General features: G+C 41.3%; 4 protein-coding genes and 1 long non-coding RNA gene across 6 annotated transcripts; 2 read left to right on the forward strand and 3 right to left on the reverse strand.

Moving 5' to 3' along the window:
* The first annotated feature begins 1,377 nt into the window (after positions 1-1,377).
* kcnj14 (potassium inwardly rectifying channel subfamily J member 14) lies at positions 1,378-36,303 on the forward strand. The gene is made up of 3 exons (XM_002934998.3): positions 1,378-1,653; positions 29,509-30,373; positions 34,814-36,303. The coding sequence occupies exons 2-3, from the start codon at positions 29,642-29,644 to the stop codon at positions 35,381-35,383; spliced, it is 1,302 nt and encodes a 433-aa protein (XP_002935044.1). The 5' UTR covers positions 1,378-1,653; positions 29,509-29,641; the 3' UTR covers positions 35,384-36,303.
* LOC116412233 lies at positions 33,004-56,264 on the reverse strand. Its single transcript, XR_004223598.1, has 5 exons — positions 56,203-56,264; positions 52,118-52,208; positions 51,428-51,475; positions 43,498-43,821; positions 33,004-33,184 (listed from the first exon to the last, which is right to left on the reverse strand). It is a non-coding gene; the product is annotated as an uncharacterized LOC116412233 (long non-coding RNA).
* Positions 56,265-60,417: 4,153 nt separating this feature from the next.
* cyth1 (cytohesin 1) lies at positions 60,418-89,220 on the forward strand. Its single transcript, XM_004916324.4, has 12 exons — positions 60,418-60,790; positions 70,609-70,756; positions 71,873-71,939; positions 72,144-72,262; positions 73,538-73,618; positions 74,773-74,885; positions 76,002-76,150; positions 77,774-77,885; positions 81,940-82,016; positions 82,448-82,519; positions 83,906-84,060; positions 85,809-89,220. Exons 1-12 carry the CDS (start codon positions 60,772-60,774, stop codon positions 85,912-85,914), a joined length of 1,218 nt encoding a protein of 405 aa, XP_004916381.1. The 5' UTR covers positions 60,418-60,771; the 3' UTR covers positions 85,915-89,220.
* A 10,463-nt stretch (positions 89,221-99,683) lies between these two features.
* Positions 99,684-111,905, reverse strand: LOC100485009 (neuronal pentraxin-1). 2 transcript variants are annotated; one of them, XR_004223681.1, is made up of 6 exons: positions 110,570-111,905; positions 106,765-106,927; positions 105,659-105,906; positions 103,541-103,720; positions 101,185-102,131; positions 99,684-101,003 (listed from the first exon to the last, which is right to left on the reverse strand). XR_004223681.1 is itself a non-coding variant. In XM_002935000.5 (5 exons), exons 1-5 carry the CDS (start codon positions 111,419-111,421, stop codon positions 101,922-101,924), a joined length of 1,653 nt encoding a protein of 550 aa, XP_002935046.1. In that variant the 5' UTR covers positions 111,422-111,905; the 3' UTR covers positions 99,684-101,921. The 2 variants fall into 2 exon arrangements, 1 of the variants encoding a protein (XP_002935046.1); XM_002935000.5 differs by having other exon boundaries at positions 99,684-102,131.
* A 988-nt stretch (positions 111,906-112,893) lies between these two features.
* On the reverse strand, positions 112,894-125,174 carry LOC100485164 (toll-like receptor13). Its single transcript, XM_002935001.5, has 2 exons — positions 122,410-125,174; positions 112,894-113,469 (listed from the first exon to the last, which is right to left on the reverse strand). Exons 1-2 carry the CDS (start codon positions 125,097-125,099, stop codon positions 113,313-113,315), a joined length of 2,847 nt encoding a protein of 948 aa, XP_002935047.2. The 5' UTR covers positions 125,100-125,174; the 3' UTR covers positions 112,894-113,312.
* Positions 125,175-137,102: the final 11,928 nt, after the last annotated feature.

Raw genomic sequence — 137,102 nt, forward strand, 5'->3', positions numbered from 1 at the left:
TCATAAAGATGGAACTTTTAGGCATGAACCTTGGTTTCAATGCTCTGATTGGCTCACCCATCCCAACTGCGCTGTCCATGTGAAACCACTTCCCTGATTCGAGAATCAGGGAATGTGCTGATCGGAAAAATCTGGCCTCCACCGATGAGCCCCAATAAGGACCAAAACTGGTCTGTAGTTGGGATCTGATCAGTAGCTACTCCGTTTCTGCTCTAAAACCTAGTGGGTGAGCTTTAGCCTGTAGGGTATTCCCAAAAAGATATCTCAGGAGCAAAACATAAGGTGCATTAGTTAGGAAACAGCAAATTAGAATGAAGAGAATAGAAAACAGGGCACAGTATGGTGTTATAGAATATACACATTGTCTATAAAAATTAATAGCTGGAAATATCCGCCTATACGGCGAGGTTGCCAAACAAGCATCTTTGAAAAAGGGGGGAAAGGGAGATCGCTCAACGAGCAGACCTCAAACAAATTTCTCAGACAACAAAATAGAACGAAAAATAAGTAAATAAATAGAACAGGTTATATATATACCAAATAATCAAATAAGGCTCGGGTGTTCAAACCCCGAGCCCGCCGCTTGAAATTCAGACAAGTTAATCACTCGAGTGGTCTAGAATCTGAGAAATCAGCATGCTCACCAAAGTCCGGCAGTGGTCCAGGTTCTCAAGGCCCCGAACCCGCAGCTGAAGGGAATTAACTCCAAAGTTGAAAGAAGGACGTCGAGCACCTCGGACGCTAGGAATCTGTTAAAATCCGAACTTTATTTCATCATGTTTAAAAACAAAGAGTGCCTGACGCGTTTCTTGCGTTTGGAGCACTTATTCATAGGCCGTTTGGAGCACTTATTCACGTATTCAAACAAGCATCTTTGCCTCATTCGACCACACATGTGCTGGGCCAAAACTGGGCTGATCTGATCCCTGTGTGCCTGCAGCTTTGGCCCCCAGTGTACTGCCCTTTCAGGCTAAATCGATAATGACAAGCTCTTTATCCGTCGTAATTACATTGCTAATCAATATATTTAGTGACCCTTTAGTCACATAAAGTTATTTGTAGGTTTTGCAAAGCAAATAAATGAAATACCTGAGTAAAGAAGTCTAATGTACTGGATAAGTGAATATATAAGTGTGCATGGACAAATATTAGCCCCACCCCAGGCCAAATAACAGTCTATGTATTGTAATGTCACTACTGCCTGTATGCTTGTCACTTGTACTGGTGCAAAAGGACTGTGTGGGATGGGTCCCTCCTCCTGTCAGTGCCAAGCCTGCTTAATCAGGGCTCATCCTAAAGGGGACTAGGGTTTAGAGGTGATTGGCTGAAGGCCTAGGATAGGGCAGTGATTGGATCAAAGGATTGAGCCACCTCAGTGGTGATTTAATTTTATTCTCCGAGATGCCCACATGTAGCCCTGGCAGAATGAAGCAAGGACACTGAGAGAGGATTGCCCGGCACACACATATACAGCAAGGAAGGAACAACTCCGAGACTACTCACTTTGTGCATTTGGCAGAGCAAAGGAGGGATTTTTAAAAACAACACCTTATGAAGGAGGAAAACAGGAAAGGCAGTTTATGTGATTACTGGCAGCAATTATTGCATTAAGAAGAGAAGTGACTATGTTGCTGAGACACGCCGACATGAAAGGTAAGAATGGCTTTTGCTTTGTGCTTAGGGAGACCTTAGGGAAAGCACATTTGCCTTTTAAGAACTGGAGTACAGGTATGGGACCTGTTATACAGAATGCTCGGGACCTGGGGTTTTCCGGGTAGTTTGGAACTTTACATTCACAATTCTACTTAAAAATCATTTAAATATTAAACCCAATAGGGCTGTTCTGCCCCCAATAAGGATTAATTATATCTTAGCTGGGATCAAGAACAGGTATGGGATCCCTTATCCGGAAACCCATTATCCAGAAAGTTCCGAATTACGGAAAGCCTGTCTTCCATAGACTCCATTTTAATCAAATAATTTAAAATTTTAAAACTGATTTTCTTTTTCTCTGTAACAATAAAACAGTACCTGTACTTGATCCCAACTAAGATATAATTACCCCTTATTGGGGGCAGAACAGCCCTATTGGGTTTATTTCATGGTTAAATGATTCCCTTTTCTCTGTAATAATAAAACAGTACCTGTACTTGATCCCAACTAAGATATAATTACCCCTTATTGGGGCAGAACAGCCCTATTGGGTTTATTTCATGGTTAAATGATTCCCTTTTCTCTGTAATAATAAAACAGTACCTGTACTTGATCCCAACTAAGATATAATTACCCCTTATTGGGGGCAGAACAGCCCTATTGGGTTTATTTAATGGTTAAATGATTCCCTTTTCTCTGTAATAATAAAACAGTACCTGTACTTGATCCCAACTATGATATAAATAATCCTTATTGGATACAAAACAATCCTAATGGGTTTAATTAATGTTTTATTGATTTTTAGTAGACTTAAGGTATGGAGATTCAAATTACAGAAAGACCCCTTATCTGGAATACCCTTGGACCCCAGCATTCTGGATAATGGGTCCTATACCTGTATAAGGTAGTGTTTTATTATTACAGAGAAAAAGGAAATCATTTGATTATAACGGAGTCTAGGGAAGATGGCTTTCATGTAATTCTGAACTTTCCGGATAACAGGTCCTATAGCTGGTATGATAAAAAAAACATTTCTTGCTTGGTGCCCCAGACAGTTATGCAGAGGTGAGTTCAGAAGAGGGCAGGACAAGGGGATTAGGGCTCGGTGAGACAGGCTTAAAGAAAATACACAAAGTCACAGAAGCGCTTGATCTTGGCTCCTGCATTGTCTCCGCACGTATTTAAGGGGACGGTCGTGCCAAGTGGCGAGCTGTGCTTTTTGCAATATTGTGGTGTGATTTTGCTCAGAGAGTTTCCCTAACTCCCATGTACTCAGGTGCCTGTGCCCGTTACTGCTCTTTCTTTCACTACAAAGAAATCCACAGCCTGAAAATATTAAAAATATGGTTTATTTTTGTGACACAAATACTGTATGCGTTCTGCTTTTATCTACACAAATGGAGGGATTTTTAAGTAGGCATCGTTTTCATTGTAATAGGATGGGATCTGTTATCCAGAAAGCTTTGAATTATGGAAACGCCATCTCCCATATTCAGATTTTCAAAAAGTGATTTCCTTTTTCTCTGTAATAATAAAACAGTACCTGTACTTGATCCCAACTAAGATATAATTACCCCTTATTGGGGGCAGAACAGCCCTATTGGGTTTATTTCATGGTTAAATGATTCCCTTTTCTCTGTAATAATAAAACAGTACATGTACTTGATCCCAACTAAGATATAATTACCCCTTATTGGGGGCAGAACAGCCCTATTGGGTTTATTTAATGGTTAAATTATTCCCTTTTCTCTGTAATAATAAAACAGTACCTGTACTTGATCCCAACTAAGATATAATTACCCCTTATTGGGGGCAGAACAATCCTATTGGGTTTAATCAATGTTTTATTGATTTTTTGGTAGACTTAAGGTATGCAGATTCATTTTATGGAAAGGTTCGATATCCGGAATACGCTAGGTCCCAAGCATTCTGAATAATGGGTGTATATGTATAGCAAAAAGCTGCAGCTCTGTTGGGCACAGGGAGCCATGTATATAACACAGACAGCAATACAGTGTAGCACTCCCAGCGTTCCCTGATGTGCATTCAGAGAGACAAGCTAGGGGAATGGTCCCCACTGAATGTAGCAACACTGAGTTCAGGCTCCATTCTAGCAAAGGAAGAAAATGCTGTGCCCCAGGGTCCTAAGTCAGATGCAACATAACAGGGAGCTTGGTACTTCTGTTTGCACTTTGCACATTTTCCTATTTTTAGTAAATGGGGCCTAGAAAGTCTAAATACCAGTGTATGCATGGGTCTTACATAATGATGTGAATATATTTCCTATCATATACTGCTGAGAGAGGATGCGAATCATAGAAGGGTGACATACATATCACATATCAGTGTGCATATGTGTGTGATTTACAAATTACAAACAAGAGCCATGACTAGCCTGTACAATATATAGTGAATAATGTACCCCCTATTGTAAAAGATAAGGATATTATAAGTCACCAATATTATTAACATTTATTTATAAAGCGCCAACATATCCCGCAGCGCTGTACAATAAGTGGGTTACATACATTGGACATACAGAGTAACATGTAAAGCAATCAATAACCAATACAAGAGGCGAAGAGGGCCCTGCCCAAAAGAGCTTACAATCTACAAATATGTTTTTATACAGGTTAGGGAACTCCAAGGTGACTTCTAATATCCTATTATTTTACAACAGGGGGTACATTATTTATTATAACACAAAAGTTTCAGTGAGTCATGTGACAGAAATTACATCACTAATCACTGATAATAACTGATGACATCACTAAGCACCGTTTATATCATTTACAGGATATTCATGGCTCTTGTGTATTATATATTATATACAAATAAACAGTGCTAACTTGTTTAAGCATTTTTAAGTCACTTGCACTTGATATTACATATATTTATATACTGTATATATATATATATATATATATATATATATATATATATATATATATATATATATATATATATATATATATAGCAAGACAGTGAGCCGCACACACCAGGAGCATTGAACACAACAGGATTGAAATTCCCTAATAGAGACAAGCAACTTTTGTACAGAAAATACAGAATGCAGTTAGTGCCTTTTTAATGTATTGGCGCATTAGGCAAAACAATTGTTTCGTATACGCTTTACCAGCTCAGCAGAATATTTTCAGGGCAATAAATATCAGGGCTGACAAGGGCTCGCATTACATTTTTGTGGAAAGGTCACGTTCCAAGCAGTATAATTGGAGGCAGTGCTGGCACAGAAATAAAAAGTAATCAGCCTCCCTTGGGTCATCTAAGGTGTTGATAGGGTTAATTCTCAAAGTCAGGAATTTGGGGCAACCGACAATGTCCCATAAAGGATCCCCTGATTACTTCTTATACAGGGCAGCACAGATGTCTAGGAAGGTTCATTGGAATTCCACTGCCGAATAAGAAAGTAGCAAAAAGCAACAAAAACCCCATAAAACTTGTGTTGTTGATCCATTCGCTATGACCAAGAACCCTACACACCAGCACCATAGCACCATAAGGGTATATCTGGGGTATAATAAAATGTGGCATATTCATAGGTATAAACAATGGAGTCATTTCAAGTGTAGTGACGATAATAATGAAAGTAATAAAAGCACTGCAATGAAATCATTTATCTGAAATGCCTGGGACCTTACGTGTTCTGCATAATGGGAAACTACAGGGAATTGCTGAGTTGTATTCCACAGATTTCTGGAGAATGAGTTTCCATTATATAAGTAGCATATAGGTTAGAGTTATAATAATATGCTGTATGTCTAAGGAATAATAATATGAAATATAGGTTTAGAATACCTTTTATCAAATAAAGAAAACTGAAATGAGAAGGCCTTCTCCCATAGGTACCATTATAAGCAAATAATTCTACTTGATGTAAATTGTTTTCTTTTTTCACTGTATTAATAAAACAGTAGCTTGTACTGGATGGTAACTAAGCTGCATGAATCCATATTTGTAAACAATCCAATATTTAATGTTTAGATGATTTTAAGCAGACTTTGTGGTGATCCAAATAATGGAAAAACCCCTTATCCTGAAACCCCAGGCATTCCATATAACAGATCCTACACCTCTATATATGAACAGTAGCATATGCTGGTACAGCATATGTTACTGTTATCCAGAATGCTCGGGCCCAATGGTATTCCGGATAAGTGGCCTTTCCGTAATTTGGGTCTCCATACCTTAAGTCTACTAAAAAATCAATAAAACATTAATTAAACCCAATAGGATTGTTTTGGGTCCAATAAGGATTATATATATCTTAGTTGGGATCAAGTACAGGTACTGTTTTATTATTACAGAGAAAAGGGAATCATTTAACCATTAAAAAAACCCAATAGGGCTGTTCTGCCCCCAATAAGGGGTAATTATATCTTAGTTGGGATCAAGTACAGGTACTGTTTTATTATAACAGAGAAAAAGGAATCATTTAACCATTAAATAAACCCAATAGGGCTGTTCTGCCCCAATAAGGGGTAATTATATCTTAGTTGGGATCAAGTACAGGTACTGTTTTATTATTACAGAGAAAAGGGAATCATTTAACCATTAAAAAAACCCAATAGGGCTGTTCTGCCCCCAATAAGGGGTAATTATATCTTAGTTGGGATCAAGTACAGGTACTGTTTTATTATTACAGAGAAAAGGGAATCATTTAACCATTAAATAAACCCAATAGGGCTGTTCTGCCCCAATAAGGGGTAATTATATCTTAGTTGGGATCAAGTACAGGTACTGTTTTATTATTACAGAGAAAAGGGAATCATTTAACCATTAAAAAAACCCAATAGGGCTGTTCTGCCCCCAATAAGGGGTAATTATATCTTAGTTGGGATCAAGTACAGGTACTGTTTTATTATTACAGAGAAAAGGGAATCATTTAACCATTAAATAAACCCAATAGGGCTGTTCTGCCCCAATAAGGGGTAATTATATCTTAGTTGGGATCAAGTACAGGTACTGTTTTATTATTACAGAGAAAAAGGAATCATTTTTAAAATTCTGAATTATTTGATTAAAATGGAGTCTATGGGAGATGGGCTTTCCGTAATTCAGAGCTTTCTGGATAATGGGTTTCCGGATAAGGGATCCCATACCTGTATTAATAGCTAAAAAATATTTAGAATCGAACGTATGCAAAGGAACATGTAAGGTATATTTCTACTGTACACTTTTATACTTTGTATATTTACAATTTAATATGCATTATAGGTACTGTGTACTTACATAATGGACCAGATCAGCATAGATTTATCTCATGAAAACTGATGGACGAGATTTAATCTGAGATGCATTTTAATTAAAAAAAATATAATCACAGGGTTTATCGTCTAAAAACTCCAACCATAAGTTTTCACATGATAAACCATGTCAGTCAAGTGAAACTGGCCCAATATGATATATATTCAGGGTAAAATAATAATAACTAGAGGGGTATACAGGTATAGGATCTGCTATCTGGAAACCCATTATACAGAAAGTTCCAAATTACGCAAAGGCCATCTCCTTAGACTCTATTTTAATCAAATAATTCACATTTTTCAAAGATTCCCTTTTCTCTGTAATAATAAAACAGTACCTGTACTTGATCCCAACTAAGATATAATTACCCCTTATTGGGGGCAGAACAGCCCTATTGGGTTTATTTAATGGTTAAATGATTCCCTTTTCTCTGTAATAATAAAACAGTACCTGTACTTGATCCCAACTAAGATATAATTACCCCTTATTGGGGGCAGAACAGCCCTATTGGGTTTATTTCATGGTTAAATGATTCCCTTTTCTCTGTAATAATAAAACAGTACCTGTACTTGATCCCAACTAAGATATAATTACCCCTTATTGGGGGAAGAACAGCCCTATTGGGTTTATTTCATGGTTAAATGATTCCCTTTTCTCTGTAATAATAAAACAGTACCTGTACTTGATCCCAACTAAGATATAATTACCCCTTATTGGGGGCAGAACAGTCCTATTGGGTTTATTTCATGGTTAAATTACTCCCTTTTCTCTGTAATAATAAAACAGTACCTGTACTTGATCCCAACTAAGATATAATTACCCCTTATTGGGGGCAGAACAGCCCTATTGGGTTTATTTCATGGTTAAATTACTCCCTTTTCTCTGTAATAATAAAACAGTACCTGTACTTGATCCCAACTAAGATATAATTTCCCCTTATTGGGGGCAGAACAGCCCTATTGGGTTTATTTAATGGTTAAATGATTCCCTTTTCTCTGTAATAATAAAACAGTGCCTTGTACTTGATCCCAACTAAGATATAATTACCCCTTATTGGGGGCAGAACAGCCCTATTGGGTTTAATTAATGGTTAAATGATTCCCTTTTCTCTGTAATAATAAAACAGTACCTCGTACTTGATCCCAACTAAGATATAATTAATCCTTATTGGAGCCAAAACAATCCTTTTGGGTTTAATTAATGTTTAAATTTTTTTTTTAGCAGACTTAAGGTAGGAGATCCGAATTACGGAAAGACCCCTTATCCGGAAAACGCCAGGTCCCGAGCATTCTGGATAATGGGTCCCATACCTGTATAGGACCAATTATCCAGAATGCTCAGGGGTTTTGCTTACAGCAAACCTTACACCTTACAGCAAATGCAACCATTAATGACAGAAATACATGCCGACTATAAGAGCAGGTTATCCCACCCCAGGCTTATTCTGTGTACTACACGTAAGTTACAGCATTCCTAGAATGGTGGAAAAGCAATATGTTTGAACAATATTACAGATTGGGTTACGCCAGATAATAGAGAGGCAGGTACGGATAGTGCCAGGTATTTGATAGGAAGATTAAAAAACAAATGTTGCTCTGGTTACCAAGATATACTGAAAGAGAAGAAGGCGCAGGCAGCAGGGAGGTTTAGCTCCGCAGTTGGTCGGTCTATGAATACTTTCCGAATAAGCTGAAACGATTGAGTGTCAGAATTCCGTGGAACCTCTGTGTTACACAATATTGTATGGCCGGAGGGATTAAATATAGGTGGCACGGTGTAACCTTCACTCGGCTCACAAACACAACAACTAAAAAAAGAACTCATACTGGCAACAGGGCAACTGTTTATTATTTAAAGGGGAAAATTTGCAACTTGTAACTTGGGGTGTCTGCAGAACTTCCACATCGATTCACGTTGAATCTGCATCCCATTGAGCAGCTAGAATGGCTGTTTTTGTTACACTGACTAATAAAATAAAAAACACACAATTATTTCTTGAGCTAAACAGGCAAAAAGTTTAGCACAAGCCCGATTCTTTGAAGTCATGTTGAACAGAGGGTATACCGCCTCAGGTTCGGTGACAAGTTTTATAGATAGTTCCAGGTCCAGAGACAAGTACTATAGACCGTCCCAGGTTCACAGTCAACTACTACAGACAGTCGCAGGTCTAGAGACAAGTATTAGAAACTGCCCTAGGACCAGAGACAAGTACTATAGAGAGTCCCAGGTCCAGAGACAAGTATTATAGACAGTTACCTAGACAAATATTATAGACAGTCCCAGGTCCAGAGACAAGTATTATAGACAGTCTCAGGTTCACAGCCAACTACTAAAGACAATTGCAGGTCTAGAGACAAGTACAGGTATAGGACCCATTATCCAGAATGCTCGGGACCAAGGGTATTCCGGATAAGGGGTCTTTCCGTAATTTGGATCTCAATACCTTATGTCTACTAAAAAATCAATAAAACATTAATTAAACCCCATAGGATTGTTTTGCATCCAGTAAGGATTATTTATATCTTAGTTGGGATCAATTACAAGGTACCGTTTTATTTCTACATAGAAAAAGGAAATCAGTTTTAAAAATCTGAATTATTTGATTAAAATGCAGTCTATGGGAGACGGGCTTTCCGTAATTCGGAGCTTTCTGGATAACGGGTTTCCGGATAAGGGGTCCGATACCTGTATTAGGAACTGCCCTAGGTCCAGAGATAATTACTATAGACAGTCCCAAGTCCAGAGACAAGAACTATAGACAGTCCCAGGTTCAGAGACAAGTAATATAGACAGTCCTAAGTCCAGAGACAAGTACTAAAAAGAGTTGCAGGTCCAGTGACAAGAATTAGAGACTGTCCCAGGTCCAGAGACAAGTAATATAGACAGTCCCAGGTTCAGAGACAAGTACTATAGACAGTCCCAGGTTCAGAGACAAGTAATATAGACAGTCCCAAGTCCAGAGACAAGTACTAAAAAGAGTTGCAGGTCCAGTGACAAGAATTAGAGACTGTCCCGAGTCCAGAGACAAGTAATATAGACAGTCCCAGGTTCAGAGACAAGTATTACACCAGGGGGCTCAAACTCAATTTACCTGGGGGCCGCAGGAGGCAAAGTCAGGATGAGGCTGGGCCGCATAAGGGATTTCACAAAAAATTGGCTTTCAAGGGATAATGCAAGGCATGGTGGGCGGGAGCTGCTGATTGCGGAAATGACGTTATGCCATCATAACAGTTATTATGGGAAGACGTTCTGTGTGCACAATTAGCTCCTTAGCAGCTAATTGTGCACACAGAACGTCTTCCCATAATAACTGTTATGATGGCATAACGTCATTTCCGCAATCAGCAGCTCCCGCCCGCCATGCCTTGCATTATCCCTTGAATCGCAATAAAAATCGCGATCCATTCATTGCTTTTGAGAAGGCGTTGGTGTGGGCCACAAAATATTGTACCGAGGGCCGCAAATGGCCCGCGGGCCGCGAGTTTGAGACCCCTGTATTACAAACTGTCTTAGGTCAAGAGAAAAGTATTAAAAACAGTGCCAGGTCCAGAGCCAAGTTTTAAACTACAGGTATAGGACCCATTATCCAGAATGCTTGGGACCAAGGGGATAAGGGGTCTTTCCATAATTTGGATCTTCATACCTTAAGTCTACTAAAAAACCAATAAAAAATTAATTAAATCCAATATGATTGTTCTGCCCCCAATAAGGGGTAATTATATCTTAGTTGGGATCAAGTACAGGTACTGTTTTATTATTACAGAGAAAAGGGAATCATTTAACCATGAAATAAACCCAATAGGGCTGTTCTGCCCCCAATAAGGGGTAATTATATCTTAGTTGGGATCAAGTACAGGTACTGTTTTATTATTACAGAGAAAAGGGAATCATTTAACCATGAAATAAACCCAATAGGGCTGTTCTGCCCCCAATAAGGGGTAATTATATCTTAGTTGGGATCAATTACAGGTACTGTTTTATATTTACAGAGAAAAAGGAAATCAATTTTAAAAATCGGAATAATTTGATTAAAATAGAGTCTATGGGAGACAGGCTTTCCGTAATTCGAAGCTTTCTGGATAATAGGTTTCCGGATAAGGGGTCCGATACCTGTATTATGTTGTTGTAAAGTGAAGGAAAAAAACCTAGTTGCCAGTCAAAAACTGGAATAGAGTTGCTGTGCATTACCAAGCATATGTATTATATAAGAACCAGAGAGATCTATTGTGCCCTTGAACTGCTGGCCATAAAGCCTGTTATGTAACATGAGTCATATTCATAAGGATTTCTGTATAATGCTATATTGTATATTAGCAATTACACATTTCTTACTTTAGCTATAAAACAAAAATGCTGCACAGACGGGAGTACAAATCTAAACTAATGCCAAGGTGTTACTGAATATCTGAGGTTTAACCAGCTGCTGGTTCCAGCCATCAGCTCAACTCTACCGATATAGAATCCAACTTCTTATTTGTTTGGGGTATACACCTCCACTTATGCAGTTCCCATATATGCCAGTGCCCTGATCTAGATCAGCTGGATTTGCCTTACAACAAATCTGATACATAGATTTGCCAAAGATTTAAATGTGATCAACTATAGTCGGCTACAAAGTTACTATATATACTACCTTGGTTTGTACTAGGACACAGGGCTGCCGTATTGCTTCCCATTGCCACCTTGAGTATGCAGTGCAGTTTTGGGCTCCAGTCCTTTAGAAGGATATTAATGAGCTGGAGAGAGTGCAGAGACTGCAACTAAACTGGTAAAGGGGATGGAAGATTTAAGCTATGAGGTTAGACTGTCAGGGTTGGGGCTGTTTTCTCTGGGAAAAAGCTGCTTGTGAGGGGACATGATTACTCTGTAGAAATACATTAGAGGGCATTATAGACAGATAGTGGGGGAACCTTTTTTCCCATAGAAAAGATCAATGCACCAGAGGCCAACCCTTTAGATTAGAGCAGAGATCCCCAATCAGCGGCTCCCAAGCAATATTTTGCTCACCCACCCAGGGCCGCTCCCGACATGAGGCAAGTTAAAGGTAGGCAAAAAGTGCATTAGTGCTCTCTGCACTAGCAATGTCGTACCCTCTGGACCCGCTCCGAAAGAGGCAGCAGCCCCGGAATTGCCACTCGCTCCCAGTATCCTAAAAGCAGGTGCTTATTTTTAAATTCCTGGCTTGGAGGTAAGTTTCGGTTGCATAAAAACCAGCTGTACTGCCAAACAGAGCCTCCTGTAGGCTGCCAGTCCACATAAGAGCTACCAAACTATTTGGCACCCTCAGGAACATTTTGCAGGTTTGTGTTGCTCCCAAACTCTTTTTACATTTGAATGTGGCTTATGGGTACAAGAGTTTGGGGTCCCCGAGAGCAGGGATCCCCAAACTTTCTTACTCGTGAACCACAGTCAAATGTAAAAGGACTTGGAGAGCAACACAAGCATCAACAAAGTTCATGGAGGAGCCAAATAAGGGCTAAGATTGGCTATTAGGGGCCTCTATGCACTCTATCAGCTTACAGGGGGCTTTATTTGGTAGGAAATCTTGTTTTTATTCAACCAAAACTTGCCCCCAAGTCAAGAATTCAAAAATACCTACCTGGTTTGGGGGCACTGAGAGCAACATCCAAGGGGTTGGGGAGCAACATGTTGCTCACGAGCCACTGGTTGGGGATCACTGCCCTAGAGGAACAGAACTTTCATTTGAAGCAGCGTAGGGGTTTTTCACGGTGAGGGCAGTGAGGCTGTGGAATGCCCTTCCTAGTTATGTTGTAATGGCAGATTCTGTTAATGCCTAAAAGAGGGGCTTGGGTGATTTCTGGGTGAACAAGCATAGTATCCAAGGCTATTGTGATACTAAAATAAATTAAAATCAACAGTTAGTATATATATCAGCATATATATTTATGTGAGTGTACATAGGTTGGGATATTTGTGCACTGAGGTAAATTTGAAGGGTTTAACTTGATGGACTATTGTCTTTGTTTCAACCTAGATTAATATGTAACTCTGTAACCTCCCGGGGTCTTATAAGTTATGATCCCAATGGTCATCCTCTTGCAAGTCATGGACTTGGTGAATGTGAAGTGTGGCATTGTGGTGTACAGGGTACCAGAGTACATGTGTATCAAATACCCTGAAGACTGTAGTGGGAACTGCTCTGCCACAGTAAGGATTGCCAGAAGTAGATCTGTGCTGGAAGACCCCCGAAGGGTATGAGAGAATCACAGTCTATGTAATAGTCTTTAATAGTTTGGCTACTGGATCAGGATTGGATCCATTCCTCCTTTGTAATGCTGATATCATTCACACCATTGACCATTGTGCAACAACGATGAACCAATGCTCTCCATAAACCTTGTAATGTTGTGATATAATCTGCACATACACAGTATCATGTCCCACTATGAGTTAATTCCCCTCCCCCAGGGATCCCAGAGTTCATAAATGATTTAATCCATATAACACAGCCAGCCAATCATATTCAGTGAGCACAAAATCATATTACTGAGCTGTGGAATTAGAAGAGACCTTTGTGACGCACTTAGTGTATCTTCTAAAGTTACTGGCCGGCACTGAGTATATCCAGGAAGGGTTTTCCCTGAAACACACATTTAGGGTGAAGACACACAGAGCTACTAGTAACAGCTACTTGTTGTGGCTACTAAATAGACAATGCTAATCATTTACTGATAATTGTCTCTACGTGTGTTTTAGCAGAGACAATTCTCAGTAGTGTCTATGGCAGGGGATTTTCTGGAGTTTAGTAGCCATGAAAAAGTAGCTGCTACTAGTAGCTCAGTGTGTCTTCACCATTAGGGTGAAGACACACTGCGCTACTAGTAGCAGCTACTTGTCATGGCTACAGAAATAGACAATGCTGATCATTTACTGATAACTGTCTCTACGTGTGTTTTAGCAGAGGCAATTCTCAGTATTGTCTATGGCAGGGTATTTTCTGGAGTTAAGTAGCCATGAAAAGTAGCTGCTACTTGTAGACCTGTGTGTCTTTACCCTTAAGGGGTGGTTCATCTCTCAGTTAACTTTTAGTATGTCACAGAACAGCCAATTCTTTTTTGTTTATTTTCCTTCTAATTCTGCCTCTTTCTTGCTTTCAAATGGGGGTCATTGACCCAGGCAAGCAAAATAAATATTGGTCTCTGAGGCTACAATTGTATTGTTATTGTTACTTTTTATTATAAAATACTTCATGATGAAAATGTTGGTACAAAAAACTGGATCATTAGAGAATAATGTGGTGCAGTTTAAAATACATATATTTTGTTTGAAGAAAAAGCATCTCAAACACAAGCAGCCTGACGCGTTTCGTGCCAGAAAGAGGGCCCTTAATAATAGGTTAAAGAATTTTTAGAAATATAATTTTCTTTAGCCTATGATTAAGTGCCTTTTTTTTGGCACAAAACGCATCAGGCAGCTTGTTTTTGAGATGCTTTTTTCTTAAAAAAAAATAAAATGTATTTTAAACGGCACCACATTATTCTTTAATGGCCCGGTTTTCTGTGCCAGCCTTTTCATCATGAAGTATTTTGTTTTGAATTAACCTCTTAAGAGCTGAAGGTCTGAGGCTTGAGCACCTGGGCCCCCATTGTTTTTTTTGGCGAGTTCAAAGAAAACTGGATTACTTAGGTGATTTTTTAACTTTTAACTTTTTACTTATTTCGCCCATCTCCTATTCGTTTACCAGTCTCTTATTCAAACCACTCCCTGGTAGCTAAGGTCATTTGGACCCTAGCAACCAGATAGATGCTGAAACTCCAATCTGGAGAGTTGCTGAACAAAAATGAAAATATTTAAAAACTTCAAATAATACAAAATGAAGACCAATAGCAAACTGTCTCTACATCATACTAAAGTCAAAGGTGAAAAATCCCTTTAAAGGGGATCTTTATCCCCAGATCTATATCATTAGACATCATCTATATCATTAACAATGACTTATTTTAAAATAAAATCAATTTTCATTCAGTAACAGTTAATGGTGTAACGCTGCTCTAAAATATTCCCACTGAAAAACAGAAGCATTCATCAATGAGGGGCAGCTTAGGCCTTTATGTATTGGGTTGCAGCAGTGCAACAGTTAAAGGCAAAGGCCTATTAAACAGCCATGACATGCCTTAGGGATTCCACTAGAATAGTTTTGGCATGAAGGCTTGGATCCATAACTGTTATACACAGTGTTATGTGCTCTAATTAACTCGCACAGCAGTGCGGCACAGGACAGTCTGCAGGCCACAGGCTAACAAATGCCCATTACAGTAGGGATGTCATGTAAAGTCATATGGTGCTGCATGTTTGGATTTAAATTGCTCGCACGCAGTATATCATGTAATTGCACAGCCAATAATATTGTTATTTAATAATAATAATATTCCAATTCTTATCACAATAGCAACCCCAATGGTAGCCTCTGACCCTCTACAATGTGCACCATTGTAGAGGCTCAGAGGCTACCATGGGGGTTCCACTTCCTTTCCCATAGAAAATTATAGGCAAGATCTTGGGGGAAATCCCAGATGCTAATATTCTCCATCTGCCCTTTTCTCCCACCTCTCTATTTAGTAGTGGGGTGAAGAAGGCAGGCTCTGTACTTTGGGTTGTAACTAGGAGAAAAAAGTTTCTTTACCTGGGTGTCCCCTGTTGCGTTAAAAATCCAAAGCGTTTCCAATCCACTGACCCAATAAAAAGCCCAATATAATTATTTATTATTATTTATTATTAACATTTATTTATAAAGCGCCAACATATCCCGCAGCGCTGTACAATAAGTGGGTTTCATACATTGGACATACAGAGTAACATATAAAGCAATCAATAACCGATACAAGAGGAGAAGAGAGCCCTGCCCAAAAGAGCTTACAATCTACAAAATATAATGCCCAGCTATTCACTCAATGGGGGTCTTACTGCATCTGTGTTTATGTAAATGAAATGTGAAAAGGTCCCCTTGGGGTTGGACGTAGGGCCTGACGTAGACTCCATTATAAGCAAATAATTTTCATTTTATAAAATGATTTCCTTTTTCTCTGTAATAATGAAACAGTACCTGTACTTGATCCCAACTAAGATATAATTACCCCTTATTGGGGGCAGAACAGCCCTATTGGGTTTATTTCATGGTTAAATTATTCCCTTTTCTCTGTAATAATAAAACAGTACCTGTACTTGATCCCAACTAAGATATAATTACCCCTTATTGGGGGCAGAACAGCCCTATTGGGTTTATTTAATGGTTAAATGATTCCCTTTTCTCTGTAATAATAAAACAGTATCTGTACTTGATCCCAACTAAGATATAATTACCCCTTATTGGGGGCAGAACAGCCCTATTGGGTTTATTTCATGGTTAAATGATTCCCTTTTCTCTGTAATAATAAAACAGTACCTGTACTTGATCCCAACTAAGATATAATTAAACATTATTGGAGGCAAAACAATCCTATTGGGTTTATTCAATATTTAAATGATATTTAGCTGACTTAAGTTATGGAGATCCAAATTACGGAAAGATCCCTTATCTGGAAAATCCAGGTCCCAAGCATTCTGGATAACAGGCCCCATACCTGTACCTTGTAGTCATTTCTAGTTAAGATATAATTAATCCTTATTGAAGGAAAACAATTCTATTGGTTTTGATTAATGTTTAACCCTTTAAGTGCCATGGGACGTAGATTCTACGTCCAAGGCACTAAAGGACCAAAGTGCCATGGGACGTAGAATCTACGTCCAATGGCACTGTCGGGTTTACAAGCGCTGCGCTCGCTTTTAAAGCAGCGCAGCGCTTGTAAACCCCTCAGATCCCCCTAGGCAACGAGCAAAGCTAAGCATACTCACCGATCCGGGTCCCCCAGCCGCACCGATCGTCGCTCCAGCCAATGACAGCAGTGGACACGCATTGATGACGTGTCCACTGCTGTCCCTTTAAAAGTCGCCGCCTACTGTCGGTTCCCTCACTCCTGCTGCGCACGTTGGACCGGATGGAGCTCCCCTGCTGCCTTCCTGCTGGATTTATCGCCCCTGATCGCCTCTGATCGCCTGCCTGCCTTGGGTAAGCTGAACTACAACTCTCTACCACTGTTTATTTTGCTTATTTCTATCTCAACTGTCTAAAAAATTTTTTTTTTTTTTTCCATTTTTTCTTCTATCTTTGTCATTATTACACTTTTGTACACATACACACTTATTTACAACTTTCCCAAGCACACACAGACACTTACACACACACTTACACTTTTTTTTTTTTTTTTTTTCTTTCTTTCTTTTCTTTTCTTTCTTTCTTTGCTTTCTTTGGCAGTCTTTTTTTTTTTACTAAAACTTTATTTCTGATCTTGCTCTATAATTATCTGATTTATTTGGTTGCATTTTAGTGTTTTTTTGGCATTTTCATAATTGATTTCTGTTTTTGAATAATTCTATTGCACTGTAACTTTTTTTATTGCTATTGGGTGCTGAATTTGCAGTGACGTTGGTGGATCCAGGGCTCTGACCACCGATTTCATTGCAATTATTGTTCTTCTGTTGGTTTAGGTGGTTTTATTGGATTTTACTGATTTTATGGTGTTTTATCTTTGCATTGTTCTTTGTGTGTTTAGTGCCCCCAAAAAGGTTGCTTTTGCAGTGACATTGGTGGATCCAGGGCTCTTACCGATTTCATTGCAACTATTGTTCTTTGATTGCTTTTAGTGGTTTTATTCCATTTTAACTTCATTTGATTTCAGTTGTTCTAGAAAGGTCCAGAGGTGCTAAGATTGTTCTGGTAGTTTCTATTGCCAAGGGTTAGGCTGATGCCACACATGGCGTAGGGCTGATTTTTTCAGCAAGTGGAAAAACGCTTGCCGAAAATTCAGCCCTACGCCTGCTACTTGTGCCTGCACCCGAATGAATGGGATACGCTCGGGTGCAGACACATGTAGCCGATATACGCATGAAAACGCGAGACTTTGCATTCTCACGCGTTTTCATGCGTATATCGGCTACATGTGCCTGCACCCGAGCGTATCCCATTCATTCGGGTGCAGGCAAAAAAAAGGGGGTGCATAGAGTGCAGCCCCAATATTATGCATTTTCAGGTTTGGTGGCCATGTACTTATGTGCAACCAGACATAGGTATCGTTTTATTCAGGGGAACTTGCAGATTGATGGTTAGTAAGTTTTTGGTAGTTGCCATGGAGATTTTGGGGAGAAATCTAGGTTTTTTTTATCTGGTTTTTCCTTGATTTCTGACCAAAATCTAGGGTTGTATCTGGTTTTTCCTTGATTTCTGACCAAAGCGCTGACTTCTGCAAGGGACTGCGGCCACAATTTTCCATGTAGAAAGAGAAGAATGGTGTCTCTGAATAGCTGAAGGTGTGCACTTTTCGTAAATATATAGATTGTGGGGGTTATCTCACAGGTAGGGGGGGTTAACACTGAAAAACTGCAGGTAGTGCACATAGAGCGCAGCCCCCAAAATTTCAACTGAAATTGCCCTTATGCATTGCCCCTGTTTTGGGGCATTTGGTGGCCACGTCTTTACGTGCACCCATACATATGGGGTATCGTTTTATTCAGGGGAACTTGCAGATTGAGGTTTAGTAAGTTTTTGGTAGTTGCCATGGAGATTTTGGGGAGAAATCTAGGTTTTTTATCTGGTTTTTCCTTGATTTCTGACCAAAGCGCTGACTTCTGCAAGGGACTGGGGCCACAATTTTTCATGTAGAAAGAGGAGAGTGGCGTCTCTGAATAGCTGAAGGTGTGCACTTTTCAGAAATATATAGTTTGCGGGGGTTATTTCACAGGTATGGGGGTGTTTAGACTAAATAACTGCAGGTAGAGCACATAGAGCACAGCCCCCCCTTATGCATTGCCCCGGTTTGGGGGCATTTGGTGGCCACGTCTTTATGTGTATCCATACATATGGGGTATCGTTTTATTCAGGGGAACTTGCAGATTGAGGTTTAGTAAGTTTTTGGTAGTTGCCATGGAGATTTTGGAGAGAAATCTAGGTTTGTATCTGGTCTTTCCTTGATTTCTGACCAAAGCGCTGACTTCTGCAAGGGACTGCGGCCACAATTTTCCATGTAGAAAGAGGAGAGTGGCGTCTCTGAATAGCTGAAGGTGTGCACTTTTCAGAAATATATAGTTTGCGGGGGTTATTTCACAGGTATGGGGGTGTTTAGACTAAATAACTGCAGGTAGAGCACATAGAGCACAGCCCCCCCTTATGCATTGCCCCTGTTTGGGGGCATTTGGTGGCCACGTCTTTATGTGTACCCATACATATGGGGTATCGTTTTATTCAGGGGAACTTGCAGATTGAGGTTTAGTAAGTTTTTGGTAGTTGACATGGAGATTTTGGGGAGAAATCTAGGTTTTTATCTGGTTTTTCCTTGATTTCTGACCAAAATCTAGGGTTGTATCTGGTTTTTCCTTGATTTCTGACCAAAGCGCTGACTTCTGCAAGGGACTGCGGCCACAATTTTCCATGTAGAAAGAGAAGAATGGTGTCTCTGAATAGCTGAAGGTGTGCACTTTTCGTAAATATATAGATTGTGGGGGTTATCTCACAGGTAGGGGGGGTTAACACTGAAAAACTGCAGGTAGTGCACATAGAGCGCAGCCCCCAAAATTTCAACTGAAATTGCCCTTATGCATTGCCCCTGTTTTGGGGCATTTGGTGGCCACGTCTTTACGTGCACCCATACATATGGGGTATCGTTTTATTCAGGGGAACTTGCAAATTGAGGTTTAGTAAGTTTTTGGTAGTTGCCATGGAGATTTTGGGGAGAAATCTAGGTTTTTTATCTGGTTTTTCCTTGATTTCTGACCAAAGCGCTGACTTCTGCAAGGGACTGGGGCCACAATTTTTCATGTAGAAAGAGGAGAGTGGCGTCTCTGAATAGCTGAAGGTGTGCACTTTTCAGAAATATATAGTTTGCGGGGGTTATTTCACAGGTATGGGGGTGTTTAGACTAAATAACTGCAGGTAGAGCACATAGAGCACAGCCCCCCCTTATGCATTGCCCCGGTTTGGGGGCATTTGGTGGCCACGTCTTTATGTGTACCCATACATATGGGGTATCGTTTTATTCAGGGGAACTTGCAGATTGAGGTTTAGTAAGTTTTTGGTAGTTGCCATGGAGATTTTGGGGAGAAATCTAGGTTTGTATCTGGTTTTTCCTTGATTTCTGACCAAAGCGCTGACTTCTGCAAGGGACTGCGGCCACAATTTTCCATGTAGAAAGAGGAGAGTGGCGTCTCTGAATAGCTGAAGGTGTGCACTTTTCAGAAATATATAGTTTGCGGGGGTTATTTCACAGGTATGGGGGTGTTTAGACTAAATAACTGCAGATAGAGCACAGCCCCCCCTTATGCATTGCCCCTGTTTGGGGGCATTTGGTGGCCACGTCTTTATGTGTACCCATACATATGGGGTATCGTTTTATTCAGGGGAACTTGCAGATTGAGGTTTAGTAAGTTTTTGGTAGTTGCCATGGAGATTTTGGGGAGAAATCTAGGTTTTTATCTGGTTTTTCCTTGATTTCTGACCAAAGCACTGACTTCTGCAAGGGACTGCGGCCACAATTTTCCATGTAGAAAGAGAAGAATGGTGTCTCTGAATAGCTGAAGGTGTGCACTTTTCGTAAATATATAGATTGTGGGGGTTATCTCACAGGTAGGGGGGGTTATCACTGAAAAACTGCAGGTAGTGCACATAGAGCGCAGCCCCCAAAATTTCAACTGAAATTGCCCTTATGCATTGCCCCTGTTTTGGGGCATTTGGTGGCCACGTCTTTATGTGCACCCATACATATGGGGTATCGTTTTATTCAGGGGAACTTGCAGATTGATGTTTAGTAAGTTTTTGGTAGTTGCCATGGAGATTTTGGGGAGAAATCTAGGTTTTTATCTGGTTTTTCCTTGATTTCTGACCAAAGCGCTGACTTCTGCAAGGGACTGCGGCCACAATTGTCCATGTAGAAAGAGAAGAGTGGTGTCTCTGAATAGCTGAAGGTGTGCACTTTTCGGAAATATATAGATTGTGGGGGTTATCTCACAGGTAGGGGGGGTTATCAATGAAAAACTGCAGGTAGTGCACATAGAGCGCAGCCCCCAAAATTTCAACTGAAATTGCCCTTATGCATTGCCCCTGTTTTGGGGCATTTGGTGGCCACGTCTTTATGTGCACCCATACATATGGGGTATCGTTTTATTCAGGGGAACTTGCAGATTGAGGTTTAGTAAGTTTTTGGTAGTTGCCATGGAGATTTTGGGGAGAAATCTAGGTTTTTATCTGGTTTTTCCTTGATTTCTGACCAAAATCTAGGGTTGTATCTGGTTTTTCCTTGATTTCTGACCAAAGCGCTGACTTCTGCAAGGGACTGCGGCCACAATTTTCCATGTAGAAAGAGAAGAATGGTGTCTCTGAATAGCTGAAGGTGTGCACTTTTCGTAAATATATAGATTGTGGGGGTTATCTCACAGGTAGGGGGGTTAACACTGAAAAACTGCAGGTAGTGCACATAGAGCGCAGCCCCCAAAATTTCAACTGAAATTGCCCTTATGCATTGCCCCTGTTTTGGGGCATTTGGTGGCCACGTCTTTATGTGCACCCATACATATGGGGTATCGTTTTATTCAGGGGAACTTGCAGATTGATGGTTAGTAAGTTTTTGGTAGTTGCCATGGAGATTTTGGGGAGAAATCTAGGTTTGTATCTAGTTTTTCCTTAATTTCTGACCAAAGCGCTAACTTCTGCAAGGGACTGCGGCCACAATTTTCCATGTAGAAAGAGAAGAGTGGTGTCTCTGAATAACTGAAGGTGTGCACTTTTCGTAAATATATAGATTGTGGGGGTTATCTCACAGGTAGGGGGGGTTAACACTGAAAAACTGCAGGTAGTGCACATAGAGCGCAGCCCCCAAAATTTCAACTGAAATTGCCCTTATGCATTGCCCCTGTTTTGGGGCATTTGGTGGCCACGTCTTTATGTGCACCCATACATATGGGGTATCGTTTTATTCAGGGGAACTTGCAGATTGATGTTTAGTAAGTTTTTGGTAGTTGCCATGGAGATTTTGGGGAGAAATCTAGGTTTTTATCTGGTTTTTCCTTGATTTCTGACCAAAGCGCTGACTTCTGCAAGGGACTGCGGCCACAATTGTCCATGTAGAAAGAGAAGAGTGGTGTCTCTGAATAGCTGAAGGTGTGCACTTTTCGGAAATATATAGATTGTGGGGGTTATCTCACAGGTAGGGGGGGTTATCAATGAAAAACTGCAGGTAGTGCACATAGAGCGCAGCCCCCAAAATTTCAACTGAAATTGCCCTTATGCATTGCCCCTGTTTTGGGGCATTTGGTGGCCACGTCTTTATGTGCACCCATACATATGGGGTATCGTTTTATTCAGGGGAACTTGCAGATTGAGGTTTAGTAAGTTTTTGGTAGTTGCCATGGAGATTTTGGGGAGAAATCTAGGTTTTTATCTGGTTTTTCCTTGATTTCTGACCAAAATCTAGGGTTGTATCTGGTTTTTCCTTGATTTCTGACCAAAGCGCTGACTTCTGCAAGGGACTGCGGCCACAATTTTCCATGTAGAAAGAGAAGAATGGTGTCTCTGAATAGCTGAAGGTGTGCACTTTTCGTAAATATATAGATTGTGGGGGTTATCTCACAGGTAGGGGGGGTTAACACTGAAAAACTGCAGGTAGTGCACATAGAGCGCAGCCCCCAAAATTTCAACTGAAATTGCCCTTATGCATTGCCCCTGTTTTGGGGCATTTGGTGGCCACGTCTTTATGTGCACCCATACATATGGGGTATCGTTTTATTCAGGGGAACTTGCAGATTGATGGTTAGTAAGTTTTTGGTAGTTGCCATGGAGATTTTGGGGAGAAATCTAGGTTTGTATCTAGTTTTTCCTTAATTTCTGACCAAAGCGCTAACTTCTGCAAGGGACTGCGGCCACAATTTTCCATGTAGAAAGAGAAGAGTGGTGTCTCTGAATAACTGAAGGTGTGCACTTTTCGTAAATATATAGATTGTGGGGGTTATCTCACAGGTAGGGGGGGTTAACACTGAAAAACTGCAGGTAGTGCACATAGAGCGCAGCCCCCAAAATTTCAACTGAAATTGCCCTTATGCATTGCCCCTGTTTTGGGGCATTTGGTGGCCACGTCTTTATGTGCACCCATACATATGGGGTATCGTTTTATTCAGGGGAACTTGCAGATTGATGTTTAGTAAGTTTTTGGTAGTTGCCATGGAGATTTTGGGGAGAAATCTAGGTTTTTTATCTGGTTTTTCCTTGATTTCTGACCAAAGCGCTGACTTCTGCAAGGGACTGCGGCCACAATTTTCCATGTAGAAAGAGAAGAGTGGTGTCTCTGAATAGCTGAAGGTGTGCACTTTTCAGAAATATATAGTTTGTGGGGGTTATTTCACAGGTAGGGGGGGTTAACACTGAAAAACTGCAGGAAGTGCACATAGAGCGCAGCCCCCACATTTTTAGCTGTAATTGCCCTTGTGCATTGCCCCTGCTTTGGAGTGTTTGGTGCCCATGTCTTTATGTGCACCCATACATATGGGGCATCATTTTATTCAGGAGAAGTTTGTCTTTCAAATATGCCTTTGTTAGAAAATTTTTATGAGATTTTTTTTTGTCAAATCCACATTTGATCATGCGTCCAAGTTTACGTTTTAGAAAAAAAAAAAGTCATAAAAAGTTCCAAATTTCACAATGCACTGACAAAAGGTATTTGGCTTTTGAGTGAAAACTACATTGCACCTAGAAACCTGAAGGTCTGTAGTTTCTAAAGATACCAAAAATGAGGGGATATTTTAGATTTACATATAAGTTATGCTGCATTAACTGTTACAAGCGCTTTTCTGCTTTGTTCTGGTGTGATATTGTACAAAGTATTGCTTTAGTTTGGGGGTTACTTCTGGACAGGAACTGTGGGGTACCACCACATATTTGGTATCGTTGGAATTGGGAGTATCAGGGCTTTTACAAACAATAAAAAAAAGTGAGTAAAATTAACTTTTCTATGGAAAAAAACCTCAAAATATACAGAAATTTTTCATAATTTTTTTTTTTTTTTACATATTTCACCCAAAATACACATCATATCTCCAGAAAAGTTATAAAATTTGGTATGTATGTCGAAGCCCAATTAGTGACGAAAAAAACGATATATAATTTCCCTAGTTTCGTGGAGGTTTTCCTACCAAAAAACATTGTTAAAGTGAATGAGTACAAAATGCTTAAAAAACGTCTGGCACTGGGGGGAACCGAAATGATGAATTCGGCTGGCACTTAAAGGGTTAAAGGATTTTTTAGTAGACCGGGGCGACCGGGGCAGAATTACTAAAACAAAATTTTAATAAACTTGTTTTCACGAATGTCTTACATTTATTAAAAAGTCTGAACCGAAAAAGTCAGCGTGAGAAAAGTCACAAAAATCTATCATTTTTTGCCATGTTGCATTAGAACTGCAACTTTTTCGAACTGTTGCACAAAAAAACAGCGTCAAAAATCCGAAACCTCTATAGAATAATCTGCTGGGAAAGAGAAGGGACATCTGCCATTGACTTCTACACAATCTTTGGGCTCATCTAGAAATCCTGGTTGGTTGTTAAATGTTTTAGGAACTCAGAGTTGGACTGGGGTACCCATGGCCCACCGGGTACCAGACTAAGGGGCCCACCACCCAGCTACCTAAGGGCCCATCACCCAGCCACCGCCGCTCCATGTTCCTGCTTTGCCCCCAGCCAACACTGTTCTTGCTTTTCTGCGCTACTTTACTGTTAAAAATGAATGATGGCCAATGTGGAAAGTACGGCCATCTCTACTTTTTAACAGCAATGTAAGTGTAGTAGAGAGTGTAGTAAAAGTGGTGTCTAGGGCAGTGACCAACAGGGTCAGGGCCAGGGTCGGACTGGAAAAAACCTGGTGGGCCGCGACCTAGACTGGACTCTTGCCGGCGCTCCCCCCGGCCTATGGTGTTCCTCCCCTGATGCGTTAAACTTAGGCCCGCTCAGGGGAGGACGTCAGGCGGGGGGTTTGGGAGGCTCAGCGGGGGCCCCTTTGGGGGTTTAGGGGGTGCAGGGACGTGGCCCAGTGGGTTGGCAGCCCCGGTGGGCCCTGCCCCTCCCAGTCCGACCCTGGTCGGGGCCCACTGGGATTTTGTGTCCTGGTAGACCAGTCCAACTCTGATTGCTATTGTATCAAGGTGCAATCTATCAGAGCCAATGGCTATCGCAAGGGGCTTATTGTATTGGCAGGACCAGGGGCCTAATTGTAACATCAAGGGCAACTCACACCTAAGGATTGGAATTTGGACCAAGGAGGAAGCTGGTACAAGGGAACAGGTATGACAGAGAAAACAGGCAGTGACAAAACAAGTTTTGTTCTCTATTAAGCCTAGTGATACTCCTCTTCTGCTTCTTTGTTCTTCAATGGCGTTTTTTAGCCTTTGTTGTTGTGGTTTTATTACATAATGAATTATGAAAAAAACTGCAGGGTTTTTTTTCGCTGACAAAAACCCAATCTGAAAAAAATCTTTCTTTAGTAAATGCCCCCTTTAAAAAATATTAAATATCTGAGTTTTAAACGATAGTTCAAAAATTGGAGGTTTTAGCACAAAAAAAAAATTGCATTGTGGAAAAAATTCAAATTCAAACGTTAATAAATCACCTTTTAGGGGTGCATTTACTAAAACTTATTTTAAATAAACGAAAAATGATTTACTATAATTTCTCATTTTTTAAAAATTTTCAAACTTGGCTAAACTCATTTCCTCGAATGTTTAAAATTCAAGCTGAGGCTCCGAAACCGCAACTTTTTTCAAAAACCAGTGTCAAAGTTTTGGGACAAAAGAAGGATCTTCCAGGAAAGTGAATGGACATCTGCCACTAACTTCTACGTGAACTCGCAAAGTTTTATATGGTGAATTATCGGATTTGGATTTTTAACCGTTTAGACGCTTAGTAAATCTTGAAAAAAAAAAATCACAACTTTTTTTTCGGGTGACATTTAGTGCTAAATATCTGAATTGAGAAAAATAAAAAATCCGATGATTAGTAAATGGGCCCCTAAGGGTTTGGTGAGGCACAAATCCAAAGCTTGTAAAAAGTGCTGGTAAGTGGCTGGACACGTACTCGTTTCCCACTGAGGCCTTTTAACATTCATATATTCACGCGTGCACTGGTTCTGCTACATGATCGGATACCCTCAACCCGGGGACTTTGCGCCGTTTGGAATAACGGCCCCCCCATCAGTTTCTCATGTTGCAGTCAGCATGGGAACCGGAGCCTACACTTTTCTTGCTGCATCACTGACCTCACATTTAAACTGGATACCTTGTCTGAGATTAGATATGACATTGTCATGAAATTCCTCGCCTGTTGCCACTAAGCTTCACATCTGCTTTATATGGAAACATAAGCAGCTCTTGTGCGGAGACAAGTGTGTGTGTGTGTGAGGTCTAGAGCTGTCACGAGGGCCAAAGCCACGAGAAGGATTTGACCCACATAGGCCGGAGGACACCATGCAGATTTGTATTAAATGTACATATATATATATATATATATACTTTTGTAAGCAATGCAACTTATATTCATTCCATTTAATAATGAATAACATATTACTGGCCATGAAACATGAGGAGAACAACTTTATGCCTGGTTCCTGTTAGCATTAGCTGAACGGCAGGCATCTGGCTATATCTTTAAACCCACCATCTAGTTACTCTTTTTTTTTTTTTTTTACAAGCCGCTATCCAAATATTTACACAGTTCCCATGAAATATATACTGTTACATATGGAACTGCAATGAAAGTTCTGTCTAATGGAAATACTGGGCGGTACTGTATGTAGAATTATATTCAGGAGCTCGGTCACGCCAACACAATACAGTTCTAGACCTAACTCTATGAAGACAGAATTCTCAGTGCAGTTTTATTGGTGTCATTTGTGCAACTATGACTATAGGGGGCCAAGTAGGGTTGTCACTGTTTAAAATTTGTTTTACTGGCTGGTTGGGGGCGGTTATGAAAGGGGGCAGTCTATGACATAAATGGGAGTGTGGAGAGGATGGGTGATGGCACAGGGTGAGAGCTATGGCAGATCAGGCAGGCAGCGAGGGGAGATCAGGGAAGATAAAAGATTGGGGTGGGTTGAGGGTTTAGGTGGGCGGGCCAGGAGTTACATTTAGGAATTTGCAAATTTACCAGCGGCTATATTGGCGATAAATTTGTAATAGAGGCCCCAGGCTTGGCGGGTGTTTTACCAGCTAGGCTGGTAAAATACCCGCCATGTAGAATCCGTAGGGCCAAGCATTGGCACATAATCAGAGCCAATATGGTCAGTTTTAATATCAACGCATATATGGGCTCAAAATGATACATTATTCTAACCGGAATCTGATAAGTTTTATATACAGTAGATTCCAATGATATAAAATCCACTAAGTTGACTGATATCAGACCATTTGTTGGTCATCAGGTATAATAGCCATGTCATTCCCCAAGGGACCTCAAGGGAACTCAAATTGGATTATTTCAGGAAAAAAGATTTTGCCAATGGGTTTCAAACTTTAGTATTACTCAATCAATTGGTTTAAGAACGAGAATCAAAAGAATAATACAGTACAGCAGTGGTTCCAAAACTGTGGGGCTGCCCAGGTGGGGGACCCAGCCTAAAGGCCAGATAGAATGAGATTTCTGGAGGATGAACCTCAAGATACTGCTAGAAGACTAGCTTGAAGATCGATCAGGGTGAGATTTGCAGTTAAAGCATATTTGCTGTCCTAGCTACACCTGGAACTATGACTGATACAACAATATTTTTATATACTGTATCTGTCACCTTATGGTCTAAAAGTTGCTGACAGACCACGCGGGCAGCTTATCAGCCCATGTATAGGGCCCTCCAGTGGGCTTTCTCAACCGATATCTGGACAAAAATCAGCCAGATATCAATCAGGCAGGATTAAAAATCCAGTTGTAGTAAGAAATGCGTTGTTGAAGTTTACTGATGCAGTTCTCTCTCAACTGCCCTGCATCCGGTCAATGTGATCAGATTGTTTGGTCCAAGGGCCAAACGAACGGATCAATCTGATATCGCCCAGATGAAGGTGGGCATCAGGGAAAGATCCGCTCATTAGGCAATCTGTGGACATCCCTAATCCATTAAGCTATTTTATTTGAAATTGCTGATTTTGTTGATGCCTGTTTATGATGACCATCACAACCATTAACTTAGCACACTAAAAAATATCACTACTAATGTATCATAATGTATTCCGATCATAGTATGTATGTACATAATTATCTTTACATGTTAATGGTTAAAATAGCCCCATGGCAAAGATGTGTTAATAAACTGCAACAGACACAAGTACCCAAAATCTTAAACAAATAAAAGGCAAGAAGAACCTAAATGATAGATTTAATCCTGTATCTTAGGGAAGTGAATATATACTGACAGTAGGATACTGGCAGATAAGGCTTATGTCACACAAGGAGATAGGATAGCAGTGGGCGGTGCTGGGACAATAGCCTCAAGGTAAACACAAACAAGTCAACAAAGAAGTGCTAAGAGGCTTCACTTATAGGATAAACCTGTATTTAAGCATTAGTGCTGACAGTTAAATGGTCATGAATTGTAATATAATCACATGAGGAGCAAAGAGATGGGTCATTTGGCAGCAGGTGTTATAGCAATAACAAGCAACCTTTGGGTCCCCATCCAGCATTTATGGAAGCTCCCCCATTCTTTCAATAGTAGAGCTAGGATAGAATGGATGCTGAGAGATTTGGTTCTGCAGATGGTGAAAGTTTACCAAACTAAACATTAAGGGCTCCATTTAATAACAGTGCATGTAATGTTAGGTGCAAAAAAGGCACACATCAATGCAATACCACTGTAATGGGTTGAGACTAGAACCTAGCATGCCTATGTCTAAAGAACAAGGTGCCCTATGGTGGGTACAAGGGAGCATTGGTTCCACAGGCTTAGGTGGGGGATGATTATACCTGTGGAACCAATGCTGTGGTCTTGGCAATCTATCTCTTGTAAAAGCTAGGACCACCATATGGGGTTTACAATTGTCAATTTAATGGGGGGGGGGGGCGGAACAACCCCCAAAAAAGAAAAATTGGCATTCTACATTCTACACAAATATGGCCCTAACTGGCATTTAGCATGGATCCCCCAGGCAAGTCTCTGTTCATCCTTAGGGGCATGAGGGGCAACCCAACAATATGGACACAGTAAAAGGCGATCTGCCCAAATATGACCCTAACTGGCCTTCAGGATGGTTGCCCCAATCAAATCTCTGATCTTCCCTAGGGGGATGGGGGGGAGCAACCCAACAATTTGGGAACAGTAAAAGGCGATCTGCCCAAATATGACCCTAACTGGCCCTCAGGATGGATCCCTCAGCCAAATCTCTAATCTTCCAGACTGGAGGGCAACCCAACAGTTTGGGAACTACTGTATTAGAGAATCACATCCATGCTCAATAAGCTATGCATAAAATATATTTATTAATAATGTATTATTAATATATTTCTTCTCTGTTGGTATAGGATTGGCTAAAAGAACTACAAGATGAAGATTCTGTGCCTTTAAACCACCAGGATACCAAGGTTCTCATCTATCTGGCACCTTCTCACAGCCAAGCTGGGTAGTACCACCATTCTCCCCCGGGGTGCACTGGCCATGGGGGTTGCCCGTGCCATCCGTCGCTTCAGTACAGACATTCCTGATCCACTCCGTGAGGAGGAGGAATCACAGCTGACACAGGCAATGAGACCTACTCCCTACCGCAATGGCAAAGTGCATACTAAGCCTACTCGCCAGCGCAGTCGATTCGTCCAGAAAGATGGACATTGCAATGTAGAATTTATCAATCTCAGCGAGAAAAGCCAACGCTACCTAACGGACCTTTTTACCACATGTGTTGACATACGCTGGAGATGGATGTTCCTCATTTTCTCCTTTACATTTGTGGTCTCATGGCTCATTTTTGGATTTACTTTCTGGTTAATTGCCTCATTGCACGGGGACCTGGCACCACCACCCGAACCTGGCTCCGAGGAGGCACATAATGCCCCATGCTTCTTACAAGTCACTAGTTTCATGGCCGCCTTTCTGTTTTCTTTAGAGACACAAACTTCCATTGGCTATGGGTTCAGAAGTGTGACGGAGGAATGCCCTATGGCTGTGTTGACTGTGGTACTCCAGTGTATTGTGGGGTGTATTATTGATGCCTTCATCATTGGAGCCATCATGGCAAAAATAGCTAAACCCAAAAAGAGGAATGAAACTCTTGTTTTCACAGAAAATGCTGTTATTGCACTCAGAGATGAGAAGCTATGCCTCATGTGGAGGGTCGCAAATCTTCGCAAGAGCCACCTAGTAGAAGCGCATGTTCGAGCGCAGCTTCTTCAGGTAATATTCATTTTGTTATGAACAAAGTACAATAAAGTCAATAAAGCTACATAGTCATACAGAAGAATCTATAATATATTATAGTCTTCATATTTTTTATAAATATGAATGGTATATGAAATATAACTAGCCCAAGGCTTCCTCCCTGATTAGCAAATGTATTTATGACCTCAGTCAGTGCTTTTTAAGTGAGCAAACACCTGCACTAAGGCACGCAGCATGGATAAACACAACTATAGTTGACCTACTCTGACATCCTACTGTATTTTACTGTGTATTTATGGGAGATTTCGTGGAAAACCAAGCTTGCCTTAGGGCAGGGCTGAAACAGAATTTTCAATCGACTCCATCTGCTGTTAGTTTATTCAGGTCATATGCTCTCAACAACCTAGCCCTATATTTGCTATGCGTCTATTAGTTCCATAATAACATCTCACCAAACAATTTAGAAGTTCAAGATGTTGTCCCTTTCCCCGGTCCCGTACTGATACATGTATATATATACACCAAATAGCATACCTACATCTGCACAGGACTGACAAAACTAAAGGGAAGCTGTAGGACTGATTTGTAAAACACATATTACATAAAAGCAAAGTGAAGAGAGTTCTATCTCTTAATGAGTGTACATTGATAGCAGGAGCATGTATTATGATACCCTATTGTTGTTGTTGTTGGGATCAGAAAGAACATCATAAGGACAGTTCCAGGCTACAGCAACTTACAGAGGAAATATAGCTGGAGGAGAGCCTTGAAGGTGGTAACATACGATGTAGATGGGCAATGCATTCCAACGATGTGGGGGAATTAATGAGAAGACCTCTGGACCAGGGAGGTTTTCTGCAGTGAATAAACTTCATATCAGGCATTGAGATGTGAAGTTGCAGTTAACAAGCCCAAATACAAAGAGGTGAAGATGTATGGTTTTAGTTCCACTTTCTGCAGATTCTCTTCAGTTTTACTATGTAGATCTTTATTGCTATCTACAATAGCCCAATTTACTCCCTATTGACTAGCACTGTCAAGTCAAGTCAACTCATTCTAGCGACTGTCATGTATTTCTGTTCTTTAGATTGCTCTGAATGTCATATTGCCTGTAATATTTTATTGATTTCTTGCCATGAGTTGTATATGGGTTTATTTTTACCTTTTATGGCTTTTAGTGAAGGAAAAGACAAGAATTTGGTAAAGCTCTTCAGATATCTCATCAGATATCTAGTTAATGGTTTTGGTGGAATCATTTGTTTTAAACTATGTTTATTTGTAATCTCCATTTTTTTACCATATAGGTTTAATATATAATATATAATGCTCTCACCCACCACATGCTAAATGTGAGATCTAGCTTTCCTTTGTGAAAACTATGCTTTATAACTAGATGTACAGATCAGAAATAGCTCCATGTATTTGTGAGCACTAATGTGCATGGCATCTAACTGTCAGCACACACATAGACTGGAATATGGCATGCAAATGTATACGTGGTGTTTTCATGCCAAAATCGACTGCGTGTGCACCAACAGGCAGATCTGTGCCTATCAGCACATACAAGGCAGTTGATAGGTTTTTTCTCTACAGTTGTATGTATGCCAGTGGAAAAGAACTGGTTCAGAGTCAGGCCAAAGACAACCCATCTCAGTTTACTTTGTTTCCTTTTGGGCAATGACACAGGAGGAGATTAGTCGCCCCACGATTATTCTCCTCTAGCAGTGGTGACTATGGGCACCTTTGTCCATAGGTTTCCCCAGCGGTGGTTTACATTGTCACTAATGGCAAAGCATTCACAGGAGATTAGTCGCCACCAGCAGTCGAAGGGTGACTAATCTCCTCGTTTGTCCTTGTTAGTGGGATACGGTCAATGGAGATTCATGGTGTCTTTGGAGCTTCTCCTCTAGATGGGCCTGCATTAGTGGGTGAGGAACCAACATGAAGACCAGTTAGTTAATGCATAGAATGCATATTTGATCTTTTAGATCAGGGATCCCCAACCTTTTATACACGTGAGCCATTTTTAAATAGAAAAAGTTTTACAGAGCAACAGAAAATGTTCCTGGAGGTTCCAATGAGAGCTATAATTGGATATTTGATAGCCCCTATGTAGACTGGAAGCCAACAGAAGGTTCTGTTTGGCAAATACCCATGGTTTTTATGCAATCAAAACTTGCCTCCTAACCAGAAATTCAAAAATAAGCCCCTGCTTTGAGGCCACTGGGAGCAACATCCAAGGGTTGGGGAACAACATGTTGCTCAGGAGCCACTGGTTGGGGATCACTGTTCTAGATACTCCTTGAAGTCCAGCTTGAAGGTTAGTTAGTGTGAAATACTTGGGGGGGGGGAGGAAGTATTTATTTGCTGTCCTATTGGAACTATGGTTAAGTGACTTAATGCACAGTGTGTTTATTATTATTATTTGTAACCGTGGTGTGTGCAAATGCTGGTAAAGGCACACTTGTTTAAAGAGCAACCAAAAAGTAACAAATCAATGGGATTGTCTACTAGCCTGGCTCTTTAGAAAATAACTCGATAAATAGGCACTTATCCTGAATATATTATCCAGGTATCATCACTGGAATTATATTGTTTGGGAAATGTATTGAAGAGAACAAGCCGAACAGCTGTAAAACCAGTTCTGAAAAGCAGTGTATAATGTTAAAAACCACATGGAGCTGGACATTGGCAGCCAACAATGCCCCTGATACACAATGACAATGTCCTTATATCTCATTTAAGCATAAAAACCCAACTGCATATACAGTATATATCTGTATTAACTCACCCATTACACTGGTTTATTGCATCATTCTTTATAATCTGCAGAGAAAGGAATGGGAAAAAAAACAATGATCATTTCAATGATCATACATATGTATCTATCTATCTATCTATATACACACACACATATATATATAAATTATTGCCCGAAACGTTGCATATGTGATGTGATTCCTTTTTTCAATATACACTTTTCAATAGTATATATATATATATAGCACAGTTCGAACAGATGCCGCACTCACAGGACTTAGTGAAAAAATAAAGAGTACATTTATTGTGAAAACACGTCAATCTAACATTTCGGCCGTATCCACAGCCTTTCTCAAAGTCCGAAACGTTAGATTGACGTGTTTTCACAATAAATGTACTTTTTATTTTTTCACTAAGTCCTGTGAGTGCGGCATCTGTTCGAACTGTGCTACATTTATTTTTATACTGCACCCAGGCATACTGTTATTTAATAATATGTGAGTGCCTGCTGTCTATCAGTTTATATATATATATATATATATATATATATATATATATATATATATTCTCCCTCTGAAAGCACTCACGGTATATAATAAAAAAAGAAAATTTTATTTACACAAAAATGTCTACGCGTTTCGATCCATATAGGATCGTCATCAGGACTATATGGATCGAAACGCGTAGACATTTTTGTGTAAATAAAATTTTCTTTTTTTATTATATACCGTGAGTGCTTTCAGAGGGAGAATATGCAAGTTTATGGTTAGCACCCGGTTTTCATATGCTGCTTTGGTGAGTGCCGATTTTGGGACAGTATATATATATATATATATATATATAAATAAAAGGATCTTATTAGCCACCAAAGAGTTCCATGACCATATAAAAACACAAGGCCACAGGCTGAATCTTGAATGTAACTATATTTTGTATTATTTTGCATTTTATTATTGTACTGACCCCTATTTCTTCTATCAATGTACTGTACTGCTGTAGATTGCTGCTGCACACATAGTGCTATATATATATTTATTTATTTATAAAACTATACATAGAATACAATCTGTATCTAATTTTAGAGACACGCTGGCTGCAATGTGCTCTGCCACAGTACAAATCTTTTCTTTATCAAGTGGATTCAAATAAATCACATCACAAAGCCTCATGATTTTGTCCCTTCTTTGGTTTAAGCTGGATCCAATTAGCTGCTGAATTGGAACATGTGCAGGCGCAGCCCAGTCAGTACGGTATGATGCTCTATGAGAATCATGCACAAGCAGATGGATGCCCTTCCAGCTCCTTAGATATTCATTTGGGGGCCATGTTTTCAAAATAACATTAACTGCTTGACTCATTTATCATAGGAATGGAATCAAGAATAAGCTTTAGAGCTGAAGATGGATAAACATAATGTTTTTGCCTACTGATTTGTATCATAGTCATTGATCTAAAACTCACACAGGGCCAGTTCGTCAAATACAACAAAATGAAAAGCCACCTTAGATGCAGAAGTAATGAAAACGTGCATGATTTTTCTGATCAAACCTTGTAATATTGACCTGAATTCTTATTTTCTTATCCAGCCTTGTGTCACCCTAAAAAGCCACCTTAGATGTAGAACTAATGTAACCATGCATGATTTTTCTGATCAAACCTTGTGATATTGACTGAAATTCTTATTTTCTTCTCCAGCCTCGTGTCACCCCTGAAGGTGAGTACCTCCCTCTGGATCACACAGATATCAATGTTGGGTTTGACAGTGGCACAGACAGAATCTTCCTGGTGTCTCCGGTAACCATAGTTCATGAGATTGATGAAGAATCCCCCCTATATGAAATCGGCAAGGAAGAACTAGAGGCGGCTAACTTTGAGCTGGTTGTAATCCTTGAAGGCATGGTGGAGGCCACAGCCATGACCACTCAATGCCGCAGTTCTTATCTTCCCTCTGAGATCTTGTGGGGAAGCCGCTTTGAACCAGTGCTCTTTGAAAAACGCAATTATTACGAGGTGGATTACTTACACTTTAACAGCACATATGAAGTACCCAGCACGCCCACCTGCAGCGCCAAAGAACTTTCTGAGAGGAAATATTCACTGGTGGGTCGCAGCTCTTTTTGTTACGAAAATGAAGTTGCACTTAACTGCATTTGTGACGAAGATTCCCCTACCCTGGTCAACACAATGTTAACGGTTCCTAATACGTCCCATGAGCTTGGCATGCTTGGCGTTCCTGACCCTCTGGAGGAAATATTACTGACATGATCTTCTGGTTAGATGGGTTGGGTTCCCATTAGATGGGTTCTACTGACTATCAATTTGCACTTCCATCAGTTAGGAAGCATTTCTCACTCAGGGCAGGCATGAATAAAATGGTCTACATGGATTAAGCAACCAGTGCACCAAAAGAATCTCCCATTAACTGTTACACATGAAGGTGGGGGGATGTCATTAATGTAATGAGAAGGACTTTCCTAAAATTAGGAGATCTCGACAGCAAGGTTTTTAAAAGTGATCGAACCTTTTGTTCTATGCACACGTTACCATCTCGTTTTGTTTGGTAACTTGGGTAAAAGCCGATTGTTCATGAGTTACGCACAGCACAGGAACCTTTTATATTAATATCTACTGAACAATAAAATATGCAAACTGTAATAAATACTCCTAAGTATGGCTAGATTTTCTTGTCTAATTGGGAGAGTATTGTAACGACTTCCATGAAGTGTAGCCTGAAAAGTTTACCCAGATAAGCTCACGATTCAAACCCTGATGCCATTAGTATCAATCTCATACAAGGCGTAAAACCCATCACCTTATGTCTTCTCCACGCTTTGCTACTGCTATAGAGTATTGGTTTTAACCCATGATTAAAGAGGGTTTTCTGTACGTTTCCTACAATCTCAATGCAGAATAAAGATGTATTGATTAGCAATTTAATCCATCTATATAAGCAGATATAGAACAAATGTAAAATTGACCTAAGAGTGAAGTTCGCGAAAAAAGGTCATTTGAGCTTAATTAGGTATGGGTGGAGTTAGTTTTACAGCAGGCTGTCTTTTTTTGTAATTGTCATCAGTAAAAAGAGGTACTGGAAAGGGTAGAGGTACTGTATTTAATTATCATTTTCCCCTTTCTCATAATATAAATCAATAAAACCAAAGCAGGGCCCCGCAGCAAGGCACATTCCCCAAAAGAGCTAAGTGAGGTGCAAAGTAACCCCAAGAGTCTGCAGAATAAATCAACCAAGACCAAATACTGTGACATATGAAACAAGATTCCACAAAAATTAAACAGCAGTACCACATGGTGTCCCATTCCTGAATCCAGAAACTATTTTATCTTAACGTGCCAAATATGAATCCCTGCAGGGAGAGTGCTACAGACGATACATCACACTTACACTCTTTTGGACAAATGTTAAAGCTGCTGGGTCCTGTGTATGTAACCCTTTACTGTAATGTAGGGATGCTCTGAATCCATCAGTATTGGATTTGGCTGGATACAAAAGCCTACATGTAAGATTTGGGCGAATCCAAAATGGAATCCATAAATTGCATGTTGAATTTATCAGTTATGAGTAAAATATTGTCACCTTCAGTTGCTGAGAGGTTTAAAGCTTTAAAGTAACATGACCTTAAAGGAATAGTAACATCAAAATAAGAAAGCGTATTAAAGTAATTACAATATAATGCACTGTTACCCTACACTGGTATAACTGGTGTGTTTGCCTCAGAACGACTATTATAGTTTATATAAGCAAAGCTGCTGTGTAGCCACGGGGCAGCCATTCGAATGAGAAAAGGCACAGGTTACTTAGCAGATAACAGATAAAACACTATTGTATTCTACAGAGTTTTTTTGTTACCTGCTATGTAACCTGTGCCTTTTTTGCCAGCTTGAATGGCTGCCCCCGGTGCTACACAGCAGATTATTTATATAGACTATAGGAGCGTTCTGTAGCAAACACACCAGTTTTATCAGTGCAGGGCAACAGTACATTACATTTAATTACTTTAAAACACTTTCATATTTTGGTGTTACTGTTCCTGGATTCAGTTGAATAAGTATTTCCAAACCAAATGCTGGATTTGGTAAAACCCTACTGTAAAGTAAAACTATAACGTAGAGTTGCAGGTGAGAGTACATGGCGGGATCTGAACTTGTGTGTATGAGATAGAGCCCAAACCCTCCTGATACATTGCAACAAACTCTACAATAAATAATTAGTTTACTTGTCCACAAACATTTTGCCAAATGACATTTTCAGCAGTGTTGCTGATGTTGGAAGTGGTTCAGTCCGTGTGTAAAATGAACGTTATTTCTCTGTTATACCCTGCTATGGTGCAAATGAATTGATGCTAATAAAGATTTAAAAACCGCACTGCTCCCTTTCTTCTTTACCCAATTTAATTTGCGCATATGTTTAAATAGTGTTGTATGGAGGTTTGAGAACACAGGGTTCTCCAAACCAAGAGGCAGGAGAATGTGTCCTTTAGTGCTCATCTAAGGAGCACTTGTATGATACAAAGTGCAAAAATCGTTTTGTGCTTTTCCCTATTTTTGGAAATGGGGCCAGTAATGTACTGTTTCTTTAAGACAGTGATCCACAACCAGTGGCTGGTGAGCAATATGTTGCTCACCATCACCCTTGATGTTGCTCCCAGTGGGCTCAAAGTAGATGCCCATTTTTAAATCTCTGTGCACAGAAACACACTCCAAGAGAGCCTAGCAGACCACATGGGGCTACCTAATAGCCAATACCAGGCCTTCCTTGGCATCCCCATAGAACTTTTTTCATGCTTGTGTGGCTCACCAACACTTTTTACATCTGATTGTGATTCGGATGTTAAAGTCTGTGACACATAAAATAAGCTTGGAGATCCCTATATTAAGACATAGCAGCAGTATGAGTATGAGCAGTATGTCTTAATATAGGATCCCTATAATAAGACATAGCAGCAATATGAGGCTGGCATACCAGTGGCCTGCAGTTTAAATCTGGTGTAACACTATTATGTGGGGTCACACCCCCAAGGGATATACATTATAGCAGGATGTTAGGGAGCTGTATAAATAAATTGGCAATATGGCCTTTTCAATGTGGCATTTGCCCAAGTTACTGGTGCTTAATAGCACCTTAAACCCAGTAACATGTGCCAGAATCCCTAGTATATAATAAAAAAAAATAGTTTTTCAAAATAAGGCTGCATTGCTTTACCTACACTTCATCCTCCACAGGTCACGCTGGCATTGGTTAAACACTAAAGCCCTGTGCCTTACCTCTAGGCAGAGCAGCCGGAGGGCTGCGAGTGTGGCATCGGGGAAGCTGTGAGGTTCTATCTCCCCAATATTGCGTTTAATCAGCTCGTAATTCCATCCCAGCAGAGTGGGAATTAAAGAAAGAAATTGGGATCCATCTGCCAGTTACATAATAATCTGCAAACTAATAGAAGCCTTAACCTCTGACATTATTACCCAATAAGGCAGCTTACAATTCACGAAGAGCAAGAAAATATATTGATATAAGCGGCTTCCACTGTTTGCAAAACAAATTACTCTGGTTTCAGCATTCAGCTTCCAGATATAGCAATAAATTACTGGTCTTTATTTGTCAAATGGGCCACAGTGGAGGCTGTACCCCCTGAAAGCTTTCTAGGAAAGTTACTAAATACTCTGGCAGTTTGGCCACAGGTGGTCCCTTGGCATTCCCAGAAACTAGATCAGAGATCCAAGTACAAGTCGCTGACCCTTCCCAGCAGGCAGTGGCCGGAAGAATCAAAGGACTTCACATATCCGAATAGCAGATATTTAATAACCACAATAAAGTCTCACATTAAATCTGCTTCCTGGTTGCTAAAGCCATTGACCTTAGCTACAATATAGTTATAAAATGCAACAAATGTTTACTATTCTTTTATCTGCAGCAACAGTACAACTAGTACAGAGGTAGGCTTAGAAACCTTTAATGGGAAAGCTGTGGTTGGGCATTATGGATGCTAGTATGGATGTGGGTCTCAGGTTGGTGGTATCAAAGTAGGCTTCTCTGCCATACCTGCCACCTCCTCCCACTAATGGGGTAAAAATGGGTTGCAGGCCTACACGATAAATAGCATCTGTGTGAGAACTTCTTAAACCATTTCTCAGAGCCCAGTAACAGAGCAGGGTCGCTTTAAGGTACCAGTGGGCACTGGGCAAAGATCTTATTGGTGGGAAGGATTTACCTTCAAGCAGAGGAACTTAATAAGTAAGGAAACACAGAAAAAAAAGTTTGTGCTTACTGAAGCAGACATAGGGCCCAGGCTTACTAGCCAGGACCACGGAAAACATAAACTGCAATAATAACAAATGATAGTTTCTATTTTCTGTGGTAACTTTTGTACTAATAGAAAATAAAAATTGTAATGAACTGATTGATGGTCTACCATTTCTGGGGGATGCTTCAGTCAAAAGTTATAGTAGATGAAATATCTGATGGTGGGCCCCCATAACCAGTGGGGATGCATCCCAATTGTCATAGCTAAACTTTATTTTAGCTATGAGATTTTCTGTTTTGTGCTGGCCCAATGAAACACCTCCTTTACATACAGTTAGGGGCTCACTAAATTAAAAACTACATAAAAACCACAAAATGACCGACTACTAAACTGTAGTGTGCATAAATGTCTTGCAGACAGGCTCCGGTTTACACCTTCCCTATGACATTTTGAGGATTTCTTCATGACATGAAAAAGAAAACTTTACACTGATTGGCTGGATTCAGAATGAAAAGATCAGAAGGTAAGATCCAGGGCCAGAACTAGGAGTAGGCAGAAGAGGCACGTGCCGAGGCTAGTCTGCAAGTCCTGAGGATTTAGGGCTCTAGTCATGAGCACGTGTCATGTCACCAAGCCTTCCATACAGGCCCAATCCATTTAAGTCAAAACACTTTCTTCTTTACACCTCCCTGCTCACTCAGACCTGGCCCAGATTTGTCTTTTTTCCCCATTCAGGTTCAGCCTCTTCCTCTGCTATGTCTGGTTACATCTGCTTTATGCAGGCAATTTCCTCCATTTCATGTTTGGGCCCCCCACTTGGGCCATACACGGTAAGATCCGATTGTTTGGCAAGGTCGCCAAATGAGCAGATCTTCTCCTGATAAGATCACCTAAGGTGAGCAATATCGGGCTTATTCGATCGTTTGGCCCTAGGGGTAAAGGTGGCAATATATGGGCTTATCCACATACACAGGTAACCATACATGTACCAATAATAGTAAGACACATGGTATGTTTATGACCAGTTTAAAGGTGCCCATACATGGGCAGATAAGCTGCTGAATTGGTCTAAAGGCAAAGAATCAGGAGGGATTATAGGCAGGGTTACCATTCTTACAAATTTACCTGCAGTATACCGGTATATTTTTTAATACCAGCACCGGCCCTAGCTGGTGATTTGCTGGCTAGACTGGTCAAATACCATCTGGGTGGAAACCCTATTTGTGAACCGTTTAGAACTAGCTCAGGCCTAATTTTTATTAATTTGGGTTTATCCTGCTGTACAACATACAGATAACCTGCAACCTCCAGATGTTACTAAACTACAAATCCCAGCTATCAAATTCATATACTATCCAACAAAAGCACTCACGGCTCCAATAACGTATTTTATTGCTCCACACTCCACCGAAACGCTTCGATATGAGTGTGGAGCAATAAATTAAGTCATTTTTTGAACTACTTGGAGCTGTGAGTGCTTTCGTTGGATAGTATAGATATATAAATATATATAAAACAAATAGCAGCTTTCACCCGGCGCCCATTTTCCCTCTGACATCATCAATGACATGTACATCCACCATCAGCACATGTGCTGTAGAGTTCATGAATGAAGCATGCAGGCTTACATAGGCAGAACTTAAGCTGGGCCATACACAGGCCGAATTCAGCTGCTGATATTGGTCCTTTAGGCTGATTCGGCAGCTTACCTGTATGGGCAACACCAACGGGCCTTCCCGACCGACACCTTGCCTGAAATTGGGGAGATCTCGATCAGATAGGTTTGATCTTTCCGTTGGATTGGGGACCACATTGGCTCGTTGACGCAGTCCCAGAACTAATGGTGCCTATGCCCATCGTTCTAATTCTAGGTTTGGCCCACCTGTAGGTGGGCATATAGGGAGAAGATCCACTCACTTGGCGAACTTGCCAAAGGAGCAAATCTTACAGTGTATGGCCACCCCAGGAGACTTTCGGTAGCATCCGCGTGCTAGTTCCCAACGTCTGTTGGCATTAAGTAACTACACTGTGAATAGCCTCGCTATACCAGTCACCAGATACATGCAATAATAGAGCAAATAAACAAAAGAGAAAAAAGCCACAACTGCTAAAATATAGACAATGTCTTGCACTTGAACAGGAAGTAGAAATGTATTGGAAACCTGCGGTTTAACCACAGTCTCAGCTACAGCAGAAAATATATATAACTGAGAATCAAAAAACAGAATGTCACATGGCCTGGTTAGGGTAAGAGGAGCCAAGGAGCCCTAAACATACATATTATACTACCTTAAAAACAAAGATGACAGATTTTAGCTCCCACATAAGGAATTGTGGGCAGAGACATGCAAATCACCCCTCAATGTCCCTGTGGAACACTATGCATCCAGAAACATTGGTTTATTAGCAAAGATACAGCCTAATAATCCAGATATATATACAACCTCAGAGGATCCTGCCCTGCAGGCAGTTTTGCCTGACAGCCCTTCCGAAAACAAAGCTGTCTGGGTCAAAACTGAACAGGTGGCAGTCCAAGTCGGTGCTGACTTCATCGCACACCCCCTTTGCCCGGGTTCATAACATGGCAAGGGTGGGAACCCTAACTGCACACCTTGCAGTGTGTAGGTTTCACCCTAACCAGGATGTTTTCTCTGCTTCACTGTTCTCCATGTCCTACCCCCTCAGAAGCCAAGTTCCAATATCTTCCATTCTGGCCTACGACTAAGAAATCATTACGGTAATGGCCAATACCATTCTGGCTAGTCTTGACTGACAAGTGACAGTCAAATCCACTGAAAATCTCAGAGAATGCACAGGACATCAAGCAACCGATGAGCAGATACCTACCCACCATTCTGAAGGAAGCATCAACTGGATCTAAAGGTTTCTGGATGTAAAGGTAACAAAAATTGACTTTATATTAAGTTTAGCCATTTCTGTTTATGCCTTTTCCTTCAATTAAGTTTACGCCTTTCCCTTCATTATCTCCAAAGCTTGATCAAATGATTGATATTGAACTGAGCACTGCTTCCAGTCAAATCCATCATTCACCAAATTACATTTTGGGTACGACTGAGCCTTTGTTCCTTTTTGTTTTAAAGCCACTACCCCTAAAGGAGTGAAGATAATAACTAGGCCATCTATTGGGGGTTTAACAATCCTGCTCAGATATAATTCTTGTGCTACCTTTTCTGGAACCACTTCAGGATTATCATATGCTGACATCAGGTTTAGGCTTTAGATTTTTGCACCACTGAGTGGATTATGCACAGAGATTCTAAAACCTTTAATAAAACAGACTTCAAAAAATTTGGCAGCTTCACCAAAGGGAAACCTGTCTAACAAAGGTTTTAGATTTTTCACATGAATTGGCCTTGTGAGTAGTATTATTATTATTGCTGGGTGATTACCCTAACAGAAGTAAGAAGGGTGTCTGAATTTGCAGTTGCCTCCTCTCTCACACCTTTTTTATTTTACATCTATAACTCCTTTTTTGCTTTATAGTGGTTGCCATTACTCTGCCTACTTCCCGTTTCCTCCTTATTTCAGTGCCAACTCACTGAGCCCATATAGGGCTGAGCTACAGATGCTGCTCTAAGCATGGAGTACTAGATTGAAAATGCAGAAAGAAACAACCATACAAGGCGCAAGTGCTGTTAATTGAGCACTAAGGGGCGCACTCTTGCACCCCCTAAATTGTAAATGACTAATGTATCATTTTTTCTCAGAATTCCCTGTCATTTTGTAACCATGCCCTGCCTCCATAAGTTCCATGTGTGCCATACAATATATACATGTTCTTAACCAGGCTGGCACATTGTTCTGGATGTTCTGTCATACAGCAGCTCATGTAAATCATAAACCTCTTCATCCGCTCTGATAATGACTCTTTTTTTCTCCCCTTTTCTTTTTTTTTGCAATCCTCCTTTTTATCTCCAAACGTTCCTATCAATAAATGTTTGCAAAAGGAAGAGATTCTGCATGAATGTGTCCCCAATGTACCAATTTCCTTGTTTCTTCAAATCTTTAAATGTTTAAGTGTTGTTTGTGTCATGTCCCCTTCTAAACTCTTCTAATCTCCCTCAGAAGAATCAGTGTCAGAAAGATTTATAAACAAGTACTAACCCTTGTCTCTTGCAGTCTGTCCTTCCGGATATCCCTTCACTACCACTGCTGTCTCTGCTACTTGTGCTGATGTGCTGCTTTGGGCTCGGCCTCCAGGCTTGCACCTCTCACTAGCTGTTTAATTTCCTGTTTGAACCAATTCCTGTGCAGTATTCACCCCTTAAGTTCAGTCGTTGTGGCAGCTTTTCCTGTATTGGTGTTGTGCTCTCCTCCCCTGTACCTGCTGCTGCAGATTTTTATTGCTGTAGTGCTGAGCAATGTCCAGGTGTTGCAGAAGGTGGTCCCTGGTGGTGTTGTGCGGTTTCCTTCTGCTGGCAACGGCACCTGCAATAATATGAGCAGATTGATGCTTGGAAGCCTCTGGAGGTGACTAACAGCAAATATTTCCACCCCTGAGGTCAGCTGAGAGAGATCCTAGGCTGCTGGCAAAGTGGTAGGACCATACTATCGAATTACAATGGCGGGCATATGTGCTGTCAGAACGAATCAATGAGCCCATATGGTCCGCAATCCAACAGAAAATTAAACCTGCCCAATTGAGATCTGGCCAAATTTAAACCAGATATCTGTTGGGTAGGCCCGTGAGGGGTGCCCATACACAGGCAGATAAGCTGCCAAATCGATCTGAAGGACCTGAATCGGCAGCTGAAATCGGCTCATGTATGGCCACCTTTAGGGTTGCCACCTGTCTGATTTTGAACTAGACATTCCAGCATTTCAAAGACTGTCACTTTAAAACTTTATGTCTTGTTTGAAACATTGATAAAACTATACAAATCCAGCTAATTGTGTCTGATGCAATAACCCTGCTCCAGCATCATAACCCCACCCAACATATCATGTCCACCCCTGACGTCATCAGGGTCGGACTGGGGTATGAAAGGCCCACCTGGCCCCCAATCCCCCTCAGGGGCCCCTGACCGCTCACTCACTCACCCACCCATCTTCTCCCCCACCATGCATACCTTATACTATATGGCACAATTGGGGAGGGCATCAGGGAGATGACAGTGGGGAGCAGTAGGTGGGTATCGGGTCTAGCCACCGGCAAAGGTGGCAACCCTACACTCAATCTTTCCTGTCTGAACTGCAAGAAGAAGCTACATGGATGTCTAAAGTTACCCTTGTTTAGCCCCCCTATTAGTATTTTTCCATATCTAAGAATGATTTGTGGGCACAAATACAAAGCACGTACATACATATAGGCAATATCTGTTTCTAGTCAATATAGTAAATAAATCTAAAGAACTTTCTAGAATTGGACATCAGGATCCCCCATAAATTTGCCTCTTACTGACAGCCATTTCATAGGCACATCATTTATGTGACAACTTTTCAACTGTGAGTTTAGATATAAATAGTGTCCTTGTACCAGTCGAAGCTGGAAATGTAATTTATTTTCCCACATTACAGCTCCTCACCGATCAATTGTTCCTATACATATATAATGCCAACCTAGGACTGCGCAGCAGAAAAATGGGTCTTGCTTATATTTGCTTGTTCAGTGGATTAAGTAGCCAAAGGTCCACGGAGCAATTTCACATACCTTTCCAGGAAAAACAATCATATTTCAATGTTATTTATTAAATAGAAGGCACAGAGCTAATAAACTGTTGGACTTGATGAAAGGAGATCCAAAAAGGTTTAAATCCCTTCCGTTGGATAAAAAGAAAGATACTAATGCTAAATAAGAATGTTGAGGTCACCTCCTATTATTAAACCCTACATTTTCCTACAATGTATATAAGTTGGGCACACCTCCCCCACCCAAATGGCATAATTTGTACTGCATATATATATATATATATATATATATATTACTCCTCGACAGCACTCACCACTTACAAGGCATACGCCGGGTGCTCACCAAATCAAATTCATATACTATCCAACGAAAGCACTCACGGCTCCAATAACGTATTTTATTGCTCCACACTCCACCGAAACGCTTCGATATGAGTGTGGAGCAATAAATTAAGTCATTTTTTGAACTACTTGGAGCTGTGAGTGCTTTCGTTGGATAGTATAGATATATAAAACAAATAGCAGCTTTCACCCGGCGCCCATTTTCCCTCTGACATCATCAGTGACATGTACATCCACCATCAGCACATGTGCTGTAGAGTTCATGCAATGAAGCATGCAGGCTTACATAGGCAGAACTTAAGCTGGGCCATACACAGGCCGAATTCAGCTGCTGATATTGGTCCTTTAGGCTGATTCGGCAGCTTACCTGTATGGGCAACACCAACGGGCCTTCCCGACCGACACCTTGCCTGATATTGGGGAGATCTCGATCAGATAGGTTTGATCTTTCCGTTGGATTGGGGACCACATTGGCTCGTTGACGCAGTCCCAGAACTAATGGTGCCTATGCCCATCGTTCTAATTCTAGGTTTGGCCCACCTGTAGGTGGGCATATAGGGATAAGATCCACTCACTTGGCGAACTTGCCAAAGGAGCAAATCTTACAGTGTATGGCCACCTTAACTTTGATAAAAAGTCCTGCTTGGATTGAGCACTGCAATGATTAAGCTGAGCTCAGAAGAGGAGGTTAGGAGAACAGACAGCTAGTTTTTATGGGAACAAGCAATGTCTTTTCTTTATTGGCTGCTAGACTGGAGGGTGTGTTTAGTAATATGAGCTGAGAAGAACTGAGCATGCTCGGTAGCCAAAAGCCAAAGTAAATTCCTAAGGAAGGGGCCGAGTTTGTTAGAGGAGGAGAAGGAATCCCAAGTGATTAAGAGGATGGTGCAGCCTTAATATTGAACTTTAAACAACAGGAGTGGCAGGTATTTAAAAATTTCAAAGAGGCTGGTTAATGATTACATTTTTGTGGAGGGGATTTACATGTCCTTTAAGTCATTCGCAGGAATGTTTGACCCAACTAGCACTCCTAAAATCTGCCTCCCTCGCCCCAGCATTTCTTGCTTGTACACCGATCCATGCCTGCTAAAGTTTATAGGACTATTTCTTTAACAAAGGAGTCAAATACAGTATCCTGGATAAAACTGTATTAAGACGGTGGTGACATCTCACGCCTGATAGATGCTACCATAACGGGCAATTCCTTTCTGTGCAACATCTGCCTATCGGCGTTGTGTTGCTGGAGACATAACGTGCTGTCAGCACGCCTAGGCAAAAGCGGCAATAGGCCTCAAGGTCAGAGCACATGGAGAGCAGATTGGCTTTCCAGCTGGAGAAATGGAGATTAAAACGACACAGTTTCAATCACTAATCCCATCTGCTTAACGTCAAAACATTTCACCGATTCCCAAAGACAATCTGCAGCATTATAATTTAGAGCAGAGTGCCCTCTAAGCTAGTTACCCGTACTTGCTCGCACCAACTAAAGGAAGTTCTGGCTGGAAGACTGTGTGCCTGGTTGGCATTGCGAGAGAACATTTTTCACACCGTAAGATAAGCTTGGTACGTACATTTGGATCAAGTGACTTTCTGGCCATGGAATGAGAATGAAAAGCCAGTTAAGTCTAAAATATCAAACGTGATGAGTTGGATGTTCTACATGGAGGTATAGAATGGGCCATACTGATGACTGCCTGAATCTTTATTTTTGCTTCATGTACAGATTTGATATTCCCAAACTTATGCTATCATTATGTTCTGTTCTGTCATGTGCATTTAATGAAATAGGAAACTAGTTAAAAATATAGCCCCTGTGATCTAAAAGTCATCTGTATTCAGTGCTTGAATAGGGGCAAAAGTGGAGAGATGGTATATTCACAGGGCATAGTGCAACATACCTAAAATAAGCCACTCCTACAACTACAAACCACACCCACTGTTACATTAACATAAGTTTTTTTCCATTACAGATTTTTTTTGTCTGAAGTAAAGGTAGGTTGCTACTTTGCTCAGTCTGATTGGGTATGGGGATCCTACCCAGGCCACGTCTTTGACTTTACAATAAATTGTGTTACTTTTGATCTTGCCCTCACTACATGGTGCAATTCAAATATTTGTTAGGTTTTAACAAAGTGGGGCAAATTGTGCAATGCCAACTATCCCACAGTGTTGAGTTGAGGTGATGAATGACTAAACAATTGGTCATGCTTACTGGTGTAAGCCAATGGAACCAGCCTACTCTATTTTGTTGGCATGCTTTCTACTATACATGGCTACAATTTTGCCTTGGTGGGTGGGATATACAGGACTAAAATAAGCCCCTCCTACAACTATAAGCCACACCCACTACAATAATAAGCCTTGTCCACAAACACTTTTTGGTTTCACCCACTTTTGAGAAAGCCATTTTGCTATTTCCTTCTATTGAACAACTTGATGCCCAATATACATAGATTCCAAAGTATGTGGCCTGTAATTTTTCTTGACTGACACATTCAGCATGCATTAGAAATTACAGGCCTTCAAATACAGTCCAATGGCCATTAGCCACCCGTTCACTCTCAATGGTCACCCACAGCAAGGCTAATGAAAGCAAAATTCTCATTGGCTGTTATGGGTTACCACTCATCCATCCCTGTTATTGACAATAATGGAACATCAACAAGTAGCTCAGAATGCATCCATCTACAATATCCATAACAGATTTTTTTTTGGTCTGGAAGGTTGCTATGGTAATACTACATTTTGCAGGGGATCTTGTACTCTACTCAGTCTGATTGGGTATGGGGATCCTGCCCAGGCCTTTTCTTTGTCTTTGTCCTATAAATCGGATGAGGGAATTAGAAATGTACATATGTTGCCCCAGGACCCACTATTAACAGAGTGTGCTACTGTTGATCCTGCCCTCACTACATGGTGCAATTCAAATATTTGTAAGGGGTAAATTGTGCAATGCCATCTGTCCCACAGTGTTGCATTGTGGCGATAAATGACTTAACAATTGGTTGGGGTGTCATTCTTACTTGTGTAAGCCAATGGCCTACTTCTATTTTGTTGGCTTTCTTTCTACTATACACGGCTACCATTTTGCCTGGGTGGGTGGGATATAAGTGCCTGGGGTCCCTCCTTTACCACAGCCTGCTATATATGTCCTATTCTCTGTGAGGCATCTCTATGCATATGTGCAAAGCAGTAAAACATTTAATCATTCATTTTGCTAAGATGGTTTCTTGCCTACAGACAGAGGATTCCTTATAAAGGTGGTTCTTTAACTGTGTTATATCCTGATGGACCTCCTTGCACAAAACTTACATATGTAAAGCAGCATAAAAGGGCAAAAGAGTAAAAAAAAATCAATTTCCTCTCTGGGTCAGTCTTGATTTTGGCCTTGATTCTGGATATACTCTCATTGCCTGAGCCGCTGTCCCACAGGCTACTAGCAGTTATGTACCTTGTATACAGTGCAGTGATCCAAACCAGTGGCTCGCGAGTAACATGCTGCTCGCCACCCCCATTTGATGTTGCCCCCAGTGGCCTTAAAGTACGTGTCCATTTTTAAATCATGTTTTGGAAGCACGATGACACAGTTCTACTCCAAGCAGAACCAAATAGCCAATTACAGTCCTTATCTGGCATCCCCAAGAATTTTTTTAAGCTTGGGTGGCTCACCTACACTTTTTACAGTGTGGCTCACAAGTAAAAAAGTTGTGGATCCCTGCCTTAGTGTATCTGTTGAGGGGAAAATGCCATATGAGGCATTAGTTCCTGCTTAACCAGCTCAAGGAAGAGTTAAGTATTTCACAATATACTGGACGTCACTTTCAGATGCTGTGCGTTCTGAGTGCCATTGGGAAGGGAATATGGAATTAGCTGACGAGTGGTTAATGATAAGGACTGATAAGTTAATTAGGCAAAGGGTGTGAAGACCTTTCAGCACCACTTGTATGTGGCGTTTATTTCAGGACGTCTGATGGTATTCTGAGACCGTCTGGACCATTGTCCCAAAACTAGCACCCGCCTGAAGGCTCTTGGAGAACAGACCCTTGTCCTGTACAGTTCTTGTTCTGCAAAACGGCTATTAATAGAGCAGCAGCAATTCTAGCTTAACGTACAACATGATCTAAGGTGACGGAACAAATTCTTCTGACTTATCAGAGAGGTGTCTACTGAAAGGTGCTTGACGTCAAGCAAGCAGAAAAGCATCTAGGCTGAAGTGGCCGCAGAAAGACTAACCAAAATCATCTCCAGGAGGCAGCTAGAACCTTCACCCTTTTTAGAAACTAAAGGACAATGTTTCTACATCAAACTGAAAAAATAATTGGGGTGGCTCAGTGGTTAGCATGGCTACCTTGCAGTACTGGGATCTTGAGTTTGACTGTTCTTGATGTGTTTGCATGGGCTTTCCCCCAGATTCCAAACAAACATGCAGCTGGGTTAACAGAACATTTCCATATTTTTCAAGAGTCTCCTGGATTTCAGCCCCCACACCTGTTCACCTGCAGTAACAGGTCCATCTCCCACTGTCATTGGCACATGAAACCTAACTTCCCACTCCACTGAAATGGATAGAATCATCACCTGAAGTGCTTAGATGAGAAGGGCGCACAACAGGGAAGTGAGGTGGAATAGAGGTGGGGCTGTAGAAGAATGGGGGTGTGACCGGGGCATGGCAGGCATGGCCAAGATACACATGGTGGGGGGGGGGCTAGGCACATACCTCTTTAGCCTAGCAGGAGGTAGGTGGGCCTGTGCAACATTGTGCCCCTTAGTGCTCATTCACTTCGTAATAGCAGACCTCTGCCTCCTCCCACCCACCTTCATCCCCAATCTTACCAAACTGGAATATATATATACCAGTAAATATTGAGCCACCATTTTGTGATGGTCCATTTTGAGATCACCTGACAGGAAATAATGCAGCTCTAACTGTAACAGGAACACGTGTGAGTGTAAAAGACAGAACTTAATCCATTAACTGGCTGATGTGACCTAACATGTGCCCTTGGTTTATTTGTGTGCACCGTGAATCGTATGATCCCAGGGAGCGGCCCTTAGTACTTAAAATGGCAATTTTCTATTTAGAATTACTAAATGGCACATTCTACTTAAAAATAAGTTTCTATGAGCTGTTTTCTACAATATATTTTTATAGAGACCTACATTGTTTGGGAGTATAGTTTTCCTTTAATACATAATGAAAATGCTCCTGATCTTGCTAAAATTAAAATTTATTACGCCGGACTGTACTCTTCTTATAATGAGCAGGGGTCTTAGGCCTGAATTTGTGGGCAGACCACAGAGACCCGCAGAGTGGGAAAAATCAGGGGGTGGTATGCTGCCCATTGACTGCATGTTCAATAGGGACTCAGTGGGAAACAGTGGAATTTATTGCGCTAGAGTAAAGGAAACAACAACAGCAAGGGTGCAAGCAGGGGGGTGCAAAATTTGCCTCTGGGTTTCACAATAATTGAACAAAAGAGGGTTACATATAACCAGTAACTCATCATATGCACCGCTTCAGAAATCCTGAGAAATGGCTGTCCTTTGTTATTATTTTTGTCTTCTTAAAACAGGATAAACCGGATAGCCCTGCATAGGTCCAAACTCAAAGAATTGCCAACGTTTAAGTCTATATATGTATTTACAAAAGTATACATAAATGCAAAATGTAAAAACTAAGTGACGGATCTTACGCCTCCCCTTTTGCTTTCTGTTGTGAAGCCACTCTGCCATGCAGTAATTATTGGGGATAGGTTCATAGAAGAGTGAAAGTGACCTTTATTCCTATATATTAACTGAAGCAAATGTACAGGGACGGCTACTCATGTTTGTTGTGCATGCTTCACGCTTGGCTCGCCACACTATGCAAATGATTTACTGTGCTGGAAATATGTGGGAAACGTGCTGGCACAACTGCCACTCTCTGCCTAGTACCCCTGCCTCATGGCTCTTTTATGAAGATGGAGGGGGAGGAATAAGGCTTTGTTCTCTACAAAACTATATTTATAGAAATAGTTTCCCAGTATTAATATACTTTACATTTCTTGTTAAAGGAGAAGTTCACCTTCTTTGAGTTCAGTGCAGAATCCACCTTCCTTCCTTGAATCAGCACCTGTAAATAAAGCTTTATTGAAGTCTCAATTGTTAATCATATTGTACAAGAACAAGAAATCAGCTGTAAAATATAGTCTTATAGTCTTTTATATGGCCATGGAATTCCTTGATGACTTATAATATCTGTATATTTAAGAACAGTGGATACATTATTCACTTTATACACAGTGGTTAATAATGTTATCGGTTATAAACAGTGCTTAGTGATGTCTCTTATATAGAAGAACCCGATAAAAACATGACTTGATTATGAAAACAAGGAGTAAGCATGTAGTATATAATAGCATAGCAGTAGAATGATATGGCTTTTAGCATGTAGATTCTATATTTATTTGTCCTTACTGTTCTAGAATACTCAGAAAGCTCTGATTGGTTGCTATGGATAACTTCAGTGTGTTAGCAAACCAGTCCTATACAGTGTTATTGCCTTTAATCGCTGCATATAAAGCTGCCCCATAAAGCTTACACTCTAAGAATGGAAAAGGACTGAGGGCTGTGGGTGCTCTAAGGGACTGTATGGTCCCAGATTGTCCAGGAGTAAAGTACAACTAGAGCCCTAATTAAAAATGGTTTTTAAGGGTCTGGGGCTGGTGTCGCGCTCAGAGTAGCCCTATGCCACATAAATCAGAATCACACTTACCTTCCTCTTTCCTCCGGGGCAATGAATACAGGTCTGTGTACTGCACTCTGGGGTAGCACTTTGCTCATGAACCATAGAGGCATTTGGGTATCTGAAAAATAGTTGCAGTGATAAGCAGGCAATGTTGGGCCCCTGGGCACCACTGACATCATACAGTGTCTTATGCAAGATAATAAAAAAACGGCACAGGGGTTAAAACCAGGTCTTTTTGGCTCAGATTCTACAGACTTACCCAATTACCTACCCAATCCTGCCAGGAAGGTGTTACTCAATAGTACTCTACTCCCAGCCAGGCCTGGACTGGAATTCAAAATAGGCCCTGGCATTCCAAGGATGCAGAGGCCCTAACAACCCCCCACCAGCCCAGTAAATAGTGACTGTCTATGGCATCTTACAGCAGCCCCTCTGGCATTTGCCAGAATCCACAAATTGCCAGTCCGGTCCTGTTCCCAGCTCAATTATCTATAGCCTGGGGCCCCTAAAAAAACACCTTTCCCCTGACTGGGAATAACGAAATTCTATGGCTTCATAACAACCATTTCAGTCTGCGTGGAGGACTAAGAACCCCCACCCATACCCATATTTGGGGTGTGGGACTATCTTCCACTTTGATGCCAGCGTGGGTCCTAAAATAAATAACTAAAAAGCTCTACCCTCACTTTCTCTATAACCTAAGTTTAAAATAGAAAATGCTAAAATGACAACACATTTCCACTTAAATAAATCAGCAAGTGAAATTTAACAGATAAATTAATACAAAGAGCTGACAAAAGGAGACTCGCCATGGGGGTTGCCATATCAGCAATAGAAAGATACTTCCATACACATGGGATTGCTGCTCTAGAACTGGAAATCATAAGGATACTGCTCAGCTTTTAGTTTCCTTTTATTGGCTACCAAAATGTTCCTCCATACCCCATACCACTATGTAATGGAATTCAAGTCAGTAGGCAGACTATATATATATATATGACTCCCATCAAGGCACATCTGTGGATAAAAGGTCCCTATTAACGCCTCTAACTTAAAGGGGAAGTTAACCTTTATAGAATGTATTGTGATTGTTTTAATTACTTGTATTGTGTCTTTCTCCAAACTCAAATGACTTCCTTTTCACTTCAGAACCTTTTCTATTCACAAACATAGGCTCAGTAACCCTGCCGACCAGGCAGCACTTTCAATGCAAAGCAGAGGCTATTAAGAGACTGCTGGTGCTTAGATGCTCACCCTGCAGCTGGTAGATCAGAATCTTAGCGTTTCTACATAAATCAGATCAGAAAAGGATGACCTGGAAATCAAATGAAATAAAATTGGGGCAAATACTTATTTTCTGCTCTAGGTGCTCCTGAAGACCCACCAGGAAAGTCTGGGAACAACTAATGTAGGCAACACTTGGGAGACTGTCATACTGATAACTCTGCAATGTCCTGCTTCGTTGCTGGAAAACAGAAACAAAGATGGCTCCATTTTCTTATTTCTGTGTCAGGTCTGGGTCTGTATAATTAAATGTGTGTAATGTCTCTTGGGTTTATTTGCTACAATAGAAAAGAAAGCAGTGACCTCGTGTGGTGAATTTCAGAATTGTACAGATCAAAAAAAAAAAAAGAAATAACATATTTTTTGTAATTTAAATTTGACACATATTTTAATTAGTGACCTCCAAAATATATTCACTCAAAACATATATCATGCGCCCCCCCATATCTCATCCTAACTAGCCTCAAGAATTTCCCCCACTGACTGTCCTGTGCTTCCCATGGGAGGGGTCTGTACCATTGTTTGGGTTATGCTAATGTAATGTGCACCCCTGCTAGTATATTAGCTTAGGGCAGCTGTATGTTTTTCTTCCTAAATGAGCCCTTTGTGTTGGGACATTTTACCTGGCAATAGTTTAGTTCCCTGCATATCTCATCTGCACAAGTAATCACACATCCCACTAGGTGGCGCCATGATGCCAATGTGCACAAGGTACCCAGATGTATTGTGTGACTGTACATGAAAGCAGCTGTAGTTAAAGGAACAGTAACACCAAAAAATGAAAGTGTATAAAATTAACTAAAATATAATGTGCTGCTGCCCTGCACTGGTAAAAGTTGTGTGTTTACTTCAGAAAGTCTACTATAATTTATATAAGTAAGCTGCTGTGTAGCCATGGGGGCAGCCATTCAAAGGAGAAAAGGCACAGGCACATAGCGGATAACAGATAAAACACTATTGTATTCTACAGAACTTATCTGTTATCTGCTATGTAACCTGTGCCTTTTATCCTTTTTTCCAGCTTGAATGGCTGCCCCCGTGGCTACACAGCAGCTTATTTATATAAATTATAGTAGTGTTACTGTAGCAAACACACCAGTTTTACCAGCGCAGGGCAACAGTGCATTATATTTTTATTACTTTAAAGCTCTTTCATTTTTTAGTGTTACTGTTCCTTTAAATACTTTGTTCACTGAACACATTCTTGCACCCAGCAAGAATGTATGTGAAAGAACCATTGCACCATGGGGCTGACATACCAACATACTGTAGGTGGTACAGTGCCTATTGCAACCAATCAGCAGTTTGTTTTGAACACTGTAACACAAAATGGAAAATGCAAGATATTATTGGAAGCTAAAGCCAATTGCACTTAGAGCTTATGTCATAAATCAGCGCCGTATTAAAGCTGAACACAGTTGGGCAGATATTGGCAGCTGATTTGATCTTGATCAAGTCGGAAGCTTATTGGCCAAAGTATGCCCTCCCCTGTTGACATATGACCTGGGCTTGGTCAGGTATCATTCAAAAAGGTAAGAAAATCTGTTTGGTCCTCTGTGGGTCACCCCTGTGATTCAATTGTTAGCCTATGGACCAAACAAATGGATCAGCTTGAACTGCCTTACCACTGGGGCAGCCTTACATCTCTTCTGGCTGATGCGTGTCAGTGTCTGGCTGGTCGGGACTGGCAATCTGTGGGTGCTGGCAAATGCCAGAGGGGCTGCTGTAAGATGCCTCAGACAGTCACTATTTATTGGGCTGGTGGGGGGGCTGTTGAAAGGCCCTGGCATTTCAACAGCCCATAGTAAATAACCTTCACGGGAGCACTTACCGATACAATAAATGCGGATTTTATTCAGCAATATTGTGGCTGCTCCGTATATTTTGTTTCTTCTGATTTCAACAGCCCAAACAGCCCCCCACCAGCCCAATAAATAGTGACAGTCTATGGCATCTTACAGCAGCCCATCTGGCGTTTGCCAGAACCCACTGATTGGCAGTCCTGGCCTGTGCATGGAAAGGATCAGTTGCACATTTATATCGGACTTTTGTTGGGTATTATAAAGCAAGAATGGAATCGAATACTGAGCCTTATAGTCTATACACTTGCTGGCATTCAGTCACATACACTATTAGGCACCATCAAATTGGACCAGAGCTTTCCTGCCACCACCTTCCCACTCTGGCATATTTATCCCCATTCAATACATTTTCCTTTTATAGGCAGCAATGTATAGCGGTATTGCTCTGCGTGGTCTCTGGGTGCCTATACTTAGCATCCGCAACACACTGTGAGCCGCACAAAAGAAAAGGCATTACCAATAATTGGCATGTTTAATTGCCCAGCGCAAGCTCATTTTATCATTATTTCCAAAAATACCCAAAGGATAAACAGTTTGAATACAGATTAATAGCAAGATGAATACTTGGAGAGTGCAATGTAGGCATGAATTCCTCGGGGGGGGCCGTGCCAGTTTGGGAGCCTTTGGAAAGCTCAAGATGTGGAAGCAGCGGAACGGCAGGGAGGAAGGATGTGTGACACGAGGAAGGGCGGATTCTGGAACAATGAGAAACACTGCGTAGCCAGTTAGAATGTTCTGACCCGTATCAGGTTATTATTGTACAACTCACTCGGAGTTCCTGCTGCATTTCCTGCACAACGTTGCAGTTTAAAGGCAGTGGGAAGAATAGGATCTGCGCAGGGGGCAAATGAAAGGCAGCGAACTATGGACTGGGTTTCTATAGAACAAATTTAAAATTATAGTTTGGGAAGGTAATATACATAAAAAAATAGGTAAGGAAAGATTTAAAGGAGTGAAATCACTTACCTGATACCCTGCCTGGACCATTGCTCCTGTTATCAGAAAACTGCCCCAGCCTGGGGTACCTGCAAGAGAGTGAAAAGTCAAGTCTAGCAAAAAAGCCATCTTTTTCATGCTACTGCGCATGCGTCAGCCCCTGGATTGCAGCTCTCTTGCAGGTACCCCGGGCTGGTGCAGTTTTCTGATAACAGGAGTAAGGGTCCAGGGTATCAGGTAAGCAATCATTGGAGGTGCCCAACATTTGGAACCCACCAGTAATTGTACCTTTCCATTTCCAAAGAACAGTTCAGCGAAAAAATTAAACTGGATAAAATAGACAGACTGTACAAAATAAAAATATTTGTAATATAGTTAATTAGGCAAAAATCTAATCTATATAAGCTGGAGCGGGCAGATGTCTAACGTAATAGCCAGAACACTACTTCCTGCTTTCAGCTCTCTAATCTCTTAAGGTGGCCATACATGCTAAGATCCGAGCGGATCTTCTCCCGATATCCCCACCTACGAATGGGTGACATCGGGCTAAATCGGTCATTTGGCCCTGGGGCCAAACAATCAAATTATAATGACAGGTATAGGCATCCGTTGGTTTGGGGACCACATCAACAAGCCGATGCAGTCCTAATCCGACTTACTTTCAAACCTGCCCGATTTCAGGCCAGAAGTCGGTCAGGCAGCCCCATCGTTAGTGGCCATACATGGGCCAATAAGATGCCGAATCGGTCTAAGGGACTGATACCGCCAGCTAGAATCGGCCCATGTATGGCCACCTTTAGTTAGTCAGTGACTTAAGGGGGGCCACATGGGACATAACAGTTCAGTTATAGATCCCTGGTAAGGCCTCACCTTGAGTATGCGGTGCAGTTTTGGGCTCCAGTCCTTAAGAAGGATATTAATGAGCTGGAGAGAGTGCAGAGACGTGCAACTAAACTGGTTAAGGGGATGGAAGGGTTAAACTATGAGGTTAGACTGTCGAGGTTGGGGTTGTTTTCTCTGGAAAAGAGGCGCTTGCGAGGGGACATGATTACTCTGTACAAGTACATTAGAGGGGATTATAGGCAGTTGGGGGATGTTCTTTTTTCCCATAAAAACAATCAACGCACCAGAGGCCACCCCTTTAGATTAGAGGAACGGAGCTTCCATTTGAAGCAGCGTAGGGGGTTCCTCACGGTGAGGGCAGTGAGGTTGGGGAATGCCCTTCCTAGTGATGGGGTAATGGCAGATTCTGTTAATGCCTTTAAGAGGGGCCTGGATGAGTTCTTGATCAATCAGAATATCCAAGGCTATTGTGATACTAATATCTACAATTAGAACTAGTGGTTGTATTTATAGTGTATGTATGTGAGTGTATCGATTGGTAGGTGTGGGTTAGGTATGCTGGGTTTACTTGGATGGGTTGAACTTGATGGTCTTTTTTCAACCCTATGTAACTATGTAACTATAACTATGTAAGTTAGATTGTGGTAGTGTTCTGGCTGTTATGTTGACATCAGCCCATTCCTTTTCAGCCTTTATAGATTACATTTTTGCCTAACTTACTATATTAAAAAATATTTTTTATTTTGCACAGTCTATCTATTTTACCCAGTTTTATTTTTACACTGAACTGTTCCTTTAACCTAAAGCTGTGCATACACCAACACTGGGGCCATACTGGGCAGATTTGATTGTATGGCCCCCAGGCCAGCGATCAGATCATAATGCAGGCTGTCAGGAGAAAACAACATTAATGAGAAGATGCAGTCCCCTATCAAAGTAAGTTTTTAAATAGATATCTGGTCAATTTTCAGGCACATATGTTTTGCACAGGCCTTTGGGGAGGGCAGATAAAGGGATAAATCTGCAGCTTAAACGCCTCAACCATCCAGAGCCTGAGCACACTACCTAGGACACTGCATTATTCTAAAAAGCAGCTCCGGCCTGGGGAAGAAACAAGAATGAAAAAGGCAAAACCAAACCACTGTGGTGTTCAGGTTATATTGTGGAGTTAACTTGTCTGTGGGTTATTGGCACTGCTGGTTCTGGCTGTGTGTGTTTTGTATCGCATGCATTGAGCATTGTCATTATTGCAGGATAATGTTACGTTTCTGCATCCCTCGGGGTTATTACATTGCTTCACTCTCCCATTACATGATGATTATTAGATTTATTGTGACTCATCCCTCTCATAACTAGGGCTAATTTCACCTCCGTGTGCTTTGTGGTTTCCAGGGACACCGCACCCTCGTGTGATTGCAGCAGTTTCTCTCTCTCTTCATGTACATGGAGGCTACTGGGTGCCAAGTCTGAACATTCATTGGCACAATTAATAGCTAACAATTCAGACTAAAGGGCAACTATTACAGTCATTTTGTTCATGCATCAGAGGTGCTAGCTAATGTGGGGGAAACAATCATCTGACACAGCTCTCTCTCCACCCCCCCATGGTGCAGGGCCCTGGCGCACCTTCATACTTTATATACTTCTCCCTGAGGCAGAACATGGCATTGGCCCCATCCTGCACCAGCGGAGAGAGGACTGCTAGCTCCTGGGGCAAGAAGCTGCTTGCTGTGGGAGGCAGCACAGCAGGCCTATAACTTATAATAAAATAAAGCAATAACGAGGTAATGTGTTAATAAACATGGTAATTGAAGTATAAATCCAGCCATACACCTTGCCAAACAAGGGGATCTCTGCCTCATTTGGCCACTCAAGTTCTGGCAACTGATTGGATCATACTGGGGCGCTAATGTGGTCCTTGCCTAATGGGAGTTTGAAACCAGCCCAATAAATACATGGCCAATATCCACTCACTAATCCACTGGCCAGGCTGTTGGGATACCTCCATTTTAGGGGTTGGTAGCATGTAATGGTTCACGTTAAAGGAAAATGTAACCCTTTCCCTGATGAGCTTATTTAGTTGGGCTTATGTAAAAAAAGTTGCATTAACACTGTCTGAACTGCTACAAATATACCTGAATCCGCAGACTGAAAGGAAACCATGATACTCGCGAGGCTCACAGTGTAGTGCAATCCCCCCTCACTTGTTTCATGATGGATTCTGGGAATTGAAGTCCCTCTCCTTTCCCGTCAGTCTGCATACCATCCGCTAGAGGGACTTTAAGTCCCAGAGTCCATCACTTCACAATTGAACAAGGAGAGGAAGAAGCTCATTACACTGTGAGCCTAAAGGCACAGAGACAGACTATCAAGGATTCCTTTCAAACCGTATCTGGGTGAATAAAGGGGTGCTGCACTTAACTAGTGCCTCGCCTCACCAAGTGTCCTACCCCACTATCACTTCTTGGTAAACCTTTAATTACTTTCTAACCCCTCTATAGAGCTCCAGTATAAATATGCCCCCACCACCCCCATAATATCCTAGAACGTCTATTACATGTGCTATCCCCATTTACTCTCATTCACTGGGGACTCCCCTTACCACAAACTCTCAGTTTCAACCACCATCTCTGCCAGTGCCGGCACAGGGGAACCAATGAGAATGATCCCTCCCAATCCCAGCCTTATACTGCTAAGGGAAGTCTCCTAATCCTGGGGGTTACAGGACCCCCTCACAGGATATGTAAGGGGCTACCAAAGCTTTCTCACCACTACCTACACCTAACACCCCCTCTGCTCTCAGTCTATTACACAGTAGGGGTTGAGCTTAATGTCTTGCTACCAAAGTTAAGGGGGGCCCATTAGCTCCCTGTTATGTTACTGCAGTACCCCCAGTCACAAACCCTTTGATACCATTACATTTCTTGTTATCTGTACGTTTCTGGTTTACCTGAAAAGCAGCAGGGCAGCTCCTACCTAGCAAGCTCTCCCTATAAATGGTAATATTAACTGGTAGAATTAAAACTCCAGACTGTTCCAGCAGCCTAAGTGTCGCAGCCCCCCCAATAAGTCCTCACCACACGGAAGCTGAACGTTATCTGGCAGAACTACAGCTCCCATCATGCCCCACTGGGCTGTTGCGCTGATCAATCACGTACAGGTGACGTGTGGCGCAGACAGACAGGTAGGGAAGTGCCCGGGATTCCTTTAGAATTCCCCTCTATGTATGATGCATGCCCTCAGCATTTCCTCTCCTAATGTCACACCTTCCTCTACTCCCGACCCTCACCTTCTTATTGGCCAACGCTACAGTCGTTGTAAACCTGTCAATCAAGTCTATTCTCGCCCCTCCCCTCCCGTTATCCTAAACGAATATAGGAGCGCCGGCGGCCAATCACTTCATGGAATAAGGCAAGGACGTCCTCAAGACAAAGGGGCTGCTCACCGAGGCTCCGCCCATACCCCGCCCAAAGCCTCCAACCACAATTGCCACCGTATGCGTTGATTGGTGGCGTGTTGTGTCCGTCGAACTCCATGACCGGAGTCGTGAGGCTTGCGGTTGGCTGCAATGGAGAAGGCGGCGGGCCGGGTTCTGGTTGCTTGATGAGGAGACGCCGGTTGCGAGTATAGCTGAGACAGGAAGCCGAGTGGAGCGGATTGTCTGGGGCCTGGGGAATACCAACCACACAGGGAGAGGGGCGCTTTAGTCAAATCCCTAGGGCGCAGCCGTATCGGTGACCCGTTCCCACCCTAATAATGGAAGATACCATCTATGGTGAGTGAGGGGCGGCCTGTACCACTGCTACAGACACTTGCGGGGTACGGCTTTTATTAAGCGCCTGCTCCCAAAGCCTTTCTGGTAGAATTATCGGCCCAGTGCCTCTGCTAAACCAACCAAAAAGCCACATTCGTGTCCCTTGGGGGAAACTAGAGCGATTAGAAACCATTGGGGAACGTGTGATAGGACCCTTCAGTTGTGATTTTTTTTGGTATAGCTGGGAGGGCATGCTGGGAGTTGTAGTACAAATTTGGAGGCAATGTAGAAAGGGCTTTTTCTCTTGGCCACAATCCGATTCTCTCATTGTGTTACAGTTGTTAGATGCATTTAGTATATACATCAGGCATGTCCAACTTGCAGCCCTCCTGGGATTGTGGGAGTTGTAGTTCTAAAACTGCTGGGGCTGCTGCAAGTTGGATGTCACTCTTTTATTACCCTCCCCCCCCCTCTGGGTGCAGTTTGGTTGGCCCTTCTGGCTGTCTATGTAAAACAAATGTATGTATGTTTATATACATGTCGCTACTTATGTACACAGCGCTGTACAGCAAATGCCCCAGAGACACCCTTAGCAGCTATTGGGTGCAGGCAAGTGGGGTGGCTCTGCTCCTTGTAGGACCCAGGCCACCCAGCTGAGCATTTGTTGCGTTTAAAGGGGTTTAATATCTAAATTACATTGCTGAATGCAGAAAACTCTATTTTCTGGGTCTTCTTATGCATTGTATGGCAAGGTAGCTTAAGGCAAAGTGCTGCAAGTGTGTGTAATAAGGCAAAATGATGGCCATGCGTCGGCCTCCAGATGTTCAGCTTCCTGTGCAGCAGGAACTTGTGACTTGTAGTTCAGCAACAGTGTTGTGACTTGGGCTATAAATCATAGGGTCACAGGCAGCCTTGTCTTACAGTGACTGGGGCGCCGCTGACTTGGCTGCAGAATTATGGCTTGTTCATCATAGTAGGGGAAGTAGAATGCACAATTTGCTGGGTTTATTATATTGCTCTGCCCAGCTGTGAGTGCATTATTATTATTATTATAGAATGGTTATTTAGCTGTGGCTTCCTCATAATCCAGTTTTTATATGCTATATATTTGATTTATTACCCCTGTTCGTTCTACTCCCTTGTACATTGGGATTTTCCTGCCTCGGCTATTACAGGGAACGGCGTCTCTTTCTATACACACAGACCACTTTCTCTGGCCCTGGGCACTAAGTATGTATTTATATCTTTATTTATAAAGTGCTACTCATGTATGTAGTGCTGTACTCCGTCTGCAAGAAACCTGAGCTTTTGCTGAGTGGCTCAGAAGAAGGAATTGATTTTAAGAGGCAAATGTTCCGTTTAAGCAGATATATAAACTGGGATGTATCCTATGCATTGGCATGGCTTTTGCTGATTATTTGCCCTTTGTACTGAGTGTCTAGTTATGAGTGATTCAACACAAAGGAAGCTCATCCGAATTATGGCATTGGGCCCCCAGCTGAGTAAGGTCAGTGAGTATCCGGAATAGACTATGGGGAGATGCCTGAAGCAGTCATCCTTATTGTCTCACTCTGTGCTTCTGATTCCTAACTGATGGATCAGGAACCAAATTTAAAGTCGCCGTGGTCCCCTAATGCAGGAATAAATCATTCACATTTGTTCCTGCCCCAGTGGAGCTTACAATCTAAGGGTCATTTTGATCAGGAGCCAGTGAACCTGCTTGTATTTGTTTGAAACGCACCCACAGAAACATAAGGAGAACATTTAGGACTAAGACACATGGAGCTACTTAGTAGCAGCTGCTTGTCATGGCTACAAAACACATGTAGAGACAATTATCAGCATTGTCTGTTTTTGTAGCCGCTACAAGTAGCTGAGTGCGTCTTAGTCCTTACACTCCTTGCAAACAGTGTCCTGCTGGAATCGAGCCTAGGACCTAAGCTCTGCCCCTATAATAGAAAGGAGATTGGTAACTCTATAGCAAATCTTAGGGTTCAAACTGGAATTGTAGATTCAATCTAGTTTCTTATTCAAAAAAAACATTCTGAATAATGGATTCCTTTTGGGAACAAGTTGCCAAGGCTGCTGGGACGTCTATTGGTGTGTGTTATACTCACCTGCCTTGCGCAAGCAGCGCACCTGTTGGCTCCTACAGGAAGAACAAGTGGATTAAGGGTATCACATTTGGGCCCCCGGTGCAATAATGTTAATGTTGTTAAAGTTGTAACATATACTGGAGACTTGGGCCAATCCTATAAGCAGCACGTTCGGGTCATTGAACCACATTTGGCCCTTATCAACAATTCTTTTTCCCCAATAAAGTATCAAGATCCAGAAAGTACCTAATTCTGAATTATATATTTTTCGTGAATCCCTCCTCCACCTTCCCCCCCCCCCCCACGAAGACTCTTAAATATTCCGTTCTTTCTGTGGCACCAGCGTTGGCAGCACAGTTGGCTGTTCTGGCAGCTTGTGCGACGCTGGCACCTGTCATGCAGTTTGTGCCCATAGCATCCATACAGGAAGAAACCCACTCACTCTGCTTGTTAGCGTGGCTCTATAAAGGAAAGTCTATAGCAGATGGTAATTATGGAGCTGTCAGCGTATGGGGGAAATTCAGAGAAGAAATGTTCTGTGCAGACAATAAGCTTAACTATTTAATGAAAGAATTTAAACACAGGCTACATTACCCTTTATATGCCACTGATACCTTGTGTTCTTTCCTGTCCTTACGTAAGAGTATTAGGCAGCTAGACTGCCTCTGGCACTTCAGCTGTTATAGAGTTTCCTCCTACATGGGGCAGAGCAGTGTTGTCCAAAAGTGTTTGTATAGTGTCCCATGATATTTGGAGGCCGGATTGTTGGATTTCAGATCCTTTGGTTTAGGACATACTTTGATTGTAAGCTCTATGGGTCAGTGACATTCTGTTTTTACAATTAGTAGTGGTGTACTGGGTTGCTAATAGTCTGAAAACCCCTAGAATGATGGACTTTATCCACGAGGGGCTTAACTACTGATACCCGGGTCCCCCACGCCCACAGGGCAGCTCCCCCTGCGGGAACTGGGAAATGCAGGTCCTGCATCACATGATGGGGTCCCACAAAGTGCCTTTGTAACTGGGGGCCCTGTCGCCCCTATAGATATCCCACGGGCTTATATTAGGGTGCAGCCTCTTGTAGTTTACAGTCAAACGATACCATTTCATATGGGGAAGTTCTATTTTTGGTTGATTTTCTTTTTTTTTTTTTTTTTTAAAGGGAAGTTTATTGTTCTGCTTTTTCCTTTTTTTTTTTTTTTTTTTTTTTTATCCTTTCCCTCTCTGTCTTCCCCCATGCTGCTTGTAAACTGTTAAGTTGCTAGGGTCAGCACCCATTGCTGTGCACAGTGGTTATTTAATCACCATTTAGGCCAAATTGAATTTTGCTTGTGTGTTTTACGAGTTGCCCTCACTGAGAGTTATGTGATTCCTGAGTCACGAGGCAACACTTTGCCCGTAAGGATATCTTTTACAGATTGTGCTGCTCTATGTTTATATATGTGTCGTGTAGAAACAAGATCTCTTGTATGTAATAAACACATTTTTTTGCAGTTCAGTAAGTGTAGAATTTCGCTAATGTTACTGACCCACAGGTTTCGGGTCAACCGCAGGTTAATATAAATATATAAATGGAGTGCAGAGAAACAGCCAGACTGATCTACTGTCCCATCATAATCTATGTACCTGCCCCTGTCCCGCCCATCGATGACATCACCAGGTGTGGGGCAGGTGCAAGTATGTAAATAAAAGGCTGGCGGGGGAGGAATGCCAGAGGGGCTGAAGCATTTGAGTATTGCATATGGGCATAGCTGTGGGCAAAGTCGGGGTCCACAGCACTTCATATACAGGTATAGGACCCATTATACAGAATGCTCAGGGTATTCCGGATAAGGGTTCTTTCCGTAATTTGGATCTCCATACCTTAAGTCTACTAAAAAATCAATAAACCATTAATCAAACCCAATAGAATTTTTTTGCCCCATAATAAGTATTAATTATATCTTAGTTGGGATCAAGTACAGGTACTTTTTTATTATTACAGAGAAAAGGGAATCATTTAACCATTAAATAAACCCAATAGGGCTGTTCTGCCCCCAATAAGGGGTAATTATATCTTAGTTGGGATCAAGTGCAGGTACTGTTTTATTATTACAGAGAAAAGGGAATCATTTAACCATTAAATAAACCCAATAGGGCTGTTCTGCCCCCAATAAGGGGTAATTATATCTTAGTTGGGATCAAGTACAGGTACTGTTTTATTATTACAGAGAAAAGGGAATCATTTAACCATGAAATAAACCCAATAGGACTTTTCTGCCCCAATAAGGGGTAATTATATCTTAGTTGGGATCAAGTACAGGTACTGTTTTATTATTACAGAGAAAAGGGAATCATTTAACCATTAAATAAACCCAACAGGACTGTTCTGCCCCCAATAAGGGGCAATTATATCTTAGTTGGCATCAAGTACAGGGTACTGTTTTATTATAGCGAAAAGGGAAATCAATCTTAAAAATCTGAATTATTTGATTAAAATGGACTCTATTGGAGACAGATTTTCATAATTCAGAGCTTTCTGAATAATGGGTTTCCGGATAAGGTATCCCATACCTGTATAGATGGCAGTGGCCAGATTTGCCAACTCCTGTCTGGTTGGTACATGTGCCTATAGAATCAGAAAGGTGTACAACAACCTTGACGTGGGCCCCTGCTTCAAAGCTGCTGCCCTAAGCTCTTGTCCTTGGGTACCTATATATAAAATAGCACCCTGGCATTGGCCAAGGTCTAGCTGTGCGCCAGATTCATTTGGCTCTTATTTTATAGTTTCCTCTTCAGGCATCTTCCCTTCAAACTGCCATCCGGCTGTACAGTAGACGGGCAGGCTACGGAATATATTAGTTCCATCTTGCGAGGGTATTGGTGCCATTGCCGGGATATGTGCACGTCACGCTTGTTTCACGTTGGATAACTTTATTGGGCAGGTGGCACCCGGCTGCACCGAGCAGATGCTGCACAGCTTGTAGCTTGTTAGGGAGCGGGCCCCCCAGGCAGGACATCCAGAGGTTAGTACGAGAGCCTGTGCCTAGATGGGTGCCATCTGTTTGGCTGGTGAGTCTTTGAGGTACATAGCGATGAGAAGATGCAAGAAGAAGCGCAGCACCATTTGCTCATGTCCCGGCACATCCTCTAGTGTTGCCCCATCTCTGGGGACTTGTTCAGGGTAAGTTATACCAAGCCTTTATTACATAGCACCGGAACTCAATGAAGAACCATACCAGAACCTTCTGAGCTGCGGCTTTTTGTATTGATCCAGAGCACTGTGTGTCCCTGGCAGGTGTACATGCTCTTCTATTAATACCAATGTTCTGTGGGCGCCATATGCCGTCTCTGCATAAGTACCTGCCTTTATTTGGGCAAATCATTTGTTCTCACTGGTTTTATTAGTTCCGTTATAAAAAAAAAAGTTATTTTACTGTTCATAAAATGTCTTTTGTTCAACGCAGATGTGCTGCGTTGATGTTGCCATAGCATGTATGAATGTGATAGGGACTTGATGGTAAGCTCCATTGGGGCAGAGCCTAATGTTTGTATATAATGTATACTGATCTAATAATAAACCAATGCAGTTCCCTTACCCAGTTTCAGGATATCCTTATGGCAACATGGAGGAAATGGGTGCAAGTTCACCGCTGGTGAGGATATCCTGTTAGCATTGCTCACTCTTATTTATTTTTGGTGAATGGGGAAAAGAGAAGGGGGTACGCAGCCATTTCCTGTCCTGGCTGTGTGTTCACACGATTCCCCTCCTTTTGCTGCATAATTAAAGGAACACTGTCGGTGATTCTGTGCTAGAAATTAGGAATGTAGGAATAATTCGGTTTAAAGGGATTTATAGTGGGCTCTAAATAGGTGGGGGGGGTGAAGTCAGGGCCGGTGTTTTCTCTGTGTCTCCCTCGGGAGAGAGACTCCTCTGCTTACAAAATGAATAAATGCTGAGTGCATACTGGGAAATTCTTTCGGGAAGCTGAGTCGAGTGTTTTGGATGTCAACGTAGTTGTCTTGCACCTACCCCCAAAGTCTGGTACAGGCTGTGGTTACCATGGTAACGCGAGACCCGAAACAAAGGGAGCAATGCTTTGAGATTGAATCTGTTAGCCGGTCTGTTAACCTCTTGTGGCTCAGCTTCTGCGTGCAAACAGGGAACCTGGGTGCCCGGCTGATCAGTCTTACAGCTGGCATAATGACCATGGCAGTGCCACCATTGGGCCGCCAGCTTGCAAATGCTTTACCAGACTGGGTCTGTAAGTGTGTGCCCGACAGAAAACTGTCAATCACAAAGGGGGTGTGACCTGAGTAGCAGTTAATATATATGTATATATGGGCCTCTCTATGATCGTTCCTTGGACTGTTCCTGGCATGCCAGCATATGCTGTTCTGTTAAACATTAATTCTGACCTCTTTGTATGACGATTTTATAGTCCCGTAGGTGTGTAGGAGTGTATTTATGAGTGCATAGATTCTTGTTCGTCGGCATTCAGAAATGAGTAGAAGCTGCCAGCTGCTTCCTTTAATGAGAAAATACAAAAATGTACATGGAGTATATATGCTGTTGGTCTATACCATATCTTCTAATGTTATGTGCGCCAGATAGTTTAGTTCTTTAGTGAATGTTTGACGGTTTATTATTTTTTTTATTTTTGTGTGTTTTTTTTTTTTTCTTTGTGGTCATTCTGGGTATTTCCTGTCTATATCCCTTCCAGACAGAAGGCTATTCTTGCCTAGCATTCCTCTCTGTCTCTTTGTAAATCTGAGGAACGACAGCCGCCTCTGATCTGGCACACAGGCAGCAGTTTATTCTTCCTGAGTGTCAGTCGCTGCCATTTGGGCGTATGTGTAATTATATATTTATGGATATGGGAAATATTTTGGGTTATGTATAAAAGTGGTTTACAGCTGCGGTGGCCAAATTCGACGAGATTGGCTATGATTTTTTTGGGCCCCCTGTATGATTAGGGTGATCACATGACCTGAGCATTGGATAATATGTGAACAGGTGATGATATTTTTGGGATGCATTTATTGTGTCTGAATGTGTTAAAGAGAATGTATAACCTGTATCCCCTTTAATATCAAATAAAGGCTACAGCATAGGTTATTTTGCACCAAAAACCTTATTATGGGGCATATTTGTTTGTGCAGCCATATTTGCTCTGCTGTCATCAGTCCATGAGTGCAACAGCGGCCTATGATAGACTGCTTTTGCTTTGCTTTGGGTAATAAGGGAATACTGGTATGGGACCTGTTATCCAGAATGCTTGGGACCTGGGGTTTTCTGGATAAAGGGTCTTTCCATAATTCGGATCTTCTTCCTTAAGCCTGCTAAATAAATTATTTAAACAGTAATTAATTGCAATAGGATTGTTTTGCCCCCAATAAGGATTAATTATATCTTAATTGGGATCAAGTACAGGTACTGTTTTATTATTACAGAGAAAAGGGAATCATTTAACCATTAAATAAACCCAATAGGACTGTTCTGCCCCCAATAAGGGGTAATTATATCTTAGTTGGGATCAAGTACAGGTACTGTTTTATTATTACAGAGAAAAGGGGATCATTTAACCATGAAATAAACCCAATAGGGCTGTTCTGCCCCCAATAAGGGGTAATTATATCTTAGTTGGGATCAAGTACAGGTACTGTTTTATTATTACAGAGAAAAGGGAATCATTTAAACATGAAATAAACCCAATACGACTGTTCTGCCCCCAATAAGGGGTAATTATATCTTAGTTGGGATCAATTACAGGTACTGTTTTATTATTACAGAGAAAAGGGAATCATTTAACCATTAAATAAACCCAATAGGGCTGTTCTGCCCCCAATAAGGGGTAATTATATCTTAGTTGGGATCAAGTACAGGTACTGTTTTATTATTACAGAGAAAAGGGAATCATTTAACCATGAAATAAACCCAATAGGGCTGTTCTGCCCCCAATAAGGGGTAATTATATCTTAGTTGGGATCAAGTACAGGTACTGTTTTATTATTACAGAGAAAAAGTATAATTATTTGCTTATAATGGAGTCTATGGGAGATGGCCTGTAATTCGGAACTTTCTGGATAATGGGTTTCCGGATAAGGGGTCCGATACCTGTACTACTGTTTTGCTGAGAAAGAAAAGCTGTGTAAAAAGTTTGAAAGTGCCTAAGCATTCAACCTGCAGAATACTTGCCCTTTAGAGTCACTGCTGCCAAGAGAATAAAGTAGGGTTGTTAAACCAATCTGGACTTGATGTAACCGACTCAGATGCCGGCGCGCCAGGCTCCCTTGCCAGTGGTTTCAGCAGTCACAAGACATAGGCATATGAGCCTGCCAAAGCTGCTTATGGGAAAAACAAGTCTTTGTGAAAGATTTCATTCGGGTGGTATGTTAAGTATCCGGGGCCAGCATTCATTTGCACTGTGATTTAGTGATACAGTATTAGAGCTGTTCCCAACAATGGGATCCTTATTTTGTCCTGGTCATTTATGTGCATGTCAATGGAAAGGGAGCCTGTGTTTTGCCCTTATCCCAGGAATACTGTGTGCCATTGTTAGCCCTGTGTGTGTACTCTATTCTTTTATGAATATTTGTGCTCAATCTGCATACCCTCCCTGGATACTGATTTCTCTCAGTACAAAGTCTGTTTGGAAGGCAGAACCAATGGTCTATTCTGATTTAAGCTTTGGTAATACAATGTTCTATCCTACGTTCTGGCCATTTTGTACTTAGAACAGGGATCTATGCCAAGTAGCTGTTGGCTGGCTGAGGATACTGGGAGTAGTAGTCCTCAGCCACATGACTGTAAATTGGCACATGTAAGGTGGAATTGCATTCACAATTCCTAGGGTTTGATCCCTTTGATTAAAGTGGTACCACTGAAAACAGTAGCAGAAGCACTAGGTAGGGTGAGGCTCATGTAAATTAAATCCTTATATACTGTGCTTAGTGATATCAGTTATAATCGGTGCTTCGTGATGTAATTTGCCACATGACTCACTGTAGCTTGTGTATACCCCCTGTTGTGAAATATGAGGATACTAAAAGTCACCTCGGAGTTCCATGGCATGTATAAAAGCACTTGCCCTTCGGCCTTGTTCCTTTATATGGTCATAGAACTCCTCGGTGGCTTAGCTTATCCTTATATTTTGAAATGGGGGTAATTTATTCACTGTATCTGGGGGGATCTGGAATAGTTCGGCTGAATGCTAATAAAGCTGGGGCTCATAGTGACAAGGCATCAGCGTGTTAGTGCCTTGGTATTTAACATAATGCATATGTCTCCCAAGGCTGAGTCCATTGGTTCCTAGCAGAGCTGATCTCCAAGAAGGCACGTGAGCACAATCATGCCTGTGTCTCCTACATGAGCTGGGAATTCATTGCTAACAAAGCCACCAGTTAACTGTGGTCAAGGATGAGTCTAAAGTTTGTGTCCAAGTTCCGATAAATTCCTGAAATTGCCAGATAACAGTATTTCCCCTAAGTAAGCAATTTCCTCCAGGCGTAGAGCCGTCAGTGGGAAGGAATTTCTCAGAATGTTACATTTCCCCTGGTTTGCTAAGCAATTCATAAACAAAATATGCGCTGAGTGTTGGGTCATGCCATTGCCTCATGGGCCTCGGTGAGTGCCGAGCAGGAAAACACTTCCCCACCGAAGGGGACTGGCGTTATTCCCACAGTACAGTCAGGGTGCTCTCTGTAGGTCTGTGCCGAGCAGAACAGAGCCTGAGAATGTTTGTTTTGTGCCTTCCTTTGCAGTCCCCGCTGACCTGACTCCTGAGGAGCGGATTGAGTTGGAAAACATTCGCCGCAGGAAACAGGAACTGCTGGAAGAGATTCAGAGGCTGCGGGATGAGCTGAGTGAGGCCATGAATGAGGTGGAGGGCCTGGAGGCCAATGAAGGAAGGTATGACGGGCTTAGGTTTCAGCATGTGTTTATTTGTGTGTCACATGTATGTCATTGTGGCCTATTGTCCTGCTGGCCAATCCCAACTCAAGGAAGGAAAGCTTGTCTTAATGTATGTTTAGGCCAGACAAAGAATATTTGATAATGTTGAAATGAATAGAACTGTCATGTCTAACTCCGTACACAAATATATAAATAAATACAGTTACAGTCAAAATGAAGGAGATCCCTGCAGAGCTTGTAGTCTAAAGGTGGCCATACACGTACTGATACTATAAAAATAGGTTTTCTACGATAATTTTCGTACCATGGCAAAATATCAGTCTGAATGTTAGTTTCAGATCGTTGCGTTTTAACGTACAACAGATATCCGAGCGTTCGTCGGAAGAAGACAAAAGTCTGAACATGTATGGGCCAGCTTTAGTGCTATTCATTAAAATATTATACTCTCCACTAACGTTCAAAGCTGAATGGTCAGATATAGTGGTAGAAACAATAGGAATTCTCCCCATATCTGACGGTCGACAAAAGCACCCGATTTAAATTTTCCACCCTGCTCAATCGACAGGGCTACCGATATCCAAGGCTTTTGCGATATCTGACGCCTCCTTAATCCACGATACCTGCACCGAATATCGTACAAAACCTTGTTTCATACTATATCAGTGTGTGTGTGTGTGTGTGTATGGGCACCTTTAGGCTAATGTTGGACGGAGTGTTCTCATTTGAATTTTAACTTTATTTGGTCATCAGATTGCTAGGCCAGATCATCAGTTGCATCATAATGGGGCTTAAGGAAACCTGTCAGGAGAGGACTGTATCAATGGGATTTTTTGTAACCTGCAGTATAGATATCTGGGCAATTTTCGGCCTGATATTGGTCAGGCAGGCATTAAGAGAGCCCCATATTTGAGCCAGCAATTCAGAGCTGGTCTGAAAGGGGCCAAGTGTCTGGCCAAATTAAAGGTACACCCCATCAAACAGTTCCTGAGACTGTGCTTTTTTTTTTTTTTTTTTTTTTTTTTTTTTATATATATATATATATACTTAATGTAATTATATTTGCATGAACCATATCCTGCTCCTAGTAAAAGCTCTTTTCATTTTCCCTTGCAGCAAGACTTTACAAAGAAATAGAAAAATGGGAATGGGACGAAAGAAATTCAACATGGATCCTAAAAAGGTTTGAAAGTTTTTTCCTTATTGGAGAATATTAGTTAGCCATATCGGCATCCATGGATTGCCTCATGAGAGCAGGCATGCAAATAGCAACCTAAGGGCGAGGACCATTTTCCTATGTTGCTGTATGGGGGGGCCATATCACTGAATGTAATGCATATTTAAGGGCTCACATTTTTGCAACTGAAATATGTTTTTCTATTTTTAGGGGATCGTTTACCTGCAGGAGAATGAATTACTCCGTAACACTCCAGAAGATATTGCACGCTTCCTATATAAAGGGGAAGGCTTGAACAAGACTGCAATAGGGGATTATCTAGGGGAGAGGTGAGCATTTAATATAGAAACTACATTCAACATTAGTGGGCTTTAGGTGTGAGACAAATCTGGCTTCAATGACTGAAATAATGTGGGTTATATAGCTTTGTACATGTATGGCGGCTTACTGCCCTGAAAGGTATAAGACACACGGCGCTACTAGTAGCAGCTACTTTTTACTGATGATAATTGTCTGTACATGTGTTTTAGTAGATGCAATTCTCAGCATTGTCTATGGCAGGGGATTTTCTGGCGTTTAGTATCCGTGTCAAATAGCTGCTACTAAGTATCTCCATGTGTCTTTGGCCCTAAGGGCAGTGGCACACGGAGAGATTAGTCGTCCACAATAAATCTTCATTGGGTGGGCAACTAATCTCCCCTTAATGCCATCCCACCGGCAAAAATGTAAATCGCCAGTGGGATGGCATATCTGTCTCTTCGGTTTCCCGAAGTCACCCTGAGTTTCCTGGCGAGGCAACTTCGAGAAACCGAAGCAGCGCATATGCCATCCCACTGGTGATTTACATTCTTGCCTGTGGAATGGCGTATCGGGGAGATTACTCGCCCACAATAGCGAAGTTTTATTACTGCCGACTAATATCCACTAAATGGACAGGTCTGTGTCTCTCGTGCACATTTGTCTAGTGGTTTGCCTGCATCTTACCCCTGCCTCAAAGAGGTAAAAGCTTAGATCCCAGATGTTTATTATACTCGCTAAACATTTTACTCCCCCAACAGTTGTTTTGTAATAATAGTTTCTGCTGGCAACCACCAAGCAGTTACGGAAACTTTCTCATGGTGTTTAAAGGTCATCTAAACTCATGAAATGAACTGATGTAAACTCACTCTGAGCTCTTGTGCAGTTTACATCAACTTTCTATTTTAAGGGGGCTCTGAGGTATTTGCAGTTTTAGGCTATTACCAGGCCTTCAGCCCAGGGGCTCTTTGAAAGTGTTAGCCATCCTAACGTACTAGGCTCTTCCTGCATTACCATTTTTAACACTAGGGTTGCCAACACTTCTGAAAAGAGTTGCTGGACGGATATCCTAGTATTATGTAAAAAACATTTGTGTAAACTGCTGAAGAGTTGAGTGAGCTTTAGTTCCCCTTTACTGCCACATAATTCTCCCATCTGGTTCTGGACATTTTTTGGCTCATTTACAAAGCATAAGTGCAGTGTGCAAGTTGCATCTTTTCCCACAATTCCAATGTAACCGTTACAGCAATTAACATTCTAGTACCTACATTTTTCTCCCATTTACCCCTTGTTTCTTTTTATTTTAGAGATGACTTCAACATTTCAGTCCTCCATTCCTTTGTTGACCTTCATGAATTTACAGACCTGAACTTAGTGCAGGCACTCAGGTCAGTGTTTCTTTTTGTTTCCTCTAAACAGTTAATATTTGCTGAGAATCAATGTAACAAAACGCCTGCTACATAACCACAGACAGATTCTTCTGTCATTGCTACAAGCAAAGGGACAGGAAAGAAGATAGAGAAGGGGAAGTGGTCATTGGTACCACAGCGAGTAGCACGGGTATCTTTCAGGAAACTGTCTCCCAAGTGCAACACGCTGTGCTCACTGCTTTCTGACCACTGTAACGTGCCCTCTTCACAAGGCAGAAAATATTCATCTTTTTACTGGTAACATTAAATGGTAATAAGGGGAAATACAGATTAAAATAAACATAGGGACAAACATTTATTCCTGCATACAGGGCAAGAGGTTAGACTCTGTATCCATAGCGTCTGCTATGGATGTCACTGCAGTGTTAGATGCTGACAGCAATAGGATATTATGGATAAAGTCCAACTTCGTTGCAAAGGAAGAGCAGATTGTCGCCACTTTGTTGCAGTAGGGTCACCTGCCATCACCTGGATCTGAGCAAGGAATTTATTACTCTCTGGAAAATTTTAGTGAATATATTAGAGAATATTCCAGTTTATGGTATTGTTCCTTCCATTCCAAATACCTTCCATTTGTAGATGGTTTAGATTAGTCTGTGCTCTCAGCATGCTTTATTTCTGTATATAGCCATTACAGCTGGCATGATGACTGCTTAGTTCATTCACTCTTCAGAAACCCCCAGATCAGGGATGGGCAACCTGTGGCCCTCTGTTTTTTGTTGCGCTACAACCCTCCTTTTGCTGCAGGATTCAGCGAGTTGTAGTCCAACAACAACAATAATCTCTCACTTTGCTCATATCTGTTGGCAACACCTTTCAATACGCCAGTGGGCCTAGAAGGCACTGCTGCAAAATGCTCTAGGGGTAATCCTTTGGTCAAGGTAAGATAATTTGCCAGATGCCAGTCTTGTATTAATTCAGGAATGCTTTGCTTGCACGATAAGCAAAGTATCTAAAAATATCATCCCAAAAGCGCATTTAAAGGTGAACTACCTACAGCCACGTATTTCATATTTGCCAATCGATGCTTGAAGTTGTCTTTAGGCACGAGGGAATAATAACCAGTGTTTGCAAATGGCCTGTTATCAATCATGTGTTTATTTCATATCCAGGCAGTTCCTGTGGAGTTTCCGCTTGCCAGGGGAAGCCCAGAAAATCGACCGGATGATGGAGGCATTTGCGCAACGTTATTGCATATGCAACCCAGGCGTGTTTCAGTCCACAGGTATGATAGTACATTGCTTACCCCCAACTAGTCATTTGAAACATTAAACTTAGCATCTGAGAGGAAGGTAATCCGTCAAACCCTTCTTTCTTTATAGTGCAATTTTACATAACATACAAAGAATACACAATATACAGGCCGTCATCATTGTCTCCTGGGAATAGGACATGCAATATTGTGGCAACTTTGTCACAAATGGATCTGGGTGTCTCCAGCTTTACTTCCCTGACTATTGTTCATAGGGATTTTTTTCTTCGATACTGATTCTATTATAGTGGGGAAAAAAACATCTCAAATGTGCAGAAAAGTGTATCAAAGTAATAAAAATATTATGTAAAGTTGCCCTGCACTGGTAAAAGCTGTATGTTTGCTTCCGAAACACTACTATAGAATAATAAAACAAATCTGCGGTGGTGCCATGGGGACTGCTATTTATATTCAAATATGGCTAAATGGCACAGATTACATAGCAGATAACATAAGCTCTGTTGAAAACTGTTGTATTCTTCAGAGCTTCTGTTATCTGATATATAATCTGTGCCTTTTCTCAAGCTTAAATGGCAGGCCCCATGGCTAAATAGCAGCTTATTTATATAAACTATAGTAGTCTTTCTGAAGCAAACGCCCAACTTTTTCAGTGAAAGGAAACAGTCCATTTTATTTTAGATACACTTAGTTTTTTGGTGCTACGGTTCCTTTAAATCAAAGGAGAAGTATAATCTATTTATAAATAGGTTTTGTCTTCAGTATAGGTTCCTGTAAGCCTGCCTGGGAACACCACAGACTGCATATTGTATTGCAGCAAGCCCTATAAGTATAAAACTGTCTATCTGAATATGTGAGGAAGCTGCCATGCTACGCGTGACTGCTGGAGTTATTGATAAGCCACTATGAAGCAGCCGTTGCACTGTATAGATAGTGCAAGTCTACAGATAAAAACTTTGCTCTTGAAATGTCCTATTGTGCAGGGGTGGGTTAGGGTTAAAATAACTGGGACAGGGTACTGGGTAATGTCGTTTTACAACTGCTAAAAGTCTGAGAACATAAACCCCCTTGCACAATGGAACCAGAAAATGAACTTGTTTCATACTGTGCCATCCTCTCTGTCCTATACAGACACGTGCTACGTCCTTTCTTTCGCTGTCATCATGTTAAACACTAGCTTGCACAATCCCAACGTTCGCGACAAGCCTGGCGTGGAACGATTCATCTCCATGAACCGAGGTATAAATGATGGCGGAGACCTTCCCGAGGAACTTCTAAGGGTAAGGAGAAGGGCTGGCTGTAATATTGAAGGAAACCATAGATGTTTCTATCCTAACAGCCGTGAGTTGTAGCAGAGCTGACCGTATTAAACTGTATGGGGGCAGAGATATGCTAAGGCCTCTGCTTTGTTTAAAGGAGAACTAAAGCTTAACCAAAGTAGGGAAGAAATAATGTACATTGTGTTTTGGGGCACTGTACCAGCCCAAGGCGACCACAGCCCTTTAGCAGGGAAGATCTGTGCTTCCAAAAATGCCCCCAGTAACCCCCCATCTTCTTTTGTGCCGATTCCACTCACCTGAGTTTAGAGACCGATTCACAATATACAGGTATGTGACCTGTTATCCAGAATGCTCAGGACCTGGGGTTTTCCGGGTAAGGGGTCTTTCCATAATTTGGATCTCCTTACCTTAAGTCTACTAAAATATAATTTAAACGTGAAATACGCACAATTGGATTGTTTTGCCTTCTATAAGGAATAATTATGTCTTAGTTGGGAACAAGTACAGGTTTTATTATTACAGAGAAAAGGGAATCATTTAACCATTAAATAAACCCAATAGGGCTGTTCTGCCCCCAATAAGGGGTAATTATATCTTAGTTGGGATCAAGTACAGGTACTGTTTTATTATTACAGAGAAAAGGGAATCATTTAACCATTAAATAAACCCAATAGGGCTGTTCTGCCCCCAATAAGGGGTAATTATATCTTAGTTGGGAACAAGTACAGGTACTGTTTTATTATTACAGAGAAAAGGGAATCATTTAACCATTAAATAAACCCAATAGGGCTGTTCTGCTCCCAATAAGGGATAATTATATCTTAGTTGGGATCAAGTACAGGTACTGTTTTATTATTACAGAGAAAAGGGAATCATTTAACCATTAAATAAACCCAATAGGGCTGTTCTGCCCCCAATAAGGGGTAATTATATCTTAGTTGGGATCAAGTACAGGTACTGTTTTATTATTACAGAGAAAAAAAAAATCCTTTTTAAAAATGCAAATTATTATTGATTAAAATAGACCCTGTGGGAGATTTCCTTTCCGTAATTTGGAGCTTTCTGAATAACTGGTTTCCAAATAACTGATCCATTACCTTTGCGGCTTATATAGAATGTAAATGTCACAATACAAGGCTGATTTAGTAATTCATTCAAATTCACATTACATTGAAGATCAGAATTCAGCACGGTTTACATTTGAATTAATCAGCCCTATAGCATCAGCTTCTATGACATGTGAAGCTCCTCTTCTGCGTGACAATTTGAGATGACCCCTAAGCTTTGCTTCTCATTAGCTCCCAGAGCACACTGACACTTCTAATAGAATACAGGATGAGGAACTCCTGTAACAACCTTGAAAAACTGGATCCTTTAGGCTGGTACAATAAGTTTGGAATATAAAATATGGGGTTTTAGCCATATTCATTTTTAGGGTTTAGTTCTCCTTTAAACCTTTCTCAGCAAGTGGTCGGTCTTACTTTATGGTCTTGATTTTTAGTTCCCTTTTAAAAGAACGTACTGACCCATGCAATAAATTTGTATTCGTTATTAGAGGGCCCTTATCCTACCAGTGGGATATGTTAAATGTTATATGTATTTTCCTTTTTCTTTCTCCTATAGAACCTATATGATAGCATTCGAAATGAGCCATTTAAGATCCCAGAGGATGATGGGAATGATTTAACGCACACTTTCTTTAACCCCGACAGAGAGGGCTGGCTCCTCAAACTGGGTAAGAATATGGATTCTGCTGTGTTTCATTCCAGCCTTCACCTTTTAAGCCTCTCTTTCTTCTTTGTCGTGTTGTTCCTCTCTACACCCCATCACATCCCTCTGGAGTCACTTTAGTTCAGCTCTGCAAAATGTCTTTTTACAAAGTAAAATCAATTTTATTGACGGCAAAGTGTGTTTGAGCCTTAATGTGCCACCTGCTGTAGAGTCAACGGCGTCGGCATAGAGGTACCACTGTGCCAACACCATTGATTCTACGTTTCCAGGTTTCCCATTCAGTGCTGTATGTTTACTACTGACACTCGCTAAGGACAAATTTAGCATGCAAAGGGTTAAATGCCACTTATCACACAGTTTGTGCCACTGCACCTTGTCTCGTCCTATCATGGCATATCTCATCAAAATCTATATGAACTAATAATAACTACATTAGTGGCAAGAGGGACACCTTGCTTAAAGGGTAAACTGGGTAAAATAGACCGCAAAATAAACAATGTTTTCAGTATAGTTAGAGTGGGAAGATGTCTACCATAATAGCCAGAACACTACTTTCTTCTTTTAGCTTTCTAACTTCTTCGTTAGTCAGTGACTTTAGGGGGGGCACTTGGGCCATAACTGCTCAAGTTAGTTTGTGAGCACACAGGTCAGATTCAAATGCAAACTAACTGACAGTTATGTACCATGTGCCCCCCCCTAAAGTCACGGACTAACTAAGATGTTAGAAAGCTAAAAGCAGAAAGTAGTGTTCTGGCTATTATGTTAGACATCTGCCCACTCCAGCCTTTATTGATTACATTTTTGCCTAACTATATTACAAATATTTTTTATTTTGCACAGACTATTTATTTTACTTCATTTTTACACTGAACAGTTCCTTTAAGTTAATTTTTAGTATGTTATAGAATGTTGTATACCCATTCTTTATTTTTTATAGTTTTTGAATTATTTTGCCTTTCTCATTTGCTTCTTTCCAGCTTTTAAATGAAGGTTGCTGTCTCTGGCAGCCAAAGAATTGCTCTGTAAGGCTACAGTGTTATTGGTACTTTTTATTCCTTCTAGTCAGTCCCCCTCCTATTCATATTCAAGGCTCTCATTCAAATCACTGCCTGGTCGTTAGGATAAATACAGCCTTGGCAACCAGAAAACTTCTGAATTCCCAAACTGGAGAGTTATATAGGAATAAAAGAAAAGCTAAATATAATTGAAAAGCCACAAAAGAGAAAATGAAGACCAATTGCAAATTGTCTCAGAATATCACTGCCTGCTTCATACTAAAAGTTAATGTAAAGGTGTAGTACCCCTTCAAAAGGCACATCACATTTTAAACTGTGTTCAGGATAGCAAGTGGCTTTCTTGATGAATCATATTCTCTAGTTGCATTACCATATCCCACCATGCTTTTAGTTCTATAGAAATGCAGCCCTAAATAACTGTTATTTCTATTAATTTTCCCCTGTATACTTATTAGTTGGTACATATAGCACCGAGCCTCTTGGCACCAGAAAAGTGCCCATTAATATAAACAGCGGTGGCTGCAGTGGGTAAAAGGGGTTGTTCACTTTTAGTATGATGTAGAGAGCAATCTGAGACAGTTTGCAATAGGTCTTCATTTTTTATTATTTGTTATATTATTTATTTGTTTTTTTAGGTATTTCGATTTTTGTTTAGCAGCTATCTGGTTGCTAGGGTCCAAATTACCTTAGCGACCAGGGAGCAGGTGAAATGAGAGAGATGTATAAATAGACAAGGACCGTAATGGGAAAATAACAATAAAACTGTAGCCTCATACAGCAATAGTTTTCTCACTGTCGGGGTTAGTGACCCCCATTTGAAAGCTGCAAGGAGTTAGAAGATGGCAAATAATCCAAAAACCATAACAAATAAACAGTGAAGACCAATTGCTTAGAATTGGCCATTCTGTAACATACTAAAAGTGAACTTGAAGGTGGATCACCCCTTTAGCCTCACATTACAAGAGGTGCTATATAGCACACAGCCCAAACCTTTCTGGTCACTGGTGCCTTTCCTCCCATGAAAAGCTTGATCAAATGTCTGTAGTGTATGTACGTGCATATGTTCTTTATACTGAGCTGTATCTGAGTGCACTCACACCAGGCTCTGTAGTGCCAGTGAATCCAAGCTGAGTGCTGTCATTTTTTTTATGCAACATTTGTATTTGCACCGATAATTTAGATTTTTAACCAAATATTAGGCACCTGTGGTTCTCAGCCTGCGCATTAACACTGCCTCTGCTGCTTTGAGTTGCCACATGTCTGTAAGCAGGGACACCAGCGGCATCTGTCACTGGGTATATGAGCCCGGGTCTCGCCAGTTATGCCCCTGCTTAGAAGGTTTGAAGCAGTAGTAAAATTTCTTAGCCGGCAGATAAGCGCCACATGTACCCTAGTCTACATACCCATCTCACCCATGTGTCCTTTGTACACCGTTTTCTTCACCACAATGAAATATTAAATCTTTTGCAAAGCAGCTGTTTCCATTTCAATGCAATCACTCCATAAAATATGGATATATGGTCAGCTTTACGGACCTTTCTGCTCCTTTTTTCCATCCTCTGACTCCTATCAAATGTTGCACTAGAGCCGGCTGCTGTGCACTGTGACTAGAGGATGTGTAAGAACCTAGATTTCCGCCTTTCATTTATGTAACTTATTTTTCCTTTTCTCTTTCTCCTCACCCACCCGCTTGCCCTTCCTTCCCCCTTTCGCTGCCTTCTTTCCTTTGCCTCCTTCCCTCTCTTGTGGTTTCCCTTTCCTCTGCTTTCCCTGCCTTGTGCGCTACGCCGCTGATGAACTTTGCTCTTCCGTCTGCTCACAATAACTCCCCAGGAGGTAGGTGGCGCTGGAGATTCATTCCTCCCTTGTTGTTTTTATTTGTTAGAATAGAGTCAAATCATAAACCAATAGACTTTCCTAATTTGGCATGAAAGGGCTGCTGTGGGTGAGCATGTCTGCTTCTAATGCTGCTTTTAATTGGGAGTGGATCAAATTGCCTGTAGTGTGGTCCCTGCCCGAAATGTCCTTGGCTGTTTTATTTAATGTAAGGGCAGAATAAAACAGTGTTGAATGGAAGGCCAATTATAGTATTTGTATTGCAAATCTGTTCAATAAATGGGTTGTGTTGGCTATTAAAGGAGAAGGAAACACTAATTGTCTGGGGTGCCTATATGTTAGGGGACTTTATGGGACATCAGGGAGTCTGGGGCAAGTTGACACACTCTGAAGGAAAGGGTACCCCTGGGCTGGTGGGCTTTTCTAGGAGCGTGCCAGCCTGGGATAAAAGTTGAGTCATATGAGCCATGGGGGGTGCCTATGAAATTGGAACACCCCAGTGATTTAACATTTCCTTCTCCTTTAAAAAATAATTGTGACTTTTAACTGTGTACATACACAGCCCAACCTGGAGGTTGGGCAGTCTGGTCCAATCTGATCTGAGGGTGGGAGTACAGATGCCTTATCCACATGTTGTGGGTGGGCTGTCTTAGGGGGGCAATCCATGCCCAAATGGCTGGGAAATGGGCCAAACTGCCCTACCAAATGTATTGACTTCCCTTAGCTTTGCTTCTGCGCAAGGACAGCTAATGCGCCTGTATAGTGAGCTTCTCCCATCCTTGTCCCAGTGTATAGAACTGAACTTTATGTAAATACTGACCTGTGAACCCAACAGGAATAGCAAGCCCGTGCCGGCACCCTGGCCCCGGGGCAGAGAGATGGACACACACACAATATTCTGCCATTGCAGAAGCCTTTTTAGGCAACTCTCCCTATGCTGGACATTAATAAATATTTGCCCCCTTACATCCAACCCAGCACCTATTGAATCCTTATAGAAAAGATATTGGGTGGACCTTCGATTCTTTGTGAAATTACAAAAGTTTGTTTTTGCATTAATTTTTGCTTTATAAATAAACCTCTTCTAAGTGACCTGTTTAGGACTGGGAAAGCATTTGGGTTTATTTGCTATTTTTTTTGTGTTTATATGGAGCAAAATACATGATTTTTCCCCTCCCACCCCCTACGTCTTCAAATATTTTGCAGGTGGTCGAGTGAAAACATGGAAGAGGCGTTGGTTTATTCTGACAGACAATTGTTTGTATTATTTTGAATATACTACGGTAAGTAATCTTAATAAGGAGGCATATGGGAAAATATGACTTTGGGTCCCGTCTGCTTTATTAATCCCTTGGCTGTCTGTCCATGGCCAGACCTTTTTAAAAAAAAAAAAAAAATGCCTTATGCTCCTGCATGTGGCAGGCGTTCTGGAATTCCATGGTACCATGTTACCATGCCAGACTGGGATACAGAAAAGCATTCAAAGTACACAGAGGCCAAACAGTCCCACTAAATAGTGACTGTCTATGGCATCTTACAGCAGCCCCTCTGGCATTTGCCAAAAGCCACAGATCACCAATCTGGGCCTGGCTGTAAGATAGTCTATCCCTTTGTAGTCCCCCACCAGTTCTGTAAAGCTAATGGGCCTCTGTTTCTATGAAGTAGTCACTCCTGATATCTCTCAGTCCCTAATGACGTTCTCTTAACTCAACAGGATAAGGAGCCCCGTGGAATTATCCCGCTCGAGAATCTCAGTATTCGGGAAGTTGAGGATCCAAGAAAACCGGTGAGCACTAGAGCTAAAGCTAGGGTGATTTACATGCCTCCCTACTTTTTGTCTGTCTGAATTCAGATATTTTCCCTCACTAAAATCAAAAATCCAATGTTGGGTGGACAATCCTGCAGAATATCTTTGGACCATGGATACTGGTCTGTTCATGAGCTGCACAGGTTTGAAAATCCATCTGCCAATGCGCCATGTCAGCAAGATAAGGAAGTTAATGCATACGGGCAGCCTGAAGCCCTGGCAGTTGGTCATAAAATATAGCTACAAGTCGCATTGGTCTATATTGAAAGAGATTTTTTTTAATAAAGGCGTTAACCTTACACTTTAAAGGGGCAAGCCATAAGTTCATGGATGACTACCTCCCTGTCTGTAAGCCTGAGACACAGGCAGCAACTAGGAATGGTTGGACTTGTTTATGCCATGATCATTATGTCTTCTGCTTTCTTTTTCATTTTATATTTGATTGAACCTTCTTCATGCTTCATAGCGGATGTGAGTGTAGGACCAGGTATTTAATCACATTTCCCTTCCCAACAAAGCTACTTATCTGTGAGGCTGAAAAATAGGCTGCTCTGAGAAGAAGGGGCTCATTATCTACTGATTTCAGGGGTGTCTGGATCAGAACAAGAACAGGCAAAACTCGTTTCCTTACAAGTGACCTGCTGCATCCTGCAAGGCAACTGTAAATCCGCATGCAGCTTTAAAGGAGAACTAAAGCCCAAATATTTGGATAAACATGCCATATTTTATATACTGACCATACTGCACCAACCTAACGTTTTTAGCATCTGTTGCATGTAAATTCTGTTGCTAGTTTTTTTTTGAGCTGCCATTCTCATGTATTACTATTCAGCCTTATATTGTTACATTTATAAAAACATTTATTTTTTTAGCCTATTTCTTTTGTTAGGCTTTAGTTCTCCTTTTAAGATGCCGGTCTGATTAGCCATGTCTGTATAGAATCAGAATTTGGAGAGTAGTAGTCAGCACCAAGCCTTGTGATTAGTTAGAAGTAGTGCAGGTTCCCCAATGGCCACTTTCCATCGGCACATACAGGTACAGAAGAACAGGAACAGCACCTCTTGTCTTTGTAGATTAAAATGCCTTTATTGCAACATTTTTTTGGGGGCAAACAACAATAGCAGCAGCAACGTTTCAGGTCACAAGCTTGATAAAAGGTCTTGTGACCTGAAACGTTGCTGCTGCTATTGTTGTTCTTCTGTACCTGTATAGAATCAGATACAACTAAGGCCAAGTAGCTATAACCATGATCAGAGCGTGAGATTTTCACATTTCACAATGTGGTTTTTCTTTACTGTCCTATCTGTGACGTTTTATCTGTATCTTCTTCCCATTTACCCTGCATGGTGTCTTTCTCTCTTACAGAACTGCTTTGAGTTGTATATTCCAAACAACAAGGGGCAGCTGATCAAAGCCTGCAAGACGGAAGCTGATGGGAGGGTGGTGGAGGGGAACCATAACGTATACAGAATTTCTGCACCAACGCCGGAAGAGAAGGAAGAATGGATTAAGTCAATAAAGTAAGGAATCCCTTTAACAGCAGATTGAAAGAAATGTATTGAAAGAAATCTGCACTCACAGCTCATATCTTGGGCAAAAAATTAAAGTTAGTTAAAGAGCCACATACAACACAGAAATATAACTATCACTGTAATCTGTTCCTTACAAAAAGTATGAATAAATACCAATTTTATATGCTGAAATCAAATGGCTCTTCTGCATCATTTGAAATCTTGGCAGGGGAGGAGGAACTAAAACACTGATGTTACAAATTGTAACCTTCTCCACAGCTCACAGACAGCATGCAGGAACTACATAACCCTCCATGCATTGCACTTTGATGTTCCTTTCCTTATTGATAGCAAGTAACATAGTAGTAAGTTGGGTTGAAAAAAAGACATACGTCCATCAAGTTCAACCATAATGCCTATATATAACCTGCCTAACTACTAGTTGATCCAGAGGAAGGCAAAAACCCCCATCTGAAGCCTCTCTAATTTGCCGCAGAGGGGAAAAAATTCCTTCCTGACTCCAAGATGGCAATCGGACCAGTCCCTGGATCAACTTGTACTAAGAGCTATCTCCCATAACCCTGTATTCCCTCACTTGTACTGAGAGCTATCCCCCCTACCCCTGTATTCCCTCACTTGTACTGAGAGCTATCTCCCCTACCCCTGTATTCCCTCACTTGTACTGAGAGCCATCTCCCATACCCCTGTATTCCCTCACTTGTACTGAGAGCTATCCCCCTACCCCTGTATTCCCTCACTTGTACTGAGAGCTATCTCCCATAACCCTGTATTCCCTCACTTGTACTGAGAGCTATCTCCCCTACCCCTGTATTCCCTCACTTGTACTGAGAGCTATCTCCCCTACCCCTGTATTCCCTCACTTGTACTGAGAGCTATCTCCCCTACCCCTGTATTCCCTCACTTGTACTGAGAGCTATCTCCCCTACCCCTGTATTCCCTCACTTGTACTGAGAGCTATCCCCCTACCCCTGTATTCCCTCACTTGTACTGAGAGCTATCTCCCCTACCCCTGTATTCCCTCACTTGTACTGAGAGCTATCTCCCATACCCCTGTATTCCCTCACTTGTACTGAGAGCTATCTCCCATTACCCTGTATTCCCTCACTTGTACTAAGAGCTATCTCCCATACCCCTGTATTCCCTCACTTGTACTGAGAGCTATCTCCCATAACCCTGTATTCCCTCAAGTGTGCAGGGGATTGTGGGATTGGGAGGATGCAGGCTGAGGGCAGGTGACTACTGTTACATTTTATTTGAGTCACAAAGTAGTCCGCCAGATCAGCAGGGGAACAGGGGGCGGGGCTTAGGGAACTGTTCCAAACCATTTTACATTAAAATCATTATGAAAAGGCTGCATGTTTTTTAATGTAGATTGCAAAGTTGCTTGAAATTATGTTAACTTTTCAAAAAAGCTAAAGTTGTGTTTGGGTAGAGTTCCCCTTTAATGCAAAGCCAAGGTTTCCTCTGTTATGCCAGCCTTTCCCAAGGAACAAAAAAAACAAACCTTTTTTGCACCTTGAGAAAGGCTGGTGTAAGGGCTGATTCTTGGTAGCCGACAAATCATTACCCTCTGCTTTTATTGCTCAGTAGCTGGAGGGCCGTGTTCAGACCCCCCCACCACCACCACTACCAGTTTATATGATATATGATGTGTTTTATGCAGCAGTCGACTATTTTCAGAATGGGATAATATGTACAAGTATATTACTTTAAATGCACCCCATTTTAATTTTCAGGGCAGCAGTTAGCGTGGACCCTTTCTACGAGATGCTGGCGGCCCGTAAGAAGCGCATCTCTGTCAAGAAAAAACAGATGCAGCAGCAACAGCAAGAACAGTCTTAATGGAGCCGCCATGTAACATTTCAACAATGCCACCCTGCGGAGCCACCAATTCAATACAAAGCCCCTGTAGCAAGGGAAAGGTTGCAGCAGCCTACACAATGAAGCATTCTTCAGAACCAAATCGGCTATTTTCCCTGAAGATCTTATAGCGTAGCTTGAAGTATTATGGGTTTGCAACATTTCTATAGTGCTGTCCGCCAAGGGCAGGGGATTGAGGCTATGAACGAGAGCCTCCTCGGCAGGGTCACTATTCTTGGATTGTGTTTTGTTTTATTCTGTAAATTCTTTGTTGGTTTGAACTGTGAAACTGTTCAATGGAAACCTTATGACCACATTATAAATCAGTATGACTGGCAAACCTATACACAGCTCAAGGTGTGGCTCTTTCACATAAGGTGCAGGAATGCGCTTCATGACCAGAGGGCTTGGCCTTTCTGTTGCTCCTACCGTTTGCAAGCTTGGTTTGTAGCTTGGCTTGGATTTAGCTTCCAGGCCTAAAGATGAGACATTGGGAATTCCATTTGGAGAACATATTCCTGCTACTGTGGAGAGCCAGGTCGTGACTTCAGGTTCTGCTTAGTATCCTATATTCCCTGGCCTAATGGAGAATAAATTGTCTGCTGTAAATCATAAGATGGACACCTATCAGAGACTGAACCACTATACAGAAGAACCAGAAAAGCACAGAAAGCTGAGGAGCAGGATCTCTTGGTGTCCAGAGTAATGCCAACCATTGGCCTCATAGAACGTGTTCCTAGTACTGAGTGTAAAAAAAGGGTATTAAAGCACAATTTAATCTGAAATGTAACACAGCTCTGGGTGATGGGGAAGGGGGGGGGGGTAGTCACATGGGTGTGAGTTACAGGAAACCACAGGGCAAGAAATGTACAGTTGAAAATGAAATGAACCCAATTGGGCTTACTGAAATTGTATGTATAGTGTACATATGTCATGTGCCTGAGCCATAACAAGACTGGTCACTTGTCCACTAGGCTGAGATTGGGGTGGATCAGTGCCATTTGCGTTGCTGGAATTGACTCCAATACAGAGGGAGGGTTGATGCTGTGGTGATGAGTACACTTCCGCTGCCATGCACTGTTTTATATATTGGACTCCTGGCAGCAAATAGTATTCCATACGGGGCTTATCCTAGCGATCGTGCTATAGTGAGGTTTGTCTGACTGGGGACAGTACACTGTGCACTCACACACCTTCTGTATGGTCGTTTCTACCACCATCTACGACCAGACAGGTTTTTATAAATTAGATATATTCCCTCTTATTCTTTCTTTTACTGTGAATTGGGAGAGATTTGGCTGTGTCCTTTATAAAGCAATAAAAATGTCACTTTGGGATTTTGTACCCACATACTTTCATGCCAAAATCCATTTCTTCTGACAGTGTTAGTAGTAGAGGCTTGCTTCCCCCCCACCCATTTTGTCAGTAAGCCCTGAAACATTTATTGCCACCCTGCAAACTGGTGCTGTCCAACTTATTATTTGTAGTGGGGCAAAATATTCTTATACAGCATGTTTGAGGCGCAGATTAAATTTAAAATGAGGATGTCAGACAGTCTGTGGAGCCTTTATGCAGACCGGGGGCCATAAAGATCCTTTTGGAGGGGCCATATTCTGCCTTTTCTGATGCAGTTTGCAGCAGGTTTTTATTTTTTGTAGTTCGAACATCATACAAGATCTAAAGAGCTGGTTCAGACTCAGTTGGCAGCTTATCTGCCCTGTTGGGGCCCACTGACAGCCTGCCCAACTGATATCTGGCCAACAATTTTTTAAGATATGGATTGGGCAGGTTTTAAAATCCTTTTGGACAAGGAGCACTTTGGCACGTTCACTCTGTCTCCATCTGATGGGTTTTCGTAGGCCTCAATGGATAATCCGGTTGTTGGCTATAGGGCCAATGATTGGACTGGTCTGATTTGACCCAGCAAGTGCGTGACCAAACTAGGTCCAGATCTGTTTATCTTGCAACCTCTCCAAACAAGAGGCTCTGGCTGTGTATAGCAACTTTAAGACAATTCTGTGAAGTGAAAGAATGGACAGAAACACAGAGTAGCCTCTAGGGGACAGGACCCAAGTTTACCATACTTGGGAAGATCTGCTTAGCTGTAAAATGAGCAGAATTTTGGCTTATTTGGCCAAGCCACATGTAGGGGGTAATCTGAGTTATATTAGTTCAGTCCTTAGGCCATGGATCAGGTCACACATAGAATGTAAGACACTGACCAATGCAGTTGTGCATTCTGACTGTTGCCATTGGGAAAAACAGACTCAGCGCACAGAATCCATGTATGTTATATATCATTCACATACATGTCATTCCTCTGTATGAGAGCAGTCACAAGAGGGCATGTTTATGCCTGACCTGTCACATAATGTACAGGGTAAGTTATTTTCTTCGCATAAAATAATTTTGAGGTTTATATTTATTGAAAACTCCATGCTGGCTCAAACTTCCATATTTATCAAGATCATTCTGGGCAATGCCCATGGTAAGTATGGAACGCTGTACCATTGATATCATATAGTGATTAGGTTATCATTCAGACATTTAGCATATTTGTGTTTATTTAATCGGTGTGAGCTGATTAAGTCAAAGGTTCTGTTTCATGCCTTCCAGCTGGGCTGTATTGGCTTGGTGTATAGGTCTGTACCTAGAATTGATTTGATAAGCTAATATTTATGCCTATCAAGAAGTAGCAAGGGGGAATATACCACTTCCTGGGCCTCTGATGTCCCGTCATGGTGGAAAGATGACACACAGAACTGTTGGTGCCCCTTGCTATTGGAGAGCAATAACTGCCAAAGGACCACCCATGCAAAACTAGACAGCCATTGTTACAGATGGGAATGATTGATACAGGCTTCAGACCTCTTAGGCAAAAAGACACTACAGCTTAAACAGTTCATCCAGCATTGATCCACCAACTGCTTTCTGGTCGGACTCGCTGTACCGCGGGAAGAAAAGCACATCTCTTTGGATATGTTATCAAGGGGGCATTAAGGCTTCAGTTTTGCGATGTCACTGTAACGTTCAGCAGGTATATATATTTTTGTAAATCTTTGTGCCAAAGGAAATTGGTTTCTTCCTTTTCCCCACTGCACTGTGCCTGTCTCGTCAACTAATTTATCAGCAGAAGTACTGTGAAACTATGTCCGGACCGGATACCTCATCTTCCTCGTCAGTGTGGGAAGTAAATGGAATGAATTGGCTTGGAGTTTTTGTTTCTATTTTTCCTTTTTAATATTGTATGCAAACCTTTGACTTAATAATAAAGACTGACATACTATACATTGGGCTGGGTTTGTGTTTGTTGTTTTGCTAAAATCTGATTGATTAGTGAGGACTCCAAACAAGCAGACAAATCGGGAAGATTGCTAAATCATGATGCGTGGACTAGGGAGACCCATTAGGAGAAGACTACAGCTTCATTCCAATGTGGTCCTTATCCAATGGGATCCTCTTCTATTGCTGTCATTCAGGCAGGCCCTTGGGTTGGAGCCATACTTGGGATAATCAGCAGAGGCCAAGTCGTAATAATAATTAATGTAAGGCCATCTTTAGTCGACCATTTTTTCCTGTCATGAGTTTTTGGGAGGACCAGAAACAATGAACCCACATTTTAGAACATTATCTGAAAAAATAAACAAGCCAGGTATAGTGTCGTTGAACTTATATAGTTGTAACAACTTTATATCATTGTCACGTGTTACATCCATAGAGCTTAGAGTTTAGTCGATATCGGTCAGAAAATCCTACCTGTAAAGGATAATGCGGGGGCATGGATTCTGGCCTGGGGTTCAACAATCAAGTCAGACTGGGCCTGATCATCACCAATAGTTGACTGGCTTTGTTTTGTATTCAATCTAAGTACCTGTGTCTTGTCCAGCCTTATTGGATAGTTTACATGAAATAACTGATGTCGACATCCTACAAAATCCGATAACTCATAATAACATATAATTTAGGTGTAAAGTTGGCCATACACTGGCTGATTCTCCTCCCAAGCTGAAAGGACACACGTATGGCTATCGTCCACTGTTCCATTTATATGGGTTGACTGGAACTGGAGAATGCATCATCTGCCCACAGGCATAGTCTCCAGGCAGATTAAGGGTTTGATTTATCAATAGAGATGCACCGAACCCACTTTTTTGGGTTCGGACGGACGGACACACACTGAAGGATTCGGCTGAATCCCGAACCGAATCCAAATCCTAATTAATGTGTTAATAAGGATTGGAAGGGGTTAAATATCGCCGTACACAGCGTGCGGTGAAAATTTGTTTCACCTGGCAATTTAACCCTTTCCAAATGCTAATTGGGGTTGTTTTCTCTGGAAAAGAGGCGCTTGCGAGGGGACATGATTACTCTGTACAAGTACATTAGAGGGGATTATAGGCAGTTGGGGGATGTTCTTTTTTCCCATAAAAACAATCAACGCACCAGAGGTCACCCCTTTAGATTAGAGGAAAGGAGTTTCCATTTGAAGCAGCGTAGGTGGTTTTTCACGGTGAGGGCAGTGAGGTTGGGGAATGCCCTTCCTAGTGATGTGGTAATGGCAGATTCTGTTAATGCCTTTAAGAGGGGCCTGGATGAGTTCTTGATCAATCAGAATATCCAAGGCTATTGTGATACTAATATCTACAGTTAGTACTAGTGGTTGTATTTATAGTTTATGTATGTGAGTGTATAGATTGGTTGGTGTGGGTTGTGGGTGCTGGGTTTACTTGGATGGGTTGAACTTGATGGACACAGGTCTTTTTTCAACCCTATGTAACTATGTAACTATGTAACTATAATTAGGATTCAGTTCGGCTGGGACCGAGGATCCGGACGAAACCGAATCTGTAAAGAAAAGCCTGGATTCGCCCGAATCTGGGATTCGGTGCATCTCTATCAACACTCATTCAAGTTTTTTCCCAGTATTTATTTTCCCATATTCAAGTTATGGTTTGAATATTCGATATTTATTTAGTGCCAAAAATCTGAAAACTCGAATGTAAAACTCTTGCATCTAAAAGCTTGAAATTTTATGTAGAAGTCAATGGGAACTGTCCTAGGCAAAATTCAAGCCATTTTTTCCATTCCAGATTTTTGAGTTTTTCAAGTTTTTTTTTTCAAACTTGTAAACTCACAAATTCATGGTATTTGAGTTTTCTTTCATAAAAAAAAATTATATTCAGAATTTTTAATAAAATGAGCAAACCTTCTGGTTTATTTTTAAAAGTGAGTTTATTTGAAGTGGAGAAAAAACAGTAAAATTCACAAACTCGTAAATAAGCCCATAAATGTTACTCTTCCAACAGTACTACAGGTAGGACTGTAGGGGTCAACCTGGCCTACATTGCCAATATAAGGTCATAAATGGCTTTAAAGCTGGAATGAAACCACCAATTAGAAACATACAAAGGAGATACTATCTGTAGGCTTCAGGCCAAACCCTGATGGAGCTCACCACCTACTGCTGACATAGTACCTTCCTATCTGCATGGGTGGGAGGTGCATTCCTGATGCATGCTGGGGGAATTATAAGATGGGAACCATAATATCAGTGTTTTTCTTCTGCTTATGAGCTGTACTGGGCAATACTGGGATAGTGCGACATGTTTCAGAGAAAGGACACACCGTGTACAGTACGTTTGCCTTGACCTTGTCCCTGTCACTCGATGACATCAGCACTAATCCGCCTGCTAATGAGCTAATCAGCAAAGGGATTTGTTTTCAACCAAGGATGAAATCCCAAATCCTAAGTAGGTGCTGATCTTGCAAAGAGCTTTTGTTACCATTCCAGCCCTCCATAAGAACTCTGTACTGGGCTCGCTCACCGGAAGCTCTCTCCGCCGGGCATTTCCAGCATGGTCACATGAGCACTGGGGCTCAGTCTATCTGCTTTACTCGTTCCTTTTTAACCTACTTTTTATTTTAACCACTGAAGCCCATTGGGTATCACTGTTTGGAAATAAAATTCATGTACAGGTATAGGACCTGTTATCCAGAATGCTCGGGACCAAGGGTATTCCGGATAAGGGGTCTTTCTGTAATTTGGATCTCCGTACCTTAAGTTGACTAAAAAATCAATAAAACATTAATCAAACCCAATACGATTGCTTTACATCCAATAAGGATTATTTATATCTTAGTTGGGATCAAGTACAGGTACTGTTTTATTAATAGAGAGAAAAGGGAATCATTTAACCATGAAATAAACCCAATAGGGCTGTTCTGCCCCAATAAGGGGTAATTATATCTTAGTTGGGATCAAGTACAGGTACTGTTTTATTATTACAGAGAAAAGGGAATCATTTAACCATGAAATAAACCCAATAGGGCTGTTCTGCCCCCAATAAGGGGTAATTATATCTTAGTTGGGATCAAGTACAGGCACTGTTTTATTTCTACAGAGAAAAAGCAAATCAGTTTTAAAATTCGGAATTATTTTATTAAAATGGAGTCTATGGGAGACGGGCTCTCCGTTATTCAAAGCTTTCTGGATAACGGGTTTCCGGATAAGCGATCCTATACCTGTATTTGTTAGTGTAATATTAATATCAAGGGGCGTATATTAATATTGAAGACACATTTCCAGCAATGTTGCCCATAGCAACCAATCAGCAATTAGATTTAAATGGTCACCTGCAAGTTAGAAAACAAAAGCAAACATTTTATTGGTTGCTATGGGCAACATCACCAGTGATGTTCGTCGCCATTGTTAATAAATTTACCCCTATGTATGCTATAGATCAGGGGGTTTCTAACCTTTTTCTCATCCCAGATTACCAGTCAGCCTTGTTGCTAGGTTAATGACACCTTAGCAGCCAGATAGCCAGTGTACTTCCAAGGCTGCGAGCTGACTGCACCAAGATAACTTCAGGAAATGCTGTTGATGTTGCTGATTTTCTTGCCGGTTATTGTTCAATGCAGCCTAATGCACCATAATCACAAGGTAGTAGGGACCAATTACCATGCAAAGAAATTACACGATCGGCAATTTTTAGCACTTTGCATGCTGCATTCTGCTTTTCTAGTACTGCCGTACTCATATGCTATATTGCATCAATCAGCACTGTATTAGTGAGGGGTGGCAAGAAAATGTGATCTGGCACTTGTGCCCCAGACAATAATAAAAGCAAAGTTTTCTCTACCTTAGAAACCCATAGCAACCGATAAGCAGTAGTGTTTTTCAGGTCTAATGCATAATCGGTTACCAGGGATTTTAAGTGGGGTTATGCAGGGTTTCCAACCAAGTCTGAACTGGGATTAAAAATAGGCCGTGGCATTTCAAGTATACAGAGGCCCAAACAGCCCCCCCACCAGCCCAATAAATATTGATTGTCTATGGCATCTTACAGCAGCCCCTCTGGCATTTTCCAGAATTGACAGATTGCCAGTCCGGGGCTGTTGCCAAAACTGTTCATATTTCCAACGTAACCCATTAACCTATTAATTAAGATGTTTCTATAGTGTGATGCATTGGGACCCTATAGGGGTCATTTACATTACCCTGGGGCACAAGGGGAGCACTAAGGGGCCCAAGTTAGGCAAGTAGGGGGCAGGAAGAAGGATGCCCCTAACCAATACACATAGCCAACTGCAGCCTTTTCTTTCTTGCATTACTTTCTGCTGTGTAATTGACCCCTTATATCTTTTAACTTGGAGAATTAGCTCTGGTGGTTACATAGTTACATAGTTACATAGTTACATAGGGTTGAAAAAAGACCTGTGTCCATCAAGTTCAACCCATCCAAGTAAACCCAGCACACCTAACCCACACCTACCAATCTATACTCACATACATAAACTATAAATACAACCACTAGTACTAACTGTAGATATTAGTATCACAATAGCCTTGGATATTCTGATTGATCAAGAACTCATCCAGGCCCCTCTTAAAGGCATTAACAGAATCTGCCATTACCACATCACTAGGAAGGGCATTCCATAACCTCACTGCCCTCACCGTGAAAAACCACCTACGCTGCTTCAAATGGAAGCTCCGTTCCTCTAATCTAAAGGGGTGACCTCTGGTGCGTTGATTGTTTTTATGGGAAAAAAGAACATCCCCCAACTGCCTATAATCCCCTCTAATGTACTTGTACAGAGTAATCATGTCCCCTCGCAAGCGCCTCTTTTCCAGAGAAAACAACCCCAACCTCGACAGTCTAACCTCATAGTTTAAATCTTCCATCCCCTTAACCAGTTTAGTTGCACGTCTCTGCACTCTCTCCAGCTCATTAATATCCTTCTTAAGGACTGGAGCCCAAAACTGCACTGCATACTCAAGGTGAGGCCTTACCAGGGACCTATAAAGGGGCAAAATTATGTTCTCATCCCTTGAGTCAATGCCCTTTTTTATACAAGACAGCACTTTATTTGCTTTAGTAGCCACAGAATGACACTGCCTGGAATTAGACAACTTGTTATCAACAAAAACCCCTAGATCCTTCTCCATTAAGGAAACCCCCAACACACTACCATTCAGTAGATAGTTTGCGTTTATATTATTTCTACCAAAGTGCATAACTTTGCACTTATCAACATTGAACCTCATTTTCCAGTTTGCTGCCCAGTTATCTAATTTTGTCAAATCGCTCTGCAAAGCGGCAGCATCCTGCATGGAACTTATAGTTTTGCACAATTTAGTGTCATCAGCAAAAATAGAAACAGTACTGTCTATGCCCACCTCCAGGTCATTAATAAACAAGTTAAACAGCAAAGGCCCAAGGACTGACCCCTGCGGTACTCCACTAACCACACTGGTCCAATTAGAAAATGTTCCATTTACAACCACTCTTTGTACTCTATCCTTCAGCCAGTTCTCTATCCAATTACAAATATTATGTTCTAGGCCAATATTCCTTAATTTGATCATTAACCTTCTGTGAGGTACTGTATCAAACGCTTTAGCAAAGTCCAAGTAGATGACATCAACTGCCATTCCAGCATCAAGGTTCCTACTCACCTCCTCATAAAAGGCAACTAAATTAGTCTGGCAAGATCTGTTACGCATAAAACCATGCTGGCACAAACTAATAGTATTGTGAACTGCAATGTATTCAAGTACCCTATCCCTTATTACCCCTTCCAAAAGTTTTCCTACTACTGATGTCAGACTAACAGGCCTATAGTTTTCAGGCTGAGAACTGGATCCCTTTTTAAATAACGGCACCACATTAGCAATCCGCCAGTCTCTTGGCACCATGCCAGACCTCAATGAATCCTGAAAAATTAAGTGAAGAGGTTTGGCAATCACAGCGCTCAGCTCATTTAATACCCTGGGATGAATCCCATCCGGCCCTGGACCTTTGTTTACCTTTACATGTTCAAGTCTCTTTTGAATTTCCTCCCGAGTGCCCCATGCGTCAGTAGCTAAATTACTAGAACTGGGCATATTACAAGGGAAGCCTTCATTATCTGGCTCCTCAGATGTATAGACAGATGAAAAATAAGAGTTCAAAATTTCAGCTTTTTCCCCGTTTTCATCAACCAACGTACCCCCCCGTGATAATAAAGTTCCCACCCCTTCTTGCTTCATTTTTTTACTATTCACATAATTAAAAAATAATTTTGGATTCTTTTTACTCCTAGCTGCAATATCCCTTTCCATCTCTATTTTAGCTTGCCTGATAGCTTTTTTGCATGCTTTATTTGCTTCCTTGTACCTGATGAAAGTTTCTGCTGTCCCAGCTAACTTGAATGCCCTAAAAGCACGTTTTTTCTTACCAACCTCGACAATAACACTTTTATTCAGCCATAAAGGTTTTGCTTTGCGATGCCTCTCCTTGCTTACTAGGGGGATATACTGTTGCGTATACCTACAAAGCAATGTTTTAAAGATGTTCCATTTTCCTTCTGTGTCTAACCCCATGAAAAGCCTTTCCCAGTTGACACATTGCAGAGATGCCCTTATACTGGCAAAGTCTGCACGTCTAAAATTGAGTGTTTTAGTTACTCCCTTATAGCGCTGTCTCTGCAGCATTATCTCAAAGGAGACCATGTTGTGATCACTGTTCCCCAAATGCTCACCCACACAAATGTTAGAGATAAGTTCATTATTATTAGAAATCACCAGGTCCAAAATAGCGTCATTCCTAGTGGGTTCTTGAACTGCCTGAAATAAAAAGTTGTCATTTAGCATATTTACAAACCTACTAGCTTTTTCTGACTTAGCCACCCCATTACTCCAGTCAATGTCCGGATAATTAAAGTCCCCCATAACAACAACTTGACCCAGTTTTGAAGCCTCCTCCATTTGCAACAATAGCTGGGCCTCATCCCCCTCATCTATACGGGGTGGTTTATAACATACACCAATGATCATTTTCTTTGTGACCTTCAGCCCTACTGAAATTTCTACCCAAAGAGATTCGACGTTTTCATTGGTAATGTCTTTATTACATGGCTTTAAGTCTGACTTTACGTAAAGACAAACCCCTCCACCCTTTTTAATCTCTCTGTCCCTCCTAAAAAGTGTATACCCATTTAAATTCACAGCCCAGTCGCATTTATCATCCCACCAGGTCTCAGTGATACCTATTAAATCATAATTTTCAATACATGCAATAGCTTGCAGCTCCCCTAATTTACCCGACAAGCTACGCGCATTAGCCAGCATGCAGCGGAGATTATTACTTCTCCCTCTGATGTTTACATTAGCTAAGGGAGAATTAGAGCTAAGGCAATTATGAGACTGCTTTCCTTGTAACGGAAGCTCCTTATCTGATAAACTATATGCCCCCCTCACTCCTCCCCCACAACCCTTTGCTAGTCCCCCTACCCCGTCTACACTAATTTTCCCATGGACTTCTAGCTCACCCACCCCCCCCTTGTCTAGTTTAAACACTCCTCCAACCTCTTAACCATTCTCTCCCCTAGCACAGCAGACCCCCTTCCATTGAGGTGCAATCCGTCAGGGCTGTATAGATTGTACCCCAAGGAAAAGTCAGCCCAGTGCTCTAGGAACCCAAACCCTTCCTTCCTACACCAAGACTTTAGCCACGCATTTAGCTCCCTAAGCTCCCGCTGTCTCCCTAAACTTGCACGCGGCACCGGCAAAATTTCCGAAAAAATGACATTGGAGGACCTTTGCCTAATCTTAGAGCCTAGATCCCTGAACTCACTCTTTAAAGTCCCCCACCTACCGTTCATTTTGTCGTTAGTACCGATATGTACCAAGACTGGAGATTAGATGGAATATTACATAAACATATGCACACACACCATCGGGGGCCCCTAAACTGTGGAGCTGCCTCCCCAGGGAGTCCCAAAGCAGTAAACAGGGTGACCTGCAGGAAGGCCAGTTAAGGTGACTCTTGGATTAAATACTTATTTGCTGCCCTAGATATTCCTAAAAGGCCCAGGAGGCCAGTTTGGGTGAGATGACTTTGCTGCCCTAGATATCCGTGGAACTATAACAGGATGTTACTTTCTAGTATATTTAACACTTAAGCTACTTCTCAGTGGCAGTGCACTTTGTACATGGCTGCGCTGCGCAGCAATGCATTCTAGCGGAGAACTTTAGCTGGCACTTTTGGTAGTGCCAGGTTCCATTACATGGAAGACCCAAATCTGCTGGACTTTATTTTTAGAGCCATGCAGCAGTCTCTTATAGAAATGGCACCCTGCTCCTTGTAGTCTGATGGAAGACTGGCTTGTTTCTGACCCTTTGGACAATAGTAGAAGAATAGCAACCCAAAAATCTGTACCTAGGGTGGGGGGAAGTAAAGGATACAATCAGTAGTTCTGGCATTATTCATTCTTGTATGGAAATAAGACTCAACCATGGTGTAAGGTGTGAAAATGACTTTACCATTCCTTTAGATTTATAGATGTTCCTGGCCTGCAGTGCATGGATCATGGGGAAGCAGGGCATCCATATTCTGTTGGGCAAGATGCTATGGTGGCCTACCAGTCATGGCCTCCTCCATGGGATAAGAGCGCTCTTGCTTCTTCCAGTGAGGAAACCCATACAGACATGAAGAGAACATACTTTCAGATATTGCTCTTGCTGAAATAAAATTCAGGAGCCCAGTGCTACAAGGCAGCAGTGCTAATGCTTGACTTTGGGCACTTTATGGTGGATATTTTGGGCAGAGGAGCTAGAACCAAAATCTACATCTTCAAAATGATGACGTAGATATGTATTAGAGGTAACAGTATTCAAAAAGGGAGATGTTTGGCTTTGAGTCAACCATGGTGATAACACATTGTATTTACAGGTAGATCTATGGTAGTTCATTGGAACCCTATACCCTTTTACCATTATTTAACATTTAGCTAATTTCCTCAGGACTAGCACCATTTTCATCTCTCTTTGAAAAGTCATCCTTTCATGGGAAGGTTTTCATAGTGTTGGTCTTAAGTCTGATTTGCATTGGGTCCATAGAGGAGCCCTATTGTACAGTGTCGGACTGGCCCACCAGGATACCAGGAAAACTTCCGGTGGGCCCGGGGGTCAGTGGGCCCTTCCTTCTGCTCACCCAACCAATTGCCTTGTATGCCTCTTCCATGGCCATTACTAATTCTATTTGAGAAGAAACAGAATAAATGGAAGTAAGGATAGATAATAGTAAGTAAAAAGAAGTAATTAAGAAATCAAAGAAAGTGAGTGAAAATGGAAGGAAAGGTAGTCTGCAGAGTGGGCCTAAGGTCTAAAGTTTCTGGTGGGCCCTTGGCACCCCAGTCCAACACTGCTATTGTACCCCCCACAAACAGGGGAATAACTACAGAGGAAGCAGACCCTGCAGTTTCAGTGGGCTCAGGAGTTTAGGGGGGCTATTAATGCCCTAATTAATGAGCAATTCCAATATATCTTGGTAGAATAGGTCAACGTACTAATGTTTGGGGCCCTAAATTACATTTTCTGTAGATGTAGTAACATCTAGTTTCGTCACTACTTACAAACCATTGCTGTTGGGGGTCACAGATTATCTGCAGACTGCATTTGTTACATTTGAGGGGGAACCATGCTAAGCTTTAGGGATCATGTACATGAGATTGTTATATAGAATTTTCTATAACTTGGGTCTGCCAGGTGTATGCCATAGAACATCATTAGATGTGATTGTGTTACTAGTCACATCTTGGTTGAAGCCCACTGAAAGATAATGCGTGAGTCCAGAGGGTTATGGAACCCAAGGGGTTTTGATTGCCATAAAAAATGTGCTACTAGCCCAAATCATACAGGTGCAGTTCATGGTAAACAATTCGCTGTCATTTTGGGCATTGCCTCATTGATATTTGCCTGGAAAATGCCCAGTGTATCTGCTGCTGTCATTTTAAGGGTTTCATCCATCACCCACTCTATAACAGTCCATTCATAACTGTATATTCTCAATTGAACAGCATGCATTCAACTGGGAGTCAGAAGAGCAGGGGCAAAACTCACTAGCTCTGCTACTTTTGCATTGCAAGGGATTCAAATAAAAGGTCAGGCACCAGCAGCTTTTGCATTCAGTGTTATTTATTGGCTAATATGATGCAAGGTACAGAAGTGTTTCAGCAAGCCAGTGGAAAAGGTAGGCTGTGTGCCCCCAGACATCATATTGTAGTGTCACCCACTGTGACCTACAGCACTTATATTTGCCGATTTGTGTCTGTAAGTTACTCTCCCATATAGATTGTAAGCTCTACGGGGCAGGGACCTCCATCCTCTTGTGTCTTTGACTCTTAACTTGTTGCAACTGTATTTATCTGTATTTATTGTTATACTTTGTATTTATCTATTATTATCTTAATAACCCCGTTTGTATTAATGTATTCTACTGTACAGCGCTGCGTACATAAGTAGTGCTTTATAAATAAAGATATACATACATACATATCAAGGGAGTGGGACGCACTTGGCTAATGATCTAGTTGTAAGCCTGACGTTATCTGCATCACACTATCCTTGCAACTGTTGGTTATCGCACAACTAGAGGACAGTGACTTTTCTCGCTCACCGACCCCAGTGGCCTCCAGTTTCTTCATTTTATCCCCTCTAGTCCCTCATTGTCAATGTCCGTCACCTCCTAGCATGTGATATTGTACAATAGCTTCTTAATTCTTAAGCCCCAATCAGATTGCTTGTCCTGCTTCTATCTGAATAAGACAATGATTCTAACATTCCTATGATCATTACACTGTTATTCATAAAATAATATACAAGATTAAGAATGCATACTGTATATTAGGAGTGAGAATGAGATGTTGCGTCTGTGTAAACACAACATTTGTGTGTGTTCCTTCCCTTTTAAATGTTTATTGTACAGAGAGTTCACTTGAGATTTCAAAAAGAAAGTGCAAGAAAGCAGCCATTTATATGCATTCTGCAAAAACAGGAATACAAGTTACTAAGGTACAAAGAAAACATAGAATAAGCGTATTCACACGGATAAATAGAATAGTCAGTATGCACAAATATTTATATACAAGGTTAGGATCCTCCACTTTGCAGCAGTCGTGCACAACTTGCACTAGCGTCATATGTCATGAAATCATTGGAATCAATGCTCTGTAGAAATCCCCAGAAAAACACAAATGCACATGTATAAAGAAAGAAGAGAACAAGAATAAGAGGCACTACATGAACTATATAAACCACACCAAATATTTACAGCCGCCCAATCAGTGGTGCTCAGTTTGCATACCTACAATTCCATGTACTAGAATAGAGAGACCTGAAGTTCAACCCTGTGGTGGGTCATGAGAACAAATATGAAAACTAGTGATCTGGATTTAAATCAGGTCTGCCCTATAAGTTCCCATGGGTCGAGTGTGCTTCTCAAACATTTTTATGGCCCTCAGCATTTGCATTAGTTCAGTGTTGGGTTGGACCATCTAGTGCCAACACAGAACCTGATATTGAGGGCCTACTTTCACAACAGTTAGATAGGAGAGTTTGTGGTACTCTGGCACCCTCTAGGTTCCCATGGGGAGTGTGCTCCTCAAACATTTTTATGGCCCTCAGCATTAGCAAGAATTCAATGTTGGGTTGGACCATCTAGGGCCCACCAGAGAACCTGATTTCTATGCCCTACTTTCACAACAGTTAGATATAGACACTGTAAAATGTAAAGTGTCTTGTAGACCTTTGAAAGGGTCAAAGAAATTTGGCCTTGGCTGGGGCCTAATAGGGCTGGGGACCACCAGGAGATTTTGTGGTACTCTGGCGCCCTCTAGGTTCCCTTGGGGTGAATGTGCTCCTCAAACATTTTTATGGCCCTCAGCGTCTAGATATAGACACTGTAAAATGTAAAGTGTCTTGTAGACCTTTGAAGGGGTCAAAGAAATTTGGCCTTGGCTGGGGCTTAATAGAGCTGGAGATTTTGTGGTACTGTGGCAGGCCAGTCTGATTCTGCAAGTGTATAAACCTGCCCCCCCCATATAATTGCCCATTACGTAAGAAGTTGGACAGTTCTGTTCTAGATGGTCACAGAGTGATCATACAAGGTTAAGCAAACACTCAAGGTTAAGCAAACACTCAAATTGTTCTAACATCCTGAAAAATCATAAATTTTTATATGGAAATGTAAAAATGATACCTACACATGAAGGTTGACTGTCAATTATTGGATATATCCATTAAATCAATTTAAGAGTAGTATAGTAACCCAAGCTAGTGGACCCATTTGAAAACCACAGATATCCATCTTTCAACCTGGGTAGAGTGACCAGCATTCTACTAACTACAAGTCCTTATACAGTTTATGGGCACACTTTCTTGGGTTACAATTTTGATGCATTTGGCATGACTATAAGAGTATTTGCAAACTGAGATGTCAGACACTTGACTTATCATATAGTAAAGCAACAAACATTCTTCATACAAAAGTGCATTAAATCCAACAAAGCATTAGAATTTGAACATAGACATAAAAATGTAAGAAAAATGGAGATGCAGAAAGCTGGTCTACTCCGGAAAAAGCAATAGTCTTTGGGGTACCGGGAGTCCCTTCCATGTTGGGGCTCCCAATCAGAGCATGCTGCTGGTGGAGGGACTCCTCATGTCAATGGCAAGAGTTAAATGGAAGTTTAGTCACGCCCCCATGGAACTCCATGGAAGACTCCGCCCATTCTATGACATCACCAGTGGCGTGAGATGAACAGGCGGCCAACTTGAAGATTTCACTAGGTGTCATGATGTGGCTCCACATGTTAAAGTCAGAAATCTCACCCACAAACGCCTGGGTTGCATCAAATCTTCCTCCCAATGTGTCCTAAAGACAGAAGAAAAGACATTGTTTCACAACTGGTCATAATATGTTTGTTATTATATAGAAACGTGCACTCAAAATGTAGTTTTACTTCATAAATCTTTTTTCCTCAACCTAATATTTTTTTTTTACTGTTGTAAAGCCCTTATAAATGTGATGGAGAACAAGTACACAGAGCCCTTGCCAATAAGCCTTTCAGCATTTTATACTTTCCTTCTCCATATAAATAACCGTAGTGCTAGGAGTTTAATACATTAGACCAGGGAAAGGCAATATCCTAACCTCCTGATTCTGTGGAACATCCCAGAACCACAAATCGCAGTATTTCAAGGTCATGGTAATGGAAAGATGCTGTGAGATATATATTATGTGTTATATTGTGTATGGAAGGTTGTTTGTTTCTGCTCCAGGCAACTGTTAACTGCACAGAAGTTGGGGATGTTTTTAATTGATCAAATAGGAATTAGTCAGTAATTTTTAATTATGAATGATTCATGATTTCTGAACCTATGAGATACTTCAGATCTGTCCCTAGTGAGTCAAGTAACCAAGAATTCTTCCTACAGCTGATACTGTTCATATCTTGTGGTTCAAGTACAGTGATCCCCAACCTGCGGCTCGTGAGTAACATGTTGCTCCCCAACACCTTGGATGTTGCTCCCAGTGGCCTCAAAGTAGGTGCTTATTTTTGAATTCCTGGCTTGGGGGCAAGTTTGGGTTGCATAACAACCCAGTGTAATACCAAACAAAGCCTCCTGTAGGATGCAAGTCCACATAGAGGTTATTAAATAGGCCATTAAAGCTCTTATTGGCACCCCAATAAACTTTTTCCATGCTTGTGTTGCTCTCCAACACTTTTTCCATTTGAATGTGGTTCACAGATATAAAAGGTTGGAGATCCCTGTTCAAGTAACTATTTCCCCAGACCATGGCTATCGAGGAAAAGCTCCATGAAGAGTAATGAAGAGATTGTCCCATGCAACCATGGATGGCCTGATCAACTAAAAGAAAGTTGGTTGAATAGACGAAATTTACGTACTTCATGAGCTATCTAGTATAAATAAATCTAAAGCAACGGGGCTTGTTAAGTAATAATTGAAGACGTTTCACTACTCATCCGAGCAGTTGAACTGAAGAAGCTGCTCGGATGAGTAGTGAAACATCTTCAATGATTACCTAACAAGTCCAGTTCCTTTAGATTTATTTATACAAAATATACCATGACCTGGATGAATGAAAATCTCCATAGTCTTACTTCATGAGCCTTTCTGAAAGTTTGTATTTTACTCCTGAAACCTTATTCTCAAAATCAGACTCTTATTGATAGAAAGAGCTGCAGGAAGGAACATATTCCTTAATTTTTGTTATTTATCATGAGTAGTAACTCCATTCATGGAAAGAAGATGCCATACCTGTTCCTGTCCAAGGATGAAAACTCCACCGGGTTTAATAGTATGCCAGGCCGCAAGATTCTCACCAGTTCCCCTTCTCACGCCATCCAGATAAGACTCCCAAACTCCATCTCTGCTTGACCAAGTGATGCAAACATGGTGCCATTTTGCATCATTAATTGCAAGTGGAAGAGCTGTAGCCTAAGTAAATTAAAAGCACAGAGTTTACTCAATGAAACCAAGGAAACTGGAACTGTAATCTTATTTGTAAAGTATTATGGATTTACCTTGGTTTAAATCCTTCAAGTAAATCCCAAGGGAGAGACCATCAGCCTCACACATGGGATATTGGCTAGAGACTGATACTCTACTTCCTACTGGACTAAAGTCATAATCCTTCATTCTGTAAAGAGTTTATATGTCCCACAAGAACCTGTGGCATGTAAAGGATCTGTAACTGATGTTAAATGCTAAATTTATCCCATTAAAGTTCATCCTGTATGAATTTCTCCCCAACATATAATGGGCTTATTTATCAATTTTCAAGTTTGTGAATTAGAGTTTGCTTTTCTAAATCAAATAAACTCGCGTATGGAATACTCCCTTATTTCTTGACGTGGTAAACTTGTCCAACGCGCTTGGAACTCAAAAACTTGAATATCTCACACTGAAAATATGACTTGACTTTGCCTAGGACATTGACTTCTATAGAAACTCGAAAGCTTTTAGATGGCGAATTTTTACATTTGAGTTTTTATTTTTTTTGCACTTAATAAAAACCAGACATTCGAATTGTGCAAAAAAATCAGACTCAGACGTGGATAAATCTCCTCTCAACTGTCTTCATAAAGCCATTCACATTTTTTGATTGATTGCATCAATTATGCCCGCACCACCCCCCCCAAAAAATAAAAGGCTTCTCAGGTTTGCAGCTCTTCTAATGAGTATTACCTTGCATATGTTTTACAATGGTGAATACAACTAGCAAGTGCAAATAAGCATCGGCTCATTGCCCATGCTTGCAATTCTATCGTTTGGACCTAGGGCCAAATGATTGAATTACCCCAATATCACCCACCTTAGGTGGGCATATTGGGAAAAGATCTGCTCATTTGGCGACCTCACCAAACAAGTGGATCTTACCGTGTATGGCCACCTTTACTCTGCACCAAGTTATGTGGGGGCAGTTTATGTAATTTCTTACCTTTGAAACTTCTGCTTTAGAATATAAATGGATGGATATTTAATCAGTGGTCTTTAACTCTGCCAAAATATAATAACTTTTCTGACCTATGTCAGAGGGTAGGGAAATCCCATTGAATGAGGACCACATCAGGTAATTGATGAAATGGCCAGGTCTGCACTTGACTCACCATGTTATTTGATTGTTGGCTTGTGATTGAATTAAGCTAATTTGCTCCACCACAAGGTGGCAAAATGAGCAACTCTTCCCCTGTGTGGTCACCCCAAGACATCTGCATACACACACATGTAATGGAAGATAGTAAGTTGTGTCCAACAACTCACCACAAAGGAAGAGAGGTTCAGTTGCACCGCCCTCACCTTTCAGCTATGGGAGCAAAAATCACTTTTGTCAAGTTTTTTGAAGAGCAGGCACTCAATGAGCAAATCTTCAGGCAGCATTCTTCATTAAATGTAGTTTTATTGGAGTACCATGAACAACTTCCTTACGCGTTTTGTGTTCAAAGACACTTAAGGTCCCCATACACGGGCCGACTGTAGCTGCCGATATCGGTCCCTTGGACCGATTCGGCAGCTTGTCAGCCCGTGTAGGGGCAGAAACGAGGGGCCTGCCCGACTGATATCTGGCCTGAAATTGGGCAGATATCGATCGGCCAGGTTAGAAAATTCAGTTGGATCAGGGACCGCATTGACTCGTTGATGTGGTCCCTGAACCAACTGCCCCATTGCCGCCAATATAATTAGATCGTTTGGCCCCACGGCCAAACAATCGAATTAGCCTACACGCTCCCCGATATCGCCCACCCGTAGGAGCGAATCTTAGCGTGTATGGGGACCTTAAATCATAGGCCAAACACACATGTAGCATTATTTAGAGAAGCTCTCCCAGTATCTTGTCAGGTTATTAACAGATAGGCTTGATACAACTGAGTTTACCTTGTCATTAATAAGCAGTTCCATGGGATTGTTCCCCCATTCAATCAGCACCACCTCGTTGGCCTGGCCAGGAACAGAGTATGAGAAGGGTGTTCCCACTCCAGGAGAAGATGTTGATTTCATCCACAAGCAAATGGTAAAGGCAAAAATTTCATGATGGATGGTCCTTTTCACCTTGGCATACATATAGCTTGTTCTGAGTGGAAAACTGACCCTAAAGTCATTCATCTGCCTATCAGATTTAATTCCTGTCGAAACAAGAGGATATGATAAGGGAAACATAAAAATAAGCAGGTCCACCAGGGACTTTGAATAGAATCAGTAAGTGCCTAAGTATAGAAAGGCTTGGTGTATTGTCACTGTTAAGTCATAGCTATTCAAGTAAAGTGAATATTTAAGCAATGAGGTTACTTAATCTGTCTGTGCCAATTTTTCAAATAAAAATGAATATTTGACATTTCTGGCTTTCCAAACAGTTACAAAAGTGGGTGTGAAAAAGCTCAGCTTAAAAGTGTTTTTAGTTCTTAACTGAAGTTCTGTACAAGTACATTGTAATCATTGTCCTGGGAGTAAATATGTATTTATAGCCCTAGGAATTTCTGCAACTATAGCATGGCTGACACAGCAATCTTTTTATATATCTATAAGCTAAAGGGGGTCCTGATCATAAAGAGGTACTTGAACCCAATGCCCACACCTTGTGTCTCAACCCATTATCCTTATAGATTGCAAGCTTTTTTGGGCAGGGCCCTCTTCACCTTTTGTATTGGTTATTTGTTGCTTTGTATGTAACTCTGTGTGTCCAATGTATAAACCCATTTATTGTACAGCGCTGCAGAATATGTTGGCACTTTATAAATACATGTTAAAAATAATAATAATAATAACCCCAAAAACACTTTCAAGATTTAGGAATGTTTCTGATTTCATGATAGTTTTATACACATATTTGTTCACTTTATCTAAGCCTTTTGGGAGGCAAATGACTAGACAACACCATGCAAAAGGAGTAGAGGTCCACTGTGGTTACAGCAGGTCAAATGAATTGGAAAGATACGGTATGATTCTTGCTTCAGTGTATAAATGAGCAAATTTTAATGTTTTACCTTTCTCAATCGCAGATATGGTGGCATCCAGTTTGTGTCTAATTGGGTCTTCATGGGTCTCGGTATTGTTGTGCTTTGCAAGGATCTGGTGTTCCAAGATGCTGATCTTTTTCTGCAGTGTATCTTTGAGAGACGTTGAGAATAATGAAGAGTTCTGGTTGACCTACAATACAAAAGGACAGGGTCTTTGCTTGGCTTATATATGGGAGAGAACACATATGACTCACTGAAACTTCTATATTACAACAAATATTTTACCCCCTGTTGTAAAATATGAGGATATTAGGAGTCACCTTGGAGTTCCATTTCCTTTATAAAAGCACTAGGCCTTTATCCTTCTTCCTTTATATGGTCATGAAACACTAGGGATTTCTAATTTCCATATATTTTTAAATAGGGGTGCACTATTGCCTATATATACATGGAATAACCCAACTGGGTTTGCATTGGGCTTGCACTATTTGTAAAAGTAGAAACTAGTGCTGAATAATGCAGCCTTATACATTGGTTTATTTGTTCATATCTGGGTAGTATGGGCAGATGCTTTTTTGGTGGGGATAAGGTGGGGCATTGAGGAAATTGTGCATTGAAGCCTATGGGCCAGTAGGATTTCTACTGGTGCCTTGTGTTTCACTTTGCTCATTTGCACATTATCCCTCTCTATTGCCTACTGTTACCCTGTGTTTTGATTTGCTCCAAGTTGCACATTATTCCCCTCTGTTGCCTACTGTTACCCTGTGTTTCGATTTGCTCCAAGTTGCACATTATCCCTCTCTATTGCCTACTGTTACCCTGTGTTTCGATTTGCTCCAAGTTGCATATTATCCCTCTCTATTGCCTACTGTTTCCCTGTGTTTCGATTTGCTCCAAGTTGCATATTATCCCTCTCTATTGCCTACTGTTACCCTGTTTTTCGATTTACTCCAAGTTGCATATTATCCCTCTCTATTGCCTACTGTTACCCTGTTTTTTTATTTGCTCCAAGTTGCATATTATCCCTCTCTTTTGCCTACTGTTAACCTGTGTTTCGAGTTGCACCAAGTTGCACATTATCCCTCTTTATTGCCTACTGTTACCCTATGTTTCGAGTTGTACCAGGTTTCACATTATCCCTCTCTATTGCCTACTGTTTCCCTGTGTTTCGAGTTGCTCCAAGTTGCATATTATCCCTCTCTATTGCCTACTGTTACCCTGTGTTTCGATTTGCTCCAAGTTGCACATTATCCCTCTCTATTGCCTACTGTTTCCCTGTGTTTCGAGTTGCTCCAAGTTGCATATTATCCCTCTCTATTGCCTACTGTTACCCTTTGTTTCGATTTGCTCCAAGTTGCACATTATCCCTCTCTATTGCCTACTGTTTCCCTGTGTTTCGAGTTGCTCCAAGTTGCATATTATCCCTCTCTATTGCCTACTGTTACCCTGTGTTTCGATTTGCTCCAAGTTGCACATTATCCCTCTCTATTGCCTACTGTTTCCCTGTGTTTCGATTTGCTCCAAGTTGCATATTATCCCTCTTTATTGCCTACTGTTACCCTGTTTTTCGATTTGCTCCGAGTTGCATATTATCCCTCTCTTTTGCCTACTGTTACCCTGTGTTTCGAGTTGCACCAAGTTGCACATTATCCCTCTTTATTGCCTACTGTTACCCTGTGTTTCAAGTTGCACCAGGTTGCACATTATCCCTCTTTATTGCCTACTGTTACCCTGTGTTTCAAGTTGCACCAGGTTGCACATTATCCCTCTTTATTGCCTACTGTTACCCTGTGTTTCGATTTGCTCCAAGTTGCATATTATCCCTCTTTATTGCCTACTGTTACCCTGTGTTTCAAGTTGCACCAGGTTGCACATTATCCCTCTTTATTGCCTACTGTTACCCTGTGTTTCGATTTGCTCCAAGTTGCACATTATCCCTCTTTATTGCCTACTGTTACCCTGTGTTTCAAGTTGCACCAGGTTGCACATAAACCCTATATATTGCCTATGGTTACCCTGTTTTTTGAGTTGCATCAGGTTGCACATTATCCCTCTCTATTGCCTACTGTTACCCTGTGTTTCGAGTTGCTCCAAGTTGCACATTATCCCTCTGTATACACACTTTGCAGTCAGTGATCACTGCTTCAGTTTCCTCCACTTCTGCAACTGTTTGATTTATTCAGTTTGGAGATCAGCACAGGATACTCCGTGGGAATTTTTATTTTATTGATTTGTGAGCTACAGGGGACCACTACCTTTTTTTAATTGCCCCTTACTGGGCGGGAGTCAACAAGCAGTTTTGCTATTAAATGTACTTATCACCTGATTTCTTGTATTCTTATTTTAATTTGTAATAATCACGTGCAAAGGTAAATCTAGTGCTTTATGTGTCGCCATCACCAATAATATAATAATAAAATAATAAAATGCTTGATCCCAGATCAGGCAGGGAAAGGAGCGCACAAAACACAGTTCTCATCGAAGGGTAAATAAACATTATGGAAGAGAAAAGAGGAAGGTTCAAGGCAATTTAAACAGAAACAAAAAAAGCAGAAAGGGAAGTTCTGATTCTATCAGCTTCAAAGCTTCTGTGTTGGTTTTCTCATAGCACCACTAATATACAACCCAGTTAGCCTGAACTTGTGGAAATTGTACACTATACTAGAAACCAAATTAGCTGAAATATTGTATTGTAGAACTAAAATTCCAATCTACAAATCAGAGAGTGGCTCTTAGTAGAAGCATCAGGTAAAATCCATTCACACACACGTTCTGGTGGCGAAACCCAATTTAAACAAAAAGCTCATTTTATGATATTTCTGACAATTAAAATAAAAAATAAGACATGACTGAGAATTATTTCCACAACTTTTTGGTACAGGTATGGGAACTGTTATCCAGAATATTCGGGACCTGGGGTTTTTCGGATAAGGGATCTTTCCGTAATTTGGATCTCTATAACTTAAGTCTGCTAAAAATCATTTAAGATATAATTACCCCTTATTGGGGGCAGAACAGCCCTATTGGGTTTATTTCATGGTTAAATGATTCCCTTTTCTCTGTAATAATAAAACAGTACCTGTACTTGATCCCAACTAAGATATAATTACCCCTTATTGGGGGCAGAACAGCCCTATTGGGTTTATTTAATGGTTAAATGATTCCCTTTTCTCTGTAATAATAAAACAGTACCTGTACTTGATCCCAACTAAGATATAATTACCCCTTATTGGGGGCAAAACAATCTCTTCACGTTTAAATTATTTTTTTTAGTAGATTTATGATATAGTGGTATAAACCCAGGTCCTGAGCATTCTGGATAACAGGTCCCATACATGTATATATTGTAAGTACATGTATATTAACTTGATTTAAAAGGAACATTTCTTGAACTGCTAGGTTGTATAAATACATCTATACTATAGCATTTTCTATGTTATTTTATAGAAAAATATATTTCCAGGAAATGTATAATTAATAATATTTTCGTTACCCACATCTTCAAAACAGTTTTTAGGAGAGGTGCAAACCATGTCTCATCATGCAAAGAGGGAGCTGGTGATTGTAACCCTGGGTCAGAGAAGCTGAAGGGATGGGTGTCTGTTAATTTGGTAGCCTTACAATGGCGCCCAATCAAAAATTTTCTGTCCCATTTGATCGACTAGATGACCGTTATCCAAGGCTATTGCAATATCGGTCGCCTCGTTTTACACACACACACATGATTACATACACTCATAAACACATACATGTGTCTCTTTTGGAAGCAAAGGTTTCCTACTAGAGGTTGAATAGTTCTATATGCAAGGTGTAGCTTGGTCAGTGCAGTTACCTGTAAATGTTCCAGTCTTTCCTTTAAAGACTCCAGCATTCGCTCCATCTGCTGAATACTCTGTGGTGTCACTTGTGGAGGATCTTCCATAGTGTTTGGCACACCAGTGGCCCTGCGGTAGGAATCATAGGCTGGTTGCTCACGATACTCACGGTGGGTGAGATGATGGTACTCATGATCTCTACCATGGCCATCCTCATGTCCGTGAGGGTGATCCCTCTCATGTCCAGCCTCACGTTCATGCCCATACTCCCTATCATGTCTTTCTTCCCATTCATGACCATGTTCTCTTTTGTGTCCCAACTCTCTCTCATGACCATGGTCCCTTTCATTCCCATGGTCTCTGTCATGCCCATGATCCCTGTCATGCCCGTGGTCTCTGTCATGCCCGTGGTCTCTGTCATGGCCATGGTCTCTGTCATGACCCTCTTCCCACTCATGTCCATGTTCTCTTTTGTGTCCATGATCCTTATCATGCCCATAGCTTTCTTCATACCCATGGTCTCTATCACGACCATGTTCAGAAGAATGGGTATAACTCTCCTCATGCCCTCTGCCAAGAGGGTAGCCTTCACAGCGGCTCAATTTGACTGTGAGTTCCCTAATTGTCTCTCTCTGATCCAAGATAGTCTCCTTCTGGTGTACCACAGTCTCACGCAAATGCAGGATAGTCTCTTTAGCTTCTTCTTGCATGCCCATCCAATGCCCACTGCTACTGTGCCGCTGCATGTTTGAATGGCATTCCATATCTAAAGGCATTGGGGTGCAGACAAATTTCGGAATAGAATGTTCCCCCAGGGAAGCATGAACCAGAAAAAGGTAAGTGGCCAGGAAAGTTAAGAAAAGCTTCATGTTAATATTACAATCTTATTCAAAGTCTTGAATTGTCAAAGTATATATTATCGTTCCTTTCTGCCTGCCTCTCTTCCTTGCCGTCTTTAGTTGTCCTTCTTAGCAGACAAGTGACTTTCAGAGGATTTCTAAATCTGATTTGCTTTAATGTCACCTCCCTGTGTAATTATCAAATCCTCTTCTGATGCTGTTCCCCCTCTTCCTTACTCTAGCAACCTGGTCTGGAGATGGCATTAGGTCCCAGGCTAATGTTCTCTAATCCCTGGGAGGCCCTACCTTCTGTCTGGGTGCCCTACATGTAACTAGAGCAGATCATGGGCTTACATTAAACATAGCTAATGAATTTAGGAAGACTCTAAAGAGATGATGTCCTGGTAAACTATTGCTGCCCTGAAATCACATCTAGACAGTCAGTTCAATCCATTTCTTCTGTTAAACTAACATGGTCGACTACAAATTACACTCCAAAGGACAAATCCTAAACATTTAATTAATTGTCTATTTAACACATTATAGGGTTGATTCACTAAAGGTCGATAAGCGTTTTCGTATGCTTTTTTGCGTTAAAATTGATGCAAAAAAACGCGCGATTCGGTAAAAATCGAATGCGTTAAATAGCACGCAACCGAATGCGTTAATTTTAATGCATTGCGTTGATTCTCGGGCAGAAATAATACTAACACATGATTCACAAACACTTAGACGCGCTAAATATCGCATTAGTCTGTGCGAAAATTAACACCTACTTGGGGCAGGCGGTAATTATAGAAAAGTACAGTTAATGAGCTTTTGGCAACAAAATATGGACTTTGCAGTGGGATTGATTCAAGTCTGTGTTGGCCCCAGAGTGATGCAGCCGCCAGTTTGCAGGGAAATGGGCATTTTCAGTACAGCAATTTTCCGAAAGTAATGGCATGTATGACTAATATGGCGTGCGTTTTTTCGCACGCGGTGACAATTTGTGCGCGCTGCGTTAATTAGCACTCGTTCCGTCAAATACCGCATGAAAATAGTCTTCACGACTTAAATAACGCAAACAGCATCGCGTCTAAATTAATGCAAGTATCCTTTCAGTGAATCGAGCGCTAAGTCGCGTAAAATAAGACGCAATAAAATTTTTAACGCATGCTATAAATAGCGCTCGTTTTATCGCATTTTAGGGTGAATCAACCCTTATATCTCAGAACAATGACAATTCAGAATGACTTTTATAATTTGACAGAAAATTGAGATTATACAGGCACATATACACATGAGTGTATTTCCAAACAATATTGTATCTGTAGCACCATAAGTTGTGGTTCTGTTGCTGTCAATAGCAAAAAATTGTCAAGAACGGGTGAAAAGTGGTGACAGTCTGTAAAAAATAGAACTCTGTGAACACCTTGTAGATTGTAAGCTCTTCTGGGCAGGGCTCTCTTCACCTCTTGTATCGGTTATTGGTTGCTTTATATGTTACTCTGTATGTCCAGTGTATGAAACCCACTTATTGTACAGCGCTGTGGGATATGTTGGCGCTTTATAAATAAATGTTAATAATAATAACAAAGTCAGTATTGTTACTGCTTGGTAAAGGTAACTGAGTATTCCAGCATCCCATGGCCACAGGAGGGAGCTCTTTATTCCTTCTATTACCATTACCAAGTCCAAAGAGGGCTCTTACCTTTTTATACAAAGACAGACATACAGTATATACATATACAGTATATGTAACGAGAGAAGGAGAGAGAAATCAAACTCCTACAAACAGCTACACCAACACGTTATTTAGACATGAGATCCAAAAGGGCCAGTTCTGACACTCTTTGGTTCTTGTTCAGTGGTGATTCTTTCCATTCAATCTGGTTTTATAGATAATAACCAGTTTTTCAAAACCACTGTAACAGTTCAGTCAGTCACACAACTGAATGTTATTTTCTTCACACACCCCACCATCCAATGCTTGGCGGAGCTTAAGCCAAAAGACTTCTTCTCCTCGGGGGTCTTCAGGCCAGTCAATGTATGTGTTTTGCTTTATCAGCTTTCTCAGTTTGTGGTAGGCAGAAAGTCTAAAGAGGACAAAAAAGAGCAGCGTGAGAGGCTGGAACACAAAGGCATGGCTTGCATAGGGGAACGCTAATGGCATCACTCAAATGAAATGCTCAATGGATAGACTCCGAGGCATGGAAAAGATGGCATTTCAGAAATGCTCATACTCTGCCTGGAAGGCAGGGTTCATTGCAGGACACCCATTAACAGGACATATTACTCAATAAGCAGAATTCAGGACTGAGGAGCTACAGTCTTAAAACCAACCTCAATTTTGAACCTTAATGTTTGTGGTTTTTTTTAGTTGTCGATGAACTACAGCAACAATTCTGCAACGGCAACTGAATAACCAACATTTGCTGTTGCGTTTAATCCAATTATATGTACAGGTATAGGACACGTTATCCAGAATGCTTGGGACCGAGGGTATTCCGGATAAGGAGTCTTTTCCCTAATTTGGATCTCCATACCTTAAGTCTACTAAAAAATCAATAAAACATTAATTAAACCCAATAGGATTGTTTTGCCTCCAGTAAGGATTATTTATATCTTAGTTGGGATCAATTACAGGTACTGTTTTATTATTACAGAGAAAAGGGAATCATTTAACCATTAAATTAACCCAATAGGGCTGTTCTGCCCCCAATAAGGGGTTATTATATCTTAGTTGGGATCAAGTACAGGTACTGTTTTATTATTACAGAGAAAAGGGAATCATTTAACCATGAAATAAACCCAATAGGGCTGTTCTGCCCCCAATAAGGGGTAATTATATCTTAGTTGGGATCAAGTACAGGTACTGTTTTATTATTACAGAGAAAAAAGAAAACATTTAACCATGAAATAAACCCAATAGGGCTGTTCTGCCCCCAATAAGGGGTAATTATATCTTAGTTGGGATCAATTACAAGATGCTGTTTTATTATTACAGAGAAAAAGGAAATCAGTTTTAAAATTCTGAATTATTTGATTAAAATGGAGTCTATGGGAGACAGGCTTTCCGTAATTCGGAGCTTTCTGGATAGCGGGTTTCCGGATAAGGGATCCCATACCTGTACAAGTTAACTCAATACGCAGGAACGTTTCTGCCATAAGGCAAGGTCAGAACTACCAGGGTGTTAAAAGCATTGTAAGATAATGAAGTGATGAAGAAACCATTCTGAAAAACAACATGTAACCTTTTCTTTATCTATAAGGTCCCATAAAATGCCAATAACATACCTTTAATTACTATGTCAAACAAGGGAAATTGTGCTCACCGCTAAATTTAAAACCATTACGTGGGGGTGCAAAGAGGCAGTGACCACAAAACTCATAAAAACAGCAACACTAGGTCCTTTGCGCTCAGCCAATATTAATATATAGAGGGCATTAAAGGAGAAGGAAAGATAAAATCATAGGGGGAGCCAAATGTTAGGCAGTGATTGTAATCACTTTCCTTATACCTCGGGTTGGTGCTCATGTTAGGAGGAAACTGCACCAGCCCGGGGTAGCTGTATCTCGCATGCATAGGCAGTAGAGTAAGAAGACGCTTTTTTTGTTTTTTTGTTCAGCTTTTCAGTCTACTGCGCAGTGATTGTACCTTTTCTTCTCCTTTCAGACATTCTGTGCATTAAGCTACCAAGAAATGCCCATATATTGCAATATACTTCATGTTGCTCAACTAAGTCACAGTCACCCCCGGTCTGGCCAGTCCTACACTCACTTTCATCAGATTCATTACCAATTCTACTGCTTCATTATACATTTAACAAAGGGACTGAGTTTTTCCTTTCTTTCTTTTAAGGTTAAAACCCCCAAATGGCTGCCCTTTTATTGGCTCCACTGGGATCACGTGACTGTAGCTGGGAAGGGTAGAAGCTACAACATGGAGCTTGCATGGAGCCTTTGGCCTTTTGGCCAGTTGGACATAAAGCTGTCCAGCCCACCCCAACAATGAATGCCTGATAATGCAGCAATGTGTTCTGGGACATTAAACACAAAGTGGCCACTGCATTCATACTGCCATCCCAGTATGCACTGTCTTTCATTGTGTATATTGTGCTTGAGGGGCCAATAATCACTGTCTCACACTGTATATAGTATCCTTGGTGTGTCAGTGCTTGGGGCCACATTGTGCCATGAAATGTTGGGGGCCAATGAGAAAGAGAGGTATTTTTATTATTACAGAGAAAAAGAAAATCAGTTTTAAAATTCTGAATTATTTGATTAAAATGGAGTCTATGGGAGACAGGCTTTCCGTTTTTCGGAGTTTTCTGGATATCGGGTTTCTGGGTAATGGATCCCATACCGGTACAAGCCTGGCTGTAAGCCCCCCTAACTGTATAAAGACCCACAGAAAACCAACATGATGCCCAATATGCACAGATATACCAAAGTATATGGCATCTATGGACCCTGAATAAAAATAGCGCATATGAATTTTCTCATGTAAGGAATACATGCCCTGATAAAGCTGCGATGTGTTTTGGGACATTAAACACAAAGTGGCCACTGAATTCTTACTGCCAAACGAGAGTATGCACTTGAGTCTTTCATTGTGTATATTGTGCTTGAGGGGCCAATAATCATAATGGCAGCCTGGCAATCTGTGGGTCTGGCAAATGCCAGAGGGGCTGATGTAAGATGTAAGACATAGACAGTCACTATTTATTGGGCTGGTGGGGGCTGTTTGGACCGAAATGCCAGGGTCTATTTAAAATCCCAGTCCAAGCATGACCTCTGTAATAAATAGGGCTTGCAAATGTTCAGGTTTTCCTGGGATCACCAAAAACATTTTTGTCAGATTGCACCGATTCTGGCTTAATGGCCCTGGTCTCCAGTCCAGTAAAGGACTTACCGTTTAAAATGTCATCTTCACCCCCTCACAGGATAAATGTAACTTTTGCACCATATATTAGTGCTTCCTGTAGCAGAAAGATTCATAGCTGAGTTACCCTGATTCTAACAAAGAAACTGAGGAACAAAACCCACAACCACTCCCACGAGCTGTTGAAACTTTTAGTAGAAATGGTTCTTTGAATTATTTGCAAACCGGCATGAGTAAGCACCAATAGTGACACATCGTATCCAAGCGTGGACCCAAGTGTGTGTAATTCATGGGAGAAATGTCACACTCAGGCCACCACCTCCCACATCAGTGGCATTTGCTATAACGTCTGCTTCTCACGAGAAAGGATTTAATGTCAGTACATGGGTACAACAGATACTGAATGGGCAAAAAGAGTCAGATTTATATAATTGATTTTAATGGGGAAATTTCTCACATATTTAATACCAGTGTCCCTAAACTTTTCACAATTGGTCACTAGGGGACTATGGTTAAAGGCTAGAAAAAGAAGGCAGAACCACCAACAGCCAATCCCCAATTGAATTTTATTGGTTTATATTTAAACTGCTGCTTTAATGGCAGGGTCCCCACACAGTTGGTCATTGGCGGACTGCAGTTCAAAGTTAGTAAAAGTGGGCAGAGCCACCAACAGCCAATCAGATGTCATTCAGAGACTTAACATGTTTTTTAAACCAACATGAAGTTTGTTCTGAAACTTCCCTTTCTAGTTTCTAAATTGGTATTTATTTTCTACATTTGTTGGTACAGGTATGGGATCCCTTATCCAGAAACCCGTTATCCAGAAAGCTCCGAATTACAGAAAGCCTGTCTCCCATAGAATCCATTTTAATCAAATAATTCGGAATTTTAAAACTGATTTCCCCTTTTCTCTGTAATAATAAAACAGTACCTGTACTTGATCCCAACTAAGATATAATTAATCCTTATTGGGGGCAGAACAGTCCTATTGGGTTTATTTAATGGTTAAATGATTCCCTTTTCTCTGTAATAATAAAACAGTACCTGTACTTGATCCCAACTAAGATATAATTACCCCTTATTGGGGGCAGAACAGCCCTATTGGGTTTATTTCATGGTTAAATGATTCCCTTTTCTCTGTAATAATAAAACAGTACCTGTACTTGATCCCAACTAAGATATAATTACCCCTTATTGGGGCAGAACAGCCCTATTGGGTTTATTTAATGGTTAAATGATTCCCTTTTCTCTGTAATAATAAAACAGTACCTGTACTTGATCCCAACTAAGATAGAATTACCCCTTATTGGAGGCAGAACAATCCTATTGGGTTTAATTAATGTTTTATAGATTTTTTAGTAGACTTAAGGTATGGAGATCCAAATTACGGAAAGACCCCTTATCTGGAATACCCTTGGTCCCGAGCATTCTGGATAACGGGTCCTATACCTGTATTGGCAGCAATATACCTAAAGAATGCTTCTTAGAAACACTTGACCTTATTAGTAGGGAGGCTTTGTGGTATCCCAATTTAATACAATGGGGTTTAGATGGTTTTAATAGAAGTGTGGTGCAGTCTGCCCTGACCTGTGCCTGCGTAGTTATCATATGAAGGTTTATTTAATGCTAAAGAGCAGTTGCCCATAGCAACAAATTCATTTTGATCAGTCTACTACCAGTTAGAAAATGGGAACTTCTTCATTGGGACACAGGTGGCTTATAGTGACCTTGACAATAGGGTTGTGAAACCGCAGTTTCTGAGAATCAGTGTAAAACCCAAGTATATAGTGATACATATTTAGAGGAAACTTACCGTAAGTATCAGGAAAGGACCTCATGAGGCTGTGGTCTGAAAGCAAAGACTAGGGGGCACATTTACTAATCCACGAACGTCTGAAAAGTGTCTGAATGCGTTTTTTCCGTAATGATCAGTATTTTTGCGATTTTTTTCGTCGCCGTCGCGACTTTTCAGCGAATTGTCGCAACTTTTTCTTCGCCGTCATGACTTTTTCGCGAATTGTCGTGACTTTTTTGCCGCCATCGCGAAAAAATCGGATTGGTTTTTCTGCCGTTTACAATTGCTCAATACGAAAAAATTTCGACGGCAACGAAAAAGTCGTGCAAAATACGATAAAGCCGTGACGGCGATGAAAAAATCGTGCAAAATACGAAAAAAATGTGACGCCGACGAAAAAGTCGCAACATTTTTGTTTCCAATCCGATTTTTGCCCATTCGGATTCGTGGATTAGTAAATGTTCCCCTAGGGGTATATTTATTAACATTGGAGATAAACACCACTGGTGATGTTGCAACCAATCATCAATTAGATTTGAATGATCATCTACAAGTTAGAAAACATATCTGGTGGGTTGCTATGGAAAACATCACCCGTGATATTTGTTAATAAATACACCCCTAGGTCGCTGACCTAACAGTTGCATGTACACATCTGCTTGAATGGGTAAAGTCATGTTCATTTGTTGACTGACCAACATGATTTGGACTGTGCAACCCACAAACACAGACACCGATAGATCATATAAACTTCATGCAGATGCTGCTGGGGAAGGGACCCAAGACCCCTGAGCTGCAACCCACCAATACTAACTGCTCTGCCAGTCGCTATGTTATCCAGAATGCTCGAGACCTGGGGTTTTCCGGATAAGGGGTCTTTCTATAATTCGGATCTCCTACCTTAAGTCTATTAAAAAAATCATTTAAACATTAAATAAACCCAATAGGATTGTTTTGGCTCCAATAAGGATTAATTATATGTTAGTTGGGATCAAGTACAGGTACTGTTTTATTATTACAGAGAAAAGGGAATCATTTAACCATGAAATAAACCCAATAGGGCTGTTCTGCCCCCAATAAGGGGTAATTATATCTTAGTTGGGATCAAGTACAGGTACTGTTTTATTATTACAGAGAAAAGGGAATCATTTAACCATTAAATAAACCCAATAGGGCTGTTCTGCCCCCAATAAGGGGTAATTATATCTTAGTTGGGATCAAGTACAGGTACTGTTTTATTATTACAGAGAAAAGGGAATCATTTAACCATGAAATAAACCCAATAGGGCTGTTCTGCCCCCAATAAGGGGTAATTATATCTTAGTTGGGATCAAGTACAAGCTACTGTTTCATTATTACAGAGAAAAAGGAAATCCTTTTAAAAAATGTGAACTATTTGATCAAAATGGAGCCTATGGGAGATGGCCTTTCCGTAATTCGGAACTTTCTGGATCATGGGTTTCCGGATAAGGGGTCCGATACCTGTACAAAGGGCCAACATACTTTTGCCTATATTCATTCCAAGTAGCATACAATATACTGCACATATGCACATGTATCGCAACATTTAGCATTTCCTAAAAAATCAGTGTTGTTTGTCATCAGCACTTCCCCATTGCCACAGGCTTTATAGTTATACTGCACAGCTGGGTAATGAGCTCAGCCCTTTAATTCTATGCTCTATGGTGCCCTACAGTTATTCACTGCCTTTACTCTTATTCAATGTGAAGAACAATGTCTCTATAGAACCTTGTTAGTCCCCAAAGGCAACGTTTCCATGACCCAACCAAAGCTGCCATTTTTGATCTGCAGCTAAGATAACAGACATTTCTGTTTGATTTATTTAGTGGAGTAATGACAAACCCCAGCCAATCCACAGATACTTTGATTATTCTGCTCTGTTTGATTATCTGCTCTGAATTTGATTATCTGCTCTAGATCAGTAAAATAATAACTGGTTGTTATGACTTAAGGTGGCCATTCACGTTAAGCGGATCTTCTCCCGATATCCCCACCTATGGGTGGGAGATATCGGGGAAATGTAGGCCCTGGGGCCAAACGATTGAATTCTAACGGCGGCAATGGCACAGTTGGTTGGGGGACCGCATCAACGAGCCGATGTGGTCCCTGATCCGACTAAATCTTTTAACCTGCCAGATATCGGTCGGGCAGCCCCCTCGTTCCTGCCCCTACACGGGCCGATAAGCTGCCGAATTGGTCCAAAGGACTGTTATCAGCAGCTACAATCGGCCCGTGTATGGGGACCTACTGGATTGTTTATACATGTAAAGAGCGTCCTTACAAGAGCTCCCATTGTCTCTGTTTGGCTGTTATTATGCTCATTAGTGCTACAGTCTGAGATTCTTTTTTTTTATGAATATCTTGACAAACTTATCATCATAGTGTACAATGAGAGTACAATGGCCAGAACTCCCCTTTTATGACAACATGAACTTAATCTCAGTTAAAACTTTTTTTAAAGAAGAACAAAACCCTTGTAGATTGTAAGCTCTTTTGAGCAGGGCTCTCTTCATCCCTTGTATCGGTTATTGATTGCTTTATACCAGGGGCGGGCCAAGCCGACCGGGCGCCCTAGGCAACTGGGTCGGCCACCTCGCCCCTGCACCTTCCGCCCCCCCCTCGCGTTTCAGCGCGCATGCGCAGTTCCGGGGGAGGGGGGGCGGTGGCTATGCGATAGTTCATTGCCCCCACTGCGTATTGGCAAGCGGCGGGGGCAATGAAAAAGGAGCTAGGGGTAGCCAGGAGAGGTTCCTGCCTGGCGCCCCCTAGTGTTTGTGCCCTAGGCAGCTGCCTCTTTTGCCTACCCCTGCTTTATACTGTATGTTACTCTGTATGTCCAATGTATGAAACCATAATAATGAGAAAATAGATTAAGAAAGAGAACCTAAGTTATATCCCACTGATAGGTCCTGAATCAGTATACAATTAGTCAACAGGTTATTCAGTGAAATAAACAACCATTTATTGGCTCAAAATTTAAACAAACAGTTCAAAAGCATACTATACCAAACAGTGGAAAGGTACATCCCAGTGCCTCATGGTGCCCACTCCTAATGCGTTTCGCACCATTGGGTGCTTCATTCTCTGATTGGGTGCTTCATACTCTGATGAAGCACCCAATGGTGCGAAACGCGTTAGGAGTGGGCACCATGAGGCACTGGGATGTACCTTTTCACTGTTTGGTATAGTATGCTTTTGCACTGTTTGTTTAAATTTTGAGCCAATAAATGGTTGTTTATTTCACTGAATAACTTGTTGACCAATGTATGTAACCCACCTATTGTACAGCGCTGCAGAATATGTTGGCGCTTTATAAATAAATGTTAATAATAATAATAATAATAACCCTTGAGGATAAATCTAGTCCTTCTCCTCTTGAACCAACCCTCTGTAAAACAACTTCCCATTTAACTCATTAAAGGAGAACTAATCCCCTCCCAGAAAAAATCCCCTATCCACTGCCCTCCACTGAGCCCCCTCCCTGCTCCCTCCCAGCAGAATCTATTTCTGATAGTGAAGCTGAACTAAACAGGCAGAATAGCACAGCGGAGCTAACAGGCACCATTGTCTGAATCTTTGTGTTCTCCTAAAACACTACAGGAGTACCTTAAATTGCACATGTACCAGCATTAGATGGCAGTGGATGGGACTTTTGTCTGGGGGGGGGGTTAGTTCTTCTTTAATTAGATTTAAATGGGCTACTGTATTTAAGGAAATGAAAGCTATGATTGGTTGCATTGGTGCAAATTAGCACTTATTTTCCAAAAACATCCCTTTGTTTTAGAATGTGTTTGCAATATTTTTAAGTATAAGTTTATTTTAAAAAAAAAAAATTTATTTTAAAAATAAGTTTTTATAGCTTGAGGCTACTAATAAAATACTACAAAATGAAGAACAGTTACACTTTACACAAGCTTCTGGATGCTGAAAGGGGCTTGGTGCTCAAGGGGCATACTGATGCTAGCTCAGTTGTGATTGGCTAAAGCGGACCTTTGGTTGGGGAGAGAAGAGAGTCCACAGAAAGCTCTCAGTTAGTTGAGGGTCTGATTAACTGGCTCGTGTTCTGATCTAATTCATTATTTGCTCACCTATAGGTGTGGTTTGAAATTCATTGTGTATTTCTAATTTTGTCGGTGATGATGGTACTGTTCCTCTCAATATCTAAAAGGTAAACATTTTTACTGAGACAAGAGTGTAATGGCATAAGCCCTTATGTTCTCTTGTATGAGTTAATTTGATTTACAATTCTATTACCCTTCCTTTTTTATGGTTTCTTCTGTAGCATCAGATTTCCAAATGTATCACTAATGTGGTTTCTAACCAATGGTCTTTTACCTGTATTCTGGAATCTCTTCAAGAAACACCATAAGAAGGACATCTTCTTTATAGGAGAAGGCCCACGAGCATGCCAATTGCATCTCCTCTCTGCACCATTCGCTTTCCAAATACTTCCTGCTGACCACACACAAAGTCTTCCGGCTGTTACTGATAGCATCCTGAATGTTGTCAAGATGGTAGATTCCTGGAACAAAGTCTCTAGGCTTGAAGCACAGCTTAAATTTACGCTGGCCTTGTTCTTCCAACATATGCAATAACTTTTCCACTACCCATATCTCATCATCTTCGCAGTAAGAAATATAAGCGTCGTACTTGTGCACTTTATCTGTCGTCTCGAGCTTCCACCTAAACCAGACTTCTAACATACAATACATATACCTTACAGTCCATTTGAGCTTGACCACAAGAAGATTCACAGTCAACAAAGAAAATGTTATTATGAAACTCCCAAGAAAAAAGTAGTAGCCAGTATTGGTGCAAAAACTGAAGTCTTGATTTTCAAAGAGCATTTCATTTGCTTCCAGGCCAAAACATTTATATGACTGAATAAAGGGTATCTGGACCTCCGTGTTACATTTAGACCAGTTCTGGAACCAGTAGTTGTCACAGGAGCAGGAAAGAGTATTCATGTACATGTCAAAATAATTCAAGTTAGGCACATTTTTAAGTATATCTTCACTGATGTTGGTCAGTCTGTTGTACCTTAAAGATATGTGTTCCAACATGGGCACATTGGTAAATACGTCTTCTGGAAGGAACTGGATCCCATTGTTGTCCAGTGTAAGATTCCTAAGTTGACCAAGCTTTTTAAATAATTCTTTCTCAAAACTAATTGGAGGGTCTGTCATTGTATAGACTGTGGCTGATATGTCTAATTCTGTCAAATTCAAAAGAAACTCAAATGATACGTTTCTAAAAAATGCACTTGGGTTTCCTTGGAGCCTTAGAACTTTAAGAGACTGTAGACCTTGAAATAATGAGGCAGGAATATAAATATTGCCTTCTGCCTGATAGCTGGCATCCAAATATTCCAGTTGCGTGAGATTGAGAAATGGGGTGGGAGATTGAAATTTGTGCAGCGGCCACAGCTGGTTTCTGCTTAGATCCAAACTCCTGAGCGATTTGACAAATTTAAAAGTATTATCAGTGATTTTGTATATATTATTGTTGGCCAGTGAAAGTTCCTTAAGGGAGACGAGGCCTTTCAAACCATTTTTTTGTATTGTTAATATTTTGTTCCCTGACAGCAAAAGTGTTTCTAACTTTCTAAGGTAGATATGGGCATTGGACTTGATTAATGATATACTGTTGTCTTGCAAATCCAAGACACGGAGGTTTGAGAAGTACCTGAAATTGTTCCTTGTTGCAGCTGTTATTTTACATCCTTTGAGACTGAGGTAGTTTAGACGTCTGAGGCCAGAAAATGCCTTTTCATTAAGGTGCGTCAAGTAGTTCTTCGATAGGTCCAAATACTGAAGGCTGGTCAACGGGGAGAACAATTTATCTTCTAGATCTGAAAGCTGATTTCGTTCAAGTATCAGGGTATGAAGATTATTGAGACCCCTCCATGAGCTATTAGCAATTCTCCGTAGTTTACACTTGTCAAGGTAAAGGACCTCAAGGTACTTAAAGTCTTGTAGATCCTTTTCTTGGAGTCTGGGGAGAGGAGATGTCGAAAGAATGAGTGAAGTCAGGTTAGTGCACCTACCAATGATAGATAGGTTAGTGACTGCGATTTTGGAATGTTTGATATCCAACAGCTGCAGTTTTGGGAATGTTTGGAAAACCTGGCAAGCAGACACCAGTTCGTGCTGGAGAGCCGGTCGCATGCTTGACCAATGGAATTCCGTCAGGTTGGGGAGTACGAGTCCCAATAACTGGGAAATGTTTAAAGAGTTTTCATCAAAAGTTACTTTAGCCAACATGGGCAAGTTGCTGAAAGAGCTCTTGTTCACTGCAGACAAGTTATTTCTTGTGACATTGAGCTCTATAAGACTAGGCATGGAGTAAAATGTAAAGTCCAAGACAGAAATGGAATTGTTGCGCAGGTTTAAAGACTGTAGAGACGAGAGGACAGTCACACTTTGCTCACTTTTTAAATCTGTTATAAAATTAGAGGACAAACTCAGTCTTAAAAAATCTGGCAGCTGTGACACTGCATTGGCCACTGATCTAAAATCAGAAACATTATTAAACGATAGATCAAGTTCTTGTAGAGCTCCTAGAGGTCCGAGGGTGCCCATTTGGATTGTGTGTATTCTGTTGTGACTTAGGTCAAATATTTGGAGATGTTTGAGATCTGTAAGGTCCACTGTGTCCAACGACTGGATCAAATTGTAGCTCAGGTCAAGGATAAGAAGATCGTTTAGGTTATGGAAAGCCCAGGTATCCACTCCATTGACTTTGTTTTTTCTCAGCACGAGTTCTTGCAATTTGGGCAGATGAGAAAAGGTGTAGCCATCGATCTTGCTGATTTCGTTTTCAGATATATTCAACACTCGTGTTTGATAAGGAAGATCTTGGATGGCATCTGCTAAGGTTACAACGCTCTGTCCTACACAGTTAGCGTATTCTGTATGAATCCCCTCCAAAGAGCACTTCCTATAACCATAACATTCTATAAATGATATAGGCTGAAGTATCAGTGTCATCAGGGCAGCAATTGGGCAAGTCCAATGGAAAGGCATCGTTTCTGACAATCCTCTTCACAGCTTTACCAGGCAGGCTAGAAGGCATGGGCACATAATGCCTGTTTGGCCAACCCTTTGATCTGAAATAGAAAATAAAAATGACTGATGTGATTAAAGATACAAAAAAAGAATAGAGCTGAAAGAAGAACGTGCAAAGCAGAAATCAGAGAGGAGACCTATGCTAAATAAGGGGAAACATGAAGCAGATAAGAGTATGAGCAGAAGGAAAGGGAATAACTAAAGTAGAAAGCAAAGACCAGTGGGGTAACTACCTATACAGAGCACCCCGAAGGGGGCCTGAACCAAAGGGTCTGCTGTATTATCACCCCCCTCCCCTTTCCTACCTTTTTTTTTTTAAAAGAGCCGCATGGTGCGGGCCTGGAGGTGCACGAGGGAGGAGGAACTGTTTGTGCCGAGCCCCCTCAGAAAATTTCTTTGCAGGGGGGCCTGGCGTTACCAAGTTACTGGCAAGGACTGAAGTGAAGAAGAGACTAAAGAAACATTACAGTAAGCAAGTAAAGTTTATAATAAAGAGGAGAAGAAAGTAAATCAATCACTATTGTAAAAGCCTCTCAAGATATCTTTGTACAGTTATTAGTGGTGATTTACTCAGACCCCAGGCAGAAGTGCAAGAGAGAGCCCTATGGACATAGGGGGTCTATTGGTGGTAAAGTTGCACTCTGCACATCATGCCGGAAAAAAAAGACTGATGCCACACCCTAAATTATGAAAAGCAAGCCAGGGGGCAGAAGGGGGACACATACATGCTCCTGCCCCTCATACAGTGATACTGTGTGTATTCATGGGGCCAACTGCAAGTCTGTGGCAATTCAAATATAGTAGAAGGCAGAATGCATAAGAATTGGTAGAAAGCGCCCACTTTTACACTTTGCACCCAGCCTTTTATATTGTATTAATATAGTAATATTCTTCATTGGTAGTGCAATTTTATCTTATCTGTTGGATACTGGGGTCTAAACTGTACAAATATGGGATTTCTTATCTGGAAGCCTGATGTCCAGAAAGCTCCAAATTGCAGAAAGTCCATCTCCCATAGAGTCCATTTTTAGCAAATTTTTTCTCTGTAATAATAAAACAGTACCTGTACTTGATCCCAACTAAGATATAATTACCCCTTATTGGGGCAGAACAGCCCTATTGGGTTTATTTAATGGTTAAATGATTCCCTTTTCTCTGTAATAATAAAACAGTACCTGTACTTGATCCCAACTAAGATATAATTACCCCTTATTGGGGGCAGAACAGCCCTATTGGGTTTATTTCATGGTTAAATGATTCCCTTTTCTCTGTAATAATAAAACAGTACCTGTACTTGATCCCAACTAAGATATAATTACCCCTTATTGGGGGCAGAACAGCCCTATTGGGTTTATTTAATGGTTAAATGATTCCCTTTTCTCTGTAGTAATAAAACAGTACCTGTACTTGATGGTAACTAAGACGCACAAATCTACAATGGTGGCAAAATAATCCTATTGGGATTAATTGGTATTGTAATCCAAACTATGGAAAGACCCCAGGTCCCACACATTCCAGTTAACAGATTCCATGCCTGTGGTATAAATCACTGAATCCTCAACTCAAAATCCTCAAATAAAAGAAAAAATCACATGCCAAAAGAAAACGAAATTAAATATTAAGGCTGTTTAAAAAAACAAAGTATTGACCCAGACCTGTGAGGTTGGATCCCCCTTCCAAATTGCAATTATTGGCAGATTTCCATTTTAACTATAAGGGAGTTAAGGGATGAGGTAAGAGAAGCTGGGCCAATAGAACACAGAATGGAGGCAAAATACAACCCAAAATGGCCTCTGACTCACTAACACCATTATGGGAGCTAGAGAATACAAAGTAGGATGGAAATATCCAGGCTTGGAGGTATAAAGATAGTTCAGATTGATCCCTTACCTGGTGCTGATCAGCAGCTTAAATTCACATGGGATCCCCAGTGACTCTGCCCTCAGACTGCAGCACTTCCCTTAATATGAACAAAATAAACAGTTTTCTTATAAAGGGAAGTGATTCCACACTCACTAAGCGCCGCACTGAGTTCATAGCCCTGTCACTTATAATGTACAAAGAGCTTATTATTCTCTGTTTATATAGTGTCAACTTGTTCCGTAGTCCTCTACAGAGATTACACATCACCCTCTTCCCTGGCAGAGCTTAAGGTCCCCATACACGGGCCGATAGTAGCTGCCGATATCGGTCCCTTGGACCGATTCGACAGCTAATCGGCCCGTGTATGGGCAGAACCGAGCGGCCTGGCCGACCGATATCTGGCCTGAAATTGGCCAGATCTCGATCGGCCAGGTTAGAAAATTCAGTCGGATCGGCGACCGCATCGGCTCGTTGATGCGGCCCCTGAACCGACTGCCCCATGGGCAGATAGTGCCCGGGCTGGAACTGAACCTAGAACCCCAGTGCTGGAAGCAGTGTTACTACCTTTCTGGAAAAAAATACTTGTCTTCAGGTGTATTTATCTTTATTTCCTATTAATAATACTGCCCCTAAGGCTGTATCTATAAGTATCTATAGTGCAGTGGTACTGGGACCTATAAGTGTTTGAGGGCCCAGTAAAGCCATGTTGATAGAAGGACTTATGCAATAGCGGGGCCCAACCTAATTTTTACACTGGGACCCACCATAATGTTGCTGAGTCCTTGGGCTACTGCTTCATTCACTAAAACCGTAGAAGATCAGGGGATTCTGGGAGTCATAGATCAACAACAGTTGGAGAGCTGTAGTTTGGATTTTAGCAGCTCCATAAGTAGGGGCTCTAGACCTCCTTTGATACCAGGTTGGCCTCCTTTTCTGATTTGTGCCCTGATGCTGCCATGATGGCTGCTCTGGGTTCTGCAATGCATTAAATGTAGAGGAACATATTTTTTTTAATTTCCCCCAAATGCAAAGATATGGGTTAGAGCAGTGATCCCCAACCAGTGGCTCGGGGGCAACATGTTGCTCCCCAACCCCTTGGATATTGCTCTCAGTGCCCCCAAACCAGGTAGTTATTTTTGAATTGCTGACTTGGGGGCAAGTTTTGGTTGAATAAAAACAAGATTTCCTACCAAATAAGCCCCCTGTAAGCTGATAGTGAGCATAGAGGCCCCTAATAGCCAATCACAGCCCTTATTTGGCTCTTCCATGAACTTTTATGGTGCATGTGTTGCTCCCCAAGTCTTTTTACATTTGACTGTGGCTCATGAGTAAAAAAGGTTGGGGATCCCTGGGTTAGACCAACATTCCTTTTTTTGTCCCCAGCAATTCCTCCTAGTAATACATTTTAGAAGTGTGTCCCCACATTCTATAGTGGATCTGGCCAGACCCCTTTGGTAGAGATAATCTCTTCATCAAAGAAGCAATAACAATGAATGGACCACATAAGCCCAATCTAGAGGTGATACTATGACATGGAGCAAAAAGTAGTTTAACAAATAGGCAAAGTGAGCAGATCCACAATGGTGAATTGCCATCTGGTAACCATACTTATTCCACTGCTTAATACATAGCCCCAGAATTTTCTCTCAAACCAATAAATAAGGTTGAGAAGACTGCCTCATACAGAAACAAAAGGGATTCTGGGAATGAATTCCAAACTCTTAAAAAAAATCCCATTTACATGGGTTTATCCTATAGGCTACAGCTCACCCACTGGGTTTAAAGCTGAACCCAGTGGGAGAGCTGTAGCCTATAGGATAAACCCATGTAAATGGGATTTTTTTTAAGAGTTTGGAATTCATTCCCAGAATTCCTTTTGTTTGCTCTCAAACCAAAAAATCTATGATTTCTGTATTAAGGTTTTTATATTTAAATATTATAGACAAAATGACTAGTGATCGCCACCTAGTGGCCATTACTAACTCTGCATTAGGGCACTGGCAAGTTCTTACACTTTTTTAAAAAAAACACTACAAATAATACATAAATAATGTAACACAGGTATAGGACCTCTTATAGAGAATGCTCAGTACCTGGGGTTTTCCGGATAAGGGGTCTCCATACATTAAGTCTTCTGAACAATAATTAAACCCAATAAACCCAGTAAGATTGAATATATCTTAGTTGGGATCAAGTACAGGTACTGTTTTATTATTACAGAGAAAAGGGAATCATTTAACCATTAAATAAACCCAATAGGGCTGTTCTGCCCCCAATAAGGGGTAATTATATCTTAGTTGGGATCAAGTACAGGTACTGTTTTATTATTACAGAGAAAAGGGAATCATTTAACCATTAAATAAACCCAATAGGGTTGTTCTGCCCCCAATAAGGGGTAATTATATCTTAGTTGGGATCAAGTACAGGTACTGTTGTATTATTTCAGAGAAAAGGGAATCATTTAACCATGAAATAAACCCAATAGGGCTGTTCTGCCCCCAATAAGGGGTAATTATATCTTAGTTGGGATCAAGTACAGGTACTGTTGTATTATTTCAGAGAAAAGGGAATCATTTAACCATTAAATAAACCCAATAGGGCTGTTCTGCCCCCAATAAGGGGTAATTATATCTTAGTTGGGATCAAGTACAGGTACTGTTTTATTATTACAGAGAAAAGGGAATCATTTAACCATTAAATAAACCCAATAGGGCTGTTCTGCCCCCAATAAGGGGTAATTATATCTTAGTTGGGATCAAGTACAAGATACTGTTTTATTATTACAGAGAAAAAGGAAATCATTTTTAAAAATTAGATTTATTTGCTTATAATGGAGTCTATGGGAGGTGGCCTTCCCATGATTTGGAACTTTCTGTATAATGGATCCCATACCTTAAATAATAATTCATACTCTTTGTGTGGACATTTGTTTCTTAACTTCCTTTCCCACCATGCTCAGCATGAGAGGCTGACATGACTGCTACAGCCCTATCTCTGTGAGGGCTCAAATGCCCAGGGGTGGCAGATTGGTTTACAGAATCTCCCACCCACACAAACTGCAAAGCAATAAGCTCAATCCTTATTGACTTGTGTATAGGGCCAAAACCGCAGCCTCCCCTGATAATTGGTCAGGGTTTGGCCAGATTTCAGACTGGCTGGGAAATCCCATTAGCGGAGGACCCCATTAGGCCTTTGGATGACATTGTCTCTTAACAGGTCTGCACCATGATCCAATTCTTGTACCTGATCAGCTCAATCTGACTGAGCAAATGGGAGGCCAAACCGGGCACAAATGTGTTAATTTGACAACTTTGCTAAGCAGTGGAATTTGCAGTAGATTTGTAGCCAAGATCAGTTTCTCCAATGTCTGCGATCTGCTGTCAAAGGGAAACCGCCAACGTGGGCTTCTCTAAAAATTCTCCAAATAGGATCTAAACACATCTAATCAGTTTAACCCTGCTAGCTGGATTTTTTAGACATGTTCCTGAATTTTCAGTAAATTTACTCTTTAGATTGGGTCGCCACCTTTTTTCTATAATATTGGCCTCCAGGTTAGGGGTGGGCTGTGAAGTCATTTGGGGCGGGGATATGATGAATGCGGTGGGAAAATGGTTGGGAAAGGGTAAATGAGACTAGTAAATTGGTGGGGAAGTGGGAAGAGTGGGCTGGGAAATGGGTGGGTAAGAGGAGGGCCTGTGAGTATAAAGGCTGATGAGCAGCAGAGAAGGTGAGGGAAGGGGTGGATTTATAGAGTACAGGTATAGGACCTGTTATCCAGAATGCTCGGGACCTGGGGTTTTCCGGATAAGGGATCTTTCTGTAATTTGGATCTCCATAACTTAAGTCTACTAAAAATCATTTAAATATTAAATAAAATCAATAGGATTGTTCTTCCCCCAATAAGGATTAATAATATTTTAGTTGGGATCAAGTACAGGTACTGTTTTATTATTACAGAGAAAAGGGAATCATTTAACCATTAAATAAACCCAATAGGGCTGTTCTGCCCCCAATAAGGGGTAATTATATCTTAGTTGGGATCAAGTACAGGTACTGTTTTATTATTACAGAGAAAAGGGAATCATTTAACCATGAAATAAACCCAATAGGGCTGTTCTGCCCCCAATAAGGGGTAATTATATCTTAGTTGGGATCAAGTACAGGTACTGTTTTATTATTACAGAGAAAAGGGAATCATTTAACCATTAAATAAACCCAATAGGGCTGTTCTGCCCCCAATAAGGGGTAATTATATCTTAGTTGGGATCAAGTACAGGTACTGTTTTATTATTACAGAGAAAAGGGAATCATTTAACCATTAAATAAACCCAATAGGGCTGTTCTGCCCCCAATAAGGGGTAATTATATCTTAGTTGGGATCAAGTACAGGTACTGTTTTATTATTACAGAGAAAAGGGAATCATTTAACAATGAAATAAACCCAATAGGGCTGTTCTGCCCCCAATAAGGGGTAATTATATCTTAGTTGGGATCAAGTACAGGTTCTGTTTTATTATTACAGAGAAAAGGGAATCATTTAACCATTAAATAAACCCAATAGGACTGTTCTGCCCCCAATAAGGGGTAATTATATCTTAGTTGGGATCAAGTACAGGTACTGTTGTATTATTACAGAGAAAAAGGAAATCATTTTGAAAAATTAGAATTATTTGCTTATAATGGAGTCTATGGGAGATGGGGATCACATACCTGTATTACAAATTTAAGGGCAAGTACATGGCTGGTAAATTTGTAATTTGTTTGGTGATTTAAATACTGGCCAGGTGGCAACTCTTTCTGTATACTGGGCAAATAATAATGTAGTTTTAGGCCCCCACACACAGACACATATGTACACTGGCTATTTGGCTCAGACCCATTTGTTGTTATGCCCCGGGCACATACCAGGTCGGTGCTTTTCTAGCTGTGATTGGAAGCACCAGAGAGTCCGATTTACAACAGGGAGTAGATGGCATTTGCCTTGGTGCCCAGCCTGAGAACACATTACATTTTATAACAAGGTGTAATTCTTTTTAAACAAGGGTTTTCAACCAGTTGTTAGGGGATGATGGGAGTTGTAGTTCTGCAACAGCTGGAGGGCCACGGGTTGGACAAGTTGGTTTCCAGACTTTATTGCTATTTCACATTCTAAGGCACATAGATCCTACTCATATGAATGGTGAGGGCTCTGATAAATACCCTGAAGTGGATGCTACGATAGAGCAGAGCTTGTTGCTAGCACAGAAGCCGGTGGTACCCCCGGAGCACAAGTAGTAGAAAGGCACATACTCTCAGACTGATTTAATGTGCTCCGGCACAGACAGTCTCACTGCAGCACACAGGCTGGCTCCCCACACCGTGCAGTCAGCGCAGCCCAGGCCTGCAGCCATCTGATAGAATGCACTGTGCAGAGGTAAGGAATCCAGCTCTTGTCTATATATCATACTGTATGGGTGTCAGTTATATTCAGTGAGGGACAGACACAGTAGCAGGTAGGGCTGGGGCTGCTGGATATTGGGGGCTTGGATTCATCACGCACAAGTGCCTAGGGATGCTGTGGGATGGAGCAATAGGAATGCATGGAGGGATAAATGAAACTCTACCCCCAGATGCAGAATTGGGAAGGGAATGGAATCTACATTCACGGCAGCTGCATTCATTATATTGCCTTCTACCAGCGGCTGTGCCCCTCTGTCCCACACCCATAGCCCCCGCTACTGTTTCCTCACCTCCTCTATTCTCCCCCTGATCCTCCTCTGTATTCTTCCCCACTGCCTGCTCTTTCACACCCACTCCCATTCCTTGTTTTGTCTCCCTGCTCCTTAATGTCTTGCCCCCCAATCCCCCTTTATCTTCATCTCCCTTCATTTCCCTCAACCATCTCTTTCCACCCCTACGCCAAGGGTTTCAGATGGATGTTCTGCTGTGAGACCCTTATCATGTATGCCAGGCCAGGTAACAAGGCATCGGTATGCCAGGGAGAATCTGGGTATCACCCATTACCATAAAAATACAGTGATGCATCATGGCATGGGCGAGAGACACAAGGCTTTTCCCTTCATACAGGAGGAAAATAGGCAACAATGGGGATTCCCAACTCATCTCCAGACCATAAATGTTACCAGGGTGTGGTGCAGGTAAAATCCAGTCAGACTAGGGTACTTGAGTCAAGGGCCCACCACCCAGTCCTTGCTGCCCAAGCTGCCCTACTGTGCTTTGCTAAATTATTGATGTGGAAATCATGGCTTTAATGTTGTTTCATTGCAAAGTTGCACTCTGGTGGCTAGTTTGGGGGCATATGGCAGGGCCCTACAGTATCAGAGCCCAGCAGGATTTTTCCCAGTATCACGATGGGCCAGTACAGCCCTAAACACTAAAGAAAAGAAGCCAAGTGCAGTCCTCCTCCATTCAAATATATTTGCCAAGCAAATTATACAAAGAAGCACTGCCCAAGCTATGGCCCATCAGATATCATGACCCTAAAGACACTCCCCTTGCCCTGGTTTTTAGCAGGCCCGGACTGGCAATCTGTGGGTTCAGGCAAATGCCAGAGGGGCTGCTGTAAGATGCCATAGACAGTCACTATTTATTGGGCTAGTGGGGGGCTGTTTGTGTCTCTGTGTACTTGGAATATCAGGGCCTATTTTGACTCCCAGTCTAGACCTGATCTTTAGGATCTAATGCTACCACAGTGCTAAGGCCACATAATCTGGAGGGTCACCAGTGGCCAATTCCTGCACCAGACCTTGCATAGCATTGGGGCCTGGCCATGTAAACATTGATTCATGCCTTAGAGCAGGGGTCCCCAACCGTTTTTATCTGTGAGCCACATTCAAATGTAAAAAGAGCTGGGGAGCAACATCAGCATAAAAAAGTTTCTGGGGGGTGTCAAATATGGACTGTAAATGGCTATATGGTAGCCCCTAAGTGGACTGGCAGCCTAGACGAAGGTCTGTTTGGCAGTACAACTGGTTTTTATTCAACCAAAACTTGCCCCCAAGTCAGGAATTCAAAAATAACTCCCTGGTTTGGGGGCACTGGGAGCAACATCCAAGGGGTTGGGGGGCAACATGTTGCCCCTGAGTCACTGGTTGGGGATCACTGCCTTAGAGTTTGCAGCTTACATTAGTGGATCTTCCCATATATGCACATATGAACTTAAACAAGGATAGTGGAATTAAAAAGCTAATTATACAGTAAAGCCTATGGGCACGCACCAATTGTATGTTGTCTTTCACCATTGTTTTCATTGCATTTACTTTACCTTGACTGAAGTGCTGTAATTATCAGCCTCTGGCGGATATAAAAACTGCACGGCGTGTGTTTAGCCCTAGGATCTCGGTTTAGTGCTGCTGATAGTGTAGGTTTTCTTATTACAAAGATTCTTAAGCCTCTGTAGACTGCCTGGTAATGCAGGTTTTACCTGCCCTGTGGCACAATGTCATTCTATGTCCTCAGATTGTGACTGGTCTGTGGGGCTTAGAGGGAGGGACTGATACCAGGAAGTTACAAGAAAATGAAATTTCCCCAATGCGTTACTAGTGTTCGTCCATTGTATAAAGCAGTAGGTAAATAATAGTCTTAGTAAGGAATGTGTACCTACCTGCAATAAGCATTACCTAGTCTTACAGACAATCTTCCAACTGCTTCTACCCTATAGGACCAGTGGGCAAACTAAACAAAGAAGCTCTGCTAGGCCCTAATAGCTGAATAGAAACTGAAGGATTGAGTTCAGGTTTATAAATGCTGGTCCAATTTGAATACATAAACCAGTGATCCCCAACCAGTAGCTCGGGGGCAACATGTTGCTCACCAACCCCATTGACGTTGCTCCCAGTGGCCTCAAAGTAGGCGCCATTTTTACATTTCTGGCTTGGAGGCAAGTTTTGGAAACACAGAGACACGGTTTTATCCCAAGCAGAACCTCCTGCAGGCCAGCAGTCACATGGGGCTACCAAATAGCCAATCACAGCCCTTATTTGGCCTCCCCAAAGAAGTTTGGCGGCTCACCAACAATCTTGTGTGGCTTATGAGTAAAAAAGGTTGGGGAATCCCTGACTTAAAGTATAAGTAAATATAGTGAATGTAAAATAAATGAATGTAAAATTGATGAGAGTGGTATTTTAAGCACTTTTCCAATTTACATTCACTTTAAATTTTTTTTAATTCCGAGATATTAAGAGATAATATGTTTTTTTTAATATGAATTAATTTTGTTACAACAGCGCCACCTGCTGGTCAGTCGAGGAACTTGTCAGGAGAAAGAAAGAGGGCTGATCTGATGTTCTTCTGGTTAGGGAAGCTCAGATAACGTTTCTCACGTCTAGGTGGCCATACACGCTAAGATCCGCTCGCTTGGAGAGGTCGCCAAGTGAGCGGATTTTCTCCTGATATCCCTACAACGAGTATAGGCGTTTGTCGATGCAGGGACTGCATCAACCAGCCGATGCTGTCGCCGATCCGACTAATCTTCAAACCTGCCTGATCGAGATTTGGCTGATTTCAGGCCAGATATCGGTTGGGCAGGCCCGTCGTTAGTGCCCATACACAGCCCGATAAGCTGCCGAATCAGTCTAAGGGACCGATATCGGCAGCTAGAATCGGCCTGTGTATGGCCACCCTAACCAGAAGAACATCAGCCCAGCCCTCTTCCTTTCTCCTGACAACTTCCTTGACTGACCAGCAGGTGGCGCTGTTGTGACAAAATTCATTCATATTAACAGTACTTTATCCCTTAATATCTTGGAATTAAAAAAAAAAAAATAATAATGAATATAAATTGGAAAAATGCTTAGAATAGCACTCTCATTAATTTTACATTCACTTATTTTATTCTTTAACCCTGGATATGAAAATGTTATTCCACGAGCAACACACTTCTCCAGTCTTGAGCATTGACTCCCAAGAATTGTAGCAGCACCCTATGGAAAAATTCTGGAAATGTCATGGGGGTCAGCCATCTTTAGCTTATAATACTAAAGATAAGAACCTTAAAATCGTTGAGGAATGCAGTATAGAGTTCAACATTCCAACTCAGTCTGGGCACTAAACAACCCAATAGCTAGGTGTCTCCAACCTTCTGCTAGCAGCTTTAGAACGCCTATGGCTTTTAGGTGCCAAACCAATGTGTAAAACATGGCACCAATGTACAATTTCCATCTTTATAAATATGCCCCATAGTTACTAGCAGTTTTCTGAATGTTCCCCATCCCTGTTTATCTTATGTCCAGCATAGACCTTGAAATGCTTGAACTAAATGTCCAAAACCTTCTGGTATGTGGCAATAGCATTAGCAATGCTAGGGAAATCTAATTCATTATTCATTATTATTATCCCTTCAAATCATCCATTTTTGGATCAAATCAGTAGTGATCGGTGATAGTAATGCCATAAAGTTCATAAAAGGTTTGTAGGGCCCATAGAGATGTTCTGATTGGCACTCTCCTCTCTGATCAAGTATCAAGAACCCAAGCTTGGCATTAGGGGTGTAAGTACAGAGGCAGCAGACCCTATGGTAGAGGACCCAGTAATGCCCAAATTAATGGGAAATTTTGATAGAGGTATGGGACATCTTATCCGAAATGCTTCGGACCTTGGGGTTTTGCAAATAATTGATGTTTCCATAATTTGGTTCACCTTACCTTAAATGGGTTGTTCACCTTTGAGTTAACTTTTAGTGCAATTTAGAGAGTAATATCCTGAGACAATTTGCAATTGGTCTTCATTTTTTATTACTTGTATTTTTTTAAATTATTTTACTATTTGTTTAGCAACTCTCCAGTTTGGAATTTTTAGCTGTTATCTGATTGCTAGGGTGCAAATTCCCTTAGCAACCAGGGACTAAGGTAGAGTTACAATGAGAGACTGGACTATGAATAGGAGAAGGTCGGAATAGAAAGCTAAGTAATAAAAAGTAAAGCAAAAACATTAAAACTGTAGCCTCATAGAGCAATAGTATTTTGGCTCCCGGGTCAGTGACCCCTGTTTGAAAGCTGGAAAGAGTCTGAAGAAAAAGGCAAATCATTCAGAAACTGTAAAACAAATAATGAAGACCAATAGAAAAGTGGCTTAGAATTGGCAATTCTACAACACACGAAA

The sequence above is a fragment of the Xenopus tropicalis genome, chromosome 7, assembly GCF_000004195.4.
Source record: "Xenopus tropicalis strain Nigerian chromosome 7, UCB_Xtro_10.0, whole genome shotgun sequence".
Taxonomy (NCBI): Eukaryota; Metazoa; Chordata; class Amphibia; order Anura; family Pipidae; genus Xenopus; species Xenopus tropicalis.

What these genes read in the sequence shown, in the direction of transcription:
- kcnj14 (XM_002934998.3), top strand. Translation starts at nt 29,642, where the DNA reads ATGGGGGTTGCCCGTGCCATCCGTCGCTTCAGTACAGACATTCCTGAT. An exon ending in TTCGAGCGCAGCTTCTTCAG is followed by an intron (nt 30,374 to 34,813) that starts GTAATATTCATT and finishes TTTCTTCTCCAG; the next exon opens with CCTCGTGTCACCCCTGAAGG.
- cyth1 (XM_004916324.4), top strand. An exon ending in AACTTAGTGCAGGCACTCAG is followed by an intron (nt 73,619 to 74,772) that starts GTCAGTGTTTCT and finishes TTTCATATCCAG; the next exon opens with GCAGTTCCTGTGGAGTTTCC. An exon ending in GAATGGATTAAGTCAATAAA is followed by an intron (nt 84,061 to 85,808) that starts GTAAGGAATCCC and finishes TTTAATTTTCAG; the next exon opens with GGCAGCAGTTAGCGTGGACC.
- LOC100485009 (XM_002935000.5), bottom strand. Translation starts at nt 111,421, where the DNA reads ATGAAGCTTTTCTTAACTTTCCTGGCCACTTACCTTTTTCTGGTTCAT. An exon ending in CATATCTGCGATTGAGAAAG is followed by an intron (nt 105,907 to 106,764) that starts GTAAAACATTAA and finishes TTGTTTCGACAG; the next exon opens with GAATTAAATCTGATAGGCAG. An exon ending in TCATCCTTGGACAGGAACAG is followed by an intron (nt 102,132 to 103,540) that starts GTATGGCATCTT and finishes TTCTGTCTTTAG; the next exon opens with GACACATTGGGAGGAAGATT.
- LOC100485164 (XM_002935001.5), bottom strand. Translation starts at nt 125,099, where the DNA reads ATGCCTTTCCATTGGACTTGCCCAATTGCTGCCCTGATGACACTGATA. An exon ending in GAAGAGATTCCAGAATACAG is followed by an intron (nt 113,470 to 122,409) that starts GTAAAAGACCAT and finishes TGTCCTCTTTAG; the next exon opens with ACTTTCTGCCTACCACAAAC.